The following is a 121896-nucleotide window of genomic DNA, read 5'->3' as shown; positions in this document are numbered from 1 at the left end:
GTACTGGGATTACAGACATGTGCCACGATACACAGCCTTTTATTCTGAAACCAGGTCTCACTAGGTTGCTGAGTGTCTGTCTGCCTGCTGGGGGTGTCCTCGAACCTGCCTTCCCCCCGTCTTAGCCTACCAAATACTGGGATTACACGGTCATGCACCACCACGTCTAGCTAGAGATCCTGTTTTATTTTTATTTTTGGTTCTGGGGATTGAATTTACAGGCATTCCACCTCTAAACTACAACCCAACCCTGATTGATTGATTGATTGTTGAGCTCCATCCCCCAGCCCCGTAATTTTTTTTTTTTTTTTTTTTTTTTTTTTTTTTGGTGGTACTGGGGTTCCTGGAAACCCTTCTACCTCCGGGCTACACTCCCAGACCTATTTTTACATTTTTTTTATTTGGAAACAGGGTCTCCTAAGCCAGCGCGCTGGCATTGAACCTGCGCGATCCTCCTGTCTCCGCCTCCCAAGCACGGGGATGACAAGCGTGCGCCACCACGCCCGGCCCGGCCCCATATTTTTATTCTTTATTTTGAAACAGTCTCACTGAGTTGCAAAGGACCTAAGCAGCTGAGGCTGGCCGTGAACCACGATCCTCCCGTCTCAGCCTCCCAAATGCTTATTTTTAATTTGAAACAGTCTCACTAGGTTGATGAGAGTCTCTCTACTTGCTGAGGCTGTCCTCGAACCTGTGACCCTCCTGTCTCAGCTTCCCAAGTACTGGTGACTACAGGTGTGTGTCACCACGCCTGGCTGAAATTCCATATTTTAAAAATCTTAGATTGCCAGGAATGGTGACATATGCTGGAATCCCAGAACTTGGGAGGCCGAGACAGGAGGAAGGTGGGGGCAGAGGGTCAGGTGACGGAGCCCATGTGCCTGTGGGAGCGAGACGTCATTGGTCCCGAGGCGCGACGCCAGAGGCTTCCGGGGCTGGGCCTGGCTTCAGACTTCTGGCAACCGAACACACATAAAAATTCACCGGAGCCTTGGCACGGTGGCGGAGGCTTGTAATCTCAGCATTCGGGAGGCTGAGACCGGAGGATCGCGGTTCGCGGACAGCCTCAGCTACTTGGTGAGGCCCTTTGCATCTTAGTGAGACCCGGCTTCAAAATAAAGAATATGCCGGGCATGGTGGCGCACGCTTGTAATCCCCGCGCTTTGGAGGCGGAGACAGGAGGATCACACAGGTTCGAAGCCAGCCCCGCGCTGGCTTAGGAGACCCTGTTTCCAAATAAAAATATAAAAATAGGTCTGGGAGTGTAGCCCGGAGGTAGAAGGACTTCCAGGAACCCCAGTACCACCACTAATAATAATAATAATAATAATAATAATAATAATAATAATAAATAAATAAACAAACTAAGGCAGGGGGTATAACTCGGAGGTCAAACGCTCCCGGGTTCCATCCCCAGACCCGAAAAAAAAAATTCACTGGAGCCTGGCACAGGGGTGGATGCCTGGAGTCCCCGTACTTGGGAGGCTGGGACAGGGTCCGTGGCCGGCCTCCGCTCCTCAGTGAGGCCCCTCTGCAACTTAGTGAGACCCTGTTTCAAAACAATGAAAAACAGGGCTGCGGTGTAGCTCAGAGGTAGAATGTTCCTGGGTTCCGTCCCCACTACTACTACTAAACAATATATATATATTCATGGGTGGCCAAGTGTGGTGGTGGAGGCCTGTAATCCGAGCAATTTGGGAGGCTGAGGAGGGGAAGGATTGCAACATAAAGGCCAGCCTCAACAACTTAGTGAGACTGTCTCAAAATAAAATTCAATGCCAGGCTTGGTGGCACATGCTTGTAATCCCAGTGCTTGGGAGGCTGAGATAGCGTCATGCGGGTTTGCGGCCAGCCTCAGCTGCCTAGTGAGGCTCTCAGCAATTTATTGAAACCCTGTTTCCAAATAAAATATAAAATAGGGAGCCGGGCGTGGTGGCGCACGCTTGTAATCCCAGCATTTGGGAGGCTGAGACCCAGAGGATCGCGGTTCGCGGACAGCCTCAGCTACTACATAGTGAGGCCCTCTGCAACTTTGTGAGACCCTGCTTCAAAATAAAGAATAAAAATAGGTCTGAGGGTGTAGAGTGCAGAGGTAGACTGCCCCTTGGTTCAATCCCCAGCACTGCAAAAATTAAAAATAAAGGTGTGGGAGGAGCTGGGCGTGGTGGCGCACACTTGCAATCCCAGTAATTGGGAGGCCGAGGCAGGGCGATCACAAGTTCATAGCCAGCCTCGGCTGCTCAGTGAGGCCCTCTGCAACTTAGTGAGACCCCGTTTCGAAATAAAGGATAAAAAATAGGGCTGGGGGCATAGCTTGGAGGTAGAATGACCCTGGGTTCTATCCTCAGTACTTAAAAAAACCCCAAAGTGCGTGCCCTTGACACTTGAACTTAAGCAACGAGAGGCAGAAAATATTTAAAATAAATCTGCGCCAGTACTGAACAGGTGCGGGCTTTTTCCTTGCTAATCTTTTCTTCCCTAAACATACAACAACATTTATTTATTTATTTTATTTATTTTTTATTTATGGTACTGGGGGTGGAACCCAGGGACTTTTCTACCTCCGGGTTATCCTCCCAGACCTATCTTATACTTTATTTGGAAACAGGGTCTCGCTAAGTTGCTGAGAGCCTCACTCAGTAGCTGAGGCTGGCTTCGAACCCGTGTGATCCTCCTGTCTCCGCCTCCCAACCGCGGGGATGACAAGCGTGGCCCCACGCCCGGCTTTAACAGGTATTTACGCAGCACTTGTTGTAGTTTCTACCCGGGTAGGGATGACTGAGAGCCCAGCAGGGTACTATATTTGCATCGTGCGAATATGGAAAGCTGGAGGAGGGTTTGCACACGATTTTAGAGCTGCCTGAGAATGTGGGGTTTAATTTCTGCTACGCCAGTTTGCATAGTTGTATGTTCCAGTTTTTTCTATTCTCATCACACACCACCTGTTTAGTTTATTAAAAGTGGTGGGCATATTCCCACACCCTAAGGGTTTCAAACTCCTAAAAAGCCAGCCGGGCGTGGTGGCGCACGCTGGTAATTCCAGCATTCGGGAGGCTGAGACCGGAGGATCGCGGTTCGCTGACGACCTCAGCTACTTGGTGAGGCCCTCTGCAACTCAGTGAGACCCGGTTTCAAAATAAAGAATAAAAGCTGGGCGTGGAGGCGCACGCTTGTAATCCCCACGCTTGGGAGGCTGAGAGGAGGATCGCACAGGTTTGAAGCCAGCCTCAGCTACTTAGTGAGACCTTGTTACCAAATAAAACATAAAAATAGATCTGGGTGTGTAGCCCAGAGGTAGAAGGCCTCTGGGTTCCATCCCCAGTACTGCAAAAAAAAGAAAGAAAAAGAAAAATGAAATTCACGTGGGAACCGCTGCAGCTGACCTGCAGTTTAGACCCAGGTGAATGGGGGGTCTTATGGGGCGTGCGGGACCAAGGCTCTGTGACCCTCAATGACCCCGGGGGGGGGGGGCGCCCGCTCCTCCGATCCCCGCTGGCTGCTGGGGGCAGAGGTGGGGACGTGTTCTGGCAGCAAGTGAGGCTACAGACTTCTGTGAAAACCAACCAGGAACATTTAATTAAAAAAATAAGCAAGTTATCCAAGACCCGCCGGGGTCAGCACGGGAGCGCGGGAGGCCGCTGACCTTCCATAGGCCGAAGCACAGGCGCCCTGCGGGCACGCCCGCACCCAACACCCAGCACCCACACGCAGCAGCTCCCGGCCGCCCCCGGCGGGTTCACCCCAGGCTGGAAGACACGGCCAGAGCAGGCGGGGGCCACCCCTGGGACGGCAGGCCGGGGCGAGGGGCCAGGCACCCGACCCACGGCGCAGAGCGCGCGGCCCCGTGGCCCCGCACACGGGTGAGATGTGAGCGGACAGCGGTGCAGGGGGCCGCGGGGGGGGGCCTCGACGACCCCGACGAGCAGCAGCACAGCCGCACCAGGGCCAGCGCAGAGGGGCCTCGCCATCTGGATAATGAGTCAACGCGCCTCGCCCACCCCGAGATCCCCGGAGTGCTGCTGGAGCGGGGCCCGCAGGGCGGGCGCTCAATAAATACGACTTTAAAGGGGTCCAGGGCACATCTCCCCGTGCTCCTTCCGTCCCGCGACCCGGAGCCTGATGCAGCAGGTGCTCGCGGCTGGGCCGGGGTCTCCGCATCCCGGGGCCTGGTGCGCCCTGGGCCGGGGTCTCCGCACGCTGGGGCCTGGCGCGCCCTGGGCCGGGGTCTCTGCCTCCCGGGGCCTGGTGCGTCCTGGACCGGGCCGGGGTCTCCGCCTCCCGGGGCCGGCGCCCTGGGCGGGGGTCTCCGCGCCCCGGCCTCAGAGCTCGTCGCGGGCCGCGCTGTCCAGCGGCGACCGCAGCACGTCCGCGTTCTTGGCCTCGCGGCTCAAGGCCTGCTGCCGCCGCGCCTTCTGGGACTTGGCCCGGTCCCAGTCGGTGGGCACGCGCTCGTCGTCCCACACCACCGAGGTCTCCGTGTCGCTCACGTAGCCCTCGTCCCCGGTGTAGTGCGTGGGGTAGACGAGCAGGGGCTCCGCGGAGAAGGCGCGCAGGTCGCGGGGGGAGAAGTGCGCCTTGTACTCGGACCTGCGGGCGGAGCGCGCGTCGGGCCGGGCGGGGGGAGCGGAGCCGCCCGAAGCCCACCGCCCGCGGGAGACCCCGCGGGAGACCCCGGCCCGCCCCTCACACTGGGTGCTTGTCGAACATGACGGGCAGGAACTCATCGACCGGCAGCATCTTGGCCAGCGGCCTGGCGGCCAGCAGCTTGCGGGCGCCTTGCAGGGAGATGACGTAGGCCAGCGTCCAGTAGGAGTAGTCGGCCTCCACCAGGTTGCGCACGCGGGGCACGGCCTTCTCGGGGCGCTCCACCTGCATCCGCTTCCGGCCCACGTAGCTGGGGGGACGGGCCCGTCAGCCCAAGCCCCGCCCATCAGCCAGGCCCCGCCCCATCATGCCACAGGCTCCGCCCCATCACGTCCCGGACCGGACCCCGCCCCCATCGCGCCCCAGGCCCCGCCCTAGGCTCTGCCCCACCCCATCACGCCCCAGGCCCCGCCCCACTTAGGCCCCGCCCCCGCTAGACCGAGGCTCCGCCCCGTCACATCCTGGACTCCGCCCCGCCCCCACCACACCCCAGGCCCCGCCCCAGGCTCTGCCCCACCCCGTCGCGCCCCAGGCCCCGCCCCGTCCCAGGCCCCGCCCCGTCCCAGGCCCCTTACATGAGGTCCCAGTCCAGGCCCTCGCGCTCTACGTCCTGCATGAGGTTCATGAGGCGTCTCTTGAAGAAGATCTCGAATCGGAGGTCATCCTCAAACACGAGCGACTTCTGCAGCCCCCTGTCCACCACCTGAGGGAGGGAAGGGTCCCCCAGGTGACACGACCCGAGCCCGGCCTGTCCCTGAAGCTGGCGGCTCTGCCCCAAGGCGCAGGGACTCGGAGAAGCAGATGCGACCCCAGCCCCTCCTGGCCGCCACCTCTCCGGCCACTGCCCGCGCCTCCCGCCCGGGGGCCCCCTGCCGTCCGTCCTGGCAGCGGTGGACGGGCGCCCGCTCATCCGGTCCCGCTCAGATGTCCCCCCTGGGAGGCCTCCCTGACCGGCCAGCGCCACCGCTGAGGACAGTCCATAGCCCGGGCCTCGTGTCCGCAGCTCATCACCCCTCCCTCTGCGTCCCCAGGGTCGGCCTTGGCTGCCGGGCACACAGTAGGTGCTTGGCAGACACAGCGGTGCCGCCCCCCCCCCAGAGGCACCGGGTCGGACCTAGACAGCACGGGGCTCGCTCGGGAGCGGCGAGTGCGGGCTGCGATGGGGCCTGCGCGCGTCCCGCCCCCCGCCGCCGTCTCACCCACCTCCCTCCAGACGCTGTGGTGGCTGAGGAAGCAGCCCAGCTCGCCCTTGGTCAGCGGCCGCCCGTGGTAGGGGTCCCGGTACCCCGGCAGCATCTGGATGCCCAGCGCCTCCACCTGGCTGGCGTTCATGGCCCTGGGGAGGCAGGCGGGGGGCACAGGGGTCGCCTGGCCCTCTCCTGGCTTGGACTCACCGCACCTCTGTGGTCTACACCGCACGCACATCCACCCCTTCTCCAGAGTCGGCCTCGATTCTCCTCCCTCGTCCCCAACAGCGCGGTCTACACCTACACACCCTTGCCCCGGGCGCCAGCCGTAGTCTACACTGGCACACGGACCCACACCGCCCAAGCTGGGCTCAGTGAAGTCCACCGCCTCGCCCAGCACGGTCTCCACCCTCTCGGACCCCTCCCCGCCAGGGGTCACCCCTGGGGTTTACATGCAGAGTGGGCTTGCCGTCCACACGCTTCCCACTGGGGTCCTCACCGCATGCGCCCCCCCACCCCCGCCGGCGCCCCCTGGACCCACTTGCCGTCCACGGCCTGCACCAGGCGGCACTGGATCTCCTGCTCCTGCAGCGCCCGCAGCATGCGCACCCGCCGGTCCTGCCGCCTCTCCAGGTTAATCATGAAGACCTGCAGGGGACAGGCCGCTCAGCCCCACCCGGCCTCGCCTGCCCTCCACCCCAGAAACCCGCGCACCTCGTCGAAGCCCATCTTGTCTGGGGTCTTGGTGGGCGCCAAGATGAAGCGGGAGGGCTCCACGGGGGGATGCTTCACTGCGGAGAGGAGGCCGGTCAGGGCCAGGCGGGGAGGGGACGCAGGGTCTCGGTCGGCTGTTTTGGTATTCAGGCGAACACCGGGCGGTCTACTCCTGAGCTGCTCCTCTAGTCCGGTTCATTTTGAAACGGGTCCCTAAGGTGCTGAAGCCGTCCTTGAACCTGTGACCCTCCCCTCTGGAACGACAGGCCCCCCGCCATGCCCGGCCGAGGTCACCTCACAGACCTGCGTCTGGTGCCCGGCTGGGCCAGGGGCGGCACCTGACACCCTCAAGGCCCTTCCACCCTTCCTGGTCCCTGCTCCGGGGACCAAGACAGGACAGCGGCCTGGTTCATGACTTCGGGGTTCACTCATCCGCACTGGTCAGCTCCTGGAGCTGTGCATTCTGCCTCTGCGCCTCTGACCTGCTGACTGAAAGACTCTCTATTTTGAAACAGGGCTTCCTTAAGTTACTAAGTCTTGCCAAGTTTTTGAGGCTGGTTTCAAACCTGTCTCAGTCTCCCAAGTACTGAGATTACAGGTATAGGACATCAAGCTGGCTACAAATAAGCTTATTTAACTAAAAAAATAAAAAAAGATATCCACTTAGGAAATACTACCATATAAGTGAAATTTAACAGCGAGTACTGCTGCATTCTCTGCTCCCACACCCTCCATGGCTCCCACCTGCCCTTGGGGAAGACACGTGCTCTTCAGCCTGGCGTCTGACAGCTCTTGCCACCAGCCCCGAGTCTGCGCCCAGCCCACGCCCTCCCGGCACCCCAAGCTCACACCTCCAGCCTCTCAGCGCTGCCCACGCTGCTTCCTTAGGTGCGATCCTGTTTCTGGCGACTTCCTTTTTACTCTGCTTTCACGCCACGTCCCCCAGGAAGCCCACTCAGGACACCCCAGGATCCCGGCAGACAGCCGCCTGCAGACCACGGGCGGACGCGGGCTGACTCACCCATGACCTCCAGCTGCACGTGCATGAAGCTCTCGGCCTCGTCCTGCAGGGTGCTGTGCGCCCGCAGGGGCACAGGCAGGAAGCCGTACACCGCCTTGTTACACACGTACATCTGCACCCCTGGGGACAGGGAGGGGAGGTGGATGGAGCCCAGGGCAGCGCTGGCCGCCGCAGAGCCCAAAGACAGGGAGCAAAGACGGCCTGCCGTTCCGTACCGCCGGCTGAGCCCCGGTTCTCCAAGCTCAACCTGCAGCCACGGCGGAACCACGCTTGGAACCAGGCGCCTGGCCGGCCCGCGGCCTGCGCAGAGGTCCGCCGGGCGGGGGCGCATGCCTGGAATCCCGGTACTCGGGAAGCTGAGGCAGGAAATCAGATTCGAGGCCGGCCTCGGCAATTCAGCAAAACCCTCAGCAATTTAGCGGGCTCCTGCTTCAAGATTAAAAAATAAAAATAAAGATAAATAAGACAGGCGCGGTGGCACACGCTTGTAATCCCAGCATTCGGGAGGCTGAGACAGGAGGATGGCGGTTAACGGACAGCCTCAGCTACTTAGTGAGGCCCTCTGCAACTCAGCGAGAACCGGTTTCAAATTAAGAATAAAAAATAGTGCAGGGGCTGTAGCTCGGAGGTAGAAGGCCCCTGGGTTCCATCTCCAGACACCCCCCCAAAAAACAATAAAGGGCTGGGGTGTAGTTCAGTAGTAGAAGTCCAACTTCAACCCCCCCAAAAAAGGCTGGGGGTCTACTCAGGAATCTGAGGCAGGAAGGCTGGGATTCAAGCCCTTCAAGTCCAGCCTGGGAAACTTAAGAAACCCAGTCACTAAGCCAGGCGTCGTGGCACACACTTATAATCCCAGTACTTGGGCGACTGAGACGGGAGGATCGTGGTTCACAGCCAATCTCAGCAACTTGCTGAGGCCTCCGCAACTTAGTGAGACCCTGCTTCAAAATGAAGAACTAAAAATAGGACTGGAGGCGTAGCTGAGAGGTAGAATGGCCCTGGGTTCCAACCCCAGTACTGCTAAAAAAAAAAAAAAAAAAAAAAAGGTATGGATGAGCCGGGCGTGGTGGCGCACGCTTGTAATCCCCGCGCTTGGGAGGCAGAGACAGGAGGATCGTGCAGGTTCGAAGCCAGCCGCGTGCGCTGGCTTAGGAGACCCTGTTTCCAAATAAAAAATATAAAAATAGGTCTGGGAGTGTAGCCCGGAGGTAGAAGGGCTTCCAGGAACCCCAGTACCACCAAAAAAAAGAAGAAAAAAAAAAGGTATGGATGAGGCCAACGGAGGTGGCCAGCGCTGGAGTCTGCGCCTTACAGCCGTCTGCCGCACACCTGGACACAGCCCTACCTGAAGCCTGACCTGCGTGCTGCGGCTCAGCCAGCTCTGCAAGCCAGGCGCCCGGCCTGCCCGCGGGAAGGCCTCGCCCGCGCCGGTCTACGCACCTGCCTGCTTACAGGAGAAGGCGAAGACGATGATGTCGTCGAAGGACCAGGTGTAGTCGGGGTGCGGCGGGTAGAAGGCCAGGTCCCGGGAGGCCGCCTTGCGCAGGTCAACCAGGAAGGTGGAGTGGACCATGGGCACCGGGAAGCAGCCCCGGCGCTCCCGCTTGCGGATGGGGATGTAGGCCGGGGTGCGCTTGTAGTAGCCCTTGGGGAGGGCAGAGGCGCTCAGAGTCCCAGGGGGAGGCTGGGCCCCGGGGGGAGGCAGCTCCCACAGTGAAACCCCGCCAGGGCTGGCCCCGTGGGCGGGAGGCCGAGAGCCCCGGCTGCTCTGCTTGGACCTGGGGTGGGTGGGAACCGCCCCTCACAGGCCCCACAGGACGCCCCGGGGAGGCTGGGAGGACAGGTCACCTGAGAGCCTTCAATGCACAAAGAAATCAAAGTCAGATGTGCGCTCTGGGGTGTGTGTGTGTGTGTGTGTGTGTGTGTGTGTGTTACTAGGGATTGAGTCCAGAAGCATTCTACCTCTAAGCTAAATCCTCATTCAGACCTAATTTCTTTTCTTTTCTTTTTTTTTATGTGGTACTGGGGATAGAACCCAGGGGCCTTCTACCCCTGGGCTATACTCCCAGACCTACTTTATATTTTATTTGGAAACAGGGTCTCACTAAGTTGCTGAAAGTCTAAGCATCTGAGGCTGGCTTCAAATCTGCACGATCCTCCTGTCTCGGCCTCCCGAGTGCTGGGATTACAAGCGTGCGCCACGACGCCCAGCTTTTTATTTTCTGTTTGGAAGTAGGGCCTCGTTAGGTTACCGAGTCTCTCTGCTTGCTGAGGCGTCCTCCAGCCCGCTTTCCTCCCGAGCGCTGGGATTACAGCTGGGATTACAGCTGGGATCACAGGCTGGGATTACAGCTGAGATTACAGGCTGGGATTACAGCTGGGATCACAGGCTGGGATTACAGCTGGGATCACAGGCTGGGATTACAGCTGGGATCACAGGCTGGGATTACAACTGGGATTACAGCTGGGATTACATCTGGGATTACAGCTGGGATTACAGGCTGGGATTACAGCTGGGATCACAGGCTGGGATTACGGCTGGGATTACAGCTGAGATTACAGGCTGGGATTACAGCTGGGATCACAGGCTGGGATTACAGCTGGGACCACAGGCTGGGATTACAGCTGGGATTACATCTGGGATTACAGCTGGGATTACAGGCTGGGATTACAGCTGGGATCACAGGCTGGGATTACAGCTGGGATCACAGGCTGGGATTACAGCTGGGATTACAGTTGGGAATACAGGCTGGGATCACAGCTGGGATTACAGCTGGATCACAGGCTGCGCCGCCACGCCCGGCTCCATTCAACCATTAAAGTGCATCGTTTGCACTCGGGCGGCGGCACCGGGAGGCTAGGACAGGAGGACCGCATTTTCAAGAAGAGCCTCAGCAGTTTCCTGAGGCCCCTGCGACTCAGTAAGACCCTGTTTCAAAACACGGAATAAGAAATAGGGCTGGGGTGTAGCTTGGAGGGAGAATGCCCTGTTCCATCCCTACTCTCACTAAAATAAAATAAAATAAAATTTAAAAAGAAGTGAGCCGTTCAGTGGCTTTACCTTTTAAAATGTTATATAACTGTAAGTGCTATCCACTAACAATGATGATTTTTTTTGTGTGTGTGCAGGTCTGGGGATGGAACCCAGGGGCATTTGACCTCCGACCGACACCCCCTGCCCTATTTTTTATTTTTTATTTTGAAACCGGGTCTCACTGAGTTGCGGAGGGCCTCACTAAGTAGCTGAGGCTGTCCGCGAACCGCGATCCTCCGGTCTCAGCCTCCCGAATGCTGGGATGACCAGCGTGCACCGCCACGCCCGCCCGGCTCCCACAATTCTGATTTACGAAGGGTAGAAGGTAAAGAGGCACCCGTCCGGATTGCTCCAGGAGATTCCCAAATTTTTCTAAGAGCCCCACGTCACACTGCTGGGCTGGGGCCAGCCTCCCCCCCTGCAGTCCCGCCTCCGCTTCGCCCGGGGATGGCGGGCGGGGAGTCGCCGCGGACCCTCCCCAGCGGCTGTCCGAGGATCACGGGACAGCGCGGCTCGCCCAGCCAGCCCGACCCTGTGCTGGCCGCGCCGCCCGCCCTACCTGGGAGGTCATCCCGCACCAGAAGTTGGAGTAGGCGGCCCGGGAGTCCAGCATGGGCGCCACCACCGTCTTGTTCTCGGCGATGAGCAGGCTCAGGGTGTCGGAGTTGATGAGCAGATTGTCCGCGTCCACGAACTGCAAAGTGCGGAGGGCCGTCAGGTCCCGCCCGGCTCCGCGCAGCCCGGGCCGCTTCTGCCGGGCGTGCGGGGCTTCGGGGCCGGGAGTGACCTGTTCCTAGACGCGGGTGCTGGCCACGGGGGTCACTAGGAAGGCCACCAAACTGCCCGCGAGAGGCAGGCCCGGCTTCATCTGAGTTAGACACCAACTGAGAGTTTGTAAAAGAGATTTTTTGGGGGTTGAATTGCGGGTTTGGTGCTGGGGATTGAACCCAGGGAGGGTCTACCTCCAAGCTACATCCCCGGCCCTTTTTATTATTTTTTAAAAATTTGAAACAAGATCTCACCAAGTTGCTAAGGGCCTCGCTAAATGGCTGAGGCTGGCCTCAAACCTGAGATCCTCCTGTTTCAACCTCCAGGTACGGGATTACAGGTGTGTGCCACTGTACTCCGCCATAAAGTGGGACCTTTGTTTTGTTTTGATCTGTTTTTTGTGATACTGGATTGAACCCAGGGACAGTCTACCTCCAAGCTACAAGCTACACCTCCAGCCCTAGTTTTTATTCTTTATTTTGAAACAGGGACTAAGTTGCGGAGAGCCTAAGTAGCTGAGGCTGGCCTCGAACCTGCGAGCCTCCTGTCTCAGCCACCCAAATGCCAGGATTACAAATGTGCGCCACCACGCCTGGCAGGAAGGCTTGTGATCCCAGCACTTTGGAGGCTAAGATAGGAGGCTCGCAGGTTCAAAGCCAGCCTCGGCAACTTAGAAAGACCCTGTGCAACTTAGTGAGACCCTATTTCAAAGAGAAGAAATAAAATTGGGTTGGAAGTATAGCTTGGAAGTATCATGTCCTTGGGTTCCATCCCCAGTACAAAATAAAATTAAACATACAATTAGCTGTACTCCCGGGCTTACATCCAGGAGACTGAAATCAGAGACTCAACCCTGCACAACAGCTCAAACGGGAAAACCCACATGCTCCCCAACGGACTGACGAAAGGGACGGAAGCGTGGTGGGCACGCTTGTCATCCCAGCATTCGGGAGGCTGAGACCGGAGGATCGCGGTTCGCGGCCAGCCTCAGCTACTTAGTGAGGCCCTCTGCAACTCAGTGAGACCCGGTTTCAGAATAAAGAATAAAAAAAATAGGGCAGGGCGTGTAGCTCGGAGGTCAAATGCCCTGGGTTCCATCCCCAGACCCACAAAAAAAAAAAAAAAAAAGGAATAAAAAATAGGGCTGAGGGTGGAGCTCAGAGTTAGAATGCCCCTGGGTTCCATCCCCAGTACTGGGGGAAAATAAAAAAAGGAACCAAGCCCTGACCGTGCCACAACGGGGATGAACCTGGAACACGAGGCTGCACAATGGAGCCAGACAGAGGGCCAGGCAGGTGGGACTCCACGGGCACCAAGTGTCCAGAACAGGACGCACGGAGCCGGGAGCGGGTAGTGCTGCCCAGCCCGGGCGGGGTGGGCGGGGCTCGTGGTGGGCTCTCCTCTGGGGTGACAGGAAGCCCTGGCACTAGACAGAGGTGGCAGCTGTGTAACTGTAAGCGATCAAATGCCACAAAGAGCACACTTTGAGACGGCTAATTTTATGTTTTGCAAATTGCACCTCAATTATGACAGGCTCAGCTCCTAAGTGGATTTCTCTGCAGCTCAGGACTAAGGCCGGGTGGGTGTTTTATTTTCTTAAGTCTCTCTCGTGTGCTTGTTCTCGCTCGTTTTTTTCCCCTGCAAATAACATCCATGGCTTCTTTACGAGTGGAAGGGGGAAAAAAGAGGCCATCCGCACAATAATTTCTCCAACGCCAGACAAACAACTTGACATCCCTGTGCAGTTCTCCCACGTCCCAAATGAAAAAAACACGATGTCGTGTCCAAAGCGGCTTTGAGTTTGGGGCCAGTGTCTTGGGTTCTGCCCAGGATTGTGGAGGAAAAAAAGTGAAAACCCGTCAGCCTCAAACCACACAGAAGCAAAACCCAGGCAGAGGGCAGGGGGCAGGGGGCAGGGGGCAGAGGGCAGGGGGCAGAGCAGCTCTGTGCTGGAAGCTTCCGGCTCCACCTCTGTGCCCCAGCCTGTGCCCAGCTCCCCCTTCCCCGGCTTTCTTGTGTCTAAAGCGGTTGGAGTCACACGGTGGGTGGCGCACGCCTATCATCCTAGTATTGGGAGGCTGAGAAAGGAGGACCGTAGGGCCAGTCTTAGCAGGTTAGCAAGACCACCTTTCTTTCTTTTTTGGGGGGACTGGGGATGGAACCCAGGGGCACTCTACTTCTGAGCGACACCCCCAGCCCTACTTTTTATTCTTTATTTTGAAACAGGGTCTCACTGAGTTGCGGAGGGCCTCGCTAAGTAGCTGAGGCTGTCCGCGCACCGCGGTCCTCCGGTCTCAGCCTCCCGCATGCTTGTCTTGTCACCTTGCCTGGCTTTCATTTTTTATTTTAAACAGAGTCTCAGTTGGGGGTGGCGGCGCACGCTTGTAATCCCAGCGTTTGGGAGGCTGACGCAGGAGGACGGAGGTTCACAGACAGCCTCAGCTACGTAGTGAGGCCCTTTGCAACTCAGTGAGACCCTTGTTTCAAAAGAAGAATAAAAAAATAGGGCTGTGGGTGTAGCTCAGAGGTAGAATGCTCCTGGGTTCCATCCCCAGCACAGCAAATAAATAAATAAATAAATAGGCCTAGGGGTGTAGCCCAGAGGTAGAAGGCCCTGGGTTCAGTCCTCAGTACCACACACACATACAAATAAAATCACCAAAAAAATGTAAATCAGGTCAGGTGATACCTCACTCGGGTGGGCCTACATTCAATGACTGGCGTCCTTACAAGAAACAAGACACAGAGAAGTGGTCACGACCACAGAGAGACAGGAGGGGGACACGCCCCCGCCCCCAGCGGCCGCCAGACACCCAGAGGCAGGGAAGGGTCCTCTCCCGGGGGGCTGGGCGCTGAGCCTGCGGACCTCGGGTCGGCACCGGAAGCCCACCGAGGCCGCGGCCGTGCGCAGAGCAGCAAGAGCCGCGCCAGCTCCGCTGTCCACGCGCACGGGCCGCCCCGCGCTCGGGTCTGGGTCCTGATCTGACGGGGACACTTGTCCTGGCATGACCCCCGAGGCTCGCCCGCTCCCGCCCCTCAGAGGCAACTGGCGGCCAGGCCCAGGCCGCAGGAGGAAGGGGAGGCTGGGCGGGAGGAAGGGGAAGCTGGCGGCTCCTCTCCACGCGCTCTCTCCTCCCCGTCAGCTCTTGCAGGGGGCCCAGAGGTCGGTCGTCACCGTGGGCCACTCGCAATGGTGGCTCGAGCGTCCGACCGCGGGGAGCCAAACGCATCTCTTATTATTATTATTTTTTTATGGTACTGGGGGTGGAACCCAGAGGCTTTCTACCTCCGGGCTATACTCTCAGACCTTTTTTATATTTTATTTTGAAACAGGGTCTCACTGAGTTCCTGAGAGCCTCACTCAGTAGCTGAGGCTGGCTTTGAACCCGTGTGGTCCTCCTGTCTCCGCCTCCCAAGCGCGAGGATTACAAGCGTGCGCCCCACGCCCGGCCGTATCTCTTCTTTATGAGGGGGACTACTGAGGACTGAACCCAGGGGCCTCCTTCCTCAGCGCCACATCCCCAGGTCTTTTTACTTTGAAACAGTCTTGCTAAGTTGCGGAGGCCGACCCCCAACCTGCAATCCTCCTGTCTCAGCCTCCCAAGTACTGGGATGACAGGCTGCATCACCGTGCCCGCTGCACCTCCCGGGCCGTGCCCTTCTTCTGCGGCCTCGGTTTGCCCTTCTGCAAAGAGGGGCTGAAGCCCACCCCTGCGCGGCCCCTCCGCGCTCCCCGGCCCGGGACACGCACCAGGATGTAGTCCGCCCACATGTCCCGCGCCGACTTCAGGGCAGCCTGGCGCAGCTTCATGACGTGCTCATAGCGAGAGTCGGACCAGTGCTTGGGGCCCTCCTCGTCCGGGTAGGAACTGCGGGGAGAGAGCAGGGGAGTGGGCAGGACAGCTTCAGAGCCAAGGAGGTGCCAGCCGCCTGGTGGCGACCAGGGAGGGCTTCCCACGCGGGCCGCCTGAGGCCAGGCAGGCGCTCCCGCCCTGCCAGCCCAGGGGAGGGGGCCAGGCAGCCCCGGGGCAAAGAACAGCTCAGGGCTCAGGGCCGGGCGCAGGTCGGGGACCCGAAGGGAATGAAGGAGCTGGGGGGAGAGGCCGGCCTGGCACTGCACTGCATCTGGGCAGAGAGCGCTTAAGGAGGAACTCCTGGAGCCAGAGCGGGCGCGGTGGAGCAGGCCTGGAGCCCAGGACGTGGGAGGCTGAGACAAGAGGATCGCAGGTTTGAGGACAGCCTCAGCCATGGAGTGAGACTCAGCAACTTACTGTGATACTGTTTCAGAATTTAAAAACTGCCATAAGCCGGGGTGTGGTGGGCACCCTTGTAACCTCAGCATTTGGAGGCTGAGACAGGAGGATGCTGTTCACAGACAGCCTCAGCTGCTTTTTTCTTTATTTTTTTGGTGGTCCTGGGGGTGGAACCCAGGGGCTTTCTACCTCCGGGCTACACTCCCAGACCTTTCTTATACTTTATTTGGAAACAGGGTCTCACTAAGTTGCCGAGAGCCTCACTCAGTAGCTGAGGCTGGCTTCGAACCCGCGCGATCCTCCTGTCTCCGCCTCCCAAGCGCGGGGAATACAAGCGTGCGCCACCACGCCCGGCTAGTCTTTTTTATTTTTGAAACAGGGTCTCACTGAGTTGCAAAAGGCCCCACTAAGTAGCTGAGGCTGTTTGCGCACAGTGATCCTCTGGTCTCAGCCTCCCGAATGCTGGGGTTTACAAATGTGCGCCACCATGCCCAGCGAGACCCTGTTTCAAAATTAAAAAGAGTAAAAAAAAAAAAAAAAAAATGGGCTAGGTGTGTAGCTCGGAGGTACAGTACCCCTGGGTTCCATCCCCAGTACTGCTGGGGATGTAGGACCGAAACGAAAAAATAAAAAGGGTGGCTGAGGAGACGGCCCCGCGTTCAATCCACAGAAGGGTGTCCCCATGCCCAGGGCGTCACGGAGCCACACAGCAGAGGGCTGGCCCTGGACTTGCTAAGGAGAAGCAGGCGTCCACCCGAGAGCAGAGGAGTGGAGAATCCCAGGCGAGGGACCCACTAGGGCACGGCCTGGCCGGAGGAGCCCGTCTGTGGAGCTGACCTGTACATGAACAGTCAGAGCTCCGTGCCCTGTGGTCAGCTGGAGGGTCGGGCTGAAGGCCTGTGGTTCTGGGGCAGGGCAGTAGGGAGCCACGGAGGGCTGTGCACAGAGGGGCAGCCCAGTCAGACGGGGGCTGGCACTCACCTGGGCTCCTCCGCTGGCCGCCACTCCACAGAATGGTACAAGCTCTTCACAGCCACCAGCCACTCCCGCAGCACAGCAGAGGTGTTATCCACATTGTGGTCCGTGGCCACCCTGCGGGCCAGGGGACAGTAAGCAGGATAGAGGAAGGAGCAGCTGGCTCCTCCCGCCCGGTCCCCGCCCGCTCCCCGCCTCAGCTTCCTCATCTGAAAGGGAGTGAAGATGGGGCTGGTTCCCCAGGCACAAAGTGGATTAAACAAGCTGATTTTGGAAAAACCTATTAGTGAACAGAGGCCTGTTTCTGAGGAGCTGGGATCTTACAACCATGCTGTCAAGTGCGTGCAACTTAATATAAAATCCATATATCAGGCCGGGCGTGGCGGCGCATGCTTGTAATCCCAGCATTCCGGAGGCTGAGACTGGAGGCCCGCAGTACAGGGACAGCCTCAGCTACTTCGTGAGGCCCTTCGCAACTCAGCGAGACCCGGTTTCAAAATAAAGAATAAAATATTGTGCAGGGGGGTGTGTGGCTCAGAGGTCAAATGCCTCTGGGTTCCAGCCCCAGACCCGCAAAAATAAATAAATAAATAAATAAATAGCCGGGCGTGGTGGCGCAGGTTTGTAATCCCAGCGCTTGGGAGGCGGAGACAGGAGGATGGCGCAGGTTCGAAGCCAGCCTCAGCTACTGAGTGAGGCTCTCGGCAACCTAGTGAGACCCTGTTTCCAAATAAGATATAAAATGGGTCTGGGAGTATAGCCCGGAGGTAGAAAAGCCCCTGGGTTCCGCCCCCAGTAAATAAAATAAAATAAGGGCTGGGGATACCTTGGAGGTAGAATGACCCCGATCGCCAGTCCAAAAAAAAAAAAAAAGAAAAAGAGAAGTCAGGACAGCCCAGAAAGGAGCCCTCCCCCGCGGACCCGCACCCCCACCCCGCTGACCCCCGCCCCGCTGACCCCCGCACCCCCCCACCCCGCTGACCACCGCTGGCCCCCCGCCCCGCTGACCCCCGCCCCGCTGACCACCGCTGGCCCCGCGCCCCGCTGACCACAGCCCCCCCACCCCGCTGACCACCGCTGGCCCCGCGCCCCGCTGACCACTGCACCCCCCACCCCGCTAACCCCCACCCCGCTGACCACCGCTGGCCCCCCGCCCCGCTGACCACCGCCCCGCTGACCACCGCTGGCCCCGCGCCCCGCTGACCACAGCCCCCCCACCCCGCTGACCCCCGCCCCGCTGACCACAGCGCCGTGCGCTCGCGCGGGTGGCGCAGCCGCTCCAGGGCGCCCAGCGCGGCGGGCAGCGCGTGGGCCGCGTTCCGCGCCAGCAGCGCCACCAGCACGCGCGGCGCCTGCAGCGGCGACTCGGGGCTCCAGCGCTCCTCGGGGAAGTAGGCGAGGGCGCCCGGCGGCCCGCCCCGAGGCGGCGCCGGCAGCAGCAGCAGCAGCAGCAGCAGCCCCCGGCCGCCCGCGCGCGGGGCCGCCGCCATCGCGCCACGCGTCGCCTTTAAGCCGCTTTTCTGCCGGCGGACGCCGGCCGCGCCTTAAAGGGGTCCTCGGTCGTCGAGGCCCCGCCCCTGACGAGCGCCCTACAGACGAGGAGCGCGCCCGGCGTCCAGTCAGCGGCCAGGGCCCGCCCACCGGGCCCCGCCTCCCGACGGCCTTAAAGCGCCAGAGCGACACTTGCCCTCCGACGGCGCCGGGCAACGCCCGCGTGACGTCACAGAGGCCCCGCCCACTCCCGCCTCCTGGGCGCAGGGAGCCGGGCGTGGTGGCCCAGGCCCGCGCGATCCGGTATCTGGGGGCTGAACCGGAGGATCGCGAGTTCGAGGCCAACCTTGACCACTTCGTTAGGCCCTGTTTCAAAATAAAAATTAAAGTCGGACTGCGGGGGAATAGTTTAGAGGTAGAATGTCCTTGGATGCAATCCCCAGCGCCACAATAAATAAGTAATACAAGCCCAGAGAACGCCAAACCCCGAGATTTGGCTTTGGAACCTGTCTGGCACCCAGGCGCCTGCCCTCTCCTGGACCCCGCCTTAGGGGTGCTGAGATTAAGGCCCCAGGGTGTCCACAGGGCGTCTTAATCCAGCCCCCTCCCAGGGCCGCCAAGCCCGGTGTCCTGTAGTCAGATTCTGGGGACCCCATAGGTTTGGCGGAAGGATGGAGCCAGGCGCTGCTGTCTCAGCCTCCCAAGCGCGGGGATTACAATGTGCGCCGCCACGCCCGGCTTTTTTTTTTTTTTTTAATGGCCCTGGGGATTGAAGCCAGAAGCATTCTACCTCTGAGCGAAACCCCCAGCCCTGACTTACTTATTTTGAGGTGCTGGGGATGGAACCCAGGGGCATTGTACCTCCGAGCTACACCCCCTGCCCTGTTTTTTATTCTTTATTTTGAAACCGGGTCTCACTGAGTTGCAGAGGGCCTCGCTAAGTAGCTGAGGCTGTCCTCGAACCACGAACCTCCTATCTCAGCCTCCTGAATGCTGGAATTACAAGCCGGCTCCGATGTTATTCTTTATTTTGAAACAGGGTCTCACGGAGTTGCAAAGAGCCTAAGTTGCCGAGGCTGGCTTTGAACCTGTAATCCTCCTGTCATAGCCTCCCAGGTGTGCTGGTATTGGAAAATTGGTTTGGTAGTCATTTGCAAAATGTAAAAAGCCGTCAGGGTCTGGGTGCTGCGCAGGCGCTCAGGCAGGCAGGGGCGGCAGCCAACACAGTGCAGTTTCCCTCTGTTTTTGCCCTTTGTTCTCATGATTAATGTATAGAAAAAGCCTCAGAGACAATGAGAGCCTTTAACCCTGAAATAAGTAGCGGGATCAGTGCCTCTGATTACCTCTGTGACCCGGCCTGGGTATAGGAAAGGTAAATCCCGTGCGGCTTTGAAGCACCCTGGTTGATGAACAGCCAGCACGCCCGGTACAATAGGGGCGAGGGCAGGTGCATTCCAGACCCCTGTGCACTGTCTGGGGGCAGAGGCGCCACCCACCTAAGGAATAAGTTACCAGCCCGTTGCCTTGGTGACGCTGATAAGAACATACCCATACTACATCTCTTTGAAGGCCGCGGTCCTGAAAAGGGGTCAGAGTTCCGTTTTCGGGCTCTCTAGCGTGTGCCCCGCACGCTGCTTTTCCTTTTCTGTTTCCTACTGAATTTTTAATAAACCTTTGTTAAAGCCGGGCGTGGTGGCACACGCTTGTGATCCCCGCGCTTGGGAGGCCGAGACAGGAGGATCGCGCAGGTTCGAAGCCAGCCTCAGCTACTGAGTGAGGCTCTCGGCAACCTAGTGAGACCCTGTTTCCAAATAAAATATAAAGTGGGTCTGGGAGTATAGCCCGGAGGTAGAAAGCCTCTGGGTTCCACCCCCAGTACTGCAAAAAAAAAAAAAAAAAAAAAAAAAGATTTGTTAAAGCCACTCCGAGCTGTCTATTAGTTTTAATCTTTTTTTTTTTTTCAGTACCGTGGATGGAACCCAGGGGCATTCTACCTCCGAGCTATGTACCAGCCCTATTTTTTCTTCTTCATTTTGAAACCGGGTCTCACTGAGTCGCGGAGGGCCTCACTAAGTAGCTGAGGCTGTCCGCGAACCGCGATCCTCCGGGTTCAGCCTCCCAAATGCTGGGATTACAAGCGTGCGCCACCACACCCAGGTCTAGTTTTAATTTTTCTGTTCGACAAACTTTTAGTTGATTAAGAAAAAGCCCACACAGCCGGGCGTGGTGGCGCACACTTGTCATCCCAGCATTCGGGAGGCTGAGACCGGAGGATCACGGTTCACGGACAGCCTCAGCTACTTAGTGAGGCCCTCCGCAACTCAGTGAGACCCGGTTTCAAGATAAAGAATAAAAAATAGGGCAGGGGGTGTAGCAAGGAGGTAGAGTGCCCCTGGTTCCATCCCCAGACCTACAAAAAAAAAAAAGAAAAAGAAAAAGAAAAAGAAAAAGAGCCCACAGCACTATGTCTGTATGTATGTATGTATGTATTGCGGTACTGGGGATGGATCCCAGACGCAGTCTAACTCCAAGCGACATCCTCAGCCCTATTTTTTTATTATTTGTATTATTTGTTAATTTATTTATTTTGGCGGTACTGGGGATGGAACCAGGAGCCTTTTCTACCTCCAGGATATACTCCCAGACCTATTTTATACTTTATTTGGAAACAGGGTCTCACTAAGTTGCTGAGAGCCTCACTAAGTAGCTGAGGCTGGCTTCGAACCAGCGCGATCCTCCTGTCTCAGCCTCCCAAGCGCGAGGATTAAAAGCGTGCGCCACCACGCCCGGCTTATTTTTTATTTTGAAACAGGGTCTCACTAGGTGGATAAGGGCCTCACTAGTAGCTGAGGCTGTCCGTGAACCTGGATCCTCCCATCTCAGCCTCCCAAATGCTGAGATTACAAGCATGCACCACCACACTCGGCTCCACAATACCATGTTTTTTTTTTTTTTTTTTTTTTTTACCCTCTAAAAAATAGGGCTGGGGGTATAGCTCAGAGGTAGAATGCCCCTGGGTTCCATTCCCAGAACCAAAAATAAATAAATAAATAAATTCACAGCACCATTTAAATTGCAACACTAAGTACTGCCCAGCCCTATTTTTTAATTTTATTTTTATTTTGAAACAGGGTCTCACTAAGGCTGAGACTGGGTTCAAATCAGTGAGCCTCCTGTCTCAGCCTCCCAACAACGTGGGCCCTGGAGTAAGAGAAACAGAGGCCGCCAGGAAACAAAGGCTTTGCCTAAGGGCGGGCGGTTCCTGTCGCAGCCGCTCCGGGAGGACAGCTGCGTCCATCCGGCCCGCCCGAGTTAGAGGAAGGCAGCGGAGGAGGCCGTGGGGTGCAGTTTCTGTTTACACTTCGAGGTGCTGGGGCTGGAACCCGGGCAAGTGCTAACCATGGGGCCACGGGCCCCTGCCTGTCGAGCACAAATTTAGCTCAGAAGGTGGACGAAGAGACTGAAAACTCAGGAGAGGCAGAAAACTCGAGAACAGAGTGGAAAGAAATTGTGTCCATAGAGGGTCCGGTCCCTCTGAAAGCTGACCCAGGAGGAAGTCGAGGGAATTCCCTGGAGGCCGGCCGGAAGCAGCTGGACCACCTCCGGGAACAGCTGACATTTTTGGCAAGCAGAGGAGGTCAGCCAGAGCTGTCCGCTCGGCAGGGAAGCAGCCTGGAGCGGGGGTGTCTGTAGCCCCAGCAGAGCGCCCCCTCAGCACCCCTGGTTCCCCAGGAAGAGAGATTTGTAATGAGTCCACAAACCCCAAAAGCCCACAGCAAGCTGAGAAAATAAATCTATTCCTATAACCATGAAAAGTTGCTATCCTAAAAATACAGCTATTAGTAACCAGAAGAAAAAGGTCAAACAGAGGAAGGAGGATGGCAGGTTCTAGCCCAGTGGGAGTAAATTAAAAAATTGCCAGGCATGGTGCCGTGCCCCGGCAATCCCTTTTCTAGGGAGGCTGAGATAGGAGGCCGCAGGTTCAAGTCTCAGCAACTAAGCCGGACCCTCAGCAACTCAGATACTTAAAAAAAAAAAAAAACAAGTTTTTTAATTAATTAATTAATTTATTTATTTATTTATTTATTTTGTGGTACTGGGGTTCCTGGAAGCCCTTCTACCTCCGGGCTTCACTCCCAGACCTATTTTTTATATTTTTGAAACAGGGTCTCTTACACCAGCACGGCTGGCTTCGAACCTGCGCGATCCTCCTGTCTCCGCCTCCCAAGCGCGGGGATTACAAGCATGCGCCACCACGCCCGGCCTTTTTTATTATTTATTTTGAAGCAGGGTCTCACTAAATTACAGAGGACCTTACTAAGTAGTAGCTGAGGCTGGCCGTGAACTGTGACCTTCCTGTCTCAGACCGGCTAAGTTTTTTGTTTGTTTGTTTGTTTGTTTTTTGTACTCAGTTGAAACCCAGGGACATCCTACCTAAGCTATACTCCCCAGCCTATATGATTATTATTATTATTGTACTGGTATTGGGAAGAGGTTTTAAAATGTATTAATGTACCAGTATTGGGAAAGATTTCCAATTTTATTTTTATTTATTTATTTATTTATTTATTATTTTTGGTGGTACTGGGGGTGGAACCCAGAGGCTTTCTACCTCCGGGCTATACTCCCAGCCCTATTTTGTATTTTATTTGGAAACAGGGTCTCGCTAAGTTGCCGAGAGCCTCACTCAGTAGCTGAGGCTGGCTTCGAACCTAGGCGATCCTCCTGTCTCAGCCTCCCAAGCGCGGGGATTACAAGCGTGCGCCACCATGGCCCGGCTCAATTTTAAAAATATATCGTTTATACTAAGAAAGCCAGGGCTAGCAGAAAGGAGGGACTTGTAATTTACATTTCTAAAGAGAAGGAAAGAAAGCCGGAGCCAGGGATGGGAGGAAATCCCAGATCCTGGAGAAACAATTTATCACATCTTGGGAGGGGGACAAAAGGTGTTGGGAGATGGGGCCGCCGCACCCCCTTCCGTGGCAAATCCGGCTGGAGACAGCAGAGCCGGGGCTGGAGATAGGGCAGCATATCTACAGGTCAGAGGACCTGCCGTAGACTCGGTCGGGATAAAAGCACTCCGTATACTGGGGTTCTCTGGTAGATTCATTCGAATTGCCCCCTTGTGCCCCTCTCTCGGGCACAGGGCTGTGACTATCTCCTGTATTTCTATCTTTTTAATAAACTTCTTTAAATCACCAGCAACTGTCCAAGCTATGCATATTTATTCTTAGCTTAGGACAAGAATCTACGTTTTTTTTTTTTTCTGGTTTTGGTCATTTTGGGTTTTGTTATGGGTTGGGGGAAAGTGTGTCCGGGACCCTAGCAGGGGTCCCCGGGGAACAGTTTCCCCAAACCATATTCTCCCAATCTGTAACTATAATTATTATTATTATTATTTTATTTGAACCTGTCTACCTGTCTACCTCCAAGCTACACCCCCAGCCCTAGTTTTATTTTTTTTTATTCCTTATTTTGAAACAGGGTCTCACTGAGCTGCAAAGGGCCTCACCAAGTAGTAGCTGAGCCTGTCCACGAACCGCCATCCTCCTGTCTCAGCCTCCCAAATGCTGGAATTACAAGTGTGCGCCACTGCACCTGGCGTTATTTATTTATTTATTTATTTATTTATTTATTTATTTATTTATTTTGGTGGTACTGCGGTTCCCGGAAGCCCTTCTACCTCCAGGCTATACTCCCAGACCTATTTTATACTTTTTATTTGGAAACAGGGTCTCTTAAGCCAGCAAGGCTGGCTCCAAAACTACACGATCCTCCTGTGTCTGCCTCCCAAGCTGCGGGGATTGCAAGCGTGTGCCACCACGCAAACAAAGTCTCACTGAGTTGCTGAGGTTGGGCCCCTGCAGTCCTCCTGTCTCAGCTTCCCAAGTACATGAATTATAATCACGTGCCACCATACTCAGCTACAATTTTTTTTTTTTTTCAGTTCTGAGGATGGAACCCAGGGGCATTCGACTCGGAGCTATATCTTCTGCCCTATTTTTTATTCTTTATTTTGAAACAGGGTCTCACTAAGTTGCAGAGGGCCTCACTAAGTAACTGAGACTGTCTGGGAACTGCGATCCTCCGGTCTCAACAAAAAATTTTTTTAAAATTACAAAGAGCTGGTTGTGGTGGTGCACACCTGTAATCTCAGTACTGGGGAGGCTGAGAGCGGGAAAACAGGTCCAAGGACAACCCCGGCAAGTTGTGAGGCTCTCAGCAACCCAGTGAGATTCTGCTTCCAAATAAATAAATAAATAAAGTAAGAAAGTCAGTAAGTAAGTAAATAATAGGGCTGGGGAAAAAGCTCGGAGATAGAATGCCGCTGGGTTCAATCCCCAGTACCACACACACAAAATAAATAAGTGCTGGGGAAGCGAGGTGTGGTGGCACACTTGTAATCCCACTGTCTGGGTGGCTGAGACCGGAGGATTTCAGGTTGTGGACGGCCTCAGCTACTTAGTGAGGTCCCTTGCTCAGTGAGACCCAGTTTCCAAATAAAGAATAAAAAATAGGGCTGGGGGTGTAGCTCGGAAGTAGAATGCCCCCGGGTTCCACCCCCAGTACCGCGCACACACACACACAAAAAGTAGCCGGGCGTGGTGGTACACGCTTGTAGTCCCAGCATTCGGGAGGCTGAAACCGGAAGATCGCGGTTCGCGGACAGCCTCGGCTACTTAGCGAGGCCCTCTGCAACTCAGCGAGACCCTGTTTCAAAATAAAGAATAAAAATAGGGCAGGGGGTGTAGCTTGGAGGTCAAATGCCCCTGGGTTCTATCCCAAGACCCACACACACAAATAAAAGTGCTGGTGGTATAGCTCAGAAGTAGAAGGCCCCTGGCTGTAACCCCAATTTCACACAATAAATAAATACATAAATTCCAGAGGCCTTCTACCTCTGAGCCACATCCCCAGTCTTACTTTTTACTTTTTATTTATTTATTTATTATTTGTTTATTTAGTGGTACTGGGTTTAGAACTCAGGGGCATTCTACCTCTGAGCCATACCCCCATTCCTATTTTTTTACTCTTTAGTTTATTTTATTATATATATATATATATATATATATATATATATATATTTTTTTTTTTTTTTTTTTTTTTTTTTTTTTTTTTTGTGGTACTGGGGTTCCTGGAAGCCCTTCTACCTCTGGGATACACTCCCATGGGCTACACTCCCAGACCTATTTTGTTTTACTTTTTTATGTGGAAACAGGGTCTCTTAAGCCAGTGAGGCTGCCTCTGAACCAGCGCGATCCTCCTGTCTCCGCCTCCCAAGCGCGGGGATGACAAGCGTGCGCCACCACGCCCGGCCATCTCCCATCTTTTTTAACCAATAGTACTCCTGACTGATAACTCAAGTTCAATGTTACATTGATCCGAGTCTGTACAAGTACTCTGTACCCAGTCTCTGTACAAGTCTTTTGATATGATTGTGAGGGTTTATTTATCTTACACTCTGCTTGGCCAAAGGCCCTCTTCCAGTAGGTGCAGGCATGCCCCTGTCTCTGACAATTAACAAAGCCAGAGAGCCCGTGGTATCTGCCCTCTTTGAAGAAGGCCTGTACCCCCCTCCCAGTCCTTGGGAATTTTAGTCTATCTACTAGAAGTTATTTATTATATAAACTTATCTTTAAAATCTGAAGGCCCTGGGCTACAACTCTTGTGTTCTCGCTAATTGCTTTCGGTGCCCGGAACTCTGCAGGGTAACAGCCACCTCCTCCTCCCTGCCTGCATGTCTGCACCGCACCAAAGCTATTTTCCAATAAATAAATTAGTACCAAAGCCATTTCCCAGTACCGGCACACCAAGTACAGGGATTACAAGCATGCACCACCACATCTGGCATAAATAAATCTTTTTTTTTTTTTTTTTTTTGGTTGTACTGGGGTTCCTGGAAGCCCTTCTACCTCCGGGCTACACTCCCAGACCTATTTTCATATTTTTCTTTTATTTGGAAACAGGGTCTCCTAAGCCAGCGCGCGCGGCTGGCTTCGAACCTGCGCGATCCTCCTGTCTCCGCCTCCCAAGCGCGGGGATTGCAAGCGTGCACCACCACGCCCGGCCATAAATAAATTTTTTAAAAATTTAAAATAAAATAATTTAGCCAGGCGTGGTGGCGCACGCTTGTAACACCAGCACTTAGGAGGCTGAAACTGGAGCATCGCGGTTCACGGACAGCCTGAGTAGCGAGGCCTCTGCAACTCAGTGAGACCCTGATTCAAAATAAAGAATAAGGCCGGGCGTGGTGGCGCACGCTTGTCATCCCCGCGCTTGGGAGGCGGAGACAGGAGGAGCGCGCAGGTTCGAACCTAGCTGCGCGCTGGCTTAGGAGACCCTGTTTCCAAATAAAAATGTAAAAATAGGTCTGGGAGTGTAGCCCGGAGGTAGAAGGGCTTCCAGGAACCCCAGTACCACCAAAAAAAAAAAAAAAAAAGAATAAAAAATAGGGCTGGGGGTGTAGCTCAGAGGTAGAATGCCCCTGGGTTCCACCCCCAGACCCGCAAAAATAAATAAATAAGTTAATTAATTAATTTAAAAAAGGGGCTGGTGGTATAGATCAAAGGTAAAACTCCTCTGGGTGTAGTAAAAAAGAAAAAGAAAGAAAGAAAAAAAGAAAAGAAAAGAAAGAAAGGCAGGCCTAGTACTTGGGAGACTGACAGGAGGATCACAGGTTTGAAGCCAGCCTCAGCGACCTAGCTAGATCTTGTTTCCAAATAAAAAAACAAAAAGGGCTAGAGGTATAGCTCAGAGATAGAATGTTCCTGGGTTCAATCCCAAGTACCAAGGAAAGAAAAGAAAAGAATGAAGACCCGGGCGTGGTGGCGCACACTTATATAATCCAAGCACTTGGGAGGCTGAGGCAGGAGGATCACCCAGACTCGAAGCCAGCCTCAGCTACTTAGCGACGCTCTCAGTAACTTAGTGGGACCCTGTTTCCAAATAAAATATAAAATAGGGCTGGAGGTGTAGCCCGGAGGTAGAAAGCCCCTGGGTTCCAGCCCCAGTACCACCAAAAAAAAAAAAAAAAAAAAAAAGAATGACGGACAGAAGCGTCTCTGAAAAGTAGGTAATAGCCATAAATAATTAACCTAAAATTAACCAAGCATTACAAATGGGCAGTAATCTCATTTTAATTTCAATATAGTCAAAAAGCCACTCAAAACAATGAGATGTGTATGTGTGTATCAAATGGACACTTTTTTTTTTTTATAAAAAGTCCTACTGCGGCCGGGCGTGGTGGGCACACTTGTCATCCAGCATTGGGAGGCTGAGACAGGAGGATGGCGCAGGTTCGAAGCCAGCCCAAGCTACTGAGTGAGGCTCTCAGCAACTTAGTGAGACCCTGTGTCCAGATAAAATATAAAATAGGTCTGGGAGTATAGCCCAGAGGTAGAAAAGCCCCTGGGTTCCACCCCCAGCACCACACACACACAAAAAAAGTCCTACTGCTTGGAGAGGGTTTTTAGAAAATGCACTGAAGCTGCTGGATATGAGAACTGCTTTTCTGGAGACGGTGGTGACAGAAGCCTAGAATCTGGACCAGCTTCGGCCTCGACATTCCAGCTGGACACTCATCGGTGTAGGAGAAGGCCCTGGGCGGTGTGGATTCCAGCACAGGTGGGGCCTGGCTGCCTGGAGCAAGTCCCTCCCCTCAGAGCCGAGCCTCTGTCTTCTCATCTGTAAGTGACAAAGCTACAAATACTAAAAGAAAACCATCAAGGGCCCTGGAACCCAGTAAACGCTCAGTAACGTGGATTTTTTGTTGTGTGTGTGGGTCTGGGGATGGAGCCCAGGGGCATTCGACCTCCGACCTACACCCTCTGCCCAATATTTTATTTATTTATTTATTTATTTATTTATTTGTGGGTCTGGGGATGGAGCCCAGGGGCATTCGACCTCTGCCCTACACCCTCTGCCCAATATTTTATTTATTTATTTATTTATTTATTTATTTATTTATTTGTGGGTCTGGGGATGGAGCCCAGGGGCATTCAACCTCCGATCTACACCCCCTGCCCTATTTTTTATTCTTCATTTTGAAACTGGGTCTCACTGAGTTGCCGAGGGCCTCACTAAGTAGCTGAGGCTATCCGCGAACCGCGATCCTCCGGTCTCAGCCTCCCGAATGCTGGGATGACAAGCGTGTGCCACCACGCCCGGCTCAGAAGGTTCTTGAAGAACACTGAAGCCTGTGGCTGAGCAGGGCGCTGGCCCCAGGCAGGGCCGCTCCGTGGGAAGCATCACAGAGACGCTGTGGGAATGACAAGCTCGCTGGTGCTAAACCCCGAGGTCAAGCTGGGAGGCTGAGACCGGAGGATCGCGGTTCGCAGACAGCCTCAGCTACTTAGTGAGCCCCTTGGCAACCTAATGAGACCCTGTTTCACAATAAAGAATAAAAAGCCGGGCGTGGTTGCGCACGCTTGTAATCTGGCATTTGGGAGGCTGAGACCGGAGGATCGCAGTTCGCGGCCAGCCTCAGCTACTTAGTGTGGCCCTTTGCAACTCGGTGAGACCCGGTTTCAATATAAAGAATAGAAAATTGGGCAGGAGGTATAGCTTAGAGGTCAAATGCCTCTGGGTTCCAGACCTGCCAAAAAAAAAAAAAAAAAAAAAAAGATTAAAAAAATAGAAAAAAAAAAGAATAAAAAATAGGCCTGGGGGTGTAGCTCAGAGATAGAATGCCCCTGGGTTCCCTCCCCAGCACCCATCAATCAATCAATCGATTAATTAATTAAATAAACGCCGAGGTTTCCCATTGGTAGATTTACCCACTGAACCCGCGCGTGCAGGGGAAGGTATTACAGTGAGGGCCGTGTGGAGCGCTCCCAGGACCCTTCCCAGGGTTGGGATGGGAGGAGGCTGCTGGAAGACCCCCGGCTTTGGCCAGATGAGAAACGGGACACACACTTGTCACTGGCTCGGCCCCGCAGGCCGAGCCCCACGCACACTGGGGCCTGGGCCTGGAGGGTCTTTCTGTGGCCCAGACGCCCGCTGGCTTCCTCTCCGTCACCTGGACTCACGCCCAGCCGAGCCGAGGTGCATGCTATTTCGTCCACAAAACCACACTTGCCATAACCCCACGGGCCCTGAAATTCACTGCTGTGGCTGGGAACCCATGACATCCTCACCTGCCACCCCCTGGTCCCGCGGCGGCTCCTGGCAGTCAGCCTGAGGGTCGGGTGTGTTGCTGGCACCAAGGGCCTTCATCAATTCTGAAATAGGAGATAAACCCCCAGTGCATTTGGGGGAGCGCAGCTGTCAAAGAGGACCAAGGTTGGAGGCAAAGCCCCGACACCAGTGCCTGGCTCTATGGCCAGGCTGTGTCCAGAGCAGACATTGCTAATGGATCCCTGTACTCTTCACCTGGAGCTTGCCAGCCCCACCCACCGACCTGAAGATCCGGGCAGACATCACTAATCAATTGAAGATGGGCCCCTTAAGGACACAGACCACCTCTAGGATCTGAAACTCATCCGGCTTCTGGATTTAAATTTGCATTTAGAGAATGACTCCTTTCCAGCGAGGACTTCGGGTCGTCTAAGGGAACACGGTTTGGCTGCCCACGGAGCACCGGCAAAGCCTCGCCCTTATTTACTGGCATCCTCAGGTTTCTGCCTCCTGTCTGTCCTGTCTCTACCTCCTTTTTCTGGCCTTCAAATACAGGTGCTTTGAGAATCCTCTCTGTTCTCACCCTCTCACCCCTGGGCTCCGTCCCCGTGGCTGCTGTCACTACTTGGGGCTGTTCTTTATTCCCAGAACCATGGCCCCAGCCTCCTCCTGAGCTTCCAGTCTGGCTGCTCTCACTCTCTGCTCACACATCCTCTATGGCTCCCTATTGCCTCCACAATAAAATCCCACTCAAGGCCCTGCACACATTCCCCAGCAGCCTCCACCCTGCCCCTCACACGGGGTGAGTGCCATGATACGGCTGGACCACTGTCCTGCTGCTCGACCCCCCCACAGAGGCACCCCATCAGAGGTTGGGCGTTGGTTCATGCGGGAACTGATGAGGTAGGAGAAACCTGAGGTCTGCTTCCCCACCCAGGAGCTTCTGAGGGGCCCACCCCAAATCTGAGAACGCTGGCCCCAGTGCCAGCCCCAGGAAATACAGAATGGCTATTCAATTAGATATAGAAAGGCCCCCCCAGTGCTGTTGTTTTATCCCTAGTCTTTGAACTGTGTCTCTTTCTTCTCATCCTGAGAACTCCTACACAATCCTCAAAGCCTTACTCTAATGCCCTTCCTTCAGGGAGTCCCGTCACTGCCCACTGGGACCGCTGGCCTGACCCTAGGTCAGAGGGCAAATGTTTCAGAGCAGTGAGAGGCGATGGGGCCCCAGTGGGGATTCGCCCACAGGGCAGGGGCGCCAGGCTCCCCCGAGTCCCGGCCAGCGGCTCACCGCGGTCGATCCTCTGCAGCAGGGCGCCCCGGACGACGTCCTCGTAGATTCCCTCTGCGGTCAGGACCTGGCTGCCCGTGGCCAGGACGGCCCCCTCGATGCTGGGCAGCTCCTGGAACCACGGGGGTCACAGGCAAGAGAGGCTGGACACGAGCCTCTCGAGACCCGGGGGGTGGGTCGAGCCCGCCCCGGCCCTGACGAACAGGGGCCTTGCCTCGATTTCCCCATCAGTAAAATGGACTTGGTGGCCCGCGCGCCCCAGGGCTGCTGGGAGGAAAGGCTGGAGGAAAGAGAGGCCGTGGCTCAAATTTGTCCCCAAAGTTCCTGTCCTGGGAATTCAGTCCCAGGTGTGGGGTGGTCCTTTGCAGGGAGGCCAGCTCCCGAGGGGTCTGTGGTTGTTGATATCGCTGGCACAAGAGCGGGCGCCAGCTCCGTAGCCCTTCCGCCTCCGGCCACAGGCAGACGGAGCTGGAATGCCTGGGCAGGGGCAGGTCCCTCCAGCCCCGCCTCCCCAGACACCCCAGTGGTAAGAAATACATCTCGGAGCCACGCATGGTGGCGCACGCCTGTGATCCCGATACTTGGGAGGCTAGGATAAGAGGATCTAAGGTTCTAGGCCAGCCTCAGCAACTTAGTGAGACTCTCGGCAACCTAGTAATTATAACCCTGTTTCAAAATAAAAATAGCCACTTGGGAGGCCGAGGCAGGAGGATCCGGGTTCGTGGCCAGCCTTAGCTACTTAGGGAGGCCCTTTGCAACTCAGTGAGACCCTGTTTCAAAATGAAGAATAAAAAAATAGGGCTGGGAGAGTAGCTCGGAGGTCTAATGCCCCTAGGTTCAATCCCCAGTACCACAAAAAGTAAATAAATAAATAAAAATAAAAAATAAAATAGCTGGGTGTGGTGATGTACACTTGTAATCCTAGTACTTGGGAAGATGAGACAGGAGGATCGCAATTTGCGGACAGCCTCAGCTACTTAGTGAGGCCCCCTGCAACTTAGTGAGACCCTGTTTCAAAATAAGGAATATAAAACAGAGCTGAGGGTGTATCTTGGAGGTAGAATGTCCTGGGTTCCATCCCCAGTGCTGCAATTAATTAATTTTTAATATAAAAATAAAAATAGCCAGGCATGGTGGCACACGCTTGTAATCCCAGTACTTGGGAGGCTGAGACAGGAGGATCACAGGTTCTTGGCCAGCCTCAGCTACTTTGTGAGGTCCTCTGTGACTTAGTGAGACCGTTTCAAGTAAAGAATTAAAAAAAAATAGCATTGGGGTTGGAGCCTGGAGGCAGAATACCCCTAGGTTCAACCCCCAGTACCAAAAATAAATAAATAAATAAATAAATAAATAAATAAATAAATAAAATAGGAGGCAGGCATGGTGATACACACTTGTAATCCCTCTGCAACTTAGTGAAACCCTGTTGGGAGGCTGAGACAGGAGGATTGCGGTTTGCAGCCAGCCTCAGCTACTTAGGGAGGTAAAAATAAAGAATAAAAAAGGGCTGGGTGTGGTGGCGCACGCTTGTCATCCCCGCGCTTGGGAGGCTGAGACAGGAGGATCACACAAGGTTCAAAGCCAGCCTCAGCTACTGAGTGAGGCTCTCAGCAACTTAGTGAGACCCTGTTTCCAAATAAAGTATAAAATAGGTCTGGGAGGAAAGCCCGGAGGTAGAAAGCCCCTGGGTTCCACCCTCGGTACCACCAATATCTAGAGAGCCTCCAGAGCTCAGGGGACGGAGCTGCAAGGGGCTGCGGCGCTCTGCCAGGGAAGGACCCTGCGGTCCCTTTCCAGAGGCGTGGGGGGGGGGGACGCCTGCGCGTCTGTCTGCTCACCGCTCTAAAGCTCGGCTGCAACTGGCTCAGCGCAAAGGGCCAAAAGATGCGCAGCAGCCAGCCGCGGACCTGCTCCCTCCGCGCCGCCGCGCAGTCCGACGTGAACTTCTGTGAAACACACCGGCGCTGTTCAGCGGCCACCGGGACACACCAGCTCTGTCCAGCAGCCACCGGGACTCCAGCGCTGTCCAGCAGCCACCGGGACACAATGGTGCTGTTAGCAGCCACCAGGACACACCAGCTCTGTCCAGCAGCCACCAGGACACACCAGCTCTGTCCAGCAGCCACCGGGACACAATGGTGCTGTCCAGCAGCCACCAGGACACACCAGCTCTGTCCAGCAGCCACCAGGACACACCAGCTCTGTCCAGCAGCCACCGGGACTCCAGCGCTGTCCAGCAGCCACCGGGACACAATGGTGCTGTCCAGCAGCCACCAGAACACACCAGCGCTGTCCAGCAGTCACCGGGACTCAACAGCGCTTCCCAGCAGCCACCAGGACACACATGCTCTGTCCAGCAGCCACCAGGACACACCAGCGCTGTCCAGCAGCCACCAGGACACACCTGCTCTGTCCAGCAGCCACCGGGACACACCAGCGCTGTCCAGCAGCCACTGGGACACACCGGCGCTGTCCAGGGCCATTGGAGCGCCGGCTGCCCCCTCCCCTCCCCCTCACCTTCAGCGTGCGCCCCCGGACTTTCTCCAGCTGCTGAGCAGCCTGGTCGCGGTCCAGCGCCGTGGTCAGACACTGGTCAGCCAGCTGCAGGAAGGTGGCCACGGCATCAGCCATGAGCTGCAGGGAGAGGTGCTGCACTGACCCAGAAAGTCCAGGTTCTGGCCCTCTGGGTCCCTCTGGCCCAGCTGCGCCCTGCCCAGCGGCCTCCCAGATGGCCTTCTCCAGGCTGTCATCTCAGCCAGTCTGGCCCCGTGGAGAGCCAGCCCTCAGCCCCCGCTGAGAACGCCCGGGTGTGTGCAGGCTGAGCAGCTGTGCCAGGCGGCTCCTCTCATCCCCGCCTCCTACCGCACCACGCTTACCCCAATCCCGAATCCCGTCTCCGGCCTTCAAGAAGCTCCTCACTTTCCCCCAGGGGCAGCCCCACCCTGGTCCCACCTCCTTTGCCTCCTCCAGGCCCGACCCTGACAGCCTGTGCTCCCTGTGGCAGACAGAGCTTCCTGCGCGGCTGGGGTCCAGCCTGTCCCCCTGCGCGCACGCCGGCTGGGGGCTGCCGAGCGAGGGTCGGCTCCCTGCCCGACGCCCCGGCCTCCGTGCGTGGATGCTGCTTCCTGGCTAGCCCCCCGGCCTCCCTCTCACACTCACCTGCTGGGCGAGATCCTGGATACCGAACACCAAGCTCTGCGTCCCCAGGAAGCCAAACGGCGCCACCTGCTGCCCCAGGCGCCCCCGGATCCGCGCCGCCTCCCGGTAGCACTTCTGCATCAGCGCGGGGTCCCACGGCATCTCCCCAAAGACGTAAACCTGAGCCCGGAAGAGACACCCCTGAGCAAGGGAAGCAGGGCCCAGGCCCGCCGGTTCACGCAGGAGAAAGGTGTGGAGACATCCCACAGCAGCCAAGGAAGTCAGAGCCCAATGACTGCCCCGGGCGGGCGTGGAAATGGGAAAACCTGAAAAAACAGTCACAAGCAATGCCAGCGAGCCTGAGGGGGGACGGGAGCGGGCGTCCTGCTGAGATGATCCCTGGGCGCTGCCCGAGGCCTCGCTGCAAGGGCTCTGGCTGCACAGGGCACACTCTAACACAGCTGTGCTTGGACACAGAGAAACAGCCGGGCCTGCTGACCCACGCTTGCAATCCCAGTACTCGGGAGGCTGAGACAGGAGGATCGCAGGCTCGCGGCCAGCCTCGACAACTGAGTGAGGCCATGTTCTTATAGAAAAAGCTAAAATAGAATTGGGGCTGTAGCTCAGAGGGAGAACGTCCCTGGTTTCAGTCCCCAGTACCAATGCACACACAGAAAAATTATAATTGAATTATAGTTGTTTGTTTGTTTTGTGGTACTGGGAGTGGAACCCAGAGGCTTTCTACCTCCAGGCTATACTCCCAGACCTATTTTATTATTTATTTGGAAACAGGGTCTCACTAAGTTGCTGAGAGCCTCACTAAGTAGCTGAGGCTGGCTTCGAACCAGCGCGATCCTCCTGTCTCAGCCTCCCAGGCGCGGGAATTACAAGCGTGCGCCACCACGCCCGGCTCTGAATTATAGCTGACCACTGCAGTAGCATCTAACTGCTTCTGTGTGCCAGGCACAGAAAGCCTCGTAGCCACATGCCAGGGGCAGTTCCCGGAGAAGTGGTTAGAAAATGGAGATTTTAGCCGGGCACGGTAGCATACGCTTGTAATCCCTGCGCTTGGGAGGCTGAGACAGGAGGATCGCTGTCCTCTCCCTTCCCTCACGTTTAAAAACGTGGTCCCTCATAAGGCGACAGCAGCGAGGGCGGGTCCCAGAAAAGACACAGGGCCGTGCTCACCTCCCGGCGCAGCCGCGGGCCCGAGGGGTCCTCGCGGAGGTGGCCGCACAGCCGGCCCACGCCCTGGGCCAGGAGGGTCCGCACCGCCTCCAGGGTGGCTCCCACGGTGCTCAGCAGCGTCTGCGTGACCTGGGGCAGCTGCGCGTCCACCCGGCACAGGCAGGACTCCAGCGGGCCCTGGACATCCGCTGGAGGGGGAGGCACTGGCCTGGGGTCTTGGGGCTCAGCAGGGCCAGGTGGACAGAGGCGCCCTCCCCCTCTGGGCACCCCCTCGCTCCCTGACTCTCTAGCCAGTGTCAGGCCTTCCATTTGCATCTGCCCAGGCCCCGCCCACCCCGCATTTAGACCACACCCAGGCCCCGCCCCTGCCTGCTCCGGTCCCGCCCCAACGCCCTAGCACGGTCTAATTTAGCTTCATCCTCCAGGCCCCGCCCATTCTACCTATAAGCCACGCCCCCCACCAACACCCTCCTGTCCCTCCTCCAGGATCTTGTATCGCAGGCTCCCTGTAGACCTGCGCCCTGAGGACACCTCGCTTCCTTCCAGGGCCCCCCTCCTCGCCCTTGAGGGTCCTGACCACGCCCCTTGTCGTGGCCACGCCCACAGCCTCCTGACCCCACCTACTCCTTGGTTTTATCGCGCCCTGAGGCCATACCACTTCTCTTTTCCCACAGTGATTTTTTTTTTTGTATGTGTGTGGTACTGGGGGTGGAACCCAGGGGCTTTTCTACCTCCAGACTCTACTCCCAGACCTATTTTATACTTTATTTGGAAACAGGGTCTCACTAAGTTGCTGAGAGCCTCACTCAGTAGCTGAGGCTGGCTTCGAACCTGCGCGACCCTCCTGTCTCAGCCTCCCAAGCGCGGGGATGACAAGCCTGCGCCACCACGCCCGGCTCTCCCACACTGAGAGTCCCACAGGCTCTAGGCCCCGCCCCTACGGAAACCTCATTTCCCTCCAGGCCACGCCCTATCTGCACTGGCCACGCCCACGTGCCGCCTCCTGACTCCACCCACTCCTGGGTTCGACCACGCCCTGCACCCCGCCCCTGCTCTTTCCCCCACCGTACTTCCCTAGGCCCCGCCCCTACCGACACCTCATTTCCATCGAGGCCCCGCCCCCGCCTTCCTGGCCCCGCCTTGGCCCCGCCCCCGCCCTGGCCCCGCCCCGCCTCACCCCGCAGCCGGCCGGCCAGGGCCTCGCGCAGCCGCAGCGTCTGGTCCAGGTCGGGGCGGATCGTCCTCTCCAGGGACGCGAGCAGCTCGTCCTTTTCGGGCTGGAAGGCGCGGAGCCCCGCGGAAGCCCGCGCCAGGACGGCGGTGTAGACGGCGTCCAGGAGCTGCCGGGGCCGGTGGAGTGCGGGGAGACCGACGGGGACCCGGGGAGCTGGGGCGCGCGCGGGGGGAGGGGCCCGCCCCCCGCCCCCCCGCCCCCCCCGCCCCCCGCCGCCGCCTACCTCGGCCCGGGCCCCGGCGCCGGCCCCCCGCAGCCCCCAGGCCGGCAGCCGCTCGCGCATCAGCAGGGCGGTCAGCACCTGCAAGGCAGGCCGGTGGGCGCCGCGCCCCCCCCCCCCGCTGCCCGCGCGGCCCGCGGGCACTGACCTCCGCGTCCGAGCCCAGCGTCACGTCGTCCTCGCCGAAGTGGCCTCGGTGCTGCCGGTGGAGCCGGACGGCGTCCAGGAAGGCGCGGGCGGCGGGGGCCGGGCTCCGCTGCAGGACTGAGCGCGGCGGCTCTCAGGCCCGCGCCCCCCAGGACCAGCGCCCCCGGGCCACAGCCTCAGGACCCTGGCAGCAGCGAACCCCTGCCAGGGCCAGCGCCCTCCGCGCCATCACCAGCTCTTATTCATCCAGCAGGAAAAGGACACCCAAGCACAACCGCAGCCCCCTGACCCGGGGCTCAGACCACACGCCACCCCCTGCCCCTTCAGATGGGCTCCCCTCCCTGACCCCTCGGGCTGCTCTCCCAGAGGGCGCGTCTGTCTCGTCCCCGGTGTGACAGCCCTCCTCCTCGCTGCCGGGTGTCCCCAGGACCCCATTTCACGGGAAAGAAGACTGAGGCTTGGAGACGCCCCACAGGGACAGAGCAGCTGGCCTTGGCCGAGCCCAGCCCCGCTCACCTGTGCCCCGGAGCCGGATGCCGCCCTGCAGGGCCAGCTTCCAGGCACGCTGGGCCTCCCGGGTGGCCGCGGAGAAGCGGAGGTGGCCGCGGTAGGGGTGATGCAGGAACAGGGGAAAACTCACTGGCGCGTGGAGGAGGGGGTCAGGCTCTCCCTGTGCAGGGTCTCCTGGAAGAGAGGGGTCAAACCAACGTCCATCTGTCCGTCCATCCGTCCACTCACCGGTAGGAGAAACTACCCATGGAACACCCAGGACAGCCCAGCCATGGGGGGTTGTTCTGTAATCAGTATAGCCCCACTGTGGGTGCCACAGGGTGCTCCACTTTTATTATTTTATGTTTGTTTGTTTGTTTGTTTACAGTATTTGGGATGGAACCCAGGCATTCTACCTCCAAGCTACACCTCCAGCCCTATTTTTTATTCTTTATTTTGAAACAGGGTCTCACTGAGTTGCAGAGGGGCTCACTAAGTCGTAGCTGAGGCTGGCAGCGAACCACGATCCTCCTGTCTCAGCCTCCCGAATGCTGAGCCTTTTTATTTTTTGTTTTGAAACAGGGTCTCACTAGGCTGCTGAGAGTTTTTTCTTTTTCTTTCTTTCTTTCTTTTTTTTTTTTTCTTCGATACTGGGGATTGAACCCGGGGGCATTCTACCTCTGACCTACACCCCTAGCCTAATTTTTATTCTTTATTTGGAAACAGGCTCTCACTAAGTTGCTGAGAGCCTCATTACGTAGCTGCGGCTGACTTTGAACCTGTGATCCTCCTGTCCCAGCCTCCCAAGGACTGGGATCGAGCGTGCCCAGTGTGCTGAGGGTGTCTTTAAGTTGCTATGGCAACCTGCAATCCTCTGCCGTCAGCCTCCCGTGTACTGGGATTATAGGCATGGGCCACCACGCCCGTCTTTATTTATTTTTTTTTTTTGGAAACAGGGTCCCGCTAAGTTTCTGAGGCTGTCCTCACCCCGGAGAGGCTGGGGCCGGACCCCACTCCAAGTGTCCACAGCGCCGCCCAGGAAGCTCCCAGCTGTCCTGGGGCCCGGGAGCCTCACCTGAGGGGTCCGGGCAGAGAGCGTCGAGATGGCGCAGGTATTCACGCTGGGAAGTGAGGAGCGTGTACCCGGTCAGGGCTGCGGAGCCCAGGGGCCGCCCGCCGCTCTCCAGTTCCTGCAGGGTGGAGGCCGGCTCCGGTCAGCCCAGAATGTCCTCTCCCTCCCTCTTTCCCTCCTTCTCCCCGGCCCCTTTTTTAATTTTTTTTTTCCCTTTCAGAACAGGGGATGGAACCCAGAGGCATTCTACCTCGGAGCCACACCCCCAGTCCTATTTGTTATTCTTTTTTTTTTTTTTTTTTTTTTTTTTTTGCGGGTTTGGGGATGGAACCCAGGGGCATTTGACCTCCGAGCTACACCCCCCTGCCCTACTTTTTATTCTTTATTTTGAAACCGGGTCTCACTGAGTTGCAGGGGGCCTCACTAAGTAGCTGAGGCTGTCCGGGAACTGTCATCCTCCAGGTCTCAGCCTCCGGAATGCTGGGATTACGAGCGTGCGCCATCACGCCCGGCTTTGTTATTCCTTTTTATGGAAACAGGGTCTCACTGAGTTGCAGAGGGTCTCTCTAAGTGGCTGAGGCTGGCTGCGAACCTGGATCCTCCTGTCTCAGCCTCCCAAGTACTGGGATTACAAGCGTGCGCCACCACACCCGCTCCCCTCCCATTTTTCTTTTATCTTTTTCTTTTTTGGTGGTACTGGGGTTCCTGGAAGCCCTTCTACCTCCAGGCTACACTCCCAGGCCTATTTTATACTTTTTTAATTTTTGGAAACAGGGTCTCTTAAGCCAGCGCGGCTGGCTTCGAACCTGCGCGATCCTCCTGTCTCCGCCTCCCAAGCGCGGGTCGCCCCGGTTTTTATTCTTTATTTGGAAACAGGATCTCACTAAATTGCAGAGGGCCTTACTAAGTAGCTGAGGCTGGCCACCAACCCGGGATCCTCCTGTCTCAGCCTCCCAAGTACTGGGATTACAAGTGTGCGCCACCACACCCGGCTTTTTCTTTTCTTTTTCTTTTTTTTCTTTTGTACAGGGGATTGAACCCACCGGCAGTCTACCTCCAAGCTACGTTTTATTTTGAAACAGCGTCCCACTAAGTTGCTGGGCCTCGCTGGGTTGCTGAGGCTGGCTGCGAACCTTTCTCCCACCCCAATCCCTCTCCCCTCCATCCTTCCTCCTGCCTCCTCCTCTTCCGTCCTCCCTCCATCCCCCCTTCTTCTGCCCTCTCTGCCTCTGCCACAGTCCAGCGCCCAGTACCTGTCACCTGCTCTGTACCCAATCCCAGAGGAGGATTTTCTCGGGGAACCCCACTCCCCAGCCGGAGGCACGGGACAGCCAGCTTCATCCCATTCCACAGCTGGAGCCCCAGGGCTGGGGCGTCTCTCCAGGCGCCTGGGCTGGGCTGACAGCGCCGGGCCACAAGTCGGCCCATCTTCCTCCTGCCGGCCCGGGCCTCAGTTTACCCGCCAGCACAGAAGGAGACGGATAGCATATGGACTCTGGATTGATCTGGGATGTCTGGAAGAGGCAGGGGGCTGTGGCCGGCGCCGCGCCCCGGGACACCTGCGGCCGCTCACCTCCCTGTGGCTGAACCATTCCAGGCGGCCGTCCCCTCGCAGGACGCAGAACACCGGCTGCCACCGGGGCGGGCGGCCCCGCAGCTGGGACAGGGGCCCTCGGTGCTCGCGGACGCGGGGCAGCTTCTGCAGAAGGAGCGGCCGGCGGGGTCAGGGGCCGGGCTGGTGACCCCCAGTCTCCCCCGGGAAGGTTCTGCCCGGGCCGAAAGGCCCCCACCTGCGGCCGTCCTTCCCGCCACCTCCTTTTCTCTCCTTCCTTATTTCTACCGGGGATGGAACCCAGGGGCACTCTACCTCCGAGCTACACCCCAGCCCTATTTTTTATTCTTTATTATTATTATTATTATTATTATTATTATTATTATTATTGGTCCTGGGAGGCGGCGGCGGCCGTCTCCTCGTCCTACACTCGCTGTGTCGTCTTTGGGGTCGCCTCCCCCCCCCGGCTGAGCGCCCCCGGCCACAGCGGCCTCCCGCACCTTGCTGGGCAGCAGCTGGGCGCGGGCGGGCTCCCGGGGGCCCAGCTCCTCGCAGACCTGCGCGAGCACCGAGGCGGCCAGCTGGGCGCGGTAGCGGGGCAGGAGGCTCCTCAGCAGCGCGTCCGCCTGGCCTGCGGGACAGAGCGGCGGGAACGGGGCACCCGGGGCCGGATCCCATCACCCGGCCAGACCGCGGTGCAAAGCGCGGCCGCGGCTTCCCCGCCAGGGACCCGGCCTCTGCCTGGGAGGCTTTCCCGCGCTGTGTGTGTGTGCGTGTGTGTGTGTGTGTGTGTGTGGGGGGTGCCTGAGATTGAACTCGGGGGCATTCTACCTCTGAGCTACACTCCCAGCCCCTTTTATTTTTTTACTTTGAAAGAGGGCCTAAGTAGCTCAGGGTCTAAGTTACAGAGGCTGGCCTCCACCCTGCGGTCCTCCTGCCTTAGCCTCCCAAGTACTGAGATGACAGCCGTGCTCCATCACACCCAGATAGCTGGGGGGTAGAAAAGCCCCTGGGTTCCACCCCCAGTACCACACACACACAAATAAATAAATAAATAATAAATAAATCCTTTTCAGTATAAGTATATCCCATGCAAAATTTGGCATATAGTTACACTAAAAAGAAAGTATCCATTGCTTGTCTAGCAGTGACATAAACAGGCACCCCAGCACCGAGCCCAGCACCCAGCCCAGCACCCAGCCCAGCACTGAGCCCAGCACCCAGCCCAGCACTGAGCCCAGCACCCAGCCGCCCGCCCCGCACCCTCTGCTCACGCCTCAGCCGCCGCTGCTGCTCTGCGTCCAAGGGGCTGGAGGGCCGCGCGCCCATCCCGGGCCGGGGCTCCGCAGGTGCAGTGGGGGCCTGGCCTCTGCGTCCCCAGTCGGGTCGAGTTCTGGGCCCCGGTCTCCGCCCGCAGCCCGGCACCTGCGCCCCCTCCCCAGGGGCAGGCGCCAGGGCCGGTGGTTCCCCTGGGGCGGCCCCGGGGAAGCTTGGGGGCGGACGCACCTGCTGGCTGTGGGGAGGCAGGCAGGGGGACCTCATGGCTGGCGCCCACTCCCCCGCTGCGCCCACCCTGCTGGGTGGAGCTGGACCCCGAGAGGATCCAGTCCTGCCCAGGGCACCAGGCTGAGGGCTCGGACCTGCGCAGTAGACCCCAGATTATCTTTTTTTTTTTTTTTTCAGTACTGGGGATAAACCCAGGGGCATTCCACCTCCGAGCTACACCCCCAGCCCTATTTTTTATTCCTTATTTTGACATAGGGTCTCACTGAGTTGCGAAGGGCCTAAGTAGCTGAGGCTGTCCAAGAACGGAGATCCTCCTGTCTCAGCCTCCCGAATGTGTGGTTACAAGCGCGCGCCACCGCGCCCGGCTGTTTTTGTTTATTTATTTATTGGTTCTCGAGGTTGAACCCAAGATATTCTACCTCTGAGCGACCCCCCCCAGCCCTTTTTATTATGAAACCGGGTCTCACTAAGTTGCTGAGGCTGGCCTCAAACCTGAGATCCTCCTGTCTCAGCCTCCCAAGTACTGGGATTTATGGCATGCACAAAACCACCAGGTTTTTTTTTCTTTTCTTTTTTTTTATAGAACCCGTCTCCACAGGCCAGACAAGCGCTAACCACTGAACTGCACCCCCGCCCCAAATTCCATTGTTGGGTTTTATTTAGTTTTGCTTTGGTGCTGGGGATTGGACTGAGGGACATTCTACCACTGAGGTACACTCTCAGTCTTATTTTTTTTAATGTTGAAATAGGGTTGCACGACATTGCTGAGGGCCTTGCTAAGTTCTGGAGGCTGGCCTCAAACTAGCAATCCTCCGGTCTCAGCCCTTCCAGTCCTGGGATTCTAGGAGTGTGCCACCACACCTGGCTCCATGTGTGTCTGCGTGTGTGCGCACGCACGTGTGTGGTCCTGAGATTGAACCCAGGGGCGTTCTACCTCTGAGCTACACCTCCAGCCCGATTTTATCTTAAAACGGGGTCCTGCTAGGTTGAGGAGTGTCTCGCTATTTGCTAAGGCTGGCCTTGAACCTGGCATCCTCCTGTCTCAGCCTCCCAAGTACTAGGGTTAGAGGCGTTGCTACTGCGCCTGCTCATTTTAAAATTTCTCTGAAAGGGGTCGCTTCTTCCCGGTCCGGCTCCCCCCAGGCCCGCAGTCCCACCTTGCGGGCCCCCACTCGCTAAGCCTTGGCCCCCTGGCCCCGCAGCCCGCGCTCCCGGCGTTGCCCGCACTGGGGAGCAGGCGCTCCTCGGCGGCCTGTGCCAGGCTGGCCGGCCGTGGTACTCGGTGCAGAGCAGACCGCGTTTGCTGACTGACCGCCTGAGTGAATCAGGGGGTGAAGGGCGTCGTGCTCTGGGCTGAAGCGTGGTGAAGGGGGTGAGGGCGGCCCTGGCTCTGGCTGCCCCCAAAGTCCTCTCTGGGGGCCCAGGCGCCTGGCTGGAGGAGAGCCCGGCGGGTGCCCACGGCAAGGAACAGGTCAGCGCAGAGGTCACCCCCCCACGCCACTGGCACCGCGTGATGTCGCAAGGTCCCGGATGACGGTGGGGCCCGCAAGCCCCTCAGGCGGGACTGAGCCCCATCTGTTACTGCTGCCTGGGGTCATGTGACGTAGTCTGGAGACACAGACGTGAAGGGAAGAGTCTGGGGTGAATCCTGGGATGTTTCCTGAGAACGAATCTCCTCCTCTTCCTCTTCCCGTGGCTGGGATGCAGGCACGATGGCGGAGCACAAGCAGCCACCTTGGACCATAAGGCAGACCCACGAGGGATCGGCCAGCAAGAAACCATAGCCCTGAAGAGGTGGTGCCAGTGCTGCGGCCGCCCTGGGTCCTCTCCAGAGAAAGGGCTGAGCCTCCATCTTGTTACCGCAACAGTAACGCCTGCGTGCGACGTGCGTGCAGGCCCCAGGGTTTACTTCTTCTTTCAACTGGCACTGCTGTGCACCAGGCCCGGAGTCAAGAACCGAGGATGGAAAATTGCAAAACAGAACCAGGCCGCGGTGGGGGCCACCAGCCGGGTCACAATACACAGCCAGGTGTCAGGCAGTAAGCGGAGAATTGGGCCCTGAGGGGAGAGGGTGCTAGGGCCCTGGGGGTGGGGGGCAAGAAAGGACACGCACCTCCCTAAAGCAACAGCTGGAGGGGGGAGGAGGAGGGGCGTGCCCAGGGCGCCGCCCGCACTGCCCCCTTCCTGACCCTCCCCTCCCAGCCACCAAGGACCAGGTGTCCAGGAAACTTCACTTTCTGTGGTTTTGGCTTTGTGCCCGCCCTGGGTGGCCGCCTCCACCCGTTTGGCCTGTGGGGGCTTCCTCAGGGCGCCCTCCCCCGGGCCCCTGCAGGCCGAGCCCCCCAGTGCCCTGGGCGAGGCAGGGGCACGCTGCAGCCTGAGCGCCAGAGCCCAGGCGGTGAACCGAGAAGGAATGGCACCGCCCAGGACAGCCCGGCCTGACCCCGGGCCACACAGGAGGCCACCTGGCACAGGGTCTTAAGGCTGTTGTGATGAGATGGCCCCGGGCTGGGGGTGCTCCAAAATCCAGCCGCAGCTGTGCTTTCAAGAACCCAAGGAGCCAGGCCCGGTGGGTGGCCCACCCCTGTAATCCAAGGACTTGGGAGGCTGAGACGGAAGATCACAGGTTCAAGGCCCCTCTCAGTGAGTTAGTGAGGCCCTCAACAACCTACCAAGGCCCTGTTTCAAAACAAATGATACGAAGGACTGGGGGTGGAACCTGGAGGTAGACCGCCCCTGGGTTCAATTCCCAGTACCAAAGAGTAAAGTATAAACATAAAAAGGGCTGAGGGTAGCCGGGCGCGGCAGCGCACGCTGTCATCCTCGCACTTGGGAGGCTGGGACGCAGGTTCTCAGCCAGCCTCAGCACTTAGTGAGGCTCTAAGCAGCTCAGTGAAACTGTTTCCATATAAAAAATAAAACAGGTAGGGGGTGTAGCCCAGAGATAGAAGGTCCATGGGTTCCACCCCCAGTACCACACACTCACACACACAGAGGTCACGGGAGGGCGGAAGGAGAGGGGCTGACACGTCCGAGCCAATGGACGCCACAGACGGAGGGAGCTGCCCCCCGAGGCCTGGAGAAAGATCTGGAAGGAATTCTCCCCCACCCTCCAGAGAATCAGCCCTGTCCACACCCTGACTCCGGATTTCTGACCTCTACCTCTAGGCCCAAGTAAATTTCTTTTCTTTTCTTTTTTTGGTACTGGGGATTGAACCCAGGGGATTTCTACCTCTGAGCTACACCCGCAGCCCGGTTTTATTTTTTAGTTTGGAAACCAGTGGAGGAAGTATCCACTGCGCTAAAGCTGACCCTTATTTTTTAGTTTGAAATAGGGTCGAAGTTATAGAGAGCCAGCCGGGCGTGGAGGCGCACGCTGGTAATCCCCGTGTTTGGGAGGCGGCGACAGGAGGATCGCGCAGGTTCGAAGCCAGCCTCGGCTACTTAGTGAGGCTCTCGGCAACTTGGTAAGACTGTTTCCAAATAAAAGGTAAAATAGGTCTGGGAGTGTAGCCCCAGTACCACAAGAAAAAAGAAAAAAAGTGACGGAGAGCCTCGCGAAATTGCTGAGACTGTCAGCTTAGGATGGACCTGCGGTCCCCCAGCTCAGCCTCCCGGGCTCACGAGCATGCGCCAACTCAATGTGGCTACATTCCCATGATCTGAAGCGGCCCAGTTTGTGTCTCTCTGGCCACAAGGAGAAATGGGGCCTTGGCGCGGGCGCTGGGGGAGCGTGTCTCCGCCCCTCGGGGACAGGCCAGGTCCCGGGGCTATGAAGAACCAGGAGCCGGGGGACTTGTGCACGTTCGCTTTAATACCTAGGTGGCCCCAGGCCGCCCCCAGGCAGAGCTGGAGGCCCCGGGGCGCCCGCAGCACCAGAGGCTTTCCCAGGCGAGCCTGGGTGGGTGGGCAGGCCTGGCCCTGGCCCGGAGGCCCTGGCCCCGTGTGGTCCCGGCAGTGGCGTCCCTCCGCGGCTACAGTGTGGAATGCTTCTCGAAGGGCACGGTCAGGAGCCGCGCGGCCGCCTCGTCCAGGAACCAGCAGAGCTTCCCGGTGTGCGGCTGGACCAGCGCGGCCGGGAGCGGGCTGGCCTCCTTGTCCTCCAAGATGCGCTGCGCGGAGGGGACGGGAGGCCGCGCTCAGGTGGGAGGCCGCCGCCCGGCGTCCCGACCCCGCGCAGGCCCAGCCGCTCCTGATCTGGGATCTTCCCAGGCTCGGGAAAACCGCATCATAATGAGGCGTCCTGCAGGCAGCCCCAAGACCCAGCATGGGGTGCCCGCTGTTTGAGGGGCGCCTTCTCCTCAAAGCCGGAGGGACATTTTCTGTGTTACCATTTTGTGTACGGCACAGTTTCCCGGTGTGGGACCGTCCGCTTGGGAACGTCATGTTGGTGCTCAAGACGTTTGGGGTCTCGAGGCACTTCAGAGGATCAGGGATGCTCGCCGCGTACCCTCCGAACGACTCCGCCCTTCTCGGCTGCCCTGGCTTCAGACAGTCTGTAGGGCCCGGCTGTGCTCCCCTCGTCATCTGTAGCTGTTCAACCCTAAGGCCAGCTTTGACTTCTTTCTTTTTTATCTTCACTTTTGCAGACCGTCCGGTCTCTGTTGCTATTACCTGGCTCTGCTACCTTAACCTCCATCTGGATACAGATGGATCTCACTACGGTCCAATAAAACTGTATTTATGAGGCAGACGTGGTGGCAAACGCATATGATCCCAGTACTTGGGAGGCTGGGACGAGAGGACTGCAGAGAGTCGCTCAGGGCCTCACTTAGTAGCTGAGGCCGTCCGTGAACCGCGATCCTCCTGTCTCAGCCTCCCGAATGCTGGGATTACAAGCGTGCGCCACCACGCCTGGCCTTATTCTTTCTTTCTTTCTTTTTTCCCCCGGTACTGGGGATGGAACCCAGGGGCATTCTACCTCCGAGCTATACTCTCAGCCCTGATTTTTAGTCTTTTCAGTTTCTGAAACAGGGTCTCACTGAGTTGTGAAGAGCCTTACTAAGTAGCTAGGGCTGGCTGAGAACCTGCGATCCTCCTGTCTCAGCCTCCTAAGTCCTGGGATCACGAGCGTGCACCACCACACCTAGCCTATTAAATTTTTTTTTTTTTTTTGCGGGTCTGGGGATGGAACCCAGGGGTATTCTACCTCCTAGCTATAGCCCCTGCCCTATTTTTTATTTTTTATTTTGAAACGGGGCCTCACTAAGTAGCTGAGGCCGTCTGTGAACCGCGATCCTCCGGTCTCGGCCTCCCGAATGCTGGGATCACGAGCGTGCCCACCACGCCTGGCTAATAATTTTTAAATGCACTGCAGTACTATAAATTTACCTGAGTACTACAGCTTTGGGCTGTACCATTTTCATTCATACTTGTTAATTCCTAATTTGCCTGTAATTGCAGCTTCGATTTCCCCACTGACTCAGAATCGCTGGGTTATCTTCAGCCCTGACACGTCTAACACACCGTGTCTGGGGCCACACTCTGCCCCGGGGGCCCACACCCCTCCTGGGGTCCCTGGCCGTTACCTTCACAACGGTGGCCTTGCCTTCTCCAGTGGCCACGAAGATGACCGTGCGCGCGGCGTTCAGCACGGGCAGGGTGAGTGTCACCCGCTGTGGTGGCGGCTTTGGGGAGTCACTGATGGGGGCCACGATCTTCTCTCGCTCCTGGGGAAGAGAGGCCGGCGGTAAGGAAAGAGGACAATGCCATTTTTTTTTTTTTTTTTTTTTTGCGGTATTGAGGATGGCTACACCCTCAGCCCCCCCCCCCTTTTTTTTTTTTTTTGGTGGTGCTGGGGGTGGAACCCAGGGGCTTTCTACCTCCAGGCTACACTCCCAGACCTTTTTTATATTTTATTTGGAAACAGGGTCTCGCTAAGTTGCTGAGAGCCTCACTCAGTAGCTGAGGCTGGCTTCGAACTTGTGCGATCCTCCCGTCTCAGCCTCCCAAGCGCGGGGATTACAGGTGTGCGCCACCACGCCCGGCAACCCTCAGCCCTATTTTTTATTCTTTATCTTGAAACAGGGTCTCAGTGGGTTGCAGAGGCCTCACTAAGTAGCTGAGGCTGGCCGCATGATCCTCCTGTCTCAGCCTCCCGAGTGCTGGGATCACGAGCGTGCGCCACCACGCCCGGCTACAATAGCACTTGTTTGTGTTGAGTATTTCTGTACATCAGGCCTGGTCCAGCCATTTTCCCGCCCATCCTTTCAAGCCCATGGCGGGTTGTTTAAGGTCCCTGTCCTTTTTGCTGGCACCATGCTGGGGGCTGAATTCAGGGCCCTGTGCACACTAGGCAAGTGGCCAACCACCGAGTCCCAGCCCAGCCCAAGGTGGACGATCTGGGGCTTCGCGAGGGCGTGCATGTGGGTGGAGGCTGCCGTGAACCCATTCTGGGCACACTGCCCCCCGCTGCAGGCAGCCCTCCCTCTGAAGCCCCAGACGGCGGCGCGGGGATGCACGCCAGCAGGTCTGGGTCCTCTCACCTGCAGGAGGGGGTGTCCTGGAAAGAGGGAGCAAGTGTGGCCATCAGGGCCCACCCCTAGGATCAGAAGGTCGAAAACTGGGATGGAGTCTCCTTGGAAAGCCTGGAAGCAGGGGGAAGACAGCTCAGAGAGAGGCCAAGGGCTCCCGGGGCCCCCGAGTCTAAGAAAAAGAAACAGGGACACACAGGGGCTTCTGCGCCCTCACGGTTAACCGACAAGAACGGGGGGACGCACAGACTTTCTTCTTCTCCTTATTCCCTGAACAGTTCAGCACAGCTGTGGACACAGCACGTCCACGGCACCAGATCCCCAGATCATGAGGAGACGACTTCCAGGCGATGGAGGGCTGCAGAGGCTCCACGCAGACACAACGCACTTTACACCAGCGCGTGACCACCGCGGGGCCTGCTCCCCACGTCCTGCCCATACGGAGGGACGGTTAGAGCCCCAACAGCCAACACCCCTCACCCGGCTTCTGAGGGATGGACTACATTCTCTGAGGCTCCATCTTATACCCGCCCGCCTGGCCCAGGTCTGAGATACGACTGTGTCACAGACACGTAGGGACCTGGACCTGCCCCGTCGGAGACCAGGTGACCCTCGCGCTCCCCAGGTGGGCTCTTCAAAGGGGTCTGCCAGGCACTCTCGGCCACCTCGGCCGGCTCCGTCTCCCCAGGCCGCTCCCGGGACCCACCTGCCTCAGCTTCTTGGCGTAATCCTCGGCCGCCTCCTCCACGGGCAGCTCGGGGTTCACGGTGAGCACCTGACTGTCCGGGATGGACAGTTTGGAGAGCAGATGCGCCTGTGGCAGACAGAGGGACGAGAGGCAGAGGGTGTCACTGCCTGGCCCTGCAAACAGTGCCGTCACCGCACTCCTCAATGGCTGGGGAGACTGCGTGCGGCACAGGGAGGTCAGTCACGCCGGGCGTGGTGGCGCACGCTTGTCATCCCCGCGCTTGGGAGGCTGAGACAGGAGGATCGCACAGGTTCAAAGCCAGCCTCAGCTACTTAGTGAGGCTCTCAGCAATTTAGTGAGACCCTGTTTCCAAATAAAATATAAAATAGGTCTGGGAGTATAGCCCGGAGGTAGAAGGTCTCTGTGTTCCACCCCTAGTGCCACCAAAATAAATAAATAAACAAACAAATAAATAAATAAATAAATAGAGGTCAGTCACGGCCCAGCCAAGACTCCTGAGCTATGGGCGACACTGCGTCTCGGGGCAGAGGATCCCAGGACATTGTTTTTGAAATAAGGTCTCACGACATTGTTGAGAGCCTTGCTAAGTTGCCAAGGCTGTCTCAAACCCACGATCCTCCTGTCTCAGCCTCACAAGTACTGGGATTAAAAGTGTGTGCCACCACGCCCGGCTACCCAGCCCTATTTTTTATTCTTTATATTGAAACAGGGTCTCACTAAGTTGCTGAGAGCCTCACTAAGTAGCTGAGGCTGGCTTCAAACCTGCGCGATCCTTCTGTCTCAGCCTCCCAAGTGCTGGGATTACAAGCGTGCGCCACCACGCCTGGCCAAAGCCCGCTTTTTTTGTGTGTGTGGGGGTCTGGGGATGAAACCCAGAGGCGTTTGACCTCCAAGCTACACCCCCTGCCTTGTTTTTTATTCTTTATTTTGAAACAGGGTCTCACTGAGTTGCAGAGGGCCTCGCTAAGTAGCTGAGGCTGTCCGCGAACCGTGATCCTCCGGCCACAGCCTCCCAAATGCGGGGATTACAAGCGTGCGCCACCACGCCTGGCTCAAAGCCCGCCTTTTAATGAAGCTCTTGGGAAAATGAGTGAAAAGGAGGACACTGTGAGCCATTGTGAGCCTCTTGTCCACCACAAGACAAGCATTCCTTGCTGCCTGTAAAGTTGGACTGCGCAGGCTCAGAACCTGGCTCTTTTGCTCACTAGGCGACGGGGTTAGCGCTCCGCCGGCCTGTTTCCCCACCTGTGAAGGGAGTGTCATACCAGCCTCTGACTACACTGTGGGTACGCATGAGATGATACCTTTTTTTTTTTCTTTTGGCAATGAGGATTCAACCCAAGGGCTTTCTACCCCTAAGTCACACCCCTTCCTTGCCCTATTTTATTTTTATTTTGAAACGGGGTCTTGCTAGGTTGCTGTGTCTCACTACTTGCTGAGGCCGTCCTCGAACCTGCGATCCTCCCGTCTCAGCCTCCCAAGTACTGGAATGAGAGATATGCGCCACCACGCTCAGCTGAGATGACAGTTGGTAAGTCCTCTGTAACCCGGGTCTCATCATGAAGAAACCGAAGTCAGCTCCAGGTGTCGCGCAGAGCACAGGTGGCCTGGCTCAGCCAGTCTGAGGCTCCGGGACCCGCCGCCCTCCCACCTCCCCCTAGGTACACCGAGAGGCATCGGAGCTGACCCGAGACTCCTCCAAGCCTCAGTCTCCCTGCGTGTGAAGCAGGGAAGTTCCCGATCCCATTCGAGCTTGGAGCCCCACGCCGAGCGCTGGAGGCCATTAGTGTAGCAAGCTGCCTGGAGACCAGGGGGAACTAGTCCAGGTTAAGGGTGGGTAAACTGAGGCCCGGCTGCATAGGGTTCACATGCTGCGCGGGTGCAGACGGGCCTCGAGGGGCAAAGGGTTATTCTGTGTTTCTTAACGGCCTTTGGCCATGCAGGCCACCCAGGTGGACGGAGAGGCCTGTGTAACCAGCTGGAACCTCAGGACAGGGGCAGCGGCTTCCCAGCCCCGCAGTCAGCGCCCGGGGCCGGGTGAGGCCTCCCGGGACCGAGGGGCGTGGCCCCGGTGGTGGGCGTGGTCGGGCGGTGGGCGTGGCGTCCCGGCGTGACCACCCAGGGCCCCGCAGCCTGGCAGTGGGCGTGGCCCTCCTCGCGTGACCCCCGGCGGCCCCCGTAGCTCTCACCCGGTAGAGGCCGTACGTGCTCTCGGCGTGATCGAAGGGCACGAGGCGCTCGTCGCAGAAGCCCAGGGTCCAGCGCGCGAGGCTGGCGGGCCCGGCGGGCGCGGCGGCGGCAGGCAGGTCGCGGGACAGCATGGAGACCAGGCTGCCGCCCGACAGGCCGAGCGCAAAGCGAGCGCGGGCTCCTTCCAGGCAGCACGCGGCCCGCTGCGCCACTAGCTGCGCTAGCGACGCGCCCAGCTCCTGCGGGCTGGAGAAGACCGAGATGAGGCCCGGCGCGGGCGCGGCCATGGCGACGGCGGGGAGGCGGCTGCGCTCCCGGGGAGCTCCACTGCGCATGCGCGGGCTGGCCCTCGCCACCCTGCGCAGACATGCGCACTCCCGCCGGTGAAGCCGGGACGGGAAAGGGCGGATGGGGCCGGCCTGCGCGTTGAACCTTTGCCCGCGGTGCCCTGAGCGTTCCCCTGGGCCAGGGATTCTACCCTTCTCAGCCTCAAGGTGGCAGAGGGCGCCCAATAAAGGAACCCAGAAGGGGTACGTGGTGTGGAGCTAGCGAGAGATGGGGGAAGATTTTGTAGGAAAAGGTGCATGTGGGTGGGCTTTGAAATTTCTGCTTTTTTTTTTTTTTTTTAGGCCGAACCCAGGGGCATTCTACCTCTGAGATATACCTCCAGCTCTATTTTATTTTTTATTTTGAAACAGCGTCTCGCTAGCTTGCCGAGCGTCTCACCAAGTTGCTGAGGCCGTCCTCAAACCTTTGATCTTCCTGTTTCAGCCTCCCTAGTACCGGGATTCCAGGGGTGCACCACCACGCCTAGCATCCACATCTTTTAACATTTATCTTGTTTGCTGTTTGTTGTCTCTCAATTAAAATAAAAGGTCCTAGCTGGACATCATGGCTTCTTGCTTGTAATGCCAGTATTCGGGAGGCTGAGACTGAAGGGTTGCAGGTTCGAGGCCAGCCTCAGCAACTAAGTGAGACCCTGTTTTTTACTACTACTACTACTACTACTACTACTACTACTACTACTAAAGGACCGAGCATATAACACAGGTAGATTATTCCTGGGGTCAGTCTCCAGTCCCCAAAGTAAATAAGTAATAAAATATAAGCCCCATTAGGAGGAGGATTTTTGTTCACTGGTGGCTCATAGTAGGAGCTGAAAACGTTACTGTTGAATTGCGTTAGAAAGCGCTGTCTGGGAGCTGCTCTGCCCCTCTCGGGACTAAAAAGCCTCCCGCCTGGCTTTTGTGGGAAGGAGCTTGCAGACGGGTGAGAGGACAGACACACACAGATTGGAAGAGGGTAAAGGCATGAGTGGGGGGCGGGGCTGCCTCTTTGGGTGAGACAGTTCAGAGGGAGTTGAGCTTTATAGGGAATACCCAGGCATTAATAATATAAGTACAAGACTTACGCACCGAAGACTGTTCAGGTTTTGCTGAAAAGTAAAAGTAACCCTAAAAACTGGAAAGGCATCCCATGTTCATGGATTAGAAGATGCAATATTAAGGTGGCAGTGCTCAGCCAGGCATGGTGGCACACACCTGTAATCCCAGTACTGGGAGGCTGAGACAGGAGGAAATGACGTTTGAGAAGAGCCTCGGCAATTTAGTGAGAGCCTTGGACACTTAGATCCTGTTTCAAATCAAAAGGGTTGGGGTGTAGCATGCCCCTGGGTTCAATCCCCATATCCAAAAAAAAAAAAAAAAGTCTTACTATGGTGTTTAGAGATGGGCCTTTGGGAAATGATTTTAGCGCGTCATTAGGGAGGAACTCCACAACTGAGTCCTGGTGGCTTTATACAGAGAGAGACACACAGAGGGAACCATGTGCTTGTGCCGTGAACAGGGCCCTGGCCAGAACTGGCACAATACTGTTCATTCAGTCTTCAAAACTCTTCCATTTATTATTTATTTATTTATTTATTTATTGTGGGTCTGGGGATGGGACCCAGGGGCATTTGACCTCCGAGCCACACCCCCTGCCCTATTTTATTTTTTTATTGGTGCACTGTATTCATACATCATAATGGGATAAAACTTGTGTAGACATAGGTGCACACTAGTCTTTATTTTGAAAGCGGGTCCCACTGAGTTGCAGAGGGTCTCACTAAATAGCTGAGGCTGTTGGTGCACCGCGATCCTCCAGTCTCAGCCTCCCAAATGCTGGGATTACAAGCGTGCGCCACCACACCTGGCTTTTAGTTTTTAATTTTAATTTTAATTTTTTTTTTTTTGCAGTACTGGGGTTGAAACCCAGGGGCACTCTACATCAGAGCTATACCCCCAGGCCTATTTTTTAAAATTATTCTTTGTTTTGAAACAGGGTCTCAGGGAGTTGCAAGGGCCTAAGTAGCTGAGGCTGTCCATGAACCACGACCCTCCTGTCTCAGCTTCTGGAATGCTGTGATTACAAGCATGGCCACCACCCTGGCTACCTCTTCCCTTGATAGTGTCGCCCACCTCTGGTATTTTGTTACAGTAACAACTAATTGCAGGGATTTGGCTGGAACCAGATACATCATCCTGCATGACAGTTCCCCAGTGGTTCTCCTCACCTGGTTCTCAGGCTATAAATAGACATCATTACAGCCTGACCTTGGCTCTGGCAGCACCAGGAACATGCCTGATGCTTTGACACCAGAGAGAAACCAGGAGCATCTGGGTTGGATGAAGGCACTTGTGTCCTCGGTATTAAGCCCCTTTTCTTTTATTCTTTTTTATTTATTTATTTATTTTTGCGGGTCTGGGGATGGAACCCAGGGGCATTCGACCTCTGAGCTACACCCCCTGCCCTATTTTTTATTCTTTATTTTGAAACAGGGTCTCACTGAGTTGCAAAGGGCCTAAGTAGCTGAGGCTGTCCGCGAACCGTGATCCTCAGGTCTCAGCCTCCCGAATGCTGGGATGACAAGCTGGGATGACAAGCCTGCGCCACCACGCCCGGCTATTAGGCTCCTTTTCTGACCCAGACTGTGAGATGCATGGGGTCTTCACGCTGCTGGGAACCACCCTTGTGTAGACGAGTCCTAATAAACAGCACCTAGGTCACCTGCCCCTGCACAGTCTCAGGCAGGGCCAGTCCTCAAAGGCTGGGACTGCCTTTATCTGGACACTTAACAGGGAGGGATGCCAGGTGGGCTGCAGGGTGGGGGTGCCCTGGCCCCTCCCCTCCCAAATGCAGAAAGGGCTCTGCACACCTGGGACAGGAAATGACTAGGCTCACAGCGGTGCCAGACACTGCAGGTTTATTCTTATCAACTAGGAAACCAAAGCTCCCAGGTGGAAACGTCTGGCCGTGGACAGGGACCGTCACGCCGTCCCCAGCGCTCCGGTGCTGTTGCGGGGCGCTGACGGGTGCTCGGGATGGGTGCCCAGCCAGCCTGGCACCAAGGTGCGCCGCATCCGAGGCGCCCAGTGGACGGTCTCGATCCCCACCAACCCGGGTCTCACACGCCAGCAGCACAACCTGGGAGGGCCCTGCGGGCAAGCCAGACGCCCCCAGGCCTGACGGCAGAAGCTCCCCAGCCAGAGCTGTAGAGACTCCTGGACAGACATGGGGTGGGGGCGGGCAGGGGCGTCCGAGTGAGGCTTCTGGGGCCTCGGGAAGGGACGAGGAAGTACAGAAGGCAGTCTGCCCAGAGCAGAGGGCGTTTCCAGTTGACTTGGGGGGGGGGGTCCCACAGAGGCCCCTCCAGTACAGGGAAGGCGGGGCCGGCCTGAGTGCACAGGGGCTAGACGTCTGCACCCGGCGACCCTGGCCAGGCTGAGGCTAAGGCACAGCAGGAGGTGAGGGCTCGGGACCCCCTCGCACACCTGGAGCTGGGGCCTCGGGAAGGGGGTGCGGACTGGAGGGGGGGCGGGCAGTCTGCGCGAGGCGGGAGGCCGGGCGGCTCCCCCCGGGTCCGCGTTCGCCGGGGGAGCCTCGGGCGGGCAGGGCGGCCCTCAGAGCGAGAAGGCGCCCGAGCAGATGCGGGTGTAGACCGCCTCGTCCAGGGGCAGGTAGCGGCCTTGCTTCAGGTCCAGGAAGAAGAGCCGGTCGGAGGTCTGGCGCGGGTCGAAGCCCTCGCGCTGCAGCCTGGTCTTCTGAATCTTGAAGGTGCCTGAGGGAGGGGGCGCAGCGTGGGGCTGGGGTCGGGGCCTCCAGAGCACCCTTCTCCCTTCTGGGACCGCAGCCACGGGCACCCTGCCTCTGAGCTCTGCCCCCAGCCCTTATTTATTTATTTATTTATTTATTTATTTATTTATTTATGGTACTAGGGGCGGAACCCAGGGGCATTCTATCTCTGAGCCACACCCCAGCCCTATTTTTTATTCTTTATTTTGAAACAGGGTCTCACTGAGTTGCAAAGGGCCTAAGTAGCTGAGGCTGGCTTTGAACTTGTGCCATCCTCCTGTCTCAGCCTCCCAAATGCTGAGATTACAAGTGTGCGCCACCACGCCCGTCATATTTTATTTATTTTTATGTTTTACTTTCTGCGGTACTGGGGATGGAACCTAGGGGCATTCTACCTCTGAGCAACACACCCAGCCCTATTTTTAGTCCTTTTTTTGTATGTGTGTGGTACTGGGGGTGGAACCCAGAGGCTTTTCTACCTCTGGGCTATATTCCCAGACCTAGTTTATACTAATGAGATCCTGTGTCAAAATAAAAGTAAATAAGCCGGGCGTGGTGGCGCACGCTTGTAATCCTAGCATTTGAGAGGCTGAGACCGGAGGATCACGGTTTGCGAACAGCCTCAGCTACTTAGGCCCTCTGCAACTCAGTGAGACCTGGTTTCAAAATAAAGAATAAAAATTAGAGCAGGGGGTGTAGCTCGGAGGTCGAATGCCCCTGGGTTCCATCCCCAGACCCACAAAATAAATAAATAAATAAATAAATAAATAAATAAATAAATAAATAAATAAATAAATAAAGCTGGGTGTGTGGCTCACGCTTGTAATTCCAGCATTTGGGAGGCTGAGACAGGAGGATCACAGTTCTCAGCCAACCTCAGCTACTACTTAGGCCCTTTGGAACTCAGTAAAACCCTGTTTCAAAATAAAGAATAAAAAATAGGGCTGAGGGTGTAGCTCAGAGATAGAATGCCCCTGGGTTCCATCCCCAGTACTGCAAATGAATGAATGAATAAATAAATAAATATATAAAATAAATAAATAGATGGAGATATAGTCCTTAGTTAAATGCCTCCAGGCTCAATTGCAAGCAAAACTCCTCTCTCCCTCTCTCTCCCTCCCTCCCTCTCTCCCTCTCTCTCTCCCTCTCTCCCTCCCTCCCTCTCTCTCTCTCCCTGTCTGCATTCAGCACGTGTAGATTCTTCCTTGTGCGGATTCCATGTGGCCTAACAACTCTCTCCGTGATGTACTCACTGTACCAGGGGTCCCTAGTCATCTAGAGATGAGTTTTCGTGTGCGATACAGTGTTACAGCTGTGTACACCGCTTTTACATTGTTTTATAGATTCATGTATTTGTTTTTGCAGCACCGGGGATGGACCCAGGGGCATTCTACCTCCGAACTACACCCCCAGCCCTATTTTTTATTCTTTATTTTGAAACAGGGTCTCCCTAAGTTGCAGAGGGCCTTGCTAGGTAGCTGAGGCTGGCCGCAACCTCTCTCCTGTCTCAGCCTCCCGAGTGCTCGGATTACAAGTGTGTGTGTGGCCAGGCTCAGTATTTACACTGTATCAGGCATCCTACCACAGGGAGCAGCCATGATGGGTACACATGTAATCTCAGTACTTAGGAGGCTGAGAAAGGAAGATAGAAGTTTTGAGGCCAGGGGCAACAACCCGGTGAGGCTCTCAGCAACCTAGTGAGACCCACTTTCAACTAAAAATAAAAGAGGGCTGGGGGTGTAGCTTGGAGGTAGAATGCCCTGGATTCAATACCCAGGATGACTACTACTAATAATACTAACACTATTACTACTACTAATAATAATAAAGTACAGGGAGGAAGCAGGTTTTATGCAAACACTGTGTCGTTTTATGTCAGCGCTTTGAGCATTTGCTGATGTCAGTAACCACAGGGGTTGGATCCTGAGGATACTGGTACCTCAGATACATCAGATACTGACACCTGAGGATGCTGAGGACGGACTGACTGTGGTAGGCTGGAAAAAAAATCAACAACAGAGTAATTCCCAGCACCGTGGAAGGCTGACAGGCTGCCGTTCAAGGGACGGACACACACACACACACACACAGCGCTAAGGATCATTATTAGAAACTGCTACCAATCACAAGGGAAATCAAAGCCAGGCATGGTGGCGCACGCTTGTAATCCCAGCATTTGGGAGGCTGAGACTGGAGGATCACTGTTCGCGGACAGCCTCAGCTACTTAGTGAGGCCCTCTGCAACTCAGTGAGACCCAGTTTCAAAATAAAGAATAAAAAATAGGGCAGGGGTGTAGCTCGGAGGTCAAATGCCCCTGGGTTCCATCCCCAGACCCACAAAAAAAAAATAAAAAATAAAAAAATAAGCTGGGCGTGGTGGCTCATGCTTGTAATCCCAGCTCTTGGGAGGCTGAGACAGGAGGATCACAGTTCAAATAGAGCCTCAGCTACTTAGTAAGGCCCTTTGCAACGCAGTGAGACCCTGTTTCAAAAAGTAAATAATAGCGGGGCGTGGTGGCGCACGCTTGTAATCCCCGCGCTTGGGAGGCGGAGACAGGAGGATCGCACGGGTTCGAAGCCAGCCGCGCTGGCTTAAGAGACCCTGTTTCCAAATAAAAATATAAAACATAGGTCTGCGAGTATAGCTTGAAGGTGTAAGGGCTTCTAGGAAACCCAGTACCACCACCAAAATAATAATAACAATAATAATAATGATGATGATAAATAGGGCTGCGGGTGTGGCTCAGGTAGAATGCCCCTGGGTTCCCAGGGGAATCAGGTCAGGCACAGCGGCACACACCTGTCATCTCAGTGACTCAGGAGGCTGAGGCAGGAGGATCACAAGTTTGAGGCCAGCCTGGGCAACTTAGTAAGACCCTGTTTCAAAGTAAAATATAAAAAGGGTTAGGCATGGTGGCGTACGCCTGCAATCCCAGGATGTGGGAGGCTGAAACAGGAGGCTCGCCAAGTCGAGGACAGCCTCAGCAAGTAGTGAGACTCTCATCAACATAGTGAGACTTGGTTTCAAAATTAAAAAAAAAATTTTTTAATTTAAAAAAGTGGGCTAGGGGAGTAGCTCGGAGGTAGAATCCCCAGCACAACAAAGATAAATAAATACAATAAAATAAGTGAACCGGGCGTGGGGTGTGGCTCAGAGGCAGAGTGCTGGCCCGGCTCGTGCAAGGCCCTGGGCTCCAGCCCCAGCACGAGGCGGCCAAGTGAAAGTGAGGAGCCGTGGGGTGGCGGCTCGAGCCCCCAGTCACCAGGAAGGTGCAGAAAGCAAGCAGGCATCCTCAGCATCCCAGCATGCCCTGCGGGCAGGCGTGAGGCAGGGACCCAGGTCACGAGGGAGCCCTCGCTCAGCCACGAGAGTCTCCATTAGGACCAACAGGGCACGACCGCCAGACCAGGGCGCTGGGACAGAGGCGGGGCCCCACCTGTGGTGTCCATGTGGGGCAGCAGGCGCAGGAAGATGGGCCGGGCGTACGAGGCCAGCACCTTCTGCAGCTCCTGGTACATCGAGTTAGGGTCCAGCTGGCCGTGGGGGTCAGCGATGGCGGCCATGCCCGCTTTCCCCTCCACTCCTGCAGACAGAGACTCCGCTGAGACAGCCCACACCGGCCCACAGCCAGTCTCTCCTCTGCAGCGGCCGCCACCTGGGTGTGGCGTGGAGGGGCAACCGCTTCCCTGAGCTGCGCTCCCCTCCCTCCCTCCCCCTCAGACAGGATCGTCCCATTTTCTGGATAGGAAGGATCAGGCGTGCAGACGGACTCCAGGTCCAGTGCTCTCATCCGTTCTGCCGCGTACAGCTGTCCAGGTGGTGCGCTGCGGGAGGACATCATACCGCCAAGCCCTTGGACTCGGGCTTCCCCGGGCTCCTGCACCCCAGGACCTGCCCCTGCGGCCCCGGCTTGCCTGGCACGGCCACCCCGTACACCGCCACGTCCGTCTGGCCCAGCAGGCGGCTCAGCACGCCTTCCACCTCGGTGGTGGACACGTTCTCGCCTCGCCAGCGGAAGGTGTCCCCGCTGCGGTCACGGAAGTACATGTAGCCCAGCTCGTCCATCACCAGCACGTCGCCTGGGGAGCGGGGGGCAGCGTGGGACCGAGTCGCCCGGCGGCCAGCCCGCCCCCCGCCCGCCCGACTGACCGCGCACCTGACAGGTAGGCGCTGTCGCCCTTGCGGAAGACGCTGTGCGCGACCTTCTTGCTGGTGGCGCTCTCGCTGACATAGCCGTCGAAGCGGCGCAGGGGGTCGTGCTGGTTGATCTGGCCCACCAGCAGCCCCGGCTCCCCTGCGGAGGACGAGTCCAGGCCCGCGCTGAGCGGCGGCGGCGCCGGGCACCCCAGCGCCCCCGGGCCCGGGCGCACCCCGCTCACCGGGCTGGCACGGGATGCAGAGGCCCTGGGCGTCCCGCAGCAGCTCCATGGTGTCCTCGTTCACCTTCACCAGCCGGATGGGGTACACGTGGGTCAGGATGCGGCTGTTGAAGCCACAGGAACCGACCTGGGGCGGGGTGAGCCGAGTCGGCGGGAGCGCTGGGGTCCTCCCGGGCACTCTGCCCCCCAGCCTGGGGGTCCCCAGCGAGCACCCAAGAGCCGCCTCAGCTCTGTGACCCCAGTACCCTGCAGAGGGGCGGTGCTGAGTGCAGCACCGACCCCCAAGCTTGTCCTCCTCAGCCCCATCCCTGAGTGCCTGGCAGGGGCAGGAGTGCGCCTGCAGCCGGGCCACCTCCTGGTTCCTAGGACCCGCCAGCCCTGCAGGAGGGGGCACCCTGGTGGACCCTCATGGCCGCCACGTGGACCGCAGGGCTCCCTGGCTCCTTGACTCCCTCTGGAGGCCCAGGGTCCTGTCCCTCTCAGGGCGAGTAGCAGACCTGCTCCTTCACTGAGACGGTTCAAGGTAAGGCCGTGACTGCAGGGGAGGCTGGCCACTCAGCAGACGGCCCCTGGGCCCCCGGCCCCCAACACCTGAGCACTGGGGCCCGCCACTAGAGGGGGAGAAAGGAACCCCAGCCGCCCTGGGCGCTTGCTTTAGTATTGTGATGTGTGTGTGTGTGTGTGTGTGTGTGTGTGTGTGTGTTTTACAGGGGACTGAGTGAGCCCAGGGCATTCTATCTGCAAGCTACACTCCCAGCCCCTATTTATTTATTTAGGCACCAGGGGCATTCTATCTCCGAGCTACACCTCCTGCCCTATTTTTTATTCTTTATTTTAAAACTGGGTCTCACTGAGTTGCAGAGGGCCTCACTAAGTAGCTGCGGCTGTCCGTGAACCGCGATCCTCCGGCCTCGGGCTCCCAGATGCTGGGATTCCCGGGCCTCCCCACTCGTGCAGCTGCCTTGCTACCCTGCTTCATTATCCCGTGACTGTGGTGTGCTCTGGGCCTGGGTGGGGTGTGGGGCTCAGGAAGGGCCAGCCGGCAGGATGGACGTAACTTGCTGAGCAGTAAAACCCCATCTGTTTACGGAGCCCACAGCAGAAGCCCCTGCTTGCTGCTCAGCCCGCAGTGCCGGGGTATTGCGTGCCTGGCACACACCTGTAACTGTCAAACCCTTCTTCTGTGTGGGACTAGAGACGGGGTCCAGGGGCTTCTGACTCTGAGCTACACTCCCAGCTCTTTCTTATTCTGACACAAGGTCTAAGTTGCTGAGGGCTTCCCAGGTTGCAGGGGCTGGCCTCGAGCCGGCCATCCTCCTGTCTCAGCCTCCCAAGTACTGGGAACGTAGACGTATCCCACCAAACCCAGCCGCGCGCCCACTTACAGAGGACTCAGCTGAGGCCAGGGCCCCCTCTCTGCCCCCCCCCCCCCCGCGCACCTTCCCGTCCATGTTGGCGATGCTGCAGTTGCACTCGGTGGCCCCGTAGAACTCGCCGATCTGGCGCACCCTGAAGCGCTGCGCGAACTCCTCCCAGATGGCCGGCCGCAGCCCGTTGCCCACGGCCAGGCGCACGCGGTGCCGGACCTCGGCCTCGCGCACCGGCTGCTTGAGCAGGTAGCGGCAGATCTCGCCGATGTACTGCACCACCTGGGGGAGCGGAGGCTGGGCGGGGGCCGGGCCGCAGCCCCCATCCCCCCCCATCGCCGCGGCTCGCTGGCGCCCCCTGCAGGCCGCGGTCCGTCCACCCCGGAGCTTGGCGCTCACCTGCCCGCGGCCCTGAGGTCCGCGTCCAGGGCGGGCTTTGGAATGATGCCCCCCCCCCGTTTTACAGGCGGGGAAACTGAGGCTCGCAGAGGGTAACCGAACCAAGGCCAGGCGGCTGGCAAGGGGCAGGGCCGGGTGTGAGTCTAGGCGTTGTGGCAGGCAGGCGCTCAGGACGCAGGCCAGGGGCATGGCCGCGGCTTGGAGTATTTAGGAGACCGAAGGCCTCGGGTCCAGCGAGCGCCGGGCGGACACCCCCGCCCGTGCCCCGCCATCTGCCCCTCCCAGGTCTCGGGCTCCCGGCTCACTCACACACCCTAGGTGACTTTTTTTCTTTTCTTTTTTTTTTTTTTGCGGTACTGGGGATGGAACCCAGGGACATTTCTACCTCTGAACTACACCCCCAGCCCTATTTTTTATACTTTATTTTGAAACAGGTTCTCATTAAGTTGTGGAGGGCCTCACTAAGTGGCTGAGGCTGGCCACAAACCTGTGATCCTCCTGTCTCAGCCTCCCAAATGCTGGGATTACAAGCGTGCGCCACCACGCCCAGCTCAAAAGGATTCGCACAACATGTCAGCCAGCCAGAATGCTGGGTGTCTAAATATTATTTTTTTTTAAACACAGAAACAAGAAAGAAGACTTTTTGTGCATGTGTGTGGTGCTGGAGATGGAACCCAGGGGCATTCTACCTCTGAGCCACACCTCCCAGGCCTATTTTATTTTTTACTTGAAACAGGGCCTTGCTAAGTTGATGTGAGCCTCGCTGAGTTGCTGAGGCTTGGAACCTGTGATCCTCCCACCTCGGCCTCCCAAGTACTGTGATTGCAGGCACGGGCCACCACGCCCAGCCTGAAAAGACGTTTCTGACCAGGTGAGGTCGGGATTGGGACTGGGCCACACTGCCCAGCTTTCTGGTGTCTCTAAGAAATCCCAGTCATGAGCTGAGCAGGAGGATCACAGGTTCAAAGCCAGCCTCAGCAACTTAATGAGGCTCTCAGAAACATTTGAGACCCTGTTTCCAAAGAAAAATAAAATAGGGCTGGGCGTGTAGCTTAAAGGTAGAACGCCCTAGATTCTAACCCCAGCAACACACATACACACAGAGTCACAGTCAAACACTTTGGTTCTGATGACGGAGGCTGAGGTTCTGGCATAAACAATCTGGTGCATGCCTGTCATCCGGTACTTGGGAGGCCGAGACGGGAGGCTCAAAGGTTCAAGGCCGGCCTCAGCAACATAGTGAGGTCTTGTTTGGATATAAAAGATAAAATTGGGCCTGGGGTAGAGCTCAGAGGCAGAGTGTCCTGGGTTCATTCCCCAATATCACAATAAAAACAATAAAGTAAAATTGGGCTGGGGGTGTAGCTCTGTGGTAGAATGCCCCTGAGTTCAATTCCCAGTAGCACACACGTGTGCGCGTGTACACACACACACACACACACACACATACACACACACACACACACACACAGTCCCTGCCCAGCACACCGAGGCCCTGGGTTCCATCCTCAGCACCACCAAAGCAGAGACCCGTCCTCGGCAGACATGAAAGGCCGTGTCGTGTATGACCCCACTGACACGAAATGTTCAGAACAGGCGAGTCCAGAGACAGAGCAGAGGGGTGGTTCCCGGGCCTGGGGGGGGCGCGGCCACTCCCGATGGGGACAGGGGCTCCTTCTGGAGTGATGGAATGTTCTGGAACTAGAGGAGATGGCTGTAAAGGTCACTGTTCATTCTCCGCTGCCCCTGCTGGGGTGGGGCTCGGCCGCGGGGCCAGGGCCTCGGCCTTCCGCTTGCTTATTTTGGGACGAGAGCCTGGACCCGGGCCTCCCTCTGCGCTGGACCCTGTGCATTCTGTGTGTGCGTGGGGCGAGGGGTGCGCGTGCATGCTGCCCTGGGATCGGAACCCAGGCGCGCTCTACCTCCAGGCTATGCCCCAGCCCTGTTGTATTTAATCACTTGTTTATTTAATTTATTTTGTGGTACTGGAGTTGGAACCAGAGGCATTCTACCTTCAAGCTACACCCCCAGCCAGCCAACTTTATTTCTTATTTGGAGACAGGCTCTCGCTAGGTTGCCGAGGGCCTTGCTACGTTGCTGAGGCTGGCTTTGAACCTGCGATCCTCCTGCTTCAGGCTCCCAAGTACTGGAATTACAGGCGGGCACCACCAAACCCAGTGTTTGTTTGTTTGTTTATTTATTTATTTATTTTTGGTGGTACTGGGGTTCCTGGAAGCCCTTCTACCTCCGGGCTACACTCCCAGACCTATTTTATATTTTTATTTGGAAACAGGGTCTCCTAAGCCAGCGCGGCTGGCTTCGAACCTGCGCGATCCTCCTGTCTCTGCCTCCCAAGCGCGGGGATTACAAGCGTGCACCCGGCACATATTTTTTTTATTTTGAAACAGAGTCTTGCTAAGTTGATGAGAGCCTCACTAAGTTGCTGAGGCTGTCCTTGAACCTGTGATCTTCCAGCCTCAGCCTCCCAAGCTACCACACCCAGCTTACTTATTTTTTGAAACAGGGTCTAAATTGCTGAGGCCGGCCTCAACCCTATAATCCTCCTGTCTCAGCCTCCTACGTACTGGGATTACAGCCCCTCCTCTGCCCCAGCTTGCCCCCTGCAAGCCCCGGCCGTGCCCCCTCCCGGGGAGCTGGCGGCCTCCCTCGGGTCATTTTACACTGTCCCCAGCGCTCCGGAAAGGCAGCACTTTCAGGGGCTCAGGCACCCTGGGTCCGAGCGCAGCTGCTTTGAAAGCCTCAGTTTCCCCACCTGCAAAATGGGTGCAACACCCCTACCCACTTCCAAGAGGTTAGATGGCGGGGCCTGCTGCAGCGGGGGCGGGGCGCGCTGACCGTGCAGTTGTGCTGGATGCAGTCCTCCCAGAAGCGACTGGCTGAGAATTTCTTGCGGAGGACGACGGTCAGCCCGTAGATGAGGCACTGGCCCACGCCCATGATGTTCCCTGCGAGGGAAGGCGCGGATGCAGCCGCGGCCCCGCCGGACCCCCCCCCCCCCAGGCGCGTACCTGCCGAGTGGTACAGGGGCAGACAGTCGTAGAGCACGTCGGCCGCGCGCATGCTGTAGGAGTGGTGGCCGAAGGCCGTGATGCGGTAGTACCTGCGGGGGGAGGACAGGCGGGCCTCGGTCCTGGGGAGGGCTGGGGGCGGGCAGCCAAGAGGGGAATCGGCCTGCCCCCCACACACACGGAGGGGGTCTCCGTGTGACCCCGGGGAGGTGGGGCCCTGCTGGGGAGGGGGCAGGAGACCAGCCGCCCTGAAATGGGCCTAGGGTGGCTTCTTGTTTTTTGTTGGTACTGGGAGTTGAACTCAGTACCTCTGACCCACACCCCCCGACCCGATTTTATTGTTCACGTATTTATTGTGCGTGACGTGGTACTGAGGACTGAACCCAGGAGCATTCTGCTTCCGAGCTAAACCCGCAGGCCGATTTTATTTTCCATTCGGAGCAGGGTCTAAGTTGCGGGGGCTGGTTGTGAAGCTGCGATGCTCCTGTCTCAGCCCCCCAAGTACCGGGATTACAAGTGTGCACCACCGCGCAGGCTCTGACTTTATAATCTTTTTTTTTTTTTGGCGGTACTGGGGTGCAACCCAGGGGCTTTCTACCTCCGGGCTATACTCCCAGACCTTTTTAATATTTTATTTGGAAACAGGGTCTCACTAAGTTGCTGAGAGCCTCACTAAGTAGCTGAGGCTGGCTTTGAACCTGTGCCATCCTCCCGTCTCAGCCTCCCGAGCGCTGGGATCACAAGCCCGTGCCACCACGCCCGGCTGACTTGACAATCTTAAGCCTCCTGTGGCCACTGGCGGCCAGAATGGAAGAGCAGGGGGCCGAGCAGGGCATGTGTCTGGGTGGCTCTGGGCCGGGATGCGGCCACAGGGGCTTACCTGCTATGAACCACGATGGCAGCCTTGGGCAGCCCGGTGGTCCCCGACGTATAGATGTAGAAGAGACGATCTGTGTGCAGGAGACGGGGCATTGGGGGCTGGCGGCCGGGGCGGGGGCAGGGTGACGTTGAGGGGTCTCCTCGGGGGCTCACCGTTCATGCCCTTTCCCGGGGGCTGTGCCAGGGGGCTGGTGGGCGCCTCCTGCAGCATCGGGTCCAGGAGCTGGGTGTCCGGCAGGACGCCCTCGGGCCCCAGGTCTCCGGAGCAGAACTTGAGGAGGCTCTTCCCAAGCTGACCGCTCACCTCTGCCACCGCTGCGGCCGGACGGGCGGCGCCGTGGTCAGGCTCACGGCCGTGGGGCCCCCTCCCAAGCCCCTGGACGTAGTCCCGATGCGGAGCCCCCACGCTGCCCAGGGCGCCTCGCCCTTACCCGCCGCCATCTCCCCGCCATAGATGAGGGCCTTGGCGCCCGACGTGCTCAGGCAGAAGGCCAGGGGCTCCCGCCTCAGGTTGATGTTGAGCAGCGCGGCCACCACGCCCGCCTTGGCCAGGCCCAGCCACAGCCCCACGAACTCGGGCCGGCCCTCCAGGAAGATGGCCACCACGTCGCCCGGCGCGAAGCCCAGCTGCAGGAAGAGGTTGGCCACGGCGTTCGAGTAGCTGTCCAGCTGTGCGAAGGTCCAGCGCGCGCCGCTGCCCGCGTCCACCAGGGCCAGGTGCTCGGGCTGTCGCTTTGCCACGGCCTGGAAGATGCTGGGGATGGTGTGGCCGGCGCGCTGGTGCCGCCGCAGCTCCAGGCGCACGCGGATCAGGACGGTGAGGCCGCTGAGCGAGGGGGAGGAGAGGGTCACGCTGGCCCTCCCGGACCCCAGATCCCGGACCCCGGACCCCACCCTGCCCTGGGGGTCCCAGGGCAGGCCCAGGGGCATTCTACCTCCAAGCTACACCTCCGGACTCACTTTTTAATCCTTTTATTTGGAAACAGCGTCTCACTAAGTTGCGGAGGGCCTCACTAGCTGAGGCTGGCTGCGAACCTGTGACCCTCCTGTCTCAGCCTCTCAAGTACTGGGATTACTAGCGTGCGCCACCACGCCCGGCTTCCCTGTGGGATTATGCTTTTTATCCTTTATTTTTATTATTTGGTGATGAGGGTCGAATCCAGGGGCATTCTACCTCCCTCCCAGCCACGTCCCCAGTCCTATTTCATTTATTATTTTATTTGGAAACAGAGTCTTGCCAAGTTGTTGAGGGCCGGAGTGGGTGACGCTGGCCTGCCACCTGTGATCTTCTTTTCTCGGCCTCCTAAGTGCTGGGGTTACAGGTGTGCACCACCACACCCAGCTCTTATGTGCTTCTTGCTGGATCTCACAGGGGGCCCGGGGCATGTGGGCCATTTGCCAACTGGCCGGGGAAAAGGTGGATTCCTTAAAGCTGGCCTGGCCACTCCAGGGTGCGTTAGAGACCTGCCCTCCACTGCAGCTAGCTTGATGACCCTGCAGGAGGAGAGGCCAAACCCCATCCCAGCAACCGTCCCGGCGCACAGCCTAAGGAGTCCCTCCTGCCCCACTGCTGGTGGATACAGGCCCCGGACAGCAGAGCCCCCAGTGCAAGAAGCAGGTCCCTGGATGGCCGGGAGGGGGCAGCAGCTGCCTCTCACCACAGGCGGCTAGATAAGTGGGAAATGACCTAAAAAAAAAAAAAAGCCGGGCGTGGTGGTGCACGCTTGTAATCCCAGTACTTGGGAGGCTGAGACAGGAGGATCGCAGGTTCTAGGACGGCCTCACAGGTGGTGAGACTTACCAACCTCGTGAGACACTGTTTCAAAATAAAAAAAAAAAATAAGGCTGGGGATATAGCTTGGAAGGAAAATGTCCCCAGGCTCTATCACCAGGAACACACACACACGCACACACACGCGTGCACACACACACACACGCACACGCACACACACGCCAGGTGTGGTGGCGCACGCTTATAAGCCCTTATAACTGGGAGGCTGAGGCAGGAAGATGACAGTTGGAGGACAGCCTCGGGTACTTAGTGAGGCCCTCCACAACTTAGTGAGACCCGGTTTCTTTTTTTCTAGCTATGGAGGCAGCCTTGGGCGGCATGCTTGTGACAACCGCATCCTGCTGACTGGCGCAAGGCGGGCGTGGGCGCCTCCTGCCCCCTCCGGCCTCACCCCGCCACCGGCCTCCCCAGAGGCAGAGTCCCTGTCAAACCCCCTCCATCTGTGCTCCCCAGGCCTCCCTGAGGCTCCCCAAGTCCTGGGCCTAAGCTGCGGGGTGCACTCTGCCCCGGGGCGCGGGAGGGAGAGGAGGAGCCCCGGCAGGTGCAGGGGAGGAGCCCAGCCCGAGCTTCCAGTCCAGGGCGCGCAGATGGTCATGGGCCCTCGCCCAGCACCTCTCCTTCCTGCCTTCCTTCATTCCTCCCTCCCTCCCTCCCTCCCTCTCTCCTTTCCTTCCCTCCCTCCATGGCAGCGGTGTTCACCAGAGCCCACTGCGGGCGACACGGCTCTGTGGACAATGAGGAGGGACCACGGGGTCGCACCGCAGGGCTCCAGTTCCCCGGCGGGAGGCCCTCTGCAGGGCGGGCACAGGATGGTGACAGCTGAGGGCGGTCACGGAGCGTGTGGACAGGCGGGGGGCGTGGTGGGAGCCAAGGGCCTGAGTGGGACAGGCGGGGGGGGGGGCAGGATGGCCGGCCCAGGCAGAGGGAGGCCAGGCCCCAGGCAGGGACTCGCTGGCCCCAGGAAGAGCCAAAGACCAGGGGGACGAGGCCTGTTAGAGCCCAGCACAGCGATTTTGAAAACAAGGCCTCACGGTTCTGATGAGGTTTGCAAGACTTCCTGCCTGGGACACCTGCGTCCCTGGAAGGCCCCAGGGGACCGGAGTGGGGTCCTGAGGTCCTTGTGGCTGGACCCCCCAGGAGTCCCCTGCACCTCTTCCCTCCCTATCCCCACCAGGGCCCCTGCCCCAGGGGGCTGCAGGGCCTGCAGTTACTCGGCAGAAGCCAGCGCCCAGGCCTGGTTCCCTAGCAAGTAACCGGGACGGGCAGATCTTTATATTCATGCCCAGACAGCAAATACCCAGATGTGCTGGGTGACACCAGGGATGGGAAAGCCCCGCCCTCCATCCTCTGAGCTGTTCCCGCCTCAGGGCCTTTGCATAGGTTGTGCCCGCCACCCAGAACACCCCCCTCAGCACCCAGAGGGCTCTTTCCCTCTCCCTGGTGGTCATTCCTGAGTCCACATCTGGAACTGTGCCCCAACCCGTCCGGGCTCCCCTCCCTTTGCCCAGCTTTCTTCTCTCCGGGCACTTCCAAGGCCATGTGTAATTGATTAATTTGCCCTCTTGGCAGGCCGCCTCTCCCTGCTCTGGGTGGGTGGGGACTTGGACTCTGGAGACACAATAGGAGAAAACCCCACCCTGCTGGGACCCGAGCTTGCCACAGCAGTCCCCAAGGCCCTCTCCGGACATCACAGCCGCTGCCAGCTGGGGCTTGCGGGTCATGCTTGGCCCCGGGCAGGGGCACCCACTTCTTGCAGGGCCTCGGGGCCAGCTGCCCTGCAGCAGAGCAGGCCCAGGGTGGAGGGGGGGTCAGGGGCAGCCTCCGGCGGCCAGGCTGCTGCTCGGGGACCTGCCATGGGAGGTGGTCCCTCCCCCAGAAGCTGCGTGTGGGAAACTCAACCCCACACGCCGCAGTGTGGAGAGGCGGGGCCCTGGGAGGTGGTTAGGTGACCAGGGCGCTGCGCTGTGAACAGTTTAGTGTCAGAGCAGGAGGTATGTTACAAGAGCAGGTGTGGCCAGGCACAGACGGTGGCACCTCCCTGGAATCCCAGGACTTGGGGGGCGGACACAAGACGCCGCAGGGTCAAAGCCAGCCTCAGCAACTTGGCAAGCCCCTCGGCCACTCAGCAAGACCCTGCTGTAAGACAAAACTGAGCCGGGCATGGTGGCGCACGCTTGCAATCCCCGCGCTTGGGAGGCTGAGACAGGAGGATCGCGCAGGTTCAAAGCCAGCCTCAGCTACTGAGTGAGGCTCTCAGCAACTTAGTGAGACCCTGTTTCCAAATAAAAAATATAAAAGGTCTGGGAGTATAGCCCGGAGGTAGAAAGCCTCTGGTTCCACCCCCAGCACCACCACACACACACACACACACACACACACACACAAACTGAAAGAGGGCTGGGGCTGTAGCTCAGAGGTAGCATGCCCCTGGGGTCAGTCCTAGTTGCACACACACACGCACACATGGCCGCAAGCTCTCTGATGGTGTCCTGCAGAGGTGGGGCCCCCGCCCCCGGATGTGAGCAGAATTGGGGGCCCACTTCTAATGAAGAGCAAGATAGAAGCAGGATGATGACTAAGGCGGGGGCACACAGCAGTCACCTCCTGCCTGGCACGAGGCCTGTGTCTGTCTGTCTGTCTGCCTCTGTCTGCCTGTCTCTGGACACCGGTCCTTAGACCCAGCGCCATGCTGTGGGGGCCCACGCAGCAGGCAGGCAGGCGTCCCAGCTACACCTCTGAGCCAGGTGATTCTGATGCTGGATTGGGGTCTCTCCCAGAACAGGGAAAAGGTGCCCCGTGGAGACGTTTGAATTCCTGGCCCACAGAAGCCACAGGAGGTCATTCGTTTTGAGCCCTGAATTCCGGGGCAGTTTGTTGCACAGCACAGTGACGACATGTCCACGTCCCGCCTTATCTCCTGCAGAGAACTCATGGCCATATCACACCGAGCTCCTCCCATATGGGCTTTCGGGATTCTTTTTTGGTGTGGGGAGTTGAACCCAGGGGTATTCTAACTGAGCCACATCCCCAGCACTCTTTTTTTGGTTTTAATCTTGAAATGGTCTCACTGAGTTGCTAAGGCTGACCTCCAATTTCCAATCCTCCTGTCTCAGCCTCTTGTATACTGGATTACTGGCATGGACCACCACCCCGGCTCCAGGATTCTTTTGTCCATTTCCATGAGGTCAGAGACCAGTCTGTCTGTCTGTCCATGGCTATAGCCCCAGCACCAGGCGTCCTGCTGAGGATGGTTCTGGGGCCCCTCGGGCTGGTGGAAGCTCAGTCCGGTTCCTCCTGAGCAAGCACAGCGGGCTGAAGGGTGCCCCAAGTTCACACCCACCCAGAGCCGCAGTATGTGACCCTATTTAGAAACGGCCTTAGCCGGGCGCGGTGGCGCACGCTTGTACTGCCAGCATTTGGGAGGCTGAGGCAGGAGGATCGTGGTTCAAGGACAGCCTACCTAGTGAGGCCCTTTGCAACTCAGTGACACCCTGTTTCAAAATAAAGAATAAAAACTCAGGCTGGGTGTGTAGCCCGGAGGTAGAATGCCCCTGGCTTCCATCCCCAGTCCCAGTGGCAGCAGGAGAGGCTACTGGGTGCAGGGACCCGGCCTTGCCCGGGGCCACAGGCCTCCCACTGGGTTTCAGGGTGAGCCGGGGTTGACCAGAAGGCCGGGGTGAACTCACTAGGAAGGGCAGCGCACAGCCGCTCCGTGCTACCGAGGCTTCGTCCCCCGCATTTACTGAGCACCTACTGTTTGCCAAACACGGCGCTACCCTGACAGCCACCCTCAGAGCGGGGTGATACCACTGACCCCACGACATTTTAGATGGTGGACGGGCAGGGGCTCAGAGAGGTGGACTAACAGGCCCGCGGTGGCACAGCCAATCGAGGGCAGAACAAGCCAGAAACAAACCTGTTCACAGGCTCCTCTGTGGGCCTACCACAGAGCACTGCCAAGTGCCCACTGTGTGTCAAGGGCCCGGGGCACACAGGAGGCACTCGGTGCCTGCTTCTCTAAGGAAGAGCACGGCAGAAATGGAAGGAACAGGGAGTCAGAGGACCAGGTAAGGGGGCAGCGCCCATGGCCAGGGTCTCAGCCTCCTTCCAGCCAGCCGGCTACTGAGTTGAGCCTATGGCAATCAGTGCCAGCACATTGGAGCACCGGCTGTATACCTGACTCTGCTCTAAGGGCTTCCGCAGGTGACGTCAAAAGAGCACCCCAAAGCTGGGCACTCGGGAGGCTGAGACAGGAGGATCAGGTTCAAGGCCAGCCTCAGCTACTTAGTGAGGTCCTCAGCAACTCAGTGAGACCCTGTTTCCAAATAAAGAATAATAAATCGTGCTGGGGTGTAGCTTGGAGGTAGAGTGCCTCTGGGTTCCATCCCTAGTACCACAAAGAAAAGAGTACCAAAGACCCCCGGGGGTTGGACGTGGCAGCCACAGGAAGAGGGCGAGGGCGGCAGGCCCAGGAGGTGCCCTGCAGGGAGGCGCCCCACGCAGAGCAGGAAACAGGAACTGGAGCCTCAGCTGCTCACACAGCTGGGCAGGGGCAGGGTGGTCACAGGCCCACGCTATGTCCCTCAAGGACGCCGGGCGGCGGCGGTTCCGCAGCTTTGTTCCAGCCTCAGGCCTGCGCGGCCCTCCTGGCGGCCGCCCAAGCCACCCACACCCCGGGACAAAGAGACCACTGTCCGCGCAGGCCTCCCCTGAACTTCCCTCCGAGAATCCTGAGTCCCAGGGCTCCCAGCAGGAAGAAACCCACAGGAGGAATGCGATCAGGTTTCATGAAGCTGATCCACTCGGGTTAGGGGACCAGGGCAGGGCGCCCACACGCCTTCTGCAGCCAGTGTGCAGACCCAGTGGGCGTGGCTTCCAGAGGCCCCGCCCCCACCGCGTGTTTCTAGGAAAATGTTCTCCCTCCTGGGACTCGCTGCTCACCTGCACGATGGGATGGATAAAAAGCCTTCTTTTCAGGGCTACAGGAACAAGGCGGGGAGCATGGCGAGGGCTGCCCAAGCCACACTCACCAGATGCCGCGGTGTAACAAAGGACCCCGGAATTACCCACTGACCTGCCGCGGTGGCGCCCACTTGTAATCCCAGTGCTTGGGAGGCTGAGACAGGAGGATCGCGGTTCGCGGACAGCCTCGGGTACTTAGTGGGGCCCGTTGCAACTCAGTGAGACCCTGTTTCAAAATAAAGAATAAAAGATAGAGCTGGGGGTGTGGCTGGGAGGTCGAATGTCCTGGGGCTGCTTAGCCAGTGGCTCGGGACAAGAGCACAGGCTGAGGCTGTCACCACGATGTGGGCTGGGCCTTGGTTCCAGGCTTCTCTGGGAGACAGTCTACTTTTTAAAATTATTTTTATTCTTTAGGATTGAACCCAGGAGCATTCTACCTCTTCCACCCCAGCCCTTGGAAACAGGGTCTCACTAAGTTGGCAAAGCTGTCCTTGAACCTGCGATCCTCCTGTCTCAGCCTCCCGAGTACTGGGGTTGCAGGCTGGGCCCCCAGGCGCAGTTAGAAGGTGACATTAAGCTGGGTGTGGTGGGACATGAGGAGCAGCAGGCAGAGGGAGGCGCGGGCAAAGGCCCTGGGGCCAACAAAGGCCAAGCTCGGCACAGCCAGGGGCAAGTGTCACGAGTCCAGAGAATGCCGGGCGAGAGCTGACTCGGAGGCACAGGCGGGGACCTGGCAGCCTCTCTCAGGAGCGTGGTCTGGATTCTAGGGGCAAGGAGCCGCCCGGGGCAGCGAGCAGGAGAGTGCAGCAGAGGTTCCCTGACAGCATGTCACAGCACCCACCAGGCAGAAGGAAGCCCTGAGCTGAGCTGGGGACCAGGCAGCCACCTGTACTGGGGAACATGGGGGGCCGGCGGGTGGGGGTGAGGGCCGAGCAGGAGGTGAAGGTCTGCGTGTTGGATGTGGTGTGGCAGGGATTCGCATCACAGAGAAGAAAGAATGGTGGTAGGTACTAGGGACTGAACCCAGGGACATTCTACCCCCGAGCTATACCCCAAGCCCTTGCTATTTTAAATTTTGGAACAAGGTCTTGCTAAGTTGCAGAGGACGTGAGTCTGCCATCCTCCCGTCGCAGCCTTCTAAGTACCGGGACTGCAGGTGTGCGCCACCACACCAGGTAAGGGGCCGCCTTTAGAAAGTTCGGAAGTAGTCCTCCTGCAGGGGAACCCGACCTGACTTCCGCGACCCGGCCCTCAGGTGAGAACCGTCCTTCCTCTGCGGTCAGTGCCCCGCCTCTCAGCAGGGCGCCTGGGGAAGCCCAGCACAGCACACCAAGAGCCTCACCTGCACCTGTAAGGGGCGGAGCCTGGGACTTGTCCCCCTGGAAGCTCCAGCAGCCCAGGAAGAACCCCAGAAGGGCCGGTCCTCTATGCCCCCTTGGAGCAAACTTCTGAGACACCCCAGAGCCCTCCAAGGACCCCCAGACAAGACCCACATCAGAATCCTCCCAGAGAATCCAGTCTCCAGAGACCCCCAAACAAGCTCTGGGGTAGAGAGTGACCTCCCCCACAGGACCTGGACATCCAACTCCCACACATGCCCCAGATTCTCTGAGCTCCCCCAACCACGCACACACCTGTAAATGGTCCTGAAGGAGCACCCCTGGGAGACCCTAAAAGTCTATCACGGCTCCCAATGCAACCCTTCACCAGCCCCCAGAGACACCGAGTCACCCTGTGAGCCCTCAGAGAGCTCCCAAAGACCCCAGATCCTGGGGCTTCCCTGGATTTTCCACCAGCTGCCCAGAGACGCCAAGGTTGGCATCTGGGTTCCCTAAAGCTTCCGAGGCAGTCCCAGAGTCCCAGTCGCCTTGCAACCCACACACCTCCTTCCAGGCCCCCCAATCTCTCCCCTGCGCTGCCCTTTAGAGCCCCCCAATCTGTCACCCCTCCAGGCCCCAAGCCTCTGAAGTCCCTTCCGACCCTCGGAGACCCCGCGCCCACCCGCGACCTCCGCAGCCGGGCCCCTGGCCACTCAGCCGCGCCTCCGACGTCCACCCCGACCCCGACCCCGGCCCAGGTGACACTCACAAGAGGTCTCGCCTCCCGGTCTTGCAGACGATGCGCAGGAAGCGCCAGCCGCCGCTGCCCACGTACACGCCGAACGCGGCCGCCGCGCTCCAGGTCCACGGCAGCCCCAGCAGCCACAGCAGCGCCAGCGAGGCCGCGGACACCGCGCCCGCACCCGGGGTCCGCATCCTGCGGGCGGAGAGCGTGAGCGCGCCCCGCCCCGGCCCCGGGCGGCACCGAAAGCCGTATCCTAGGAGCCAGGCCCCGCCCCCAGGCCAGGAATTAGTCACCTCCCAAACAGGTTCCATCCCAGCCCGGTGCCCCGCCTCCCTGCCAATCATTGCACTACGACCCGCCCCCAGGCCTGGTATTTCCAGGCGGGCACTGCCAGGCCAGGCCCCAGGCCAAGCTCCGCCCTCAAGCCTAGGCTCCGCCCTTCCTCGGGCTACAATCTAATCACGATCCCTGGAAACCAGGTCTCGCCCCCCCAGGCTGAGCTCCGCCCCCAGACACTGGCCCCGCCCCTGAATAGCTCAGCCCGTCTCTGGTCAGGCCACGCCCCTCCCCGGGAGGCTACCAGGACCGTAACCTAGGGAAAGGCCCCGCCCCACGCCTGGGATTGGCCACCTCTCGGATAGGCTCCACCTCCAGGCTGGTGCACCGTCTCCCTGCCAATCGATGCAACAAGACCTGGTCCAGGCCTAGGATTTCCATACTGTCAATCACCGCTAGGTTCGGCCCCCTGCCTTGACCTTCCGGCCAGCCCTGAGAACGAAGCTCCGCCTCCACTATTTAGCCCTTAAAGACTGGGCTCCACTTTGTTCCTAGCCACAGCCCTAAGCACCGGACCTAAGCCAAGAGTAGACCCTACCCTCTGTCCCAGAAACCTCTCCATGTCCTGTTCCCAACTCGGTCCGACTCGGGTCGGGGGTTTCCTCCGAGTCACCTCCACCTACTTTCTCGCCCTTTGCAGGACCCAGCCCCCTCTAAGGCCAGGCCCCGCCCCAACGGGCACCCAGCCTGCTCAAGCCCCGCCCCCAGCCTGCTCAAGCCCCGCCCCCGCCCCTCCCCCGGGCCCAGGCTCCTCCCTGGCCACCGCCCCGCCTCCGGCCCGTCTCTGACCACCCGAGGTGCCGCTGCGCCGCCCTCAGCGCCCAAGGCCCGCCCTAAGCCCGACGCCCCGCCTATGTTTTAACCCTTCATTCTCCCCCCACCCTCGTGGCCGAGGCCGGTCCCCCTCCGGAGACCACGGCCATAGAGCGGTGCCGCGGGCCAGCGAGCCGACGGCCAACGAGACGCGGGGGCTAGAGCGGCCCGCCGTGAAGGGCCGCCGTCTCCCTGGCAACCGGCCCCGCCCCTCCCTAGCCGCGTGCCGGGGAAGCGCGTGGGTCCCGCAGGCGGGGGCGTGGCTCTCGGCGCTGGGCCCCGCCCTAGATGGCATGGAGAGCCCGGGAGGCCAGAAAGTCCCCGCTCACACCCGGGCGCGTTGGAGCCTTGCCCCAGCACGTCTTAAACCCAAGCCCCGAGGCGTCTTAGTCTTAAACACGCACGCTAGAGACTTAGGGAGTTCCAGACTTGCCCCCTAAGGGCCTCGGGAAGTTCTAAGTCCTCCTTAAACTTGAGCACGCAGAGCCAAGATCCAGCTAATCCTAAAATCCTAATCCCAGAGCTTCAATGTCACGCCCCAGAAGCCCAGCGGGTACAGAGCCCGCAACCCAGGCTCCCATCCTGACCCCCAAGCACCCCCAAGCGCCCCGGCGAGGCCTGCTTCGCAGCCTGCGCTCCTCGGGGCTCACCTAGAGGCCCCCAAAGCCCTGCTCCTGAGCGGGCAGAGGCCAGCCTGGGCTGAGGGTTGGGCAGCCCGGCTCTTTAGCTGACCTGGAGCCGCTTGCAGACCCTCGGACTCAGCAGTTCCTTTCGGGGCTCCCCAGAAGCTCAGGCAGGAGGCAGGCAGGGACTGTGGCTCCCAGGCAGGGGTCTGCAAACCTAGCCCGCGCCGGTGGGTCCCTCCAGGGGCGTCTGCTGCTTGCGGCCTCCTCCTGGCCCTCTGGCTGCGCTGTGCCCATGCCTGCCTCTGCCCCGGCCTCCCTGCACGGCCCCCCTCCGTGCCCCCCTGCCCACTCCGCCCCTGCTTGTTCTCCAGCCCGCTTGGCCGACCTTCGCAGCGCTCTTCTTGGTAGGTGGCCAGGGCCCGCTTCCAGCCCCACTTGAAGGACAGGGCCGGGCAGGCCTCGCCCCCGCCCCCAGCTGCCATTGGTTTCTGCAGCAGCTCGGGGTGGGTGGAATTGGGGGGCGAGGAGGCAGATCCGGGGGACAGGCCCAAAGCCAGCCCCGGGCCCACGCTGCGTTCCCAGGCCAGGGATGGGGATGAAGGTACCTCTAGCTGGCCTCTTGTTCTCCCAGGTAGTGACACCCCCACCATTTTAACGGAGGGCTGTCCAGGTGCGGTGACACTCACGTGTGGTCCCAGCACTTGGGAGGCTGAGACAGGAGGGTCTCGGGTTCGAGGCCAGCCTCAGCAGTTTAATGAGACCGTCAGCAACCTGGAGAGACCCTGTTTCATAATAAAAAATAAAATTTAAAGGCTAGGGGTGTAGCTCGGAAGCAGAACACCCCTGGGTCCAATCCCTAGTACACTTAAAAAGAAAAATAAATAGAGAGCTGGGGCTGGAAGTCATTCATTCACAAAAGCTGCTGGGTCTTATACTGTCCACCGCCCTCCCTGGTGCCCTCCGCTGGCCTCCGCTCCATTCCCCGTCCTGAAATTCTCCTCCTCTTTCCCTTTGCCCTAACTTCCTCTTTTTTGCCCCAGTACTCCCTCCTCCCCTGTTCCTCTTTCTTCTTCTTCCCTGAATTTTACCAAGTTTCCTAAGCCCGACTAAGCACCATGTGGTTACCCACCTAAGCCAATGCCGCCCACAGCTGCTGGAACCTAAAGGTCTTTGAAAACCCCGTTTTTGTATTTTATTTTCTTGAGGTGGTCCCAAAACTCTAGTTAGGGCGACTGCTGCCGCCACGCCGAGCCGGGCTGTGTCCAGTGAGCCATTATCTTATTTATTAATTAATGTATTTATTTGCAGTATTGAGAATGGAACCCAGGGGCATCCTACCTCCGAGCTACACCCCTAGTCCTTTTTTATTTTTTTATTTTGAAACCGGGTCTCACTGAGTTGCCGAGGGCCTCACTAAGTAGCTGAGGCTGGCCGCGAACCGCGATCCTCCTGTCTCAGCCTCCCGAATGCTGGGATTATAGCCGGGCGCGGTGGCGCGCACGCTTGTCATCCCCGCGCTTGGGAGGCGGAGACAGGAGGATGGCGCAGGTTCGAAGCCAGCCGCGCTGGTTTAAGAGACCCTGTTTCTAAATAAAAAAGTATAAAATAGGTCTGGGAGTGTAGCCCAGAGGTAGAAGGGCTTCCAGGAACCTCAGTACCACCACCAAAAAAAAAAAAAAAAAAAAAAAATCTCTTTTTGTTTTTTAAAGTGTTGAGGATGGAACCCAGGTCCTCAACATGTTAAGCATGTGCTTTACCACTAGATACAGCCCCTACTATTTAAATCTTATTTATTCTTGCCGGGCGTGGTGCCGCACGCTTGTCATCCCCGCACTTGGGAGGAGGAGACAGGAGGATCGCGCAGGTTCGAAGCCAGCCGCGCTGGCTTAAGAGACCCTGTTTCCAAATGAAAATATAAAATAGGTCTGGGAGTGTAGCCCGGAGGTAGAAGGGCTTCCAGGAAGCCCAGTACCACCAAAACAAAACAAAACAAAAAAACGCTGGGATTACAAGCGTGCACCACCATGCCCGGCAGAACACTAACTTCTTGACTGGAGAACAGAACAAGTCCCTACCCCTCTCCTCCTGGGTGGCCGCTCTGCACCTGGCTGCCCAGTGCCTCCCGATGTCCTTCCTTCTAGGAAGGCAACCGATGTTTATTGATCGCCCAGGGGACCTGGCAGCGGCCCCCACTGGGCCCACCTCTGGGTGGTCTGCCACAGCAAAGATCTCTTGGTATTTTGCAGAAGAAAATAGAAACCGGGCGTGGTGCCACCCACTTGTAATCCAGCATTCGGGAGCCGGAGACAGGAGGATCCGGGTTCACCGACAGCCTCAGCTACTCAGTGAGGCCCTCGGCAACTCAGTGAGACCCTGTTTCAAGATAAAGAATAAGGCCGGGCGTGAGACCCTCTTTCAAAATAAAGAATAAGGCCGGGCGTGGTGGCGCACGCTTGTCATCCCCGCGCTTGGGAGGCTGAGACAGGAGGATCGCACGGGTTCGAAGCCAGCCTCAGCTACTTAGTGAGGCTCTCAGCAACTCAGTGAGACCCTGTTTCCAAATAAAATATAAAATAGGGCTGGGAGTATAGCCCGGAGGTAGAAAGCCTCCGGGTTCCACCCCCAGCACCACCAAAAAGAAAAGAAAACAAAACAAAATAAAGAATTAAAAAATAGGGCTGGGGGTGTAGCTCGGAGGTAGAATGACCCTGGGTTCCATCGCCAGTAACTGCAAAAAAAAAAAAAGAAGAAGAAGAAGAAATAAACAATGTTGAAATACAATAGCAAACGGGGCATGGTGGGGGACACTCGGGAGGCTGAGACAGGAGGACGGCAGGTTCACAGGCAGCCTCAGCCGTTTCCTGGGCGGGGCTCTCAAAAACCTAGTGAGACCCTGTTTTCGAATGAAAAATAAGATTTGTCGGAGCATGTAGCTCAGAGGTAGAATGCCTCTGGGTTTAATTCCCAGTACCACAAAAGAAAAAAAAAAAAGCGAAGAAAAGAAAAAAATACTAAGTAAAATAAAGCGGCACGCAGAGCGGGGCGCGGTGGGGCGGCAGCGATCCAGACCCGGGAGGCTGAGACTGGAGGCCGGAGTCTGGAGCCAGCCTCGCTCCTCAGTGAGGCCCTCCCCAACTTAGTGTTGTAAAATAGGGGATGGGGGTAGCTCAGAGGGAAAAGTCCTCTGGGTTCAACCTCCAGAAAAAAAAAAGAAAAAGAGGGCTGGGCGTGTGTATCCACAGGAGAATGCCTGCAGGTTCAATCTCCAGGACCAAAAACAACAAAAGAGGCGCGGCAGAGCGCCCCCTGACGTCTCCAGGGAAAATGGGACGATCCCTCCTGGCTGCGCTCCCCGGGCTCCAGGTGTCCCGTGGTCCCAGCGGCCTCTCTCCAGACTCTGCCTTGGTGGCCCCATGACCCCACGAGAGTCTGTCTGTCTGTCTGTCTGTCTTTCTCCTCCTCTTTTTAATTTTTTTTTCCGGTACTGGGGGTGGAACCCAGGGGCATTCTACCGCGAGCTACACCCCCAGCCCTATTTTTTATTCTTTACTTTGAAACAGGGTCTCACTGAGTTGCAGAGGGCCTCGCTAAGTAGCTGAGGCTGGCCGCGAACCGCGATCCTCCGGCTCGATTTTTTAAAAAAGAAGGATGGGAGAGCCGGGTGTGGCGGCGCACGCTCGTCATCCCCGCGCTTGGGAGGCGGAGACGGGAGGATCGCGCGGGTTCGAAGCCAGCCGCGCGCGCTGGCTTAGGAGACCCTGTTTCCAAATAAAAATGTAAAAATAGGTCTGGGAGTGTAGCCCGGAGGTAGAAGGGCTTCCAGGAACCCCAGTACCACACACACACACACACACACACACACACACACACACACACACACACAATAATAATAGTAATAATAATAATAATAATAATAATAATAATAATTAATAAATAATCGGAGCAGGGTTTTGCTAAGTTGCCGAGGCCCCAGATGTTGAGGCTGGCCTCCAACCTGAAACCCTCCCGTCTCCGACTCCCAAGTCCTGGGATGGCAGGTGCGCCATCACGCCTGGCTCTCACCCTTTCTTTCTGCTTGCTGGGGATGAACCCAGGGCCTCCTGCGTGCCCGGCGAGCCGCGGCCCGGGCCGCCGTGTGCTTTGAGGGCGTTTGCGGCCTCGGAGGTCTGCAGAGCCGGCGGATTTCAGCAGCTTAGCGCGGCCTAAGCCGCCTTCCCGGCGCGTCCTATTTCTGGCAAAGGGGCCGCCATGGTGTCGCTCTTCTCTGGCCGCGTCCTGATCCGCAACAACAGCGCCCAGGACGCGCTGGACACGGAGGCCGAGCTCGGCCGGCGGCTGGAGAACCGGCTGGTGCTGCTGTTCTTCGGCGCCGCCGCCTGCCCCGCGAGCCGCGCCTTCGCGCCCGTGCTCAAGGACTTCTTCGTGCGGCTCACCGACGAGTTCCACGTGCTGCGGGCGGCCCAGCTGGCCCTGGTGTACGTGTCCCAGGACCCCACGGCGGAGCAGCAGGACCTCTTCCTCAGGGACATGCCCGACAAGTGGCTCTTCCTGCCCTTCGAGGACGACCTGAGAAGGTGAGGCGGGGCCGGAGGTCCGGGTGGGCTTCCTGGAGGAGGAGGCAGCTCCCGGGAAATCACAGCATCTCTGTACTGACCTGTCCAGTCCACTTCGAGGGAGTCAGCAGCCCCCCCACACACACACACAGGTGCCAGTCTGTGTACCGGGAAGTGGGGGTGCAGGAGGAGGCTCCACTCAGCCGGGAAACCCAGACACCCACAGGACTGCACCTGCCGGAGCTTTCTGGGGGAGGGGGAGGGGGAGGGCCCGCGGACACTCAGCTAGAAACCTTGCAGAAATTCCCATCGGGCAATGCGTCTGGAGAAAGTGGCCTCCCCCCTCCCCACAGCGCTGGGATTGACCCCTGTAGCCCTCTCCCACTAAGCTACACCCTCCTCCAAGCCTTTTTGGGGACAGGGATGGGGATTTTTTTAATTTTTTGCAGTTCTGGGGATGGAACCCAGGATGCTCTACCTCTGAGCTACACCTCCAGCCCTATTATTATTATTATTATTTTTTTTTTTTTTTTGTGGTCCTAGGGATGGAACCCAGGGGCTTTCTACCTCCGGGCTACACTCCCAGACCTATTTTATATTTTATTTGGAAACAGGGTCTCTTAAACCAGCTGAGGCTGGCTTCGAACCTGCCTGATCCTCCCGTCTCAGCCTCCCAAGCGCGGGGATTACAAGCGTGCGCCACCACGCCCGGCTTTTTTATTCTTTATTTTGAAACAGGGTCCCACCGGGTTGCAAAGGACCTCACTTTTTATTTTTTTATTTGGATACAGGGTCTCGCTAAGTTGCTGAGGGCCTCACTAAGTAGCTGACGATGGCTGCGATCCACGGTCCTCCTGTGTCCGCCTCCCAAGTGCTGGGATTACAAGTGTGCGCCACCAAGCCTGGATTTTTTTTTTTTTTTAACTTTGAAGCAGGGCCGGGCGTGGTGGCGCACACTTGTAATCCCAGCATTTGGGAAGCTGAGACCAGAGGATCGCGGTTTCACAGACAGCCTCAGCTACTTAGCCTCATCTATTATTCTTTTTTTTAGCTGGACATGGTGGCTCACGCTTGTTTCCAAATAAAGAATAAAAAAATAGGGCAGAGGTTGTAGCTCAAAGGTTGAATGACCCTGGGTTCCATCCCCAGACCCACAAAAGAAAATAATAATCATATATATATTTTTGGTGGTGCTGGGGGTGGAACCCAGGGGCTTTTCCACCTCCGGGCTATACTCCCAGCCCTATTTTATACTTTATTTGGAAACAGGGTCTCACTAAGTTGCTGAGAGCCTCACTAAGTGGCTGAGGCTGGCTTCGAACCTGCGCGATCCTCCCGTCTCAGCCTCCCAAGCGCAGGGATCACAGGCATGTGCCACCACGCCTGGCTAAAAATAATAATTTTGAAGCAGGGTCTCACAAGTTGTGGAGGGTCTCACTAAGTTGCTGAGGCTGGCCTCAAACCTGTGATTCTCCTGTCTTAGCCTCCCAAAGTCCCAAGTACTGGCGTTATAAGCATTTGCCACCATGTTTGGCTACTGTGTGTGTGTGTATGTGTGTGTGTGTGTGTGTGTGTGTGTGTGTGTGTGCGCGCGCACGCGTGCAGGGGGCAGCACTACAGATTGAACCATTGAACCTAGAGAAATTCTACCTCTGAGCTCTAGTTCCAGCCCTATTTTATTTTGAAGTGGTGTCTAAGTTGCTGAGGGCCTCACTAAGTTGTTGGGGCTGGCCTCGAACCTGTGATCCTCCTACCTCAGTCCCCTTTCTTTCTTGTCTGTCTGTCTCTCTTTTCAGTACTGCAAATTGAACCTGGGGGCATTTGCCTCTTGGCTCCTCAACCCTATTATTTATTTATCTATCTATCTATTTACTTATTTATGTTTTGTGACTGGAGGTTGAACCCACGGGCATTCTACCTCTGAGCTATACCCCCATCCCTTTATTTATTTTTTAAATTCTGAAACAGGTTCTTGTTAAGGCTGAGCTTGAACTCACGTGATCCTCCCGTCTCAGCTTCCCAAGTACTAGGATTACGGGGTGCGCCATCACACCCGGCTGCTTTCATTCTTACTTAACCCCAACTTCTTGGCTTCTCACTTTTGCTGAGCTGGGGATAAACTACAACTTTTTATTACAAAATGGTTTTTCAGGAGCTGGGAGTGGAGCTCAGGGTGAGAGCGGTTGCCTAGCATGTGCAAAGGCCCTGGGTTCTGTCCCCATCACAGGAAAACGTCAAATGTAGCAAAGAGTTGAAAGTGCATCTGAAACTGGGGCAGTGGCAACGTCTCACTCTTTGCTTAGCTCTCCGGCGCGTGATTGGAGCCGTGAACTTGGTGACATTCGACCCATTTCCTTCATTTTATTACACAAGCTTAAGGTTTCTGGCCATGGGGACCTTCCTTCTCCACCCACCATCACCCTCATCATTATTATTTTCAGGTCTGGGGATGGAACCCAGGGGCATTCTACCTCCGAGCTGCACCCCCTGCCCTATTTTTTATTCTCTATTTTGAAACCGGGTCTCACTGAGTTGCGGAGGGCCTCACTAAGTAGCTGAGGCTGTCCGCGGACCGCGATCCTCCGGTCTCGGCCTCCCGAATGCTGGGATGACCAGCGTGCGCCACCACGCCCGGCTGTGTGTATGTATTTTTTGTGGTACTAGGGATTGAACCAGGGACTACATCCCCAGCCCTTTTTATTTTTTGTTTGGAAAAGTGGTCTCACTAGGTTGCTGAGTGTTTGTATGCTGCTGAGGCTGACCTCCAGTTGCGATCCTCCTAAATCGGCCTCCCAAGTTCTGGGACTACAGCTGTGTGCCACCATGCCAGGCTGACTCTGTTTTTGACTTGTCTTGTTGGTACTGGTGATTGAAGGAGAACGCATCCTCTGAGCCGCACCCCCAGCCCTTTTTATATTCTAAAAAGGGTCTCTCATTTCTAAATTGCCGAGGGTGACCTCGAACCTGCAATCCTCCCTTCTCGGCCTCCCAAGTACCGGGATTAGAAGCGTGCACCACCATGCCCGCTACACTGTAATTTTTGCTTGTTTGTTTTGGGGGTCTGGGGATGGAACCCAGGGGCATTCGATCTCCGAGCTACACCTCCTGCCCTGTTCTGTATTCTTTTTAATTTGAAGGAGGGCCTCACTAAGTAGCTGAGGCTGTCCGCGAACCGCGATCCTCGGGTCTCAGCCTCCTGAGTGCTGGGATGACCAGCCTGCGCCGCCACGTCCGGCTTACGCTCTGTATTTTTGACGGCGGAACCCGGCATCTTACTCCTGGGATTCTGCAAGTAGCACGCGCTCTCTGTGCGCGCCCCTGACAGAGGATCATCTGAGAACCCAGTGGGCTGAGAAGAATAACCGGGCGATCAGCCCAGCCTGGCAGGCCCCTCCACCAATGGCGGGCGTGGGGTGCTCCGGCCTGGATGGCTGCAAGGTCTGCTGGGGGCTGTGCGGAGCTCTCACTGGCTCCCCCCTAAAGCTTAGGCTAAATGTAAGCTCCTTCCCAGGCCCCTCCAGGGCTGTATCCCAACCACCCTCCCACCCCAGGACCTTTGCACAGCCTGCCCTCTGCCTGGGACTCCCTTTCCCAGCTCCCCCTCTCCTCATCCCTCACCTCAGCGCAAAGGTCACCTCCTTGGAGTGGCTCTCCCTAACCAGTAACCCCTTGCCCCATTTAATATTATATATTTTTTTTGGCGAGCCGGGTGTGGTGACGCACGCTTGTCATCCCCGCGCTTGAGCTTGAGAGGCTGAGGCAGGAGTATCGCACAGGTTCGAAGCCAGCCTCAGCTACTGAGGCGCTCAGCAACTTAGTGAGACCCTGTTTACATATAACATATAGGTCTGGGAGTGCAGAACGGAGGTAGAAAAGCCCCGAATTCCACCCCCAGTACCACACACACAGAGTAATATTTTTTGGTGGCCCTGCGTGGCACTGATTGATTCATTCATCCTGCACGGGCCTCCTGGGCTCTGTTCTGCGCTGCACGAAGGCCAAGCGCCGGGGCCAGTCTGGGCCGCGTGCACGCGCGCAGTACGTGCCGGGAGGAGGCTGCGGGCCCTGCGTTCGCGGCCCGGGATTCGCGGCTCGCGGCTCGGGATTCGCGGCTCGCGGCCCGGGATTCGCGGCTCGCGGCCCGGGATTCGCGGTTCGCGGCCCGGGATTCGCGGCTCGCGGCCCGGGATTCGCGGCTCGCGGCCCGGGATTCGCGGCTCGCGGCCCGGGATTCGCGGTTCGCGGCCCGGGATTCGCGGCTCGCGGCCCGGGTCACCGACGCCCGCCCTCCCGCAGGGACCTCGGGCGCCGGTTTTCGGTGCAGCGGCTGCCGGCCGTCGTGGTGCTCAAGCCGGGCGGGGCCGTGCTGACGCGCGACGCGGCCGCGGAGATCCAGCGCCTGGGCCCCGCCTGCTTCGCCAACTGGCAGGAGGCGGCCGAGGTGCTGGACCGCAACTTCCTGCAGCCGGAGGACCTGGACGAGCCCGCGCCGCGCAGCCTCACCGAGCCGCTGCGCCGCCGGAAGTACCGCGTGGACCGCGCGCCGAGGGGCGGGGCCGGGGGCGGGGCCGGGGCCGGGGCCGGCGCGGGGGGCGGGGCCGGCGCGGGGGGCGGGGCCAGCGGGCTCTTCTGACCTCCCGGGCGCGGCGCGTGCGTGGTGCACTCTTCGGGTCTGGAGGAAGGTCTCCTCCGAGGGGGAGGGCAGGCCAGGGGCGGGGCCACAGGGCTGGGGGCGGGGCCAAGGGGTGGGTGGGGCCACGGGCCCGGGGCGGGGTCATGGTGATGGGGCGGGGCCTATCAGCACAGGAGGAGGGCGGGACCCAGTGTAGGACAGAAGCCGTGGGTTGGGGACTTTGTTTTTTGTTTTGATTTTGGTTAAACCCAGGGGCATTAGACCCAGGGGCTTGCTCTCTTTTTTTTTGCGGGTCTGGGGATGGAACCCAGGGGCATTCGACCTCCAAGCCACACCCCCTGCCCTATTTTTTTATTCTTTATTTTGAAACTGGGTCTCACTTAGTTCCAAAGGGCCTCACTAAGTAGCTGAGGCTGTCCGCGAACCGCGATCCTTGGGTCTCAGCCTCCCGAATGCTGGGATGACGAGCGTGCGCCACCGCGCCCGGCTGACCCAGGGGCTTTCTATCTCTGACCTACAACTCTATGTTTTTTGGAAACAGGGTCTTGCTACATTACTGGGAATCTTATTCAATTGCTGTCTCCAACTTGGGATCCTCCCTAGTATTGGGAAATACTGTTCTGAGCCCTCCCCCGGGGGCCAGCAGGGCGGGGGCTGTTTCGAGCTCCCGTGCTGTGGGGGGTGGGGGGGCCTGTTCTGAGCCCCTTCCCCAGGCGCGGCGTGGACATTTCTAGGGGGGAGCCGCGCAGTGCGGGGGGCGCCCCTCTGACCCCGGCCCGCCACCGCGCAGCAGGTTGGCCAGGGGATTCTCTCCCACACGCAGGACAGGCCTGTCCGGTCCACCGGGGCATCCGAGTCCCCGTGGCGGGGCTGGAGAGCTGGAGCCGGAAGAACTTTTTAAGGATCCTCAAGAAATACTGTTGAGTCCTGGGGGAGGCACGGTTAATGGTTCCAAAGTGGGAAAATGTGAACTGAATTGAATAAACGTGCGGAGAACGCCGAAGCCGTGCTTCAGCCAATGCGTCGTGCGTTTGACACAGCCCACCTCCAACAGCCATTTTCTATTGCACACGGGATGCCTTTCTCTACTGGGTACCAAGCACACTGAGGCCCCGGCGCCAGCGAGGGCAAGAGGGTCACCCCTGTCCCTGGTGGACCCCGGAGGCCGGAGGGAGGCCGGAGAATAGGACCAAACGCTTCAGTCTAAAACCACTTCTGGAGCTGGGCGTGGGGGGGCACGCTTGTCATCCCCGCGCTTGGGAGGCTGAGACAGGAGGTTCTCACAGGTTCGAAGCCAGCCTCAGCTACTTAGTGAGGCTCTCAGAAACTGAGACCCTGTTTCCAAATAAAATATAAAATAGGTTTGGGAGTATAGCCCGGAGGTAGAAAAGCCCCTGGGTTCCACCCCCAGTATCACAAAAAATAAAATAAAATAAAACCACTTCCGGGCGGTGTGCCTGGAAGCACTCACCTTGCTTCTTTCCTGTAGAAGATAAGGTCAGCCATGGTGGCACACACCTGTGATCCCAGTACTCGGGAGGCTGAGACACGAGGACCTCAAGTTCATGGCCAGCCCCAGCAATTTAGCGATGCCCTCAGCAACTTGGTGAGACCCTGTTTCCATTTTTAAAATAATAAAAATAGGGCTTGGAGTATAGCTCAAAGGCAGAATCCTCAGTACCAAAATAGAAAATAAAAAAAGACAAGCCGGGCGTAGAGGCGCAAGCTTGTAATCCCAGCATTCGGGATTCTCAGAGGCTGAGACCGGAGGACCAAGGTTTGCAGACAGCCTCAGCTACTTAGCAACACCCTTCACAACTCGGTGAGACCCTGTTTCAAAAAATGAAAAGACTAAAGAAATAGGGCCGGGGGTGTAGCTCGGAGGCAGAATGCCCCTGGGTTCCATCCCCAGTACTGCAAAAAAAAAAAAAAAAAAAAAAGTCAGCCCACCGGGTGCCTCCCGCAGGAGCGAGACGCTGATTCCCCGCACCAAAGGCTGCTCCGCTTTGCCTCCAGCGCCCCCTGGCGGCGCCATGGGGAGACGCGTCTTCAGGGGAGGAGCCAACATGCAAAAGAGACGCAGACGCCCCCTAGCGTCCAGCCTCTGGAAAAGGCTCGCTGCCTAGCCCTGCATTATCCACGGAACCCGCGCGCCTGCCTACTCCGGGTGGGAGTCGGGCTGAGGGCGGGGGCTGGGCCCGCGGAGCCCCGACCCCGCGAGCCCCTCCCTTAGCGCTCCTCTGCACGCCCGGCCTCCAGGGATGGAGCTGGAGGCTCAGGGTGACCGGGTGGGGAGGCTGCTGCAGGTGCCAGCCACGGCGCTCCCTTCTGGACCTCAGCGGGCACAGCTGGGGTACAGACAACTCTCCTTACGCTACCTAATCCCAAATCGATAGTTCACCAAATCGATAATTTACCAAATCAGAAATTCAGGTGTGTGTGCATGTAGCGTGTGCGCATGTAGGTGTGTGTGCATGTAACATTGTGCATGCATGTAGTGTGTGTGTGTTTGGGGTCAAGCCCAGGGCATTCAACCTCCCACCCGCAGCCCTTTCTGGTGTGTGTGTGTGTGTGTGTGTGTGTGTGTGTGTGTTACTGGGGATGGAACGGGGGCATTCTACCTCTGACATACACCCCCTAGATGTATTTTTTATTCTTTATTTGGAAACGGGGTCTCACTAAGTTGCTGAGAGCCTCACTAAGTAGCTGAGGCTGGTTTCGAACCTGCGTGATCCTCCTGTCACAACCTCCCAAGAACTGGGATTACAAGCGTGCGCCACCACGCCCGGCTCTTTGTTTTTTATTTGGAAACAGAACCTGCAATCATCCTGTCTCAGCCTCCCAAGTTATTGGGATTACAGGCATATACTATCCTGCCTGGCACCTGAAGCTCTGTGTGTGTGTGTGTGTGTGTGTGTGTGTGTGTGTGTGTGTGTGTGTGTTATGTGGGATTAAACCCAGGGGTGTTCTACCTTCAAGCTACATGCTAGCCCTTTTTAAAATTTTTATTTTGAAACAGAGTCTCACTAGGTTGCTGAGAATCTTGCTAAGTTGCTGAGGCTGGTCTTGAACCTAAGATCCTCCTGTCTCAGCCTCCCAAGTACTGGGATTACAAACATGTGCCACCATGCCGGGCACTCAAAGCTTTATTTTATTTTATTTTATTTTGGTACTGAGGATTGAGCCCAGGGGCAGTCTACCTCCGAGCTCCACCCTAGCTTTATTTTTTATTCTTTATTTTGAAACAGAGTCTCACTAAGTTGTTGAGGCTATTCATGAGATGCATTCCTCCTGTTTCAGCCTCCCAAGGACTAGGATTACAAGCATGCACCACCACGCCTGGCTTATTTTATTCTTGAAACAGGGTCTCACTAGGTTGATGAGAGTCTCACTACTTGCTGAGGCTGTCCTTGAACCTGTGATCCTCCAAGTACTAGGACTACAAGCATGCATCACCATGTCTGGTTTTTTCAGCCAAAACCTTTAAAATGTCCTTCTCTCTGGGCGTGGTGGCGCACACTTGTAATCCCAACATTTTGGAGGCTGAGACCTTAGGATCATGGTTCTCGGACAGCCTCAGCTACTTAGTGAGGTCCTTTGCAACTCAGTGAGACCTTGTTTCAAATAAAGAATTAAAAAAAAAAAATAAGCCGGGCGTGGTGGCACACACTTGTAATCCCAGCATTCGGGAGGCTGAGACCAGAGGATCGCAGTTCGCGGGCAGCCTCAGCTACTTAGTGAGGTCCTCTGCAACTCAGTGAGACCCGGTTTCAAAATAAAGAATAAAAAAATAGGGCAGGGGGTGTAGCTTGGAGATAGAATGCCCTTGGGTTCCATCCCCAGACCCGCAAAATAAATAAATAAATAAATAAATAAATAAATAAATAAATAAATAAAATAAGGCTGAGGGTGTAGCTCAGAGGTAGAATGCCCCGGGGTTTCACCCCCAGTACTGCAAAAATAAATAAATAAATAAATAAATAAATAAATATCCTTCTCGCCGGGTGTGGAGGCACACGCTTGTAATCCCAGCATTTGGGACGCTGAGACCGGAGGACCCGAGTTCCCAGCCAGCCTCAGCTACTTTAGTGAGGCCCTTTGCAACTGAATGAGACCCTACTTCAAAATAAAGAATAAAAAAAAAATAGGGCTGGATATATAGCTCAGAGGTAGAATGCCCCTAGGTTCCATCCCTAGTACTGAAAAAAAAAATCTTTCTGAAATAAGTCATAGGATAGGACACCCAATTACATCTTTACTGATAATTCTGCGTCCAGCCCTCCGTCCTCCCACCTGGGCAGCAGGAGGGGCCACCCCTGTCCCTGTGAGCCGTGTGACATGAACCGGTGCTGTCACACACCCAGAGGTGACGAGCCCCTGCCCCCCACCTGTCAGGATTGCAGCGGATTTGACAGAAGGCTGGGTGGGTGGGAAATGGGGGCGCTCTCGGAGGGGGGCTCATGTGCGGTGTCCACTCTCCAGACTGAACCCAGACACACTCAAACTCAGGAGCCACCCCCACCCCCAGGGCCAGGCCAGGCCATGGTCTGTGTGCCCCCAGCCCCTGACAAAGGATGAGGCCTAAAACAGCCTTGGGTCGTTTGGTGGACTCGTCTCTCTGCTTGGGGAGTTAGGGTACGTTTCTACCTCCTCCAGCATGACGTGAGCCCAAGAGGGCAAGCTCGTCTTGGTCACCGCCGAGGCTTCCACACCGGGCACAGGGTGGACGCCCCATCAATATCTGTCGGGTGCACACCCGCAGGTGACTTGCATCTCTGTCGCCTCAACGCCCGGAGCGGAGCTGGACCTCCGAGCGCTGGACCCCAGCCGCCTGTGGGGCTCTCCTTCACCTGCCAAACGCGGAAATGTCCTCCTAGCTCTGATGATAATCAGAGGCTGAGTGTGTGGGGCTGAGACCTGGTGAAGGGGTGAGCAAGTTCCTATCACCTATGCAAGAGAGAAGGTCCAGAGAGGCCAAGGGGCTCCCCCAAAGACACACAGCCAGAAAGGAGGTCACCTGGGGATACCGAGCTACCCCACCAACTCCTGCAGGGCCATTTTACCTAGAAGGCACTGAGCTGAGGACTCAGGTACACAAATACTGTTTTTCAAATAAATTTGAAATCTGAACAAAAGATATTTCCATAAAACTGGAAATTCAAAATTAGTGGTGTGTGTGTGTGTGTGTGTGTGTGTGTGTGTGTGTGTGTGAGAGAGAGAGAGAGAGAGAGAGAGAGAGAGAGAGAGAGAGAGAGAGGGGCAGGCAGACAGACAGACAGACACGGAGGCAGACAGGCAGGCAGACAGGCAGACAGGCAGACACGGATTCAAACCCAGGGGCCTTCTGCCTCTGACTTACACCCACTGCCCCTTTTATTTATTTATTTTTTTCGGAATGGTCTCACTAAATTGCTGAGTGAGACCTGCCATCCTTGTGCCTCAGCCTCCCAAACACTGGAATTACAGATGTGCCTCACCACACCCGACTTCCTTCAGATACTTTTTAAAAGTGCTTGAGCCAGGCATGTGGCACACGCTTGTAATCTCAGGACTTGGGGGCTGAGATGGGTATCGCAGGTTCAAAGCCAGCCGTGGCAACATAGCAAGTGTCTCAGAAACCTAGTGAGAGCCTGTTTTCAAATAAAGAAGTAAAATTGGGCTTGGGCTTAGCTTGGACGTAGAATGCCTCTAGGTTCAATCCTCAGTACCCCCCCCCCAAAAAAAAGGCATTCGGGAGGCGGAGACAGGAGGATGGCGGTTCAGAGCCAGCCGCAGCTACTTAGTGAGGCCCTCTGCAACTCAATGAGACCCTGTTTCAAAATAAAGAATAAAAAATAGGGCTGGAGGTGTAGCTCGGAGGTAGAATGCCCCTGGGTTCCATCCCCAGACCCGCAAAACAACAACAACAACAACAAAAAACAACAACAACAAAAAAAAAACCAAAGCAGAAACAAAAACTAAACTAAAATAGGGTTGGGACCATAGCTTGGAGGTAGAATGGTTCTGGGTTCAACCTCCAGTATCAAAACAAACAAACAAACAAACAAAAGAGAAAGTGAGAGTGAAGGAAAAAGAAAGGAAGGGAGGAAGAGAGAGTTTTTCTGGAGGCCTGCAGTCCCAGTACTTGAGAGGCTGAGACAGGAGGAGCAGGTCTGAGGACAGCCTCAGCAAGTAATGAGGCCAATCAACCTAGGGAGACCCTGTTTCCAAGTAAGAAATCAAGTCGGGCTAAGAGTGGAGCGCAAAGGTGGAATGTCTCTGAGTCAATCCCCAGGACCACAATAATAAATAAACAAATAAACAAATAAATAATAAAAAGAGAAAAAGGTGCAGCCAGGCATGGTGGCGCATGTTTGTAATCCCAATACTTGGGAGGCTGATACAGGAGGATCGCAGGTCCCAAGCCAGCCTCAGCAACTTAGCGTGGCTGCCAGCAACTTGGCAAGACCCTATTTCCTAATAAAAGAAACAAAATAGGGCTGGGGGGTGTAGCTCAGAGGTAGAATGCCTCTGGGTTCAATCTCCAGCACCATGCAAAAAAAGAAAAGAAAAAGAAAGAGGTGTTTAGGTGATAGGGTGGGAGCAGGGAGGAGGGGAGCGGAAAAGGGTGGGACTGAACCTTTAGGAACAAACCCTTTGCCAGATCTCTAGATCCGGGCTGGCCCTAGCACCTGTAGGAGCGACCGCCCCGCCCACAACCACGCCCACCAGGACCCCCCACATCGACTAACAGGCCCCGCCCATAGCAGTCCCGCCCCACCAGGTCCCGCCCCGATCAGCCCCCACCAGACCCCACGTCAACCCCGCCCACTTAGGCTCCGCCCGCATCAGCCCTACCCTGCCAGGCCCCGCCCACACCAACCCTGCCCCGCTAGGCTCCGCCCACATCAGCTCTGCCCCGCTAGGCTCCGCCCACATCAACCCTGCCCACCAGGCTCCGTCCATGTGAGCCCTGCCCACCAGGCTCCGCTCACATCAACCCCACCCTCTCAGGCTCCGCCCCCATCAGCCCTGCCCAAGGCTCCTCCTCATCAACCCCTCCCACCAGGTCCCGTCTATATCAGCCCAACAGGCTCCGCCCCATCTACCCCGCCCCATCAACTGCGCCCACCAGGCCCCGCCCACCAACCGGGCCCACCAGGCTCCGCCCCCACCAACACGCCGGCCAGGCCCCGCCCTAATCAGCCCTACCCACAGGCTCCGCCCCATCAACCCCTCCCACCAGGTCCCGCCCATACCCGCCCCGCCCACCAGGCTCCGCCCACATCAGCCCCGCCCACACCAGCCCCGCCCGCAGACCACGCCCACGCCGGCCCCGCCCACGGCCCCGCCCGCTGCCGCCGCCCAGACCCCGAGGGGGCGCCTGTGCGGGAGTCCCGCGAAGACAGTACTCTCGCCTAAGTTTTCGCGGAGCTTCGGGCCCCGCCCCGGTCCTCCCGGGCGCGCTTCGGGGTCCGCGGCCCAGCGGCTCCTCGACCCCCGGGCTCCCGAGCGTCCCGGCGCGGCCCCGCCATGGCGCGGTCGTACGGCGGCCGGGTGCTGGCCGCCATGACCCTGCTGGGCATCCCGGCGGCCGTGCTGGCGGCGCTGGCGGCGCAGCTGCTGTTCCAGCTGCAGGCGGGGCGCGCCGAGCTGCGGGGCCCGCGGGCCGGGCCGGGCGCGGGGCCGGGCGCGGGGCTGGGCGCCGGCCCCGGGCTGCCCGAGGCCGCGGCGGGGGCGCTGCTGCCGCTGGCCGGAGCGCTGGCCGCGCTGGCGCTGGTGCTCGGCCTCGCCTGCCTGCTCCTGGCCGCGCTCTGCGGCCACCTGGGCGCCGAGCTGGCGCGGGGGCCCGGCCCCGGCAGGTAGGAGGGGCGCCCGGGGGCCTGGGGGGCAGCGCTCCCCCTCCCCCCTCCCCTCCCTCCTCCCCTCTCCCCCTCCCGCCGCCGGCCATGCCGAGTCCCATTCTGCGGAGGAGGATGTTTCAGATGGGGCCCAGCACCTGTAGTCCCAGGCCGTGTGCGGTCCTTCCCCACGCCGAGTCCTGCCGCCGCCGGCCTCGGCCGGCTCCTCGGCTCCTCGCGGGGCTCAGGGAGGCGGGCGCCTCCTCGGGGTGCAGGCAGGGCGTGGGTTGAACTGCTTCTGGGAGGGGGCCAGCGGGTGACCCAGCCCGGGGAGCTGGGGGAGAGAAGCCCCGTGCTGGTGCAGGATCTGGTAGGGTTTTTTTGTTGTTGTTGTTGTCGTCTTGTTTTTGTTTTTGTAGTACAGGGGATCAAAGCTCCTCTCTACACCCCCAGCCCTAGTTTTTATTCTTTATTTTGAAACAGGGTCTCACTAAGTAGCTGAGGCTGACTACGAACCCGTGATCCTCCCGTCTCAGCCTCCCAAGTACTGGGATTACAAGTGTGCGCCACCCTGCCCGGCAATCTGATGGCTTTGAGAGATAGGAACTCGACCCTCTGCAGGAGGTCCTCCAGCCAAAGGGCACCGGAATGCGGGCGCCATCGGTCCCAAGCTGTCTCTGGCACCCACGGGGGGAGGGCTGGGGTTGGCTCTCAGCCTCCAGGACATGGAGCTAATGGACCCTGATGTTCCCCCAAGGATCGCCTTGAATGATAAAGAAGGGAAGCCAGCCGGGGCGTGGTGGGCACGCTTGGAACCCCAGCATTCTGGAGGCTGAGACAGGAGGATCGGGTTCTCGGCCAGCCTCAGCTACTTTAGTGAAACCCGTTGCAACTCAGTGAGACACTGTTTCAAAGTAAAGAATAAGAAATAGGGCTGGGGATATAGCTCAGAGGTAGAATGCCCCTGGGGTCCATCCCCAGAACTGCAGTAAATAAATAAATAAATAAGGCTGGAGTGTAGCTGAGAGGTAGAAGACCCCTAGTTCAATCCACAGTACCCCCCCCCAAGGTAAATGATAGGTGGATGAACAGATGGATGGATGGATGGATGGATGTTTGGGCGAGTGGGTGGGTGAATGGGTGGATAGATAGATAGGCAGGCTGAAGTGTGAATGGATGGATAAGCTGATAGATTATTGGGTGAGTGGGCAGGTGGGTGGATGAATAGAGGGACTGATGGATGGTCAGGTGGGTGGGTGGGTGGACGGGTAAATGGGCTGATGTATGTATGTACGTACAGATGGATGGGTAGATGGATGGATGGATGGGCTGATGGGTGGACAGGTGGGTGGATGGGTGGATGGATGTAGAGATGGGTGGACAGGTGAATGGGCTGATGTATGTATCTGCGTACGTACGGATGGACGGATGGATGGATGGGCTGGTGGGTGGGCAGCGGGCAGGGGGGTGGGTTGATGAGAGAATGCATGGCTGGGTGGCCTGTTGGATGGACGAGTTGATGTGAGGTGGATAGATGGTGGCTGGGCCCTCACGGGTCTGTCTCCCTGGAAGCTGGGCCCCGCCACGCCCCCTGCTCCAGCCGGCACCCCCTGAGCCCCGCTCTTGCTGCCCCGCCCCCAGGTCTGACTGGTTCCTCTACGACTGCCGCGTCCTCAGACACGTGGCCCTCGGCCTGTTCTGCTGCGGGGTCTCCGTCTACTTAGCAGGTGCGTGCCGGGGGTGTGGGTGTAGGACCTGGTTTGGCAAGTGTTCATGACCCCTAATTGGGGTCAACCCTGGAACTGGCCACCCTGGGGCCAGCTGTGTGCTCTCTGAATGCTCTCTGCCTCAGTTTACCCATCAGTACCTCGGGGATGATTACTGTCCACGCCCCATCAGGGGGTTCAGAGTTCACAGCCACAAAAGTCCTCAGGTGTTACCTGACCCAGCAGGACAGCTCATCAAGACATTCCAATTCGGTTTTGTCTTGAGTCTTTTCCTTCCTTCCTTCCTTCCTTCCTTCCTTCCTTCCTTCCTTCCTTCCTTCTGGAATTGAAACTGGAGGTATTCCACCTCCATGCTACACCCCCGGCTCTTTTTATCCTTTATTTTGAAACAGGGTCTCACTGAGTTGCAGAGGGCATCACTAAGTAATAGCCGAGGCTGTCCTCGAACGGCGATCCTCCTGTCTCAGCCTCCCCAGTGCTGGGATGACAAGCGCGCGCCACCACGCCCGGCTCCTGTAAGCACGCTCCATACAGCGCCTCCGCCCTCGAGGGCCACACGGGCTGGGAGAAGTCAGTGCTCTCAGCAGCAAGGTGCCCTCATGTAGCCAGGCCTGGTGCCACCGCCGCGACCCAGCACCGGGGAGGCCGAGACAGGAGCACTGCAGGTTCCAGACCAGCCTCAGCGACGTGTGAACCTCTCAGCAGCCTCGTGAGGCCCTGTTTGGAACCCCAAAATACAAAGGCTGGGGTGTAGCTTGGAGGTAGAACGGCGCTGGGTTTAATCCCCAGCACCACACACACACAAAGATACCCTCGATCTAAAATACAAGCCAAATCACAAATGGAAAAAGAAAGCGACATCTTCTCAGCTCATTAAGCACTGAGAACCCATTTATCTCCCACTGAAACTCCTTTTGGGGTTAGCTGACCTCATTTAGAGAGAAGCATCCATTCATTGCAAGCAAGATGCAGAGGACTAATGAGGAAAGAAAGAAAGAAAGGAAGAAAGAAAGAAAGAAAGAAAGAAAGAAAGAAAGAAAGAAAGAAAGAGCTTTTTAAAATTCTTGGACCAGGGCGGACGCAGCGGCTCACACGCCTATCATCCCAGCGACTGGAGAGGCTGAGGCAGGAGGGTCTCTAGTGTGAGGCCAGCCTGGGTCATTTAGTGAGATCCTGTCTCAACATGAGAAATAACAAGGGCCAGACGTGGTGGCGCACGCCTGCAATCCCTGCACTTGGGAGGCCGAGGCAGGAGAGTTACGGGTTTGTGGCCAGCCTCAGCAACTCGGTGAGGCCCTCCACAACCTAGAGGCCCTCTTTCAAAAATAAAAGACGGGGTGGGGATGTGGTGGCGCACGCCTCTAATCCCAGGATTTGGGAGACCGAGTCAGGAGGATCCCAGGTTTGAGGCCAGTCTCAGCAACTTAGGCCGTTTAGCAAGGCTTTCAGCAACTTAGGGAGGCCCTGTTACCAAATAAAAAATAAAAAAGGGCTAAGAATGTGGCTCAGTAGTAGAATACCCCTGGGTTTTATTCCCAGGACCAAAAAACAAAAAACACAAAAAACAAATAGGGCTGAGGATGCAGCTCAGAGGCAGAACACCCTGAGTTCCAGTCCCAGAAACAGGAGGGGAAAAAAAAGCCCTTGGCCTGGTTTTAATACTCCAGACCCAGTGCAGTGTGGCATCTTTGAAAGCAAGCATGCAGCCGGGCGTGGTGGCGCACGCTTGTAATCCCAGCATTGGGAGGCTGAGACCCGAGGATCGCGGTTCGTGGACAGCCTCAGCTACTTAGCGAGGCCCTCCGCAACTCAGTGACACCCTGTTTCAAAATAAAGAATAAAAAATAGGCCCGGCGTGGTGGCGCATGCGTGTAATCCCTGTGCTTGGGAGGCAGAGACAAGAGGATCGCACAGGTTCGAAGCCAGCTGCGCTGGCTCTAGAGACCCTGTTTCCAAGTAAAAATATAAAGAATAAGTCAGAGAGTGTAGCCCAGAGGTAGAAAGGCTTCCAGGAACCCCAGTACCGCCACCAAAAAAAAAAAAAAAAAAAATAGGGCTGTGGGTGTAGCTCGGAGGTAGAATGCCCCTGAATTCCACCCCCAGTACCGCAAAATAAATAAATAAAATAAAATAAAAATAAAAAATAAAAAACCAGCATGCAGAGTCAGAGAAGGCATAAAAACAGCCCAGATAGGGCCAAGAAGTCCACCCGCCACCCTCCTCCCCTCCTCTACAAGGAGGAAGATACCGCTGTCCCAATAGGCCAAGTGAAAGTCCCAGGGCTGACTCTGATAGGCTATCCCTCTGCCAGTCACTAAGACCAGAGAAAGCAGTGCTCTGATTGGCCAACCCCGGTCTCATTCGCATATCACAGATGCCTAAGAGACAGGTCTGAGATCCTGGACTCAGAGACAGGGTGGCAGTGAGTGTCGCCGCCGGGGTGTGTATGGAGGATCCCGCTCTTACCAGAACAGACTGGCCACGCCCGGAGACGTTTGTGGTGGTCATGGCAGGGTGGGAGTGGGCGTGCGCCTGTCCATGGTAGAGGTTTCTCTCCTTGCCCCCCTTTTGGGAGATCTCCCTCGGGGCGTGGAGAATGCGTGTTTGTTGACTGAATAACGGAGTCACATTTCTTTCCCCAGCACTGTCAATCTATGCCCTGCTGCTTTTTGAGATTGAGACGGGCGCAGCAGCTGCCTCCATCCTCGGCTCGGGCGCCCTGGTTCTGGTGGCCGTGCTGACCCACGCTCTGCTCCGGGCGGCCAGGGCCACCCGCCGCGGCCTGCGGGAGCTGTCCCCACCGTCCTTTGAGGATGAAGCCACGCGCTCTGCGGACGGCGCCAAGGCCAGCCCCAGAGCCCAGCCCCAGCAGGGTACCCATCGCCGGACCCCCTATTCATCCTGCCTGGACCTCGGGGAGACCCCGGGGCCGGCGGCCACTGCCACGGCACCTGCAGCCCTGGGGGCCAGCCAGGAGAGCCGGCTGCCTACATCCCGCGCGCACCGGACACTGCCGGCCGGCCTGGGACCCTGGGAGGGGGTCACGTGTGAGATGCGGAGCATGCTGGGCCACAGGCCAGGGGCCGCAGGCAAGGACTCCACGCTGGTGTGAGCCCAGCCATCAGGGACAGAGGTGGCTGCAGGCAGCGAGGGCTCAGAGAGAGTCCAGACTCACAGTGTACACGCCCGTCATCCAGGTGCTCGGGAGGCTGGGCCTGAAGGGTCGCAGGTTGTAGGCCAGCCTCCGCAGATTAGGGAGAGCCTCCGCAAATTAGTGAGACCCTCTTTCAAAACAAGAAATACAAAAAGGGGCTGAGAAAAAGAAAGATTGCTTCATGGTACAAAGTGGCTGCCGGGCTCCAGCAAGGAGGGAGGGGCCAAGGCAGGCCTGGCCCAGGTCTCCTGGAAGTGAAGTCTTGGGAGGCTCTGGCTTCCGCTTTACATCCCACTGGCCAGAAGGGAGCCAGCCCCATGCTCAGACCTCAGAGCAAGAGAGGCTAAGAAATACGGCCGCCCAGAGCCGGTGCAGTGCCACACGCCTGTCATCCCAATACTTGGGAGGCTGAGATAGGAGGATTGCAGGTTCAAGGACAACCTCAGCGAATAGTGGGGGCTCTCATCAACCTAGCGAGACCCTGTTTCAAAAATAAAAATAAAACCAGGCGTGGTGGCGCGCACCTGTAGTTCCAGCATTTGGGAGGCTGAGACAGGAGGATCGCGGTTCGCGGCCAGCCTCCACTACTTAGTGAGGCCCTTTGCGACTCAATGAGACCCTGTTTCAAAATAAAGAATAAAAAGTAGGGCTGGGGGTGCAGCTCGGAGGGAGAATGACCCTGGGCTCCATCCCCAGTACCAGACACACACACACACACACACACACACACACACACACACACACACACACAAAAGTGGCTTCCCAGAATGCACGAGGCTCTGTTAGAGAAGAGGGGAGGACGGGGCCTAGGCCAGGGATTCTCTAAGTGTCTCCTCCATTTTACAGATGAGGAGACCGAGGCTCCCAGAGGGACAGTGACTCACCAGGGGTCCCAGTTCTGAGCGCCAGAGCGAGCCAGGAGCGCGCTGGGCCCCGCACCCCCGCTGCCCACGCGGCGCGGGCCCAGAATCCGCGCCATGTCCGCCGCCGCGGGCCGAGAACCCTGGAACCTGGTGCTGGCCGAGCTCAGCCAGACTGCGAGCCGAGCGTCCTGGTGGGCTGCGGCCCAGAGCGCGTCCTCTCCGTTCCTCAGTTTCCCCGTCTGTAGAATGGGCTGGAAAGGATCCCTCTTCCCGGGGCTCTACACGAGCCGCCCGGCGGGCCGCACACAGTAGGTCCTCAGCGCGTGTCAGCCATTCCCGAGCAGCTGGGCGCCTGGCCTGCGTGAGGACAGCCGCGCGGCATCTCCAGCGCTTCCTGCCCCCTCCCCTCCTGCACAACCCAGAATAAACTCCCATGCTGGCTATGTTATTCGATCGACTTCCAAACCTGTCCTGTGGCCCAGCAGGGCCCTGGGGGGCCCGGGGGGGGGGCCCAGGGGACGGGCAGGAAGAGAGGGCCCAGCCTGGGGCCCCAAGTCCCGGCAATCTTCGTGGGCCTGCGTTTCCCAAGGGGTGTGTGCATGGCTGGGCCCCCACCTCCGCGCCAAGAAGACGGACGTCCCCAGGAGCCTCTCGGCCCGTCCCTTCCCAGCCATCATCGCAGGGGCTCCAGGCCCGGGAGGCACCGAGGAGGGTCTGACCCACCGCCCAGGGGGCCAAGGGGTGACAGCCGCCAGCAGGGCTGGGAGCCGGGCGTGGTGGCGCGCGCTTGTAATCCCAGAACTTGGGAGGCTGAAACCAGAGAATCACGGTTCGCGGACAGCCTCAGCTACTTACTGAGGCCCTTTGCAACTCACTGAGACCCGGTTTCAAAATAAGGAATAAAAAATAGGGCTGAGGGTGTAGCTGGGAGATAGAATGTCCCTGGGTTCCATCCCCAGTACCACCAAAAAAAAAAAAATAATAATAATAATAAATAAAAAACTAGGGCTGGGGATGGAGCTCAGAGGTAGAATGTTCCTGAGTTCAAGCCCCAGAAGCACACACACACACACACACACACACACACACACACACACACACACACACGTAGTCAGCCATACAGCAGAATATTACTCAGCCAATAAAAAGGAATGAAAGCCGGGTGGACTGGAGTATACCTGTAACCCCAGGACTTGAGAGGCTGAGACAGAAAGATCACCGGTTCAAGGCCAAGCTCAGCAACTTAGTGAGACCCTGTCTCAAAATTAAAAAATAAATAAAAAGGGGCTGGGAGCGCAGCTCAGAGGCAAAACCCCCCTGGGTTAAAGCCCCAATATCACAAGTAAACAGCGGTTCCACGGCCGTGAACTGCAGGCTCGGGGCGGGCCGGGCGTGAGTCAGCGCCTGGGCACCTGGCCAGCCTCGCCCGGGCTGGTCCCGCTCATCCTCCTGAGACCTGGAACTCCAGCCCCGGAAGCTGCGAGGCTTCACGCCCGGGGCTTGGCTGCCCCCCCCGCTCCAGACCTCTGGGCCCGTAGGCACCACCCTGGCAGGGCACCCGAGCCAGGCGGGGGAGGCTGATCCTGGGGTCAGAGCCAAGCACTCAGGTCTCCAGGCACCTGATCAGGGTTTGGCTGCCCAGCGAAGAACATTCCAGAGACCGGAGCAAGCTGCCCCGGGGGGGGGGGGGGGGATCACGTGGCCCACACTCTGGTTTCTTTCTTTATATCATAGGGGTAGCTGGGTGTGGTGGCCACACCTGTCATCCTAGCACTTGAGAGGCTAAGACAGGAGGGTCACAGGTTTGAGGCCAGCCTCCACAGCTTAGCCAGACCCTAAGCAATTTAGCAAAACCCTGTTTCATTAAAAAAAAACAAAACAAAAAAAAAAAAAAACAAAAAAAAAAAACGGGCGTGGTGCTGCACATCTGTGACCCCGGTACTTGGGATGCGGAGACAGGAAGGTCCGGGTTTGCCAACAAACCTCAGCTCCTTGGTGAATCCTGTGACTTAGTGAGAACCCGTTTCAGAAATAAAAGAATAAGCCGGGCGTGGTGGCGCACGCGTGTAATCCCAGCATTTGGGATCCTGAGACCGTAGGATCGGGGTTCGCGGACAGACTCGGCTACTTAGTGGGGCCCTCCGCAATTTAGTGAGACCCTGTTTCAAAATAAAGAATAAACATAGGACGGTGGGTATAGCTCGGAGGTCGAATGCCCCTGGGTTCCATCCCCAGACCCGCAAAAAAAGAAAGAAAGAAAGAGCCGGGCGTGGTGGCGCACGCTTGTCATCCCCGCGCTTGGGAGGCGGAGACAGGAGGATGGCGCAGGTTCGAAGCCAGCCTCAGCTACTTAGTGAGGCTCTCAGCAACTTAGTGAGACCCTGTTTCCAAATAAAGTATAAAATAGGGCTGGGAGTATAGCCCGGAGGTAGAAGGCCTCTGGGTTCCATCCCCAGTACCACCAAAATAATAATAATGATAATAATAATTAATAATAATAATAATAATAATAATAAAACAAATTAAGGTTAAAATTTAAAATTAAGAGGGCTGAGGGTGTGGCTCTGGGGCTTGGGGGTTGTGCATTCTGGGTTCAATCCCCAATACCAGTTTAAAAAAAGCCTCACTGGGTGGGGTGCGGCCCCTGGGCGCCTTCTCCCCGAGCCACCTGTGCAGAGGGCATGGCGGAGGTCCCCCGTGCGGATGGGGAGGCCGGCGGGGGCCAGCCCGCGGTGCGGGTGTCCTGCGGCCGCCGGAGCCTCAGCAGGGCGGGCGAGGAGCCATTGGTGGCCGGAGTCTAGCCGAGGCCGGCACAGATGGGCGCCCTGAAAGGCGATCTGGGCTGGCTTCAGGGGAGCCGGGAGGATGGCGGGGAAACAATGGGCCCTCGCTTCTCGGAGGGATCGGATTCTGCAGCCGGCGCCGGAGCGGTGGGGGGGGGGGGGGAGCAGGTGCCGCTGCCCGGGAGGGAGCGGCCTGGGCGCCCCGACCTCGCTGGCAGGACCCCGCCCTGCGCCAGGCGGCTCGGCGTCGCCCCCTTGCGGCCGCAGGCGGGGCCATGGTGGAGACCCCCGGGCCCTCCGGCCGGGGCGTCCTCCTAAACGGGCATGGCCGGTCTCCTGCCCTCCTTGATGTCTGCCCCGCCACCTCCAGCAAGAACCTGGTTCCGTGGGTTTAGGAAGAACCCTGCCCTGGCGTCTGCCTTTGTTGATTAGCGTCCACTGTATCCACTGTCCCCTCAGTTGGCTCCGTGGCTACAAACCCCTACCTTCCCTGCTGTCGTGTGTGCGTGTGTGTGTGTGTGTGTGTGTGTGTGTGTGTGTGTTTCTGGGGATTGAACCAGGGGCATTCCACCTCCCAGCTACACCCCCCGCCCCAGCCTCCCAAATGCTAGGATTACAAGCACGTGCCACCATACCCCGCTCTATTCTTTATTGTGGGTCTGGGGGTGGAAGCCAGGGGCATTCTGCCTCCGAGCTACACCCCCTGCCCTATTGTTTTTATTCTTTATTTTGAAACCGGGTCTCACTAAGTTGCAGAGGGCCTCACTAAGTAGCTGAGGCTGTCCGCGAACCCCGATCCTCCTGTCTCAGCCTCCCAGGTACCGGGATTACGAGTGTGCGCCACCGCGCCCGGCTTCTGTTGTAAGTCTTGAATAAAGTCTTGTTATTTTATTTCAGAATTAACTTTCTTTCTTTCTTTATTTTTGTGGTACTGTGGGTGGAACCCAGAGGCATTCTACCTCTGAGCTACACCCCCAGCCCTATTTTTAATTCTTTATTTTGAAACAGGGTGTCACTGACTTGCAAAGGGCCTCATTAAGTAGCTGAGGTTGTCCTCACACTGCGATCCTCCTGTCTCAGCCTCCTGAATGCTGGTATAAGTGTGGTCCACCATGCCTGGCTGTGTGTGTGTGTGTGTGTGTGTGTGTGTGTGTGTGTGTGTGTGTGTGTGTTAGTGGGGATGGAACCCAGGGGCATTCTACCTCTGGTCTACACCCCAGCCCTATTTTTTTATTCTTTATTTGAAACAGGGGCTCACTGAGTTGCAAAGGGCCTCACTAAGTAGCTGAGGCTGTCTGCAAACTGTGATCCTCCGGTCTCAGACTCCCAAATGCTGGGATTGCAAGCATGCGCCACCGCGCCCGGCTCAGAATTACAATTTCTATTTAGTCTGAGGGGTGTTCCTCAGACTCCCGGGACTGGGCCATGTCTGTAGCTCTTAAAATTCTGGCTTTGACGTGGTGGCGCACACTTGTAATCCCAGTACCTGGGAGGCTGAGACAGGAGGATCACAGGTTTGTGGCCAGCCTCAGCTACTTAGCGAGGTCCTCAGTAACTTCTAGTGAGACCCTGTTTCAAAATAAAGAATAAAAGATAGGGCTGGGGTGTAGCTTGGAGGTAGAATGACCTGGGTTCCATCCCCAGTATCACACACACACACACACACAAAAAAAAAAAAAAAAAAAAAAAGGGAGAGAAAGAGTCAGAAAAAAGTCTAGGGTATTAATTTCCTTTCTCTCAGTCTAAAAGTGATTGTAATAGCTGGGCATGGTGGCACACGTATGCTTGTAATCCCAGTACTTGAGAGGCCGAGACAGGAGGATCACAGGTTTGTGGCCAGCCTCAGCTACTTAGCGAGGTCCTCAGTAACTTCTAGTGAGACCCTGTTTCAAAATAAAGAATAAAAGATAGGGCTGGGGTGTAGCTTGGAGGTAGAATGACCTGGGTTCCATCCCCAGTATCACACACACACACACACACAAAAAAAAAAAAAAAAAAAAAAAGGGGAGAGAAAGAGTCAGAAAAAGGTCTAGGGTATTAGTTTCCTTTCTCTCAGTCTAAAAGTGATTGTAATAGCTGGGCATGGTGACGCACGCATGCTTGTAATCCCAGTACTTGAGAGGCCGAGACAGGAGGATCACAGGTTTCTGGTCAGCCTCAGCTACTTAGTGAGGCCCTCCGCAACTTAGTGAGACTCTATTAAAAAAAAAAAAAAAAAATATATATATATATATATATATATATATATATATATATATATATATATATATATATAATTGGGCAGAACATCCCTGGGCTCAGCCCTCAGCACTGTAAAAGAAAATCAAACAACTATCCCACTCCCCCCAGCTGGAGTCTCTCCCTCAGACCAGAACAGTGCAACTGGACACAAATCCCTGTGTGGGCGGAGCTTCCTGCCCTGGCCAATGAGCTGGCACTTGCCATGGTCTTGGGAGAAAGCGACAGGTCCGCCAGGAGTTCTGTACCACCACGCCCGCGCAGGCCCTGGGCACCGAGGACACAGGAAGATGGGGCGGATGAGCGCGTGCAGGAGGAGCGTGCGCCCGGGACGCCGAAGGCCACCGTGCCGTCCCCATCTGCCTTGTGTATGTGCGGGACCGGGCATTGAACCCAAAGGTATTCTTCCTCTCAGCCACACCCCTGCCCTACTTTATTTTGAAACAGGGTCTCCCTAGGTTGGTGTTAAGAGTGTCACTGCTTGCTGAGGCTGTCCTTGAACCCGCGATCCTCCTGCCTTGGCCTCCGGTGTAGCTAGGACAAGAAGCACGCACCACTGCCAGGCCTCAGATTTTTTTTTTTCCTTCAGTACTGGGGATCTGGGGACGAAACCCAGGGGCATTCTACATCTGAGCTACAACCCCAGACCTATTTTTTTTTTTTTTTTTGTTGCGGGTTTTGGGGTGGAACCCAGGGACATTCGACCTCTGAGCTACACCCCTTGCCCTATTATTCTATTTATTTATTTATTTATTTATTTATTTATTTATGTATGTATGTATGTATGTATGTAGTACTGGGGATGGAACCCTTCTACCTCTGGGCTACACTCCCAGACCTATTTTATATTTTATTTGGAAACAGGGTCTCTTAAGACAGCGAGGCTGGCTTAAAATCTGCGCGATCCTCCTGTCTCCTCCTCCCAAGCGCGGGGATTACAAGCGTGCGCCACCACGCCCAGCATTTATTTCTTTATTTTAAAACAGGGTCTCACTGAGCTGCAGAGGGCCTCACTAAGTGGCTGAGGCTGACCGTGAACCGATCCTCCGGTCTCAGCCTCCCGAATGCTGGGATTACGAGCGTGCCCACCACGCCCGGCTTTTCAGGGACGGATGTTTTTGATCTGTGGTTCATTCAATACTTGGATGCAAATCCCGAGAAAACCAAGGGTCAGCTGCATCTGCAGCCCCAGATCTCTGCTGGGGTCTCTGTGCCGGCTGTGGACTCACAGGGGGAGACGGCTGAGCAATGGCGGAGGCTGAGCGACGGACGGTCTGTTTCTTGTTTTTCTCGGTGCATCTGAACCCTGGCAGTGGTCCACACGGTGCCCTGGTTTTGCAGCTAGGGACTTTTTCTTGGAGAGTTCACTGAGGAACGTGGCCTGGAGGCCCAGTGCTGACATGCTATTTTCCTAAGCACAAGACGCTGGTTACAGAGAAAACAGCTGGGTGGTAAGCTCCTCCAGGCGTGCGCCATAGGGCTGCTGGCCAGGATAAAACGCCAGCCAATTCTTGCTGCCCGTCAAACGCAGTTCTTAAACAGGCATGAGCCCCGCCTGGCGCACACCTGTAATCCCAGCACCTGGGAGGCTGAGACAGGAGGATTTCAGGCTTGCAGCCAACCTCTGCTACTTATAGTGAGGCCCTCTGTGACTTAGTAAGACCCTGTTTCAAAATTAAAAAAAAAAAAAATCCCCAGTTCTCCCCCTCCAAAAAAATAATAATAATAATAATACAAGTAAACAGGCATGAAACAAAGTTCTATGTTGGTCATTTGCTGAAAATGTTGGGACCAGAGACCAGAAGCAAGAAGCCACCTAAACCTGGCTCCCCACAGGAGCGGCGGTCCACGGCAAGTCCACAGGATTTAACCAGAGTCATAGGAAGCAACCACAGGTCCAGGAGCTCAGCAGAGGGTGAGGGAGGTGGCCAGGAGCCGGATGGCTGTGCCATCAGGGCGAGCCTCATATGAAGATGGCTACTGGTGTGAATGGGCATGGCGTGCCCGCCTGTAATCCTAGTACTTGGGAGGCTGAGACAGGAAAATCACAGGTGCAAGGCTCTCAGCAACCTAGAGAGGCCTTTTCCAAATAAAAAAGAGATGGGGGTGTAGCTCGGACATCAAATACCCCTGGCTCAATCTCCAGACACACGCACGCACGCACGCACGCACGCACGCGAAGACAGCATGCTCTGGGTTTAAATCCCCACTGTGAAGCCGGGCGTGGTGGCGCACGCTTGTAATCCCCGAGCTTAGGAGGCGGAGACAGGAGGATCGCGCTGGTTTGGAGCCAGCCTTGCTGGCTTAAGAGACCCTGTTTCCAAATAAAAATATAAAATAGGTCTGGGAGTGTAGCCCGGAACCCCAGTACCACCACAAAAAAAGGGCTTCCAGGAACCCCAGTACCACCACAAAAAAAAAAAAAAAAAGAAAAAAAATCCCCACTGTGACGTTTCCATCCATGCCTCGGTTTCCCTCTCCAGACTTTCCTCTGGGCTGACCTAGGGCTAAAGGAGACACCAGATGCTGGGAACTTGGTTACTATTAGTTTCTGTCAAAATGCCCATTGATCTGAGCAGGATGAGGTGGCGCACGCTTGTTATCCCAGCGTTCGGGAGGCTGAGACCAGAGGATCGCGGTTCACAGACAGCCTCATGGGCTTAGTGAGGCCCTTTGCAACTTAGTGAGACCCTGTTTCAAAATAAAGAATAAAAACTAGGGCTGGGGGTGTAGCTGGGAGATAGAATGCCCCCAGGTTCCATTCCCTGTACTGCAAAAGAATAAATAAATAAAACAAAATAGCGCCAGGCGTGGTGGCGCACACTTGTAATCCCCGCGCTTGGGAGGCGGAGACAGGAGGATGCGCAGGTTCGAAGCCAGCCTCGCTGGCTTAAGAGACCCTGTTTCCAAATAAAAATATAAAATAAGTCTGGGAGTGTAGTCCAGAGGTAGAAGGGTTTTCAGGAACCCCAGTACCACGAAAAATAAAAATAAAAATAAATAAATTAATTAATTAATTAATAAAAGGCCCAAGGACCAAAGGCCCAGCCACATCTCTGCTACCTACATCGCGGCTCCCGCCCTCCCTGGCCTGTCTCCCCTCTGCAGTAGGCAGCCTGCCCACCTCAAGGTTTTCCCCACTAGCGGGTCAGGGCGGCCTGGGCTCAGCTCGGCGGCCTCGGAGGACCAGGGTGGTGGCTGGCCGGGGCCAGGTCTGGACTCCAGACAGCAGGGACAAGGTAGTGTTTATTACGGAGCCGCCGCGCGTCCGGGCACCCGTGCGGACACGGAGGCCGCAAGGCACTGGTTCCTCGGCTGCCCGCCCCCCGCCCCGGGCAGGGCCTGGCGATGTGCGGGCCTCGGGCTGGGGACTGCGCGGTGCGGCCGGCCGAGCTCCCCACGAGGGGCGACGTGGGCACAGCAGGGGCGTCCTCCCGCGGCTGGGGCTACGAGACACTGGGCGGCAGGCGGGCGGCCGCCGTCTTCTCCACCACGAAGCCATAGTTGTACTGGGGAAGGAGAAAGGGAGGCGCAGGCAAAGGGGGGAAGCTGTAGGGGTGGCCTTAGGGACCCGTGTTCTCCACCCCTGGGGAGTCGGGTGTGCCCAGGGAGGAGGGGATGGGGACGGGGCAGCCTGGGCGTGGTCCCAGCGCCCCCTGGGGCACCCACCTCCTCTTCAATGTCCGCCAGCGACTTGATGGTCAGGTCCCCAAAGGCAGAAAAGGCCTGGCAAAGAGGGGCCTGTGAGTCTTGTGCCTGGACCCCAACCTAGAACCCACCCTCTTCTCTTTGCAGGCTGGGGGAGTGGTGCTGGGGCTGAGTCATACCCCCAGCCCTTTTTATTAATTATTTATTTATTTGTTTGTTTGTTTGTTTTGATGGTACTGAGGGTGGAACCCAGAGGCTTTCTACCTCCGGGCTATACTCCCAGTCCTATTTTATATTTTTATTTGGAAACAGGGTCTCACTAAGTTGCCGAGAGCCTCACTCAGTAGCTGAGGCTGGCTTCGAACCTGTGCGATCCTCCTGTCTCAGCCTCCCAAATGCTTGGATTACAAGCGTGTGCCACCACGCCCGGCCTCTTTTTTATTTTAAAACAGCTTCTCAAAGCCGGGCGTGGTGGTGCACGCTTGTAATCCAAGCATTTGGGAGGCTGAGACCCGAGGATCATGATTCGTGGACAGCCTCAGCTACTGAGTGAGGCCCTCTGCAACTCAGTGAGACCTTGTTTCAAAATAAAGAATAAAAAATAGGGCAGGGGGTGCAACTTGGAGGTAGAAAGCCCTGGGTTCCATTTCCAGTACCGCAAAAGAAAAAAAAGAAAAAAAGAAAAAAAAAAAAAGAAAAAGAAGGCTTCTAAAACAGTATCTCACTAACTTGCTGAGACTGGCCTCAAACCTGCGACCCTCCCATCTCAGCCTCCCAAGTACAGGGGTGCACCACCACGAGGGTTCCATTCCCCATCTTTATGGAGACCCCATCCATACATTTGCCTGGTCGTGCCCCTCACTTCCTGTGGCCACCCCTCCAGGCCCCCCTCTCTGGCCTGAGAGACCTCCCAGCCACCACCCTCTCCCCCAGGGGTGCCCAGGGCCTCTGAGATGGAGCAGACAGGGCTGGCCAGGTCAACTCACCAGGGGGCCGCAGCTCTTGCCCTCAAATCGGGGATGCAGTGTGAAGGGAACCCCATCCATGGCTGGGGAAAAAACAGCAGAACAGAAGCTGAGGCTGCCTGCTCTCTGCCCCCAGGGCGAGCCCCGAGGCTCACAGGACCCACAGCCGGGCGCCCGCCAGTACCACAGAAGAGCTAACCCAGCCTCAGAGCTGGGGATGGGGCAGGCCTGGAGCCAACGCTGGCTGGGGCCTCTGTGACTCTGGGCCGGCCACACCCAGCCCAGGCCTCAGTGGGTCCGCCTGTGCTCACCGGAGATGCCGTAGAGACCGGACGCCTCGTAGATTGAGTCACTCCTGCGGAGGGTGGAGGCCCGGGAGCCCAGCCTCGACAGTGTCCGCTCGGGAAGGCTGCTTTTGCTGCTGGGCAGGGGCGAGGACCCTGGTCAGGCCTGAACACCCTCCACCGCCCCACCCTGCTGCCCAGGGGCTCACCTGGGCTGGCTGGCTGGGTCCAAGGACAGGCCCCCCAGGTCCCGGATGAGGCCTCGGGGTTTGGGTACAGGCCTCGGGGCTTTGGCCTTCTTGCACCAAATGGCGAAGCCACCCATGTCCCTGGAGGGGAGGAAAGAAAGGAGGGACCTTGGCCCAGTGCCCGGCCAGACTGAGACTGGCTGCTTCCGGGAGGCCTGGGCGAGAGGTGTGTGTGTGTGTGTGTGTGTGTGTGTGTGTGTGTGTGTGTAAGTGTGTGTGTGTTTTGCTGGGGACTGAACCCACGGGGCGTGCTCCCGCTGAGGTATACCCCAGCCCTTTTTATTTATTTATTTATTTATTTTTTGTTGTTGTTGGTTTTTTTTTTTTGTGGTACTGGGGTTCCTGGAAGCCCTTCTACCTCGGGGCTACACTCCCAGACCTATTTTTACATTGTTATTTGGAAACAGGGTCTCCTAAGCCAGCGCGCGGCTGGCTTCGAACCTGCGCGATCCTCCTGTCTCCGCCTCCCAAGCGCGGGGATTACAAGCGTGCGCCACCACGCCCGGCTATTTATTTATTTTTATTTATTTATTTTTGGTGGTACTGGGGTTCCTGGAAGCCCTTCTACCTCCAGGCTACACTCCCGGACCTATTTTTACATTGTTATTTGGAAACAGGGTCTCCTAAGCCAGCGCGTGGGGCTGGCTTCGAACCTGCGCGATCCTCCTGTCTCTGCCTCCCAAGCGCGGGGATTACAAGCGTGGGCCACCACGCCCGGCTATTTTTTAAATTTTGAAACAGACTCTAGCTAAAGGTGAGCCTGGCCTTGAACCTGTGCTCCTCGGGTCTCAGCCCTCACAAGTACTGGGATTACAGGCGTGGGTCACCAAGTCAAACCCCGCCCCACTCGGACCATCATTCCTGACTAATACTGTGAGTCCTGGTCACTGGTCTAGCTGTTTAGACCTCCCCACCCGCTGGCTCCTCACGACCCCACACACGGGTACAACCACCCCCAGTCCCACTCGGAGTGTGAGGCACGGAGAGGTGGCCGAGGGGACAAGATGCGCCCAAAGGAATCCTAGGACCAGGGGGTAAGAGCGGGAGTGGGCTGCGGGGAGGGGGGCGCGGCGGGAGGCCCTACCCCACGCGCAGGTATCCGGGCACCGTCTTGGTCTTCCCGCTCAGCCGGATGTCAAACACCGCCGTGTCTGCGGCTCCCAGGGGCACCAGCTTCACGCACATGCGTTTCTTCTTGGACACAGAGGCCTCTGGGAGTAGAGGGCAGCGCGTGAGAGGGGAGCGGAGTGGAGAGGGAGAGGGAGAAAGCCGACGGCTCCAGGACCACGTCCACCAGAGCCCTGCGCAAGGCGGCCATCCGGACAGCCCCGGGGCGGTTAAATCATCCATGGTATAGCCAGAGAAGGGGAAAGCTGGGGACTCTGGGAGTCATCAGAGATGGCTGAGCTTCAGAGACACATGGGGTGGCCTGGGGAGCCATCCCTGCCTTCCAAACCTTACTTTCCCTCAGTCCTTTTATTTAAAGTGTGTGTGTGTGTGTGTGTGTGTGTGTGTGTGTGTGTGTGTGGTGCTGGGGATTGAACCTAGGGGCATTCTACCTTTGAGCTATACCAGCTCTTCCTTCCTTCCTTCCTTTCTTTTTTTGAGGTACTGGGGATGGCACCCAGGGACATTCTACCTCCGACCTACACCTCAGCCCTATTTTTTATTCTTTATTTTTTTATTATTATTATTATTTTTTTTTTGGTGGTACTAGGGTTCCTGGAAGCCCTTCTACCTCCGGGCTACACTCCCAGACCTATTTTTTATACTTTTTTATTTGGAAACAGGGTCTCCTAAGCCAGCGCGCGCGGCTGGCTTCAAACCTGCGCGATCCTCCTGTCTCTGCCTCCCAAGCGCGGGGATTACAAGCGTGCGCCACCACGCCCGGCCTTTATTCTTTATTTTGGAACAGGGTCTCACTGAGTTGCAAAGGGCCTAAGTAGCTGAGCCTGTCCACGAACCGCGAGCCTCCTGTCTCAGCCTCCCAAATGCATGCACCACCAACCCAGCTTTATTTTTTATTTTGAAATGAGGTCTAAGTTGCTGAGGGCCACCTCACTAGGTTGCTGAAGCTGGCCTCAAACCCTCCATCCTCCTATCTTAGCCTCCCAAGTCCTGGTGTGACAGGCATGCACCACCATGCCCAGCCTCTCTCTCCTTTAATCCAGAAGCCAGCAAACTACTGCTCCTTAGGCAAATCCAGCTGAAGATCTATTTTGCTCAAGAATTAAAACTGCTTTTTACACTTTTTAACATACTGGAGAATGAGCCCAGGGGCATTCTACCTCCAAGCTACACCTCCAGCCCTTTTTATTTTTCATTTTGAAACGGACTCACTAGGTTGTGGAGAGTCTTGCTAAGTTGTTGAGGTTGGCCCGGAACCTGAGCTCTTTCTGTGTCAGCCTCCCAAGTACAGGGATTACAGGTGTGAGCCACCACGCCTGGCTCCTTGCTTAGTTTTTACATTTTTAAAGAGTTTTTTTTTTTAATGTCCCTTATCATTATTAGACCTGCAAAACCTAAGATAGCTGCAATCTGCCAACTCCAGTATCCAGGAGTACATCCTGAGAGTCAAATATGGCGAGAATTGGAGAGCTGTGTGGTCAGGAGGGCCGCACCAGGCTATGGGTGCGAGCGGTGAGGTGGAGGCTGTGGGAATCAGGCACAGGTGTGTGTGTGTGTGTGTGTGTGTGTGTGTGTGTGTGTGTGTGTTACTTGGGATTGAGCCTTGTACCCAGGGGAGTTCTATCTCCTAGCTATGCCCCCAAATACTTTTTATTTTACTTTTGGTTTTGAAACAGGGTCTAGACGGGTTGCTGAGTCTCGCTATAAATTGCCGAGGCAGGTCTCGAACCTGCAATGGTCTTGTTTCAGACTTTGAAATACTGGGATTACTGGCCTGTGCCCCCCCCCCCACTCATTTTAACTCAGGACGACCCAGAACGAGGTCCGGGTGCCCTCATCAACCCTGCCATCGACGGCGCACAGGCTCCGCGGCCGCGGTCCTCCTCCCCGCGGGGACCCAGCACCTCCCGTCCCCAGGCGAGCCTTACTGGAGTCCAGGGGGTCGCAGACCGGGGAGAAGCCCGGCGGGAGGGAGCTCTTGTCCACCACGACCTGGATGTCGACCACCACATGCTCCTGCGGGTTCTAGGGGTGGAAGGCAGCGGGGATGACCGGGCGGCGGGGGCCCTTGGCCACGAGACCCCCGTGGCCCCGGGGGCAGGGTCCCCTACCTCTAGGCTGGCCAGGGGGCTCAGGCACAGGAAGTAGCCCGACTTCTGCGCGAAGCTCTTGCCGAAGCTGGCGGGCGCGCCCTCGACGGTGCAGGCGATCTGCCGGGAGGCGACGGGTCAGTGCCAGGCTCCCCGGCCGCGCCCGGCGCCGCCCCCGACCCGCTTACCGCGCTGAAGCCCCGCGGCGGGGGCGCCGAGGCCGACGACCAGGCGAGGCCCGCCAGCGGCGCCGCGTCGCTCCCTGGCCCGGGCTCCATCCTCCCAGCGGAGCCCGGAAGGCAGGGGACAGCCTCGGCCACCCAGCGGCTCCCCGACTGCCGGGCTCCGGCCAAAGTCTGACTACAACTCCCAGGAGGCTCTGCGAGGGAGCCGGCCCGGAAGCGGCGAAAAATGCCGGCCAATTACATGCCTACGCGGGGCCACGCCTCCCTGCGTCACCCAGGTGCGCCCGCTATAGACGTTTGCGGAACAGGGGCTGGGAGTTTTCTCACGCTCAGCAACTTCCGCCGGAAAGTCACAGCAGGCTCCTTCTGGGCAAGGGTGGGAAGGACCTTGTTGCACAGAATTCCTTGGGTCGTCGTTGTCTTTTTCGGAGGAGCTCTGTGTTTATTGAAAAGTATCAGAAGAAATGTGGAGACGTCCAAACCTAGTTCAGGGAAGTCATTGGAAAGAAAAGCATTTGAATCCCAGCACTTGGGAAGCTGAGACAGGAGGATGGAAGGTTGAACGTCAGCCTGAACAAGTTGTGAGGCCCTGAGCAATTTAGACCTTGGCTCAAAATAAAAATAGGGCTGAGGTTGTAGCTTCGGGGTAGAATGTCCCTGCTCAATCCCCAGGAAAAACCACACACACAGAGACACACACGGAATTATGTGGCAATGCCATGTTTTATTTAAATTATGAAAAATATGTGTTAGGTTTTTAGGTGCAATAAAAAGGCGAGAGAGACCCGGTGCGCCGAAAAAACTTTTAATGCGGTCTTCTCTCGGGGATAGGGGCTGGGCCGCTCCTGGAGACCCCCGAGTTCCGTCGCTGAAAAGGAAATGCCCTTCCTGTTAAGTTTACGTCTTGTGGGTGGGGGCTACGCGTGGAAACGCCCCCTCTCCTGACCCAACCTGTCATCATGGGCGGGGTGCGGGGGCGCTAGCCTGTATTCCCAGGGCTTGGGAGGCTGAGGCTGGAAGATCTCAGGTTTAAGGCAACCTTAGCAGTTTAGTGAGACTTTGGTCAATAGAGAGACCCTATTTCGAGACAAAAAAAAAAAAAAAAAGGACTGGGGCTCAGGTATAACTCCCCTGGGTTCAGTCCCCAGTACCACAGGCACACACAGAAGGACTAGGTGCAGTGGGGTATAGCTGGAACTCCAACAGTTGCGAGCCTCAGGCAGGAGAACGGGGAGCCAGAGGCCAACTTGGGCAATTTAGGGAGACCTTGTCTCAAAAAGGGCTAAGGAAGGCGTGAGGTATGTTGATATAAAGTAACGACTATGCTCGGGGTGTGTGTGTGTGTGTGTGTGTGTGTGTGTGTGTGTGTGTGTGTGTGTGTGTTGCTGGGGATGAAAACCAGGGCCCTTCTGCTCTGGGCTACAGGCCTAGCTCTATTTTATATATTTTTTTGGAAACAGAGTTTCGCTGAGTTGCTGAGAGCCTCACAGAGTTGCTGAGGCTGTCCTCAAATCTGCGATTTTGCTGTCTTCCAAGTACTAGGATTACAATTCTGTACCACCATGCCGGGCTACAACTATGCCTTTTTTTTTTTTTTTTTTTTTTTTGTGGTACTGGGGTGGAACCCAGAGGCTTTCTACCTCCGGGCTATACTCCCAGACCTATTTTATATTTTATTTGGAAACAGGGTCTCACTAAGTTGCTGAGAGCCTCACTAAGTAGCTGAGGCTGGCTTTGAACCTGTGCGATCCTCCTGTCTCAGCCTCCCAAGCGCGGGGATTACAAGCGTGCGCCACCACACCTGGCTACAACTATGCTTTTGAGAAAATTAAAAATAAATGTTGCTGGGCATGGTGGCACACGATTGTATTCCCAGCATTTGGGAGGCTGGGACAGCAGGATCATGGTTCGCGGACAGCCTCAGCTACTTAGTGAGGTCCTTTGCAACTCAGTGAGACCCTGTTTCAAAATAAAGAATAAAAAATAGGAGCCAGGCGTGATGGCGCACGCTTGTAATCCCCACGCTTGGGAGCCTGAGACAGGAGGATCGGGCAGGTTCGAAGCCAGCCTCAGCTACTTAAGCTCTCAGCAACTTAGTGAGACCCTGTTTCCAAATAAAGTATAAAATAGGTCTGGGAGTATAGCCTGGAGGTAGAAAGCCTCTGAGTTCCACCCCAGTACCACACACATACAAAAAAAAGAATAAAAAATAGGGCTGGGGATATAGCTCGGAGATAGAATGCCCTGGGTTCCATCCCCAGTACTGGGGGAAAAAAAGAAAGAAAGAAAGAGAGAAAAGAAAAAAAAAAGAAAAAGAAGAAGAAAGGAAAAAAACATTGCCTCAATAAATAAACAAATAAACAAAACTGTGGGATATGTACACAATGGAATTTTACTCAGCCATTAAAAAAAAACTCAATTACATCATTTTCAGAGAAATGGATGGAACTGGAGGACATTATGCTAAGTGAGATTAGTCAGTCACAAAAAATAAATCAGATGCTTTCCCTAATATGTGAGCGCTAGGGAGAAATGGGTCATAGGAGGAAGTCTAGATGAAAACGGAAATCCTATAGAGGAGCAAACAAGACAGCCTAAATGAGGGGATGGGAGGGGGAAGAAGGAAATTCTCTAAAACACACAATATATGTAAACATATCGAAGTCAACCACTAAGCCAAGCATGGGAAGGAGGGACGGGGAGGGAATGGGGTGGGAACTGGGTAGGGGCTAAATGGGCGATGTGTTACGTGTATGTCCACACAAGTTTTTTTTTTTTTTACCCCAATATGGTGTATGAATATAATGCACCAATAAAAATTTTAAAATAAATAAATATAAAATATAAAAATAAAAAGTCACCCTGGACCAATTATGAGTGGCAATAGCCCAGAAATACAAAATCAAGTCCAATGGGGCCAGGCCTGGTGGCACACACCTGTAATCCCAGAGAGACAGACAGGAGGATCGCAGGTTGAAGATGAGACTCAGCAACACTGGAAGACCCTGTTTCAAAATAAAAAATAATCCAGCCATACTACTCTTGGGCATCTTTCCAAAGGGACTGAAATCAGAAAATCATAGTAATATATGCATAGCCATGTTCATAGCAGCGTAATTCACAAGAGCCAAATTATGGAACCAGCCCAGGTGTCTGTCGACAGATGAATGGGTTACAACATTATGGGATATACCCATAATGGAATTCTCAGTAATCAAGAAGAACAAAATAATGTCATCTGTAGGAAAATGGATGCCTGGAGAGCATTAGGCTGAGATAAGCCAGTTACAGAAAGTGGAGGGTCAAAGCTGGGCGTGGTGGCGCACACTTGCAATCCCAGCATCCAGGAGGAGGAGGCAGGAGGATGGCAGTTCACAGACAGCCTCAGCTACTTAGGCCATTTGCGATTCAGTGAGACCCTGTTTCAAAATAAAGAATACAAAATAGGGCTGGGAGTATAGCTCGGAGGTAGAATGCCCCTGGGTTCCATCCCCAGTACCAAAGAAAGAAAAAGAAAGAAAGAAAGAAAGAAAGAAAAAGAAGGAAAGAAAGAAAGAAAGAAAGAAAGAAAGAAAGAAAGAAAGAAAGAAAGAAAGAAAGAAAAAAGAGCCGGGCGTGTGAAGCCAGCCTCAGCTACTTAGTCAGGCTTTCAGCAACTTAGTGAGACCCTGTTTCCAAATAAAATATAAAATGGGTTGCCGGGCGTGGTGGCGCACGCTTGTAATCCCCGCGCTTGGGAGGCGGAGACAGGAGGATCGCGCAGGTTCGAAGCCAGCCGCGTGCACTGGCTTAGGAGACCCTGTTTCCAAATAAAAAAGTATAAAAAATAGGTCTGGGAGTGTAGCCCGGAAGTAGAAGGGCTTCCAGGAACCCCAATACCACCAAAAAATTTAAAAAAAAAAATATATATATATATAAAATGGGTCTCGAAGTATAGCCCGAAGGTAGAAAGCCTCTGAGTTCCACTCCCAGTAACACACACACACACACAAAAAAAAAAAAAAAAATTAAATTAAATTAATTTAAAAAAAAGAAAGAAAGAAAGAAAGAGAAGGATCATTTGTTTTCTCCCAAGTGTGGAAGCTGGGGAGGAATCAGGACACCAGAGGGACCTGAGATAAGGGAAGAGGAATTCTAGCAGAGCCAGGGGGGTGGGGAGGGAGGGGAGGGGGGTGATCAATGAGGAATCACTTTCGTCGTCACATACATGTGTGAGGAGACCCATATCAGCGTCAGTACCCGGCATGGGGAAGGGAAAGGACGGGAAGGCAGCCGGGGGAAAGCCCGCCGAGTGCCATGTCTGCCACCATCACTGTGAGCTACCTTATGACGTGAGGCTGAAATGCACCAATAAAAGTATAAAAATAATAAAAAAAGAAAAAATTAAAATAAAAAGAGCTGGGGTGTAGCTCAAATGTAGAGCACCCACAGGTTTGACCCCCCAGTACCAAAAATCCTGGGGATTCCTTGGGATGGAAATCCCAGAAAGCCAGGCATAGTGGCACAAGCTTGTAATCCCAGTACTTGGGAGGCTGAGACAGGATGTCGCCAGTTCAAGGCCAGCCTCAGCTACTTAGTGAGGACTCCTAGTGAGGTCTGTGATACCGTGTGTGTGTGTGTGTGTGTGTGTGTGTGTGTGTGTGTGTGTTTTGGTACCGGAGATGTAACCCAGGGACATTCTACCTCCTAGTTATACCCCCAGCCCAATTTTTTATTCTTTATTTTGAAATGGGGTCTCACTGAGTTCCAAAGAACCTCACTAAGTAGCTGAGGCTGTCCACGAACCGTGACCCTCCTGTCTCAGCCTCCCGAATGCTGGGATTACAAGCGTGCGCCACCACGCCCGGCCCCAGGAGCTTTCCCTAATGTAAACAAGTCTACTGGGGCCATTGGAGAGGGCTGGAAAGGCTTGGGTTGGTCTGTAACTTAATGACCTTTCCTGCTTCCTGTATCTTGTCTATGCTAGGTGTAATAAATCTCACGCTTACCCCCTCACCTCTCTAAAGTGGGAGACCAGGGGTATAAGAATTGTGTGAGTCCTTTGTTTGATGTTCAGTTCTGTGACCATTGTCAACTGGACCATTTATTGATCCCTGATTTTTGGCCTCTGGAGATCCTTTCATGGGAATCAGGGAAAATGAGGGTCCTTCAACAAGACTCTTATCAACCTAGTGAGACCCTGTTTCAAAATTTAAACAATAGTGCTGGGGGTGTAGCTCAGAGGTAGAGTACCTCTGGATTCAACCCGTTTACTGTTAGAAATAACTTTTTGTGGTGATAAGAAAAGGCACTTGTTCAAAAATTGCTTGGCAAGACAACTTTACTTTTTTGCAACAAAGGGTGCTCTCAGGCATTCGAGAGGGTATAACTGTCAAAAAACCAGGTGGGTCTTATATCCCTGATGCAAAACTCCTGTGCTGGACTCCTACTGGTAAGAGTGACAGTGTCAAGTTCTTCCTGGTCAGCCTCAGGGGAGGATGGAGAGGAATAGCACCTGCAATCTCTTAAGAGATGCTAATTTGGGGAAGGAAAGTAAATTCCTACCAGATTATAAAATGATGGTTGTGGGGAGCCATTAAAGTTTCCCCTTATCTTTACTAAAAGAATACTTCTGACTGTCCTTCGCCCAGAGTCAACAAGGTCTGGAGTCATGGAAGGTTCGAAGTAATTAAGGTCTGAGAGAAGATTGGGTTCATGTTGTTTGTGATGGTGCAAGGGTGTTGATTGACCTGCCCGTGATGTCAGGTACTTTGGATTTGTCATTACTGTGTAGGAACTGTAAGTGTAAGGAACTGTATAAATACCACAAGAGAAATAAACCCGGGATCGGCCAGTAGCGATATCGACCCGGGAGTGGACTGGCGATCCTTCCGTGCTTGAATTAAAATTCTTTGAATTAAATTCTTAGAATTGAATTCTTTCATCCTCATTCCTCTCTTTGGAACCCGTACTTTTGCCGGCTGGCTCTGGCAGATGGTTTAAGTTGGGTTTTTTTGTTTTGTTTTGTGGTATTGCGGGTGGAACCCAGAGGCTTTCTACCTCCAGGCTATACTCCCAGACCTATTTTAATATTTTATTTGGAAACAGGGTCTCACTAAGTTGCTGAGAGCCTCACTAAGTAGCTGAGGCTGGCTTCGAACCCGCGCGATCCTCCTGTCTCAGCCTCAGCTACATAGCGAGGCCCTTGGCAACTCAGTGAGACCCTGTTTCAACAATAAAAAGACCTGCCGGGCGTGGTGGCGCACGCTTGTAATCCCCGCGCTCCGGGGGCTGAGACAGGAGGATCTCACAGGTTTGAAGCCAGCCTCAGCTATTTAGTGAGGCTCTCAGCAATTTACTGAGACCCCGTTTCCAAATAAAATATAAAATAGTGTGGGAGTAAAAGTATAAAATAGTCTGGGAGTGTAGCCCGGAGATTGAAAGCTCCTGGATTCCACCACCAGTACCATACACAAGAAAAAAAGAATAGAGAAAAAAATGGGGCTGGGGTATAGCTTGGAAGTAGAATGCCCCTGGGTTCTATCCCCAGTACTGAAAAAAAAAAGAAAGAAAAAGAAAAAGAAAAGAAAAAAAAAAACATTGCCTCAAAACATATTGACCATCCCTCCCACCTCGAGGGGCCGAGGGTATAGCCAGTGTTTGGGGCTGGAGGCTTGACAGTTCTGGGCTCTTGCTTTGGACCTATTGCCCGGTGTTAGCTTGTCCTGGAAGAGGCCGCCATTCAGCTCCTGCCCGGTGAGTCTGACGTCCACCCAAGTGGGAATGGGACCACGCGGGCTTCGGACCTGGCTCCACATAAGTGGGAAAATCACTTTGTTTAAGGTACTGGCAGAATTTCGGGTCCATTTTGACCAGGCACTTGTTTCCCCATATCCTGTCTTCTATCATCTGGTATAATTCTTTTATTGCTATTATAGAGGCTCGCGTGGAGGGATTAACACTAGCAGCTGAGGTTGGATTATTAACTAGTCTAACAGGATTATTTCCTGACATCTGCCTGGAGATCAGACCAGAGTTTGTTTGTTTGTTTGTTTGGTTGGGTTTTTTTTGGTGGTACTGGGGTTCCTGGAAGCCCTTCTACCTCCGGGCTACACTCCCAGACCTATTTTTACATTTTATATTTGGAAACAGGGTCTCCTAAGCCAGCGCGCGGCTGGCTTCGAACCTGCGCGATCCTCCCGTCTCTGCCTCCCAAGCGTGGGGATGACAAGCGTGCGCCACCACGCCCGGCCAGACCAGAGTTTAATGGAACGGGCTGACGTTCCTGGCTTGTGAGTTAGCAAGAATGGATCATAAGTAGCACAGGTGTCGAGAGAAACCCCTCCAGGCCTGGTTATTTTTTCTTTTAACCCCCTTAGAATTTGAGCAGATCAATCCAGGCATGATGGCGGGCACTTGTAATCCCAGTATTTGGGAGGCTGAGACGGGAAGATCGCAGGTCTGCTGCCAGCCTTGGCAAGTTGTGAGGCCCTCTGCAACACAGCGAAACCCTGTTTCAAAATAAAGAATCAAAGCCGGGCGTGGGGCGCACGCCTGTAATCCCCACACTTGGGAGGCGGAGACAGGAGGATCGCGCAGGTTCGAAGCCAGCCGCCAGCGCTGGCTTAGGAGACCCTGTTTCCAAACGAAAATGTAAAAATAGGTCTGGGAGTGTAGCCCGGAGGTAGAAGGGCTTCTAGGAACCCCAGTACCACCAAAAAAAAAAAAAAAAAAAAAAGAAAGAAAGAAAGAAAAAAAAAGAAATAGGGCTGGGGATGTAACTGGGAAGTAGAATGCCTCTGGGTTTGATTCCTAGTTTCTCCAAAAAAAGGAATTGGAGCAGATCTTTATGGTGGGGCTGTCCCACCTCCGCCTGGGGTGGCCCCCCAGGACTCGCTCCAACGAGAGGAAGGGACTTGCTTTGGATTCCTTTGCTTTATTGCCCAGATTGGTTCTGGGCAGAGTTACAGGACTTGACATGCACTCAACCTTATAGTTAGGGGTTTTCCTCCCATAGTCACATGAATAGTTCGTTGGGCTGAATAAGGGCTTCCATATCTGGAAGCTTGTTAGAACCAAAAGCCAGAATGAACTTAGAATCTTTTCACAGTTAACCTGAGAGGGGCTGGGTGTCGAGTGACGGTCCATTGTCCCTTCTGGATCGGAGCCGGGGCCCCTTTAACCCGCACAGACTGAGTCCCGCCTCGGTCTGCAGCGGGAACAGCCGCCTTGATTGTAAGCAGCGCCTGCGCTGGTCCCTCCCAGGCTGGCTCGGCTTGTCCCCCTCCAGGTCTTTATCAGGGTGCTGCCGCCAAGCTGATGAAAGCTGGAAATTCAAGGGGTGGGGTTTGGGCTACAATCCTTATACCGTAAGAGAGGACTAAGGCATCCACATACTGGGCCAGTCCAATTGAGGAAGGAACCTCAAATTCCCCTAGCGTTCCTTCTAGAATTTGTCCAAACAAATTGGGGGACTCTGAATCCCAGGGCACGACCGTCCAGTGGTGTTGCTGTTTCATCCCAGAACCAGAGTCCTCCCAGGCAAAGGCAAAGATGTGTCTAATCTCCTTAGCTAGGGTACAGGCCCAGAAGGCATCCTTCAGATCTACCACATGAACCAGCTATGAGGCGGGGCGTGGTGGCGCACGCTTGTCATCCCCGCGCTTGGGAGGCGGAGACAGGAAGATCGCGCTGATTCAAAGCCAGAAAAAAAAAAAAAAGAGAGAGAGAGAGAGAGAGAGACCCTGTTTCCAAATAAAAAAAAATATAAAATAGGTCTGGGAGTGTAGCCCGGAGGTAGAAGGGCTTCCAGGAACCCCAGTACCACCAAAAAAATTAATAATAATAATAATAATAATAATAATAATAATAAACCAGCTGTGTTCATGAAGAGTTCTACTGAGAAGGGCTTGGGGGTTAGGGATACGGGGCGCCTGCTCTGGACTGTCTGATTTATAGCTCTTAGGTCCTGAATGAATCTGTAGGACCCATCTGATTTCCTTACAGTGAACACAGGAGTATTAATGGGGGCGAGCAGGGCTCAGTCCGGCCTTCTATGATGGGTCGTGACCTCCTCCTTCAAGGGTATCGGGTATTGTTTTCACCTAATGGTCTCCCCTTCTCTTTTCAATTCATCTGAATGGGAAAATCTTAAGCCCCCCCATTTCCTTTCTTGGTCCACACTACGGAGTGTATCCTCTCCTCTTCCGGGGCTGACAGGAGAGTGAGTCAAACCTGAGTCCTTCATGATCTACTTTTAATTTGATTCCTAATTTGGTTATTAGGTCTTGGCCCAAAAGATTATTCCCTGCCTCAGGTACAAAAAGGAATTCTGCTTGGACTAGTCTTTTCTATACTCAACGTAGGTTTCCTCAAAAATAGGTACATTAAATCCTTCTCCCGTCACCCCTGAAACGAGTAATGATTTGTTAGACAGCCATAAGGAAGGAGGCTGACGGGCAAGGGAAGACCTGGCTGCTCCAGAATCAGCCCGGAATGGCAATTCCTCCATTTTAGGTCCCACCTGCAGATTTATCAAGGGTTCTTGGTAGGACCCGTTTGCATAAAGGAGCCCCTGAGTTCCTCGTCCTCCTGAAGGTCATGAGGGGTATACTAACCCTTTCTTCCTTTTTTGGGTCCAGGCATTCCTATTTATTTATTTATTTATTTATTTATTTATTTATTTATTTATTTTGTGGTACTGGGTTTCCTGGGAGCTCTTCTACCTCCGGGCTACACTCCCAGACCTATATTTTATGTTTTTATTTGGAAGCAGGGTCTCTTAAGCCAGCACGGCTAGCTTTGAACCTGCGCAATCCTCCTGTCTCCGCCTCCCAAGCGCAGGGATTACAAGTGTGAGCCACCGCGCCTGGCTGGCATTCCCTTTTAAAATGGCCCTCCTGGGCCGGGCGTGGTGGCGCACGCTTGTAATCCCCGCACTTGGGAGGCAGAGACAGGAGGATCGCGCAGGTTCGAAGCCAGCCACGCGCGCTGGTTTAGGAGACACTGTTTCCAAATAAAAATGTAAAAATAGGTCTGGGAGTGTAGCCGGGAGGTAGAAGGGCTTCCAGGAACCCCAGTACCACCAAAAAAATAAAAATAAAAAATAAAATAAAATAAAATAAAATGGCCCTCCTGCCGGCGAGGCCGGGACCGGAGCCTGCCATGAGGCAAGGCCGGGGCCGGGGCCTTTGGAGGCTGGGATCGGAGCCTGCAGTGCAGCATCCACAGGGAAATATCCCCCCAAATAAAAAATCACATGCTTTCCCTAATATGCGAAAACCAGGGAGAAATGGGTAATAGGAGGAACTCTAGCTGAAGAAGGGGCCCTACAGAGGAGCAATCAGGTGACCTATCTGAGGCGATGGGAGGGGGAAATGGAAACTCTTTAAAGCACGTGATGTACTTAAATATATCAAAGTCAATCA

At 56.5% G+C, this 121896-nt stretch overlaps 7 protein-coding genes across 7 annotated transcripts; 2 read left to right on the top strand and 5 right to left on the bottom strand.

The window, feature by feature from the left end:
* Positions 1–4319: 4319 nt before the first annotated feature.
* On the bottom strand, positions 4320–18134 carry COLGALT1 (collagen beta(1-O)galactosyltransferase 1; the record flags this gene model as incomplete). Its single annotated transcript, XM_080715212.1, has 12 exons — positions 17839–18134; positions 16603–16713; positions 15120–15237; positions 11160–11294; positions 9007–9211; positions 7567–7686; positions 6546–6622; positions 6373–6479; positions 5848–5980; positions 5220–5347; positions 4688–4894; positions 4320–4587 (listed from the first exon to the last, which is right to left on the bottom strand). The coding sequence occupies exons 1-12, from the start codon at positions 18084–18086 to the stop codon at positions 4320–4322; spliced, it is 1857 nt and encodes a 618-aa protein (XP_080571338.1). The 5' UTR covers positions 18087–18134.
* NIBAN3 (niban apoptosis regulator 3) lies at positions 18104–40862 on the bottom strand (the record flags this gene model as incomplete). The annotated part of the gene is made up of 14 exons (XM_080715426.1): positions 18104–18258; positions 29223–29306; positions 30494–30605; positions 33011–33127; positions 33653–33811; positions 34820–35007; positions 35997–36159; positions 36277–36354; positions 36422–36537; positions 36937–37104; positions 37985–38099; positions 39555–39680; positions 40034–40164; positions 40808–40862. 14 exons carry the CDS (start codon positions 40860–40862, stop codon positions 18104–18106), a joined length of 1767 nt encoding a protein of 588 aa, XP_080571552.1.
* Positions 40863–45013: 4151 nt separating this feature from the next.
* On the bottom strand, positions 45014–50722 carry PGLS (6-phosphogluconolactonase; the record flags this gene model as incomplete). The annotated part of the gene is made up of 5 exons (XM_080715844.1): positions 50411–50722; positions 48219–48326; positions 47525–47626; positions 46568–46708; positions 45014–45151 (listed from the first exon to the last, which is right to left on the bottom strand). Exons 1-5 carry the CDS (start codon positions 50696–50698, stop codon positions 45014–45016), a joined length of 777 nt encoding a protein of 258 aa, XP_080571970.1. The 5' UTR covers positions 50699–50722.
* A 3630-nt stretch (positions 50723–54352) lies between these two features.
* Positions 54353–73587, bottom strand: SLC27A1 (solute carrier family 27 member 1; the record flags this gene model as incomplete). The annotated part of the gene is made up of 12 exons (XM_080715425.1): positions 54353–54510; positions 57962–58108; positions 58440–58604; positions 58682–58819; positions 58905–59031; positions 60344–60553; positions 63527–63636; positions 63700–63791; positions 64580–64649; positions 64732–64893; positions 65010–65404; positions 73421–73587. The coding sequence occupies 12 exons, from the start codon at positions 73585–73587 to the stop codon at positions 54353–54355; spliced, it is 1941 nt and encodes a 646-aa protein (XP_080571551.1).
* Positions 73588–79419: 5832 nt separating this feature from the next.
* Positions 79420–84357, top strand: NXNL1 (nucleoredoxin like 1; the record flags this gene model as incomplete). Its single annotated transcript, XM_080715424.1, has 2 exons — positions 79420–79745; positions 84021–84357. 2 exons carry the CDS (start codon positions 79420–79422, stop codon positions 84355–84357), a joined length of 663 nt encoding a protein of 220 aa, XP_080571550.1.
* Positions 84358–91869: 7512 nt separating this feature from the next.
* TMEM221 (transmembrane protein 221) lies at positions 91870–97016 on the top strand (the record flags this gene model as incomplete). Its single annotated transcript, XM_080714922.1, has 3 exons — positions 91870–92198; positions 93819–93904; positions 96547–97016. 3 exons carry the CDS (start codon positions 91870–91872, stop codon positions 97014–97016), a joined length of 885 nt encoding a protein of 294 aa, XP_080571048.1.
* A 9372-nt stretch (positions 97017–106388) lies between these two features.
* On the bottom strand, positions 106389–111583 carry MVB12A (multivesicular body subunit 12A; the record flags this gene model as incomplete). The annotated part of the gene is made up of 9 exons (XM_080715843.1): positions 106389–106451; positions 106612–106668; positions 107577–107638; positions 107867–107973; positions 108049–108168; positions 109172–109298; positions 111144–111240; positions 111327–111425; positions 111494–111583. The coding sequence occupies 9 exons, from the start codon at positions 111581–111583 to the stop codon at positions 106389–106391; spliced, it is 822 nt and encodes a 273-aa protein (XP_080571969.1).
* Positions 111584–121896: the final 10313 nt, after the last annotated feature.

The sequence above is a fragment of the Muscardinus avellanarius genome (genome assembly GCF_963383645.1).
Source record: "Muscardinus avellanarius genome assembly, chromosome: 18".
NCBI classification, from domain to species: domain Eukaryota; kingdom Metazoa; phylum Chordata; class Mammalia; order Rodentia; family Gliridae; genus Muscardinus; species Muscardinus avellanarius.
The sequence above is the reverse complement of the archived record's forward strand: the minus strand, read 5'-3'. Positions and strand labels throughout refer to the sequence as shown.